This window comes from Cygnus atratus, chromosome 2 (genome assembly GCF_013377495.2).
Source record: "Cygnus atratus isolate AKBS03 ecotype Queensland, Australia chromosome 2, CAtr_DNAZoo_HiC_assembly, whole genome shotgun sequence".
In the NCBI taxonomy this organism is placed as follows: Eukaryota; Metazoa; Chordata; class Aves; order Anseriformes; family Anatidae; genus Cygnus; species Cygnus atratus.
Window position 1 is genome coordinate 90,960,463 of NC_066363.1, and position 144,179 is coordinate 91,104,641.

General features: G+C 39.6%; 2 protein-coding genes across 2 annotated transcripts; both read right to left on the reverse strand.

The window, feature by feature from the left end:
• Positions 1-35,444: 35,444 nt before the first annotated feature.
• TMEM245 (transmembrane protein 245) lies at positions 35,445-120,505 on the reverse strand. The gene is made up of 18 exons (XM_035550500.2): positions 119,948-120,505; positions 108,971-109,088; positions 107,779-107,880; positions 107,069-107,176; positions 101,719-101,928; positions 97,015-97,184; positions 92,761-92,784; positions 86,140-86,244; positions 84,832-84,914; positions 82,695-82,785; positions 81,828-81,926; positions 78,146-78,277; positions 70,659-70,781; positions 64,280-64,425; positions 42,361-42,461; positions 40,267-40,441; positions 37,423-37,617; positions 35,445-36,438 (listed from the first exon to the last, which is right to left on the reverse strand). Exons 1-18 carry the CDS (start codon positions 120,503-120,505, stop codon positions 36,393-36,395), a joined length of 2,586 nt encoding a protein of 861 aa, XP_035406393.1. The 3' UTR covers positions 35,445-36,392.
• Positions 120,506-132,493: 11,988 nt separating this feature from the next.
• Positions 132,494-140,602, reverse strand: FRRS1L (ferric chelate reductase 1 like). Its single transcript, XM_035550577.2, has 5 exons — positions 140,401-140,602; positions 138,722-138,806; positions 138,100-138,238; positions 134,123-134,369; positions 132,494-133,661 (listed from the first exon to the last, which is right to left on the reverse strand). Exons 1-5 carry the CDS (start codon positions 140,600-140,602, stop codon positions 133,489-133,491), a joined length of 846 nt encoding a protein of 281 aa, XP_035406470.1. The 3' UTR covers positions 132,494-133,488.
• Between the last annotated feature and the right edge of the window lie 3,577 nt (positions 140,603-144,179).

Genomic DNA, 144,179 nt, shown 5'->3' on the forward strand with positions numbered 1-144,179 from the left:
ACCAATGCAGTGACAGAAGCAATGACATACGCAGTGAAAGAGATGGCACAAAATGTGTTTATACGCATTGTAATAGTGAACTAACCCTCACTAAAAGAGTGAGACAAAACATGTGAGTCAACAGCAAAGGTGGACAAGTACCGTTTTTAGCACTTCTAGACTTACCAGATGAGAACTTGTGGAGGGGCAGTGAATAAACAAATAAATAAATGAAAAAAGCCTGAGGATGTCTGTCTGCAGAAAAAGAAGCCTCTGACAGAGCACAGTACAAGTCTGAATAGCAGTAATGATGTTCGCCTTGTGAGCTGCTGGCCTTCTGTTCAACAGGAAATAAGAACATTGGGTTGTGAGAAACATGTCAGGGCTCTGCAGATACTCAAGACAGAGACAAGCAAAGCAAAGGCAAATCATTATGATTTGGAGTCCCATGAACTGCCACCATGTCAGGTAAGTAAACCTGAGCATAACTTGGAGAGGAAACAGCAGTTATAAAAACAAGCAAGACAAATAAAATACCCTGTAAAGTTACCATCAAAGAGGGACATACGCCTGGACAGTGAGGTAGCAATCCAAGCTGAAAGATAAATGGCCCTAAGACCCAAAAGGTATCAAAAAAGCAACAGCCAGATCTTGTGAACTTGTAAGCAAAGAGAAGTAATGTTGCTGTCACAGAAAAGCCTAGCTAGACCACAGAAAAGCATATGAGCCATATACAGATTGAAATATGCTGATTAATTTGAGGACTGATCATTATAATTCCTGTATTTTATTAATTATAACGTTGCCTGTAAATTCTCATTATTATCACTGTTGCCTGGGAAAGGAACAGAGACAGAACTGCTTGAAGATGCTCTTTACAGGGAACTGGAAGCAGACATTATATTCTGCATATTCCCTCTGGATATAGATCAAACAAGAAGGCAAAAGTAGATGTCATGGCACATTTGTAAAGATACACAGACAAAGCTCATCACCTAACACAGTCACCTAAATACTTCAGATTCACTCAGTCCTTGTTACAAATATACTCACTGTTTATGCAATGTTCTACCAAAAACTGAGGGAGATTTAGATATCAATAGGACTGCAAGTCAGAATACAACTACACTTAAAATTAGAAAAATGCAAACCAATATTCATTCCATTCTCCCACCTCACACCTAGATGCTTTTTCATTAGTAGGCCATAAAGCATTCCCGAGCAAGGTGAGTATCATTATTCACATTTTGCAAATACAAAACAAACTAACAAACCCTGCACACAAAATTACTTCACTAGCATCACCTAGCAAGGCAGAAAAGGAGATTAAATTCAGGTTGGAGGAATCTTAGTGAACCACTGTGGCCACAAAGATGCATGCCATACTTAAATCATGATTTAACAACTGTAGAATGGTTTTCCATTCCTTACACCACAAGGTTGGATTCATTTTACAACTGCCATTACCTAGATTCCCTAGATCACTTCAAATATATTTTCAAACCTTTTTTTTTTTTATTATTATTTTTCAGCTACTGATATTTTCAAAGAAACAACCCTGCAACATATCAATCACAAGAATGGGGAATGGGTAGCAATGCCTTTCTTAGTAACAGAAGAAACGCAATAGCTTTAGTTGGATCTTTCCTTATCGAGTGCTTTTTACGTTGGGTCTCTTCTATTCTGCTTCTACAAGTATCTGTATTTCTGTCAACTCCATTACAGAGATTTTGTACTTACCAGAGTTTTTTCATTATAAGGTCACAAACTCGATCTGCTTCTGCCACCTCAAAGAGCAGTTTCACAAACTGTCAGAGGCCTCTCCCATCCCAAGCTACTGTTACCTCTGAAAAGGTGTATCAAGTGTCATCTCAGCACTCCTTGAGGCATCCAAGTCCTCCTCTTGCTCAGAAGTGGAAGACTCAGGCACTGATTGCTCTCTGTGGCAGACAACCCTGCTGGCAAGGGCTAACCCAAACTCACAGCTCCTCTCTTCTTCTCTCTCCCCTGTTAGCACCTCAAATATTCTGAGTTGTATGATACAGCAGTTGCATGGGTCTACAGCACCTGCCTTCCCTTCCCCAGCAGGGAGGCAGCTGTATCCAGCCTTATTTTTAAGGAAATCCCACAGTTTATGACAATTTTTCCTGGGGCTCAGTATTGGCCCTGGCAGCTGATTCAGAGAACTCAATGCAGCCAAGCATTTCTAACTGCTAACATCTTAAATCCTCTAGCCTGCAACTGAAAAAAAAAATCTACCATATAAACCAGAGAATTGCAAAAGGCAGGCTCTTATTAGCAAGGTGTTTTCTAGGTAATTGTCAGTTTATGCTGTTGCCCAAGATATGAAGCAGCTGCTTTCCTAATAAGATGGGCATTTACAACTACTGTAGACACATCCTGTAAACTATTCATGCTCAACTCTACTTTCATTTGAAGTTGACATTTCTTTCTCTCTTTAAAAGATGAAATTATTTAACTGATTCTGAACATAGGGTCAATCTTCCCCTATACTCCTCCTTCCCCCTGAAAAACCCAGAAACCTGGAGGCTTACAGTCACCATCCTGAAACTTGCTGTATACAAAACCTAAATTTTGCTTTACACAAACATCTGCATATCACATATCTTTAATAAATAGCTAGATAAACATTTTGTTCTGAAGGGTATGAAATAGCCCTACAAAATTTGCCTCTGTTCTTCAGTTGTGTAGGTAACTCAAGAAATGGTCTGGTATTACAGAATCCATGCATTTTACATTTTTCCATCTATAAATCCTTTATTTGTCTTTTGTCCTGCATCTGCCTCTTCCTTTCTGATCTCCACACCTGTTCAGTTTCTCTCCCATCTGCCTGACATGCTGAAAATAATGACATACTGTCCCCTGCTACCGCTGCCAACATCACTTTATCCTTTGAATTCCCTTATCAAAGTGCTTTTGCAACATGCCCAGCATTAGCTGCTCCTTCAAGGCTCTCCAGTTACACAAGAAATGTATCAAAACTCGTCTTCCAGAGATCTTCTCACACTTGACCGCATTCACGTTTTGCTCACCCCTTTCAATTGTGACTCCATGATATCTCCCCTGCTGCCCCCTTGTGCGGTGCTCCTACCGAGCTTCAGTTCATCATCCTCAGACTTCACATACTCACACTCTTAAGTCATCTTGATCCAAATAGGTGCAGTCACCACACCTGGCAGAACAGTAAGTTTGGAATACAAAGCAAATAAAAAAATAAATCAAAAATGCACACGTGTTCAGGCTACTAAATCACACCCAAAGAACAACACAGGAGAGTGAACTACAGAAATTCTTCCCCCTGTATTTACCTCTGTCCTTGCTTTCAGTGACACTGTCCTTACCCTCCACAAATATGTCATTGCCTTGTTTCAACTGCACAAAACAGACTGATGAGGCTTCAGGGGCAGGGTTTGCATCTGAAAAATTTCAAGCAGATCTAAAAGATCTAAAATCAAGCAGATCTTCTCCTTTACAAGCTAAAATTACTGAGGTCACAAAAAAGCATGTATTTTTATTTCTAATTTAAGCATCTTAAGAGCAAATTAACAGACAAGTCCACATATACATGCATGTTAAACTCAGAAGTCGCTCTTCTCCATCAGAAAACCTATCATTGATTACTTGTCTTCATCTCCACTTGCTAATCTCACTCTCATCAGCATGCATTTCAAACATGCTTGCCACCACATTATCCTAGTGTAAATTCAGCATGCAAAAAACCTGTTCCTGATGGCTGATATGGCAGAAGCTAGGCTACTGAAAAAGGCACTCTCAACTTGAGGCAAGACCTGTCTGTAGTGATTCCTACTTTTTGCCATGTATCTTCAGACGAGCTGCATTTTCTTGACTCAGACTTGAAGGCCTAGGGGTGTTGGAAGAACCTGGCACACAGATCCTGCTATTGCTCTCATTACTCTCTTGCAAAGCTGCACTCTGACTCCGTGCCCTCACAGCCCCTGCTCACAGAGGGAGAAATCTTCTGAAAAAAAATATATGTATAACCAGACATTACAGCCTTGTATGTGCAAAAGCACTAGCATGCCCTGCTCCAGCTGCACTCGTGAAGCTGAATTTGCAATCACACCCCAACAGCACCATGCCCCTTTCCTTTCTCCTGTCAAGGGCACAGTCACCCTGGCAGCAGTGTTTGCAGACTGCAGGAGAGGCTCACGGTAGCTCTTACTCAAACACTTCAGATGCCGCAGCAATAAAAAATTAGAAACGCAACTGATCACACAGATTGCTGTTTGGTTAAACATTCTCTTTCTTCACATTTGCTGCAGTGCAAAACTGCTTTCCCTTGCCTTAAGTTCTTTTATTAAGTGTTTCCCTAAGGAAATATTTTTATTACCCAAATCAATATGCACTGAAGTGGATTTAAGAATTTTAAGGTCTCCGATGTTTGCTATTAACTGCAGCTGGGGCAGCTACCCTGTGAAACTCACAAGTTTTCAGTGGTGATTCATTTGCAAGAGTCTGTGCCCTAGCTACTGAATTTATTTTCCATCAAAATTTAGTGGATCAGCTTCTAGAAGGCAGCAATAGACAGCCACCCTTTGTGGCAAAGGACTGTTTTATTAAGTAAAAAGTTTGTCTGTCTGAACACATTAGGCTTCTTCCACCTGCCCTATACCATTAGGCTGCTGTTTGCTTCTGAAATGCTAATATGAGTAAACCAACCACACCTCTTATTTGATCATCGTGAGCCTTTCAGATGTGTAAAGTAAATAGCAAAGAAAGTCACAAATACTTCATATAAAGTAAACATCACATTTTTACTCATTTCAAATGAATAAATACCTCAACAGAGATTTATGAAAAGATACACTTATTTTCTTTGTAAGCTTCCTTTTACCTAACAAACTGGATTTGTGCCTACTTTCTCCAAACCTTTACAAAGCTTTATGCAAAACATTTCAGAGCATCTGCTCCCAAAATTAGTATGGCTATTAAATCTGCATACTTATATTAACAACACACAATGCAACTAGTATCTAACTAGTAGGCTCACACCACATGCATGGTGTGTGCACATATTTGTGCATCTTTCTTCATCAGTGAAAAGACCTAACAGGAGAAGTTGACCCCCTTGAAGGCCAAACACTCCTGGCTGATACTGAGCTCCCACAGTAGCAGGTGTTCAGCATTTCTCAGAACTGAGATCTTCAGCTGCTGAAAGGGCTCTAGCATCATAAATACATGTGCAGAGAGGCTTTGAAGACTAGCTACATGCAAGCAAGCATACATTGACACCACTCCACAGCTAGGAAAACTGTATTAAATAAGCACATAAATACATACTACTAAAACTGAAAGTATACATTAAGAGCTTTTTCTTTTCTTGCAATTCTACGGCACCCTTTCTCTTACTTTTCAAAGAAAAAAAAAAAAGTCTGCATGACAGGATAGCCTGCTGGTTACAAAAGGACCACAAATGCTGCATTTTGTTCATAGCCTTCTGCATCGTGTATCCCAGGCAAAGACGTTTCTGCAGAAAGGCACAACCCAGCCTCATTCAAGAACATACAAGTAGGTGATTGCTGGAGGCAGGGTATCTCCCGAGCTGAAGAAACGTGATTTGAAAAAGACTTCATTGTAGGAACTTACCTCAGCTGTTACATATGTAAGTCTGGGGGGAAAAAAAGTGGCTAATTAGGCACAAAACTGCATATTTTTTTTCTCTACAATAATCAGTTAAGCGCGGATTGCCAAAATACATGTGAAGGACTTCACTCACAGGCTCTCAGAATTGTGTACAGACTTGGGGTGTCTCTGTGTATTTCTTAAATTCATCAGCTTTACCTGATTCCAAGAAAATTTATCAAGATCAAATCATACTTCCAACTCCATATATACCTCCTACCTCAAAATTCATAGAAAAGCCAGGCTTATAGACAGTAGAAATAAAATTAATCTCATGGGAAAGATCCAGGACAGAGGACTGCCCACTGGAAATTGGAGCAACAACGTTCAAAAGGTGTAATCAGCTGTTTGAGTACACTTCTTACATATACATGAACATTTTCCTCTCCAATTTCCAACTTGGAATGCAACATTTTTCATCATACTCTTAGATCAGGATTCTGATTCTAACAATGGTTCCTAGTGCAAATTTCCAGAAAAGAGAGAAGCAAACCAGTCCTGTCTGCTTTGAATGAGATGGAGATAGCAAATAAATATAAATGAAGAAAATAAACCTGTAGGAATGTTTTCAAATAATTGTCATTGTCCAAAAGCTTTAAATTGGTTGAATCTTTGAAAGTTTGTTAACGTAAACTCAGGTTGCATCACCGAATTTGAAGTAGTAAGATAGAGTTGCATCATTGCAGAGCCTCAGTCACAGTTTAAATTGGCGCTGCCTCTAACTTCACAAGAATGAAAGAGAAAAGCACATCTTTCTACCTTGTCAGCTACTGGCAGACTTTGGAAAAAAAAAAAAAAGACAAAAGAAAAAAGAAGAAAAAAGAAGAAAAAAAAAACAGCTGTTAAAATTAAAAAGTAATGTTTTTTTAGGACATTTCACCGAATATGTAATATTTAGTAGTAACCGGACTACAAATGAAAGGGAAGATGAAACAGTAGAAGGTACTTGCATGGCCTTAATTTACATGGCAATCGACAACAACCACAATCTGCAATGATTTATAAGTGCCTTACACCATTCACCCTTGAGACAGAAAAATGGGATTCCCACATTATTTAAGGGGAGTGCAATCCCTCTCAAAATATGAGAGTCTGGGGTACACTACTGAGTACTGAAAATCTTAAAACTAGGCAGCACCGAACTCAACTGAGAAGGGAGGATGAGTCTCTTTGGATCTTCACGTAACAGAAGGGAAATTCAGATTTTAGCCCTAAGCAACTATTTTTAGGGACAGGCTGGGTACTGGTTCTTTTTAACCCAGGGTCCATTTCAACATCTTCAAAGCTAAAGAAATGGTTGACTGCTCTGTTGAATCGTGTTCCAGGCGGAAAAACGCATGTTCCTATTAACATAAAGAGCTTAATGTCTTGCTTCCATCCTAAAGATGAGTTTTGAATTCAAACCTACCCCCTCCGAGAGTAACAACTACCTTTACTTTGTGGGGCTCATATTCTGCATAAGAGATCTGTAACTTCAAACTTCATAATGTCTCCTCTCGGAGAAGGGAGGAGGTTGCAGGTGTATAAAACGGCAAGACAACTTCCAAAAATACATTGCATTGCCACAAAACAACATTACCGTATTCCTGGCAGTGCAAAAACTCCTTTGCAAACCACCACAGATTAGACATTAGGGCCAAAAAGTGTGGAACACATTGTTTAATATTTTTCTGCATGCTTCCAACTTTACGAGCCAGTCAAGCTGAGATGACAGCTAGAGATCCCAACTGTGGCATAGGATATGCTCTGCACCAGAGAACTTTCTCCCCATAAGACGCCTTGTTTAGGAAGTACGTACTCTGTGGCGACCTGACTTTTAAAGATCCTTCAAAATATTCCTAGTGTTATGTGTTAAATCACACTGCCTTAATCCAGAACTTTTTCAGACATGGTTATTTACTAGAAATTCTTTTTAACCATAAATAGTCAAAGCAAAGATCTGGGGACCAGATCTGGGGACCAGATTCTTTACGTAGACCAGTTCTTTATGTAGAGCTTTTCAGAATCTAGCCCCGTGACCTCTGACTACAGTATTTACTTTGGCTGCATATAAACTATCATGTATAAATGCCAGGATCTGGATCCTCACTCACTATTCAGGTCAAGGACTGGGCTGAAAGTTTTGGCTTTAATTTGCTTACATGCCTACATTGCTGTTTCCTGTCAGGTCATGGGAAGAAGATTGGCTGGCTTGGGGGAGCTTATGTACACATGGCTTTTAGGCTGCAGCCAAAGCGTTCCTCTAGATCCGGAAGTTTGAAGACGGTTGCAGTCTCCAAGCTCAGATACAACCACATATTAGTCTGGCGCAACTGATTTTTGTGTTCCTTGCACTAGCTGTTCCTTCACCTCCTCTTCACATACAAGGACATGCGTCTCTTTCACGCTCCTTCATTAGTAAACAAACCAGGATAGATTAAAGCCTCTTTCTTCAAGTCAGTAAGATACTGGGCTACGAAGATGGTGAAAGGCCTAGACATTAATGTTATTGAAATGTGCTTTTCTGAGATCTCTTCTTTGAGCCTTGGAATATACTTGACATTCATATCCATCTACTTTCTTTGTTGATCAAGCTGAACATATTTAAATTCAATTGTTTTCAAGCAAGCAGCTGTTTTGAACTCTCACAACACACCACCATTTAGCACCTGGATTTTAAAGCCATGATATGTTTCCACGATATGAACAGTGTAAAAATATCTTTTAAATGATTGATTTCCTCTTTAAACAAAAATAAAAAATAATTTTAAAAATCCCTGTTCTAAAGAGAGTTTTAATTTCTCAACCATGAATTATACACCCATCCTATCATACTTCATGCAAATGTTGAGATTTTCACAAAATATCTCTTTTCAGAAAATATCTGTTTTTTAAATTTGTGCCATTCTATCACTGGTGTTCTGTCTACATTTTGGGGCACTTGCTTTGATGCTGTTGGCATCTAACACAGATGTTCTGTTTCGTATATACTTAGCCACTTTTAACCAAGTTATCAAGACATATAGGTCGCAAATTCTAGAAGTTACAGATGAGACCATATGAGTTAGAAATGTGCCTGGGGAAGGGAAGTCCTCTTTTTCTCAAAGTTAAGATTCATATGGCTCCAGAAACTGAGACTTAAATCATCAAATATCATAAAACAGGATTAAAATTGCAGACATTGTCAGCATTAATCTGCATTATAGAAGTACAAACTATGTTTAGATGCATTTCTCCCTATTAGTTTCAAAAATAAGTGACAGAACGCTAATGGCTAAAGGTTCTCTTCCTCTCCCTCCCCTCCTCACTCCTTCCCTTTCCTTCTCTCAAAGGGTCAATTACAGCTAGGCTTCTGACATTTGATGGCTTCAGACTCCTATCTGTTTTCAATCTTTTAAAATTTGCTAAGTTGTTTTTAAGTGACAGATGAACAATTTACTTCAATCTTTCTAAAAATTCCTGTCTGACAAGTGTTCAAGTAGAAGAAACCAAAGAAATCTGCTAATCCATCCCATATGAAACACTCCAACTGTGGAACATATTCACCATGCATCACAAATGCTGCCACAGTGGACTTTCTAACTCAGCTAAAGTTTGCAGAATTTCACATCATTATGTTTTATGTTTTGTTTTTTTTTTTTAATAACTGCTTCTTTAAGTTATTTAAATCTTTCATGCTCTTCTTGCATATTTCCTTATTTAAATTTTATTGAGCACTTTAACGTCAAATATGAAGCAGTAATTCCATTGTACGTCATTAGGCAAAATGCACCAACATCTGTTATATTCAGAGATTTTTTTCTTTAACTAAGAGAATAGATTCAGTGTATTTACATAGTCCTAGCTATATTTTGCACTTGTATAAAAATATAATCTCTAAAGAGAAATTAACTACTCATGAGAGACACAGTGAACTGTGCTTTTCTTTCACAGAATCTTGTAAAAAAAATGAAAATCCAATCCATTCACAAAAGAGTACCATGAAATGTTTCGGGATAATGTCCCATCCACCCTCCCCCTCTACAGTACTGGTTTTGCACAATTCTTCAGACAGAGCAAGAAGGAAGCTGAGGGAAGTCCATTTGCATGCCTGATGAGTTACTGAGCTTTATGGACTCAAAACCCTAGTTTGCTAGCTTTATTTCCCTCATGAGCAAGGTTCATCTTAAGAAATCTGTACCAGCTTCATCTCCCATGCTCTGCAAGCCCTTTGTCTGGAAACATGCTGCAGACAGCATTTACGTAGCAGCTAACCAGCAAAGAATCTCTCAGCATTATGCAGTAATTAGTATTCCATCACTAACCAAAAACTCCTTTAATTCATTGATTGCACCTTGGATTCCTCCCGCTCCTCAAAACTGCTGAAAGCTGCTAATCCTCACTTTGGAAAGAAAGGAATTTTTAGGTACTGTTCTAACACAGTGCAGGTAAATTACTGTGAAAGGATCACTTGTATCACCACTAGATGACAGGCAGCTTTGGACCCAACAGCTCATACTGATGGATATCAAATCAGCCAAGGGAAGAGGAAGGACTCTTGAGAGATATACATATAAAAGTTTTCAAAAATTAAAGCAGTGAGGGAAAAAAATGCAGAGATTATATAAAAAGAGATTATATAATCTCTAGTGAAGGAATATTTGTAAATCAGCCATGAAATTTTCTCAAAGTTAAAGAACTAACATTGAAAATCTCAACAAAAAAAAATCATTATCTACATGCAACTTCAAAAACTTGAAACTTGGAAAAAATCATTCTTCTTCAAACACATTGATTTATTTCTTCACATCAAAAACTCTTCTAAACAGAGTCAGACTATCCAGTAAATAGGTTAAGAAAAAATAACAAAGACCCCTTTAACTGCAAAAAACAGTTTCTTATACCAAAAGTGAAGTTCTCAAGGAAGGAGAAAAAAAAATCTGGAGTGATTGTGTAATGATTCCCCCCCTACAGAGAAACAGCAGGGCTGAAGTACTTGCTGGCTGACATTTTGTCAGGCAGTATATAACTCAGTTAGTTCCACAACAGCAACCTGCATTCTTGTACTCTAAAAAATCTAGGCCCTTCATTACACTGATTCAGAGGGAAGATTACAAATAAGCAGTTGTACGCGCTAACTGTATTCACCAAAATGGAAAAATTTGCAGATGTTTGATAAACACACAGATGTAATTACCACTTCAGATTTTTCAGCTACAGCTGAAGAATTTTTTTTTTTACTCTCCGCAATGCAGGCACAAATGTGCAATACCTATGATACTCCTTGGACATCTCCCTCCAGCTGTTTGCTCATCCAATAAAATACGACTTTATTAATTTGGATAAATATACTTGATATTAAAAAATCCTTTCTTATTTATTTTACTGCAAATAATACAAAAATTAATGTCATCCTCATCCTTAGATCTCTAGCAGTAGTGTAACAAGGCAATTGGAAAGCAAGCCATCATATAAATCAAGTAGGTTCCCCTTTCTCCTGCACCTCAGAACACCCCTTTGCTGAAATACCAGCTGAATTCTATCTTTCCTTAAAGCATTACTGAAATCTCAAGATTTCCATACACAAAGGATATGTGGTAGCAACTCCAAATCTGCTCTCACATACTACACAATTTCTAAGCAATGTGGAATCATGGCTTCACAGGGAATGTTGCAAATAGTATTTAGAAAAGTCAGAATGACTTTTAAAATATAACTATTATAAAGTAAATCCAGTGGTTTCTTAACTTTTCCCCTTTTCTTCTGTTAAGAGAAAAATTATAATGGAAAGTTGCAGCATACAACATTTATACTTCTGCACTTTACCATGCACGTAAAATATATTTTCCTCTGTCTTTTCCAGAGGTGACATTTTAGACATGCAACCAAGTTATCATGGATTAGATGAGCACTAAAAGTAGCTGGTGGGTATGCTCTAATACCAGGTAAAATGCAATGTAAGGAAACTGCTGAAGCACCCTTTGTTATATCAACTTCCCTTGCATTTGCCCTGAGCTAAGAGTACACAGAAAGATGTGCAGAAATGTCATAACTCAGTCCCGTGCCTGAATCCTTAGTTTTGACAGTATGACTATCAGAAAACTGCGTGTTAACTGGAGTCAGAGATTGAGGAAAAAGGCAAATATCTTCACTCTTTCCATTCCACCTAAAACCCAGTTGTCTCTCTCACTACAGCTTTTCTCTACTGCTTAAATTACTGTTAGAGACAAAAGCAGAAATGCCCCACACTACCTACCTGCACAAGAAACTCTTCCATACCACTGATGTCAAGGTTATGATAGGACTCCGCTCAGGGTTGGGGAAACTGATGTTCGAAGGGCACTCTTTTTTTCAAGTAGATCTTTCTGCAAAGATACATAAAAGCATGTGGTCAGTGTAGTCTGTAATATTTCCTTGTTAATAATCCAACTAAATTACATTTAGAAATGTACAATACTGCTCTGAATCGTTTTCCTCACAGGGTCATATAAAGTCTCCAAACTCATTACTTTTCTTTCTCAGCCAAGCTCTCCATTGAAACCTTCCTGTACTGTTTCAGCTACCAAGCAGTTCATGTCCTCTCTCCTCTGAGTCTCTTCCTTTCTTTTGGCCAAAGACAAGTAAGATAGTATGACAGCAGTAAAAGGTTACAGAAACACCTTAAAATCCAATGAAAACTTGAACAGTTAGGTACCATTCTTTGACAGGCTTAACGAAACTGGCAGCAGTGTCATGTCTTGGCTCTCAGGATAATCTGCTCCACGAACTTCCCTGGCACTGAGGTTGGACTGAAAGGCCTGTAGTTTCCTGGAGCTTCCTTCTGGCCCTTCTTGTAGATGAGCGTCACATTTGCTAGCCACCAGTCGCCTGGGGCCTCCCCGATAGCCAGGAGTGATGATAAATGATGGAAAGCTAATAAAGAATGCAGATTCTCCTTACTCCTCCTTTTCTTGTTTATGTATTTATAAAACATTTTTTATTGTCCTTAACAGCAGTAGCCAGACTGAGCTCCAGCTGGGCTTTGGCCCTTCTAATTTTGTCCCCGCACAGCCTCACAACATCTTTACAGTCCTCCTGAGTGGCTTGCTCCTTCTTCCAAAGGTCATAAACCCTCTTTTTTTTCCTGAGCTCTAGACACAGCTCTCTGTTCAGCCAGGTCAGTCTTCTTCTGCACTGGCTCATCTTTCAGCATGTGGGGACAGCCTCCCCCTGTGCCTTTAGGATTTCTTTCTTGAAGATTGTCCAGCCTTCCTGGACTCCTTTGCCCTTCAGGACTGCCTCTCAAGGGACTCCACCAGCCAGTCTTCTTAACAGGCCAAAGTCTGCCCTCCAGTAGTCCAGGGTGGCAGTTCTGCTAAACCCCTCCTTACTTTTCCAAGAATCAAAAACTCTATTAATTCGTGATTGCTATGCCCAAGACAGATTCCAACCTCCACATCACCCACAAGTCCTTATCTGTTAACAAGAAAAAGATCCACTGTGGCACCATCCCTAGTTGACTCCCTCACCAGCTGTGTCAGGAAGTTATCTTCCACTAGAAGATCTCTTGCTGTTTAACATCTTCATTGGTTACATGGACAGTAGGATTGAGTGCACCCTCAGCAAGTTTACTGACAACGCCTAGCTGAGTGGTGTGCTCAACACACTGGAGGGAAGGGACGCCATCCAGAGGTACCTTGACAGGCTTGAGAGGAGGGCTTCTTAGAAAAACATGAAATTGGACAAAGCCAAGTGCAAGGTTCTGCACCTGGGTCAGGGCAATCCCAAACATTAATACAGGCTGGGCGACAACTGGACAGAAAGCATCCCTGAGGTGAGGGACTTGGGGGTGTTGTATGATGAAAAGCTCAACATAAGCCAGCAATGTGTGCTTGCAGCCCAAAAAGCCAACTGTATTCTAGACTGCATCAAAATAAGTGTGACCAGCAAGTCAAGTGAGGCAATTCTCCCCCTCTTCTCCACTCTCATAAAGCCCTCACCTGGAGTGCTGCATTCAGCTCTGAGGCCCTCAACATAAGAAGGACATGAGCCTGTTGGACCAAGTCCAGAGGAGGGCCACAAAGATGATCACAGGGCTGGAACACCTCTCCTATGCAGACAGGCTGAGAGCGTTGGGGTTTTTCAGGCTGGAGAAGAGGGGGCTCCAGGGAGACCTAGTTGTGGCCTTCCAGTACAGGAAAGATGGAGAAAGACTCTCTACCAGGGTGTATAGTGATAGGACAAGTAGAAATGGTTTTAAATTAAGAGAGAGTAGATTTAGATTAGATATAAGGAAGAAATTTTTCATTATGAGCATGGTAAGGCACTGGAGCAGGTTACCCATCTGTGGATGCCCCATCCCTGGAAATGTTCAAGGGCAGGTTGGATGGGGCTTTGGGCAACCTGGTCTGGTGGGAGGTGTACCTGCCTGTGGCTGGGGGTTGGAAGAAGATGATGTTTAAAGGTCTCTTCCAACTTAAACCATTCAATATTCTACAATATGGAGTACAAATGTACGGTTTCCTGGGGAATTTATGTGTCTATATGAAGCATTGTATATAAGTAATCTGAACAGCTGACAACTCCATTATACGTGAAAGCCACAATTTAGATTTTCATAAAAATATTTTTATGAATCCCAGAAATGAAAAAATGATTCAAATGTATGCCAGCATTGTTATATGCTAAAGTAAAACTTTCAAGTGACCTTTACTTTCAAATGTTAATTATGCATCAGACAACATAGTCTTCCAAGTTCTGAATTCCTGCTAAGAGAAAGCAAATCAATATAGATTCTTTCCCCAAGAAATAACAATAGTACTTCACAACTGCATAAGTCTTTTGAACACACTGCATGCTAAATACTGAAATAATCCACTAGAAGTAGTTTCTCCAATATTGTTGGCTTTGGAGTTAACCAATCGTTGTACCTGGTGAGTACATTGATACTCAGCTGCTCCCAGGATGAAACTATTTGCTTACACTGAAGATCATGAGATTATTATTATTTATCAAGTGTCAATGAGATAAAACTATAATAGATGCAAATACAACACATCTGTCCCAAGGTATTTACAGTGCGCATTAGAAAGATAATACAGTTTATCACGCCACAGCAAGTAATTAGATAAACTCACTTCAAATTGGGGCTTTTTCCTGGAGTCAGTGTTTGTTCTAATGATGCAGGGAAATCAGTTTCACAAACCATGCTCCTCCTGAACCGAAAGAATTACCTTTCTAAGGTCACCACTGGATCCCTGTTTTAAAAAAGCTTTTGGATTAAAGAAATACATTAAATATATAGTAGACTTGGAAACTTCTAGCTTTTTTTAACTACTACAACAGTGTATTCCAATCCATTCTTTTTTTTTTTTTTTCCCAAATCATCTATTTGTAAGCTAAAGATAAGACTTGTAGCAATGTCTTTCCATACAAATATTTCAGTTTATAAAATATCCAAGGCCTGTTTTTTGCTTTGCTGATATAGCATCTTTTTGCTTCCAAGAACACGTTGGTTCCCCTAGCAGCACAGTTCTGTTAAGGAAAAAAAATAGTGCGACTGCAAACTAAGGGTAGTCTTTGATTAACACTATCAGCAAGTGATGATATTGACTGGCAGTAAGGACTGTGCCTGTTAAACAGTCTTACAAGAATTCTTATGATATCACTTGTATCTGTTTTTATTTACTGAAGTCTATGCATATTTCTCAAATATGCACTTCTGTAAATAGTCATGTTGATACAAAATTACACTCATTTGTATCAACCTTCATACTTATCATATCCTAAGCCTACCTTTGCTTACAAATAACTCACATAACTATTCATGTTTAATTTCTGATTATTTTATTTTATTTTATTTTTGTACAGTTTGCCTGAATACATATTTTAGCTACTGTTCCAGACTAGTCTGAAAAGGAAGGTAGTCTTGAATGAATATTTTGGTTCTTAACAGGCAGGTATTCCTCCTTACCATTCACCACAGACATTTTAACTCTTTCTTTACTTGAACACATAGTATTAATCCAGGTCAAAATTATTAAGGTGAGTATAGCAAGCATAGAGTCTTGAAACTTCCTTCTTGCTTCAGATCTACTTCAGACTGTCATTTAAATATGAAATTGTATGCAGAGCATCTCTCCCATAGTCAACAGCCACTACAGCAGTATACAGTAAAACTGCTTGGGCTGGCATTAATATTGTTCCCTAGGCTTACAGGAACATTTCTCTAATGGAATCATTATAAAGACAGATAAAGTAATTTCAATATAAACAGACCTGGAATAATCCCTAGGATCTTACTTATCAGAAAGAATGTTTCAGAGAAGAATCACTGGCTACTTTGACTTTCTGCTTTATGAAACAAGAAGCCTACAAAGCAACATGCTTCCATACTTCCACTTTTGTCTATTGTTGAATATAATCCAAAATTTGTATTTTAATCTATCATGCTCTACAACGTTCCAGCAATACAATCTTGTTTGCTGGACTCCTTTGGTTCCTTTTTTTATTTCCTCTGAACTGTGAGCTTACCAATTCTATCTTCCTAAGAGGGACAATCAAAACTTTTATATAGGTAATCCTCATCTCAGAAGTTTCTGATGTTTTTATTTTCTACAGGGAGGTGATAACTCCTAGTTAACATTTCAGGTTTCATTTAGTTCAACAGTACTGGTTTGATTTAGTTTTCAAGGAAAAATCACTCATCTTTTTAGTTTGATGCTCCTGTTTTTTTTTTTCCATTCTGTGCTTTTTTGTTTGTCTGTTTGTTTCACTTCCTGTTTTAATTAAAATCTTATTTTGAAATGTCAAAATTCTTTGTGAGATGATCATGTTTTCTAAAGAAATCCAGCTCCTAGTAAGAACATGGTTATCAGCACAGCAGTAAACAGCAATGTCAAAATCTGCTAAACATGAAGGTTTTGACAAGTTTCTATTATGTAAGCTGCCAAGTGAATCTACATTAGAAATTTCATTTTTAACTCTGCAGTCTCACCCCAGTGTACGATGGTCTACTCTTGCAAGAAAACAGATCTACTGCTAAAAATGAGGTGTAGTACACAGCTAGTGTTATCATGACATTGATTATTGTATAAATAGCTATTATCTGAAGAGCAATATCTACTTGTCATGATGTTTTGACCTTTTTAAGAACTTACTAACCAGATGTTCTGGAAATCATAATATCACAAAATGGTTTGGGTTGGAAGGGACCTTAATGATCATCCAGTTCCAACCCCCCTGCCATGGGCAGGGACACCTCCCATCAGACCAGGTTGCCCAAGGCCCCATCCAGCCTAGTCTTGAGCACCTCCAGGGATGGAGCATCCACAGCCTCTCTGGGCAACCTGTGCCAGTGCCTTGCCACCCTCACCATGAAGAATTTCATCCTTATATCTAATCTAAACCTACCTTCTTTTAGTTTAAAACAATTTTCCCTTTTCCTATCCCTACACTCCCTGACACAGAGTCCCTCCCCAGTTTTCCTGTAGGCCCCCTTTAGGTACTGGAAAGTCACTATCAGGTTTCCTTGGAGCCTTCCCTTCTCCAGGCTGAACTCCAACTATCTCAGACTGTCTTCATAGGAGTCACGCTCCGGCCCTCTGAGGGCAAGTTAGAAATGACAATTCTTGTTTTATTTTGTTTGTTTTTGTTTGTGGTTGTGTTTTGTTTTTTGTTTTTTCTCAAATTCTCTTCCACCAGCCAGCCAGACATACTCTGAACACTACCGACAGGACATCTATGGTAAGGATGTGTTTTAAATCCATTTTCCCCAATGCTTGAGAAAGTTTGCCTGGCACTGCTGGGGTAACATTATTGGGCTTAGAACTAAAAGCTTAGGACCGTCTCCTAGAAACAGGTTTCTGAGATGAGCATGGAATTACTCTTTCCTTACAAAGCAGACAGTTAAAAGGGATGCCTCCAGCCCAGCACCTGTATTTATACACCTGCCTTGTACCTGGCAGGATTGGTACTCTTTTCTACCTAAACAGGCTAAGTCACTTTCCTCCTCACTGCCTCCTCCATTTAGAAAAAAAAGGAATGCAGTTTCCTTTCTCAGCTGAAGCTGTTCTATTGTACACTGAGTATTTAAATAGTAATTAAATCAAAGTGAGCAGCAGTCTCTAGCCTAGGTGTAAGAGTACGTTCACTTACTTTATATTAAAATGCTACCAGAGCAGGATCCCCTTTCCACACTGGTTGCTCTCAGAAGAGTAAATTGAACTTGTATCTCAGATGAATACTTGAACCAAGAGGCTAGTAAACAAGGGAAAAAGGAAACAAACATATAACTCTGATATTGGCTATGCTTTACAATAAATTGGCAGTCACTTCTCTGTTGGGCCAATAGCCCAAATACAGACTCACACAGTAAGCTTTCTGGGAGTGCATGTGCTTAACGGAGAGAGGCAGAGGAACAACACCTATTTACAGATTTGGAAGAGCTCAGGTATATGTCTGTCACTGAGCTGTTTGGACCTGTCAAGCCGATGGTCTTCTAGGCTTATCCAAGATCAGATCTGGAGGAATATGGATGTATTAAAACCAGTAACTCCTACAGATTTTAGCTGCCTCTAGGTTTAAAATGAACTCAACGGTGAGACTGGGAATAAAAATCCTAATTCCCTTTCCAGACCTGACCTTTAGTCTGTGCCTCTATTCCATGCCTCTGCTTGAATGTATACCAAAACACAATTAACAACTTCCCCGGCTTGTCAGTGTCTCATACATGTTAGCAGGCAAAAGCAAAGGGTTGCCTGAAAAGGAAGAAAGGAATGAAAACCAGAAGATAATTAACACCATCAGTGGTCAGAATGACAGCCCAAAATTTCAAGCATCTGACAGACTCTGAGTAAACCCTGTGGCGACGGCTCTGTCAGAACCACTAACAGAGCCATGGTTACTTTTTAGCCTTTTAGTGGGGAAAAAGCAAACACAAACTGCAGCAGGCAACAAAGCATATCCAATAGTTTACAACTGGCATGAACATTAAACCACCTCAGAGAAGTTATGAGGTTGCCTGTTGTGCCAAAAAATGACAACAGCCCAGATCCAGGAGGGTGATGTCCGCTTCCCAGAGGTTGCTCCCCTTCAGGGCCCACAGCGACACAGGCCAGCAGGCAAACATGGTGGCCAGGGAGGGCAAGGCAGCCCCTTGCCTTTACAACACTCACAGCCTCACCTCTCCTGCACCCCATAGCACTGCCTGAGGCTCACCACAGCTGTACTATCCAGCCAAGTAATTCAGAGAGTCAAACCTGCCAGGAGAGCAGGGAGCAAGGTGAGGGCCTCGCCACCCTTCCTTGGTCCCTTCTGCTGCTATGTTGCTGGCTTCCTCCATCTTCAAGCAAAGCATGCAGTGCTTTCGTTTTACAATGGAAGTTGTGGGTAGCAGGGGTCGGCCTCTTCTCACAGGTAAATAGTGATAGGACTAGGGGGAATGGCCTCAAGTTGTGCCAGGGGATGTTTAGGTTGGAAATTAGGAGACATTTCTTCTCAGAAAGAGCAGTCAGGCATTGGAACGGGTTGCCCAGGGAGGTGGTGGAGTCACGGTCCCTGGGGGTGTTCAAGGAAAGATTGGACATGGTGCTTAGGGACATGGTTTAGTGGGTAACACTCGCAGTAGGGTGATGGCTGGACCAGATGGTCTTGGAGGTCTCTTCCAACCTTAATGATGCTGTGATTCTATGATTCATTTGGCTCTGATGCCACTCATACCTGATTAAACGCCCACCCTTGGTAAGGAAAGCACAGTTACACCAACACTGACTAACCTACCCAGATTTTCCCCCTACCTCCTGTGAATAATAATAATAATAATAATCAACAGGCTCCTCCTTCATATCAATAGGCTGAGATGTGTTGTTAACAAGTTACCCAAACACTGTCATTTGGAAAGAAGTAAAAGACGGGAAAAAAATCTGGCAGTAGGAACATCAATCTTTTCACAAAAAGGACTCCATGCATCAGCAAAAACGTTTGACTATTTTGAGAAAGATTACTTGGATTATGACAGAAACAATTGTTTTAAAAACAAAAATTAAAATAATGAGTCTTGCTCCAAATATATGCAAACAGTTTGTGAAAAGAGTCAGTCTCTTTACAAAAAGAGTGCCAATGACGTGGTATCACTTAACTGTGTTAAAGATGCTGCAGCCAGCAATAGTTTACCCAGTTGTTCTGAACTGGATTTCATGGGGAGAAAAAGAAAAGCCAACAAAAAAAAGTCAGTTCCAGTGGGACTTTCCAATACATTTATTAACTCGGCAAAGCTACAAGGTCATTCTTGTGCACCCTAGAGCATTTTAAATTAGACTACTTCTTCACCAATAAGCATTTAATACCTGGAGGAGAGGTGAACACCACGTCATTCCAGAAAATACACTCACCCTGGAAGAAAATGAAGAAGCACCTAAGCAAGCCAGCAACTTGACAGCATTTTCCTGTACCACAAACAACAAACATTCCTGTTAAGAGAGATCAAGGCATGACATCATTTTCTTAGAAACAAGACACACACAAAAAATGTTTTTTCACTCAACATCACAGATACTTATTTGGAAAACATAAAAGTCAAAAAGCTAACATCAAAGCAAAGCCACGCAAAGCTGAAAAATATATCTTGCTTCAGCATGACTCATGAACCCATTTCCACTCCTAAATCCCTAGTAAAATGCCTTTTTGCAACCACCATTTTTATGTTATAATAAAAAGGTACATTAAAGGACAAAGGCCAGTACAGCGCAAGGAACTATCATGAAATCTAAGGTGTTGATCTTGCAGCTGCCAAGACAGCAGGCATTGTTTATCTTTGCAGACAACTGCAGATGCTTTTAAGTACATGAGGAGGTTTAACTGAATGAAATTACAGTTTTCAGCAAATATTCCCTATATTGGAGCACTCACAATTTTTTTCCAAATGGATTGTACTAGCTTCTATTTTCCATCCTATATAAAAGAAGCCATAGGATTTTTTCATTCAGAAACTCAATTGTCCTGGACATAGTGTAATTAAAATTTATCTATTATGGATTTTAAGTCTTCAAGGATAATTAATACCTTCATCAGTGTGATTTTTCCATTTGTTAATTAGTATTAAAACATGTGGCATAACTCTAGTCTGAATTTGGTTATAATCAACTTCTAGCCATCTGATATTGCCATTTTTATCCTACTTGAAAGGAAGACCCTTTGTTATTTATTTATTTATTTTTTTCCTTAGAGTATGATCAATCTACTGCCAATAACCTCTTTCTTGGCCAATCTCTAAAGACAGTGTTTCTTTAATCACTCATTAGAATGAAAATTTGCCAAGCCTGAATCACTCTTTTCCCTTGTTTCTGAACTTTTTCTACCAGCCAACATTTTTGTCGATGCATAAGCCTCAGGTCTAGCCCAATTATTTTCTCAGTTCTCCTATTAATGTCATAGACATGTATCTGATACTACCTTTTTTAAACATCCAAAAATTGTGTTTGTTTTAATCAGCATCCAATACAAGGAATTTTCATTCTGTCAGATTTTTAACTGGATCATAAAACCTTTAAAGAAGCACTGGCTTCCAAAATATAATTCTCATAACATACATAGAAACCTGAATGTATCACCTTGCATTTGGCACTGTTAACATGTACGTTGTTCAAATGAGAACAGTTTGACAAGTAACCAAGTTTTCTCAGGTGTAATTTTTACATATCATTGCAAATGCTGAGAGTTATCATATTTAACCTTCAAATACTTTAAATCTTTTCTTCCTGTCTTGATATACATCAATAATGTGATAGACCAAGAATGATTTTTCAAAGGAACATACTGCATTTTTTTTTTATAGGATGGGTGTTCTCATTTATGCTTTTTACAGTCATTTGACTTGTGTATAATCCATCTAGCTTTCAAATGTATTACCAATTTTTTAATCTTAATGTTGTTTTGACATGGTGTTTGTCAGCTCTCACAAGAGTCTAGCAGGTCAACAAAATTCTTTACAGTCGATCAAAACGGAAGTATTTCCTTCTGCAAGACCTGCCATGTGCATGGCTGTCCGGAAGACAGGAATCCCCTTTATCAAATGATCGTTTCAGTTTAACAAAAAAAAATTCTTCATATTTTATTTAATTCATGTGAACATTCAGAACACATCTATTTTAAAGGATAGAACAAAACTGTAGAAATAAGCTGATTTATAAAATTTACTCTTTTAAAGAGTGTTTTTACCTTGTGGCCATGGATATACTAGATTTTTCCCAGCCAGGAGAATTTAACCCTGGAATCCTTTCTTCAAATATTTATTCCTGAGAGATGAAAAAAGTAATGACATTTGAAAGTGCACAGGCAACCCTGATGTTCTTGTAAAGGTACTGAGAAAGTTCCATTTAGCTACTCAATAAATGCCAGTGCAAAGTAGTTCATTCTGACCCCAAAATTAAATATATTGGAAGTTTTAGCTGCCACAGGACATTCACTTGCTCTTTTAAGAGAGCAGAAATGCTTTGAAAGCAAGCTTTTTAATGCCTGTAAGCCAGTGGTGATGGCAAGCAGAGAGTTCAAATTCATTACTGTTTCCATAGTTTTATTAGGAACCCATCGGCATAAGGTTGACGCTTTCTCAGATAAATATGGTTAGAAAAACATATAAGACTTCATCATTTTGGAATAATTGGTAATAATCCAAAGAGAAATTTAAAGTTATTTCATCCTTCAGAAAAACATTTATTTAATTTAAATCTCCACAAAGAAATAGGCTTTACGGCATACAGGCAGCTTCTGGTTTGTCAGGATGTATGAAAAAATGGGAGTAGGCTAACCACAGCTAGAATGATTGCAATAAGACAGCAATGACAGTCTAGCCACAACTATCTACTAGCTGCATTTTATAAAGAAAGAAATAACTTACTACATGTCAGTTACAGACCACTGAGAACTGTAAAAGAAAATATTTGACATTACCAGTTTGTAAGTTTCTGAATTCCCCTGCTGCTGTCTCAATTCTTAAAAGTCCACAGCTAAACCAGCATTTGATGAAAGCCAGAAGTCTTGCTTTTTACAAAATGAGATTTCTTAGGAAAAAAATTTTATATATATATATATACATACACCATATTCTGTACATTATTAACTTAAGGAAAAAAAATCAATCTAAAGAAAATCTGTCATTGCTGCCTCCCTCCTGATGGGGCTACATATATGTTATGGCCTTTTACTCAGACATCTGAACAGGAAGCTATGATTTTTACCTGGTTGAATTGAAATAAAGAACTGAAATGTCATGACAAAGAAAAACTTCTGGGGTATCTCAGGGAAAGATGATTTTTTGAGGACCTTTCTCTAAGAGGAATCTGAGCAACTATTTCCTTTGACAAAAATCAGATCTGGATTCCCTTTCTGATTTTTACATATTTTTATTTTTTTTCCCAAACTAGTTATGGAAAATCTTCAACAGAAGTCCATGTGGTGCTCCAAGAGGACTATGTGGTACTTTCCTCTCCACAAAACCAATATATCCCCTGTCACCACATACTGCAGTGGGCTCCCAACCAGCAAGCATAAAATTGTGCCCCCTTAATTATCAATCAAAATTATTCAACTATTTTGTGCTATTTTTGGAGACCCACAGAGGTGCAATCTGCATGCAGTATCTGTTAGGGAACTGCTGTGCCTTGCCATATATTGGATATGTGTTATATCAACACTTAGTCTATAAAGCCTTCATGTCATCAGTGCAGTGCCAAAAATCCTATCACTAGTCTAGCTGGCAGAGCTGCCATCACCTAACTTCGCCAGCATTAATTTGAGTTCTAAAGCTGTTGAGGGTAGCTCTCACCATAGTTAGATAAACCTACCTGGATAAAGTTTTTTCGGTAATAAACAAATACATTATTATAATTCTTTAACTGTGGCATCTTAGAAAAGATGAATTATTTAAACTGCAACAGTTCAGTTATCCCTGTTTGTAAAACAAAGGAAGAAGAGAATTATATGGAAATACAATTTTGAAAGTGGCACAATGTTTCTTGTGGTGATCATTACCCTGTTTGTACCGTTAGTTGCTTACTCACTTCCAAATTTCCACATGAAATCTTCTTAGCCTTTCAGTGCATAATTCCAGACTGGGAGCAGCAAATTTAACTCACCAGCATAAGGCCGAATGCCTCAAGAAACCGCTGAAGTTCAGACAAGCTAAAATTACCAAAGTATGCCTTTTCTGAACAAGCCCCATTACATTCACATCTCTGAAAATTGAGAGAAATTTATTTCTTCTGAGAACAGAGAAACACAGACTAAGATGCAAAACTTGCAGCCTCACCTCTCTCCAGTTCTCAGAGCTGTCAACAACCACATTGCATAGTCAGCAGCAGCAGCCCTGCAAAAAGGATGTGCTCATGGAATCGTAGAATCATTTAGGTTGAAAAGACCTCTAAGATCATCAAGTCCAACCTTTAACCTAGCACTGCCAAGTCTACCACTAAAATACATCCCTAAGCATCATATCTATACATCTTTTAAATAACTCCAAGATGGGACTCAAACAGGAAGACAACTTCCCTGGGCAGCCTGTTCCAGTACTTCGCAACCCTTCCAGTGAAGAATTTTTTTCCCAGTATCCAACCTAAACCTCCCCTCCTGCAACTTGAGGCCATTTTGTCTTGTCCTATCACTTGTTGCTTGGGAGAAGAGACTGACCTCTACCTCACTACAGCCTCCTTCGAGGTAGTTGTAGAGACCGATAAGGTCTCTCCTCAGTCTCCTTTTCTCTAAGCTAAATGACCTCAGTTCCCTCAGCTGCTCCTTATAAGACTTTTTTTCTAGACCCTGCACCAGCTTCATAACCCTTCTCTGGACATGTTCCAGGGCCCCGATGTGCTTCTTGTAGTGAGGGGCCCAAAACTGAACACAGTACTTGAGGTGCGGCCTCACCAGAGCAGAGTACATTGAACGATCACCTCCCTGTTTCTGCTGGCTACACTACTCCTGATACAAGCCAAGATGCCATTGGCCTTCTTGGCCACCTGGGCACACTGCTGGCTCATGTTCAGCTGGGTATTGACCAATACCCCCAGGTTCCTTTCCGACAGGCAGCTTTCCAGCTACTCTTACCCCAGCCAGCCTGTAGTGTTGCATAAAGCTGTTCTGCCCCAAGTACAGTACTCAGCACTTAGCCTTGTTGAACCTCTTACAGTTGGCCTCAGCCCATAGGTCCAGCCTATCCAGATTCCTCTGTAGACCTTTCCTACCCTCAAGCAGATCAACACTCCCACCTAACTTCTAATTTCTCTGTTCATAAGCAGAAGATCCAGCAGGGCACGGTCCCTAGTTGGCTCACTCAACAGCTGTGTCAGGAAGTTACCTTCCACACATTCCAGGAGCCTCCTAGACTGTTTTCTTTGCTGTGTTGTAGTTCCAGCAGACATTTGGTAAGTTGACGTCGTCCACAAGAACAAGGGCTAGTGATTGTCAGACTTCTGCCAGCTGCTTGTAGAGCATTTTATCTGCCTCTTCATCCAGGTTGGGCCATCTGTAACAGACTTCCACCATGACATCTGCCTTATTGGCCTTCCCCCGATTCTTACCCATAAACGCTCAACCCCATCATCACCATCATTAAGCTCAAGACAATCAAAACACTCCCTAACATACAGGGCTACCCCACCTCCTCTCCTTCCTAGCCTATCTCTTCTGGAGGTTTTACAGCTATCCATTGCAGCACTGCAGTTGTGCAAGTCTTCCCACCTTGCATCTGTGATGACAAATATATCGTAGTTTTCCTGCTGCGTGCATTTGTGTAGATGCACTTCAGCTGGGCTGTCTTTTGGGGCAGGGGGAGGACCCTAATTCCTAGGTGAGCATTCTCAGGCACTTCCATGAGTTCTAACCCATCACTCTGCCTTGTGTTTTTGCTGTTGTATGATTCTCCATCCCCTACTTCCACTGGGAGGGCAGACCAAAGGACCTTGCTAGCACGCTGTCCCACAACCATCAGTGTGCCACCCCCTGACTTATCTCTAGCAAGCCTGGTTTTACGCTTCCTCCCTTTAAATCCAGTTTAAAGCTCTTTTAGCGAGCCCTGTGACCTCCTGTATAAAAATTCATTTCTCCCTTTGAGACAGATGTACCCTGTCTGTTGCCAGCAGGCCTAGTGTCAACCCATGATCAAAAAACCCAGCTGGTGACACCAGGCTTGGAGCCAGGTATTGATCTGCTGGCTCTTCCTGTTTTCCCCCACCATTGCCTGTAACTGGAGGGATAAAGGAGAACACCACTTGTGCTCCTGGTCCCTTAACCAGTTGTCCCACGGCATTGAAGTCTCTCTTGATTGCCCTCGGACTTCTTGCTGGAACTTCATCACTGCCTACGTGAAAAATCAACAATAGATAATAATAATCTGAGGGTTACACCAGGGTGGGAAGCTTTCTCTTTACATCTCTACCTGTAGAGCCCTGGGGAGGCAGCAGAATTCCCTAACAAGTGGGTCCGGTCTGCATATGGGGCCTTCTGTCCCCTTCAGAAGGGAGTCTCCTGACAACGACCCATCTTTTTTCCTTTGTGGAAGCAGTTTTGATGCAGGGAATAGGCTGACTTAACCTCGGCAACACCTCCAAGCCAGATGAGCCATCATCCTCAATACTGTTCGGTTCCACTTGCAGAGCCTCATACCTATTACACAAAGGCACCATGGAGACAAAACTATACGCGAGTTTCCCTAAAACTTGTCAGACAATGTCATCTGAAAGATACTTATCAACAAATTCTGAAAGCACCAAAAGTTCTTAAAGTTTTATCACAATGTTTTTTTTTCTCTGCTGTTCATCTTCTTTAGTAAACAAAAGCAGATATTTGCCCAAGATTATTTTGTTTTTATTTTTTATTAATATAAAGGATTAGATTATGGTAAGAAAGGCAAAATCAAAACAGCCTGCTTTATTTCCCTAAGGCATGAGGATTTGATTCCAGCTGTGAACCAAAAACGCAAGTTTGTGTACTGTTCTAGGTGCATAAACAAACAAAAAACATACGTGTTGGTACATATTTGGATCACACTTTTCACCTGCATGCATTTGCAAGTGCCTTCAATTTTTAAAAATCTCATTACACTGAAGGGAGGAGGAAGTAGGTGAAGGAATAGCTTGAGCAGATTTTCATAGCTGTTGGCGCAACACAAAGAATGGAGTAGAAACAGTGCCAGGCTCATGTGCTTCATTTTGGCTGAACACTGCACAGGGGACTGATGCAGTATTCCTGCCAGGCAGTCAGCTCCACTGCATGTGGTCAGGAATGTGGAGGGCAACATCTCCATGAGCAGCTTTCAGTACTTGTAGCTGCACACCTATGCTCAAGCTCATTCTAGTCTTAGCACAGTGGAACATGGCACAAATTAAGAACATAAAATAAGGAGCCTAAGAGGCCAGTAAGGGAGTTTGGGAAACAAATGGAATAAATTTCATTATTTATTTGTTTCATGGCTCCTATCCCATCTCTTTCTCTGCTCTGTTCCAACAAAGCAGAAACAAGACAAGCAAAGCACAGGGCTATGGACAACCTAGAACAGTTGGGGTTTTGTTCGCTAGAAGGTATTTTCAGCCCTACACAAGGCTGTGCACTCCATGCAGCCACCACTTTGTGGCAGGTTGAAACTTTCACAAGTACACCACTCCTTAGCTCCATGTGATAAATGCATTTCTTGTGTCTTCCTTAAATCATCTTGCAGCTACTAACTTGACCAAACCACTTGTGAGCGTGCATGTTCAGAACTTCACAGAACTGGATCCTCGAAGAAGTACTCAGGGTTCATCATAACACAAATAATGGCAGCATTAATACTTGAGTTTCAAAGATTATCTTGTATAAAGAAAAAAAAAAAAGGGAAAAAAGAACTGCCGCATGAAGTGTAACATGAACTTCCTTGTGAATTTACATAGAAAAGTAATTAGCATCGAGTAGTTCCTGATTTGAGGTGGTGGAAAAGAGCTATTAAATTTTTGATACAAAGCTATGTCAAAGGATTTAAACATCCTTCACTCAAAGGGAAGAATAAACTTAACATTAAACACGCAACCTCAATTCTTTTTGCATGTGATGTTAGGATTACATTATACATCTCAGTTGCAGCATGAAATTTTAAATGGCAGCATGAGATACCATCTCAGTGTTTTTCTGAGCTGCTTTCATTCTTCTTACTATTTTTCTTGTTATCATTCACTGTGTGTTTGGATTAATGTCAACTAGATATACTTGAATGTCTAGGGTATTATTTTTTCTCAGAATGATAACTGCTATTTTTATGAGTGGTAAAGCCAAAAGACTGCAATTGCAATGTGAACAAGGGACTTTAATGTTCGCAAGATGGAAAAAAATCTCACCACCTATTCTTTTTCAGTGCTGTTAATTGAAATACAAAAAGTCTTCTAAAGCAGTAAGAATGAAAACAGATGAAAGTAGTCTTTGGAAAAAAACTGCCAATGTTCAGTAAAAGTTGGTTAGTAAAGCAGTCATTTGGTTTGGCCTCACTCAGCAGGAAGATCAATTCATGTGCCACTGGTCATCCTGAAATTCGACAAACAGGTTAGAAACTAACTGAAGACCAAATTTTGCTTCAATTTTTAATATATTCAGTAATATTTATTTCAGAATGGCAGAGAAAATGCAATGTATGGTAAAAGCTACTCTTCCGATTTTAGTTCCCACCAATCCCAAAGAAACAATGGATTCATCTTGCAAGTCACAGTCAGCTGCTTGCCGTAGATTTTCTGTCACTTTTCAATTAAATGCTAACAGCTGAAGCCCTTTGATGGAGAGGCTTTTATCCCCTCTTCCCCAGCAATTAATTCTTAATGCTAACCAAATTGCAACAAGCTGAACCAAGGAGGGAATGGAGAAGGTGATAAGGCCCTCAGAGGCTCACATCTATTCAGTGCATGTCCTTCCCAAAAGTGAGAGAGGAATTGTTACAAACACTCTGTCCTGCATGGGCAGAGCTGACTGTTCTGAGGTTAAAAGACCGATGGGGGAAAAAAAAAAATGCAATCAGTATGAGCCAAATTCATCTCCAGGAAAATCAACTACAGTATGAATTACTGTACCAGAAAATCCTCGCTTAGATTAACAATCCAACTGAAATTACCAAAGAATGAATATGTAGTTTGGAACTGATGAGGACTTCTTTCAATGAAACAATTACATTTTTAATTATTTCTTTGGTCAAGCTCAAAACACATCGATATCTTTTCTTTCAGCACATTTCTTCCTTTGTATCTGCCTGATAGCTCTTTCATGCACTCTAACCTTCCACCTCCAAAATACTGATGAATTATATTGGACATGGACCTCCTGAAGTACTTTGAGAAAAGAGTTGAGGCTGAGCAAAAAGCCTCCTTCACCAATTCTAAACCATTTTAAAGCTTTATCTGCTGTCACTGCTGAACATGAGAAAACCCATAATTTTCTCTTCATAAAAACAAACACTGTATTTGTACATCAAAAATATGTATTTTTAAAAAAAATGGGAGCAAAGGAGTTCTTACAGAAGTGCATTTGTTTTGCAAATGGGCTGCTGGTTTACAGATACATTTGTCTTGTTTGCAACTTAGAAGGAATTATGAGCATCTTGGAAGCCCCAATTTTCAAAAAAAAAAAAAAATCATTATTATGTTGCTAGCATCAATTGCCACAAATCCCTGCCCATACTGAACTAAACAAGGTGTGATAGCTTCAAAGAACTAAATATCATTCGTCTCTCTTTAAAGAGATACTCACTAAAATGGACTGTGCTATATGAATTACTTTAAGGCAGTAAGTTTGGCCACCGAACAATGAGAGGGCTGAAAGTGGAACATCAGCCGTACCTCTTTTCAAACGCGTGAGCAGTCATGCAGAGAGGATTTGATCAGTTTTGCTTTATAGTCGATAGAATGATCTAAAATTATGCTTAGGCACCAAAGAATCATTTCCATTTCACAGAGTAAGTCATAACGAAAGTAACTTGAATTACCTACAGCTGCCAAATGCAAGCCTTTGCAGGGTCTGGATGCGTGGTCATGCTACTGCAGGCAGTGTAGCAGGTTGCCAGATGTCAGCTGAATCACAGTTACTGTTAAGGCACATGCCCTTACCCCATGGAAAATGTGAAGAAAAAAAAGAGAAGTATGGAACTAAATGGAGTTATGCTCAGTGACTGCAGATCCGTTGCCTTATTTGTTCTTCGTCTCAAGCTTTGCTTGAGATATTTCACCAAATTAACCTGGCCTTTGTGACTCATTTCAAAGATCCAATCACTCAAATCAAACTCAATTTTCTTTTCTTTAACAGCATTTTATTTCAAAATATATTAAACATTCTGTGCTTACAAAGGACTGCAATATGAATACAATATTAAGTTAAAAGCCTCGTATACCTGCTACAAAAAAAAAATGTTATTAGGAAGAGGACTGGTGCATACAATCAAAATTAATTAAATACCTCTGCAGTCTACACAAGTACTTCTTAACCTTAACTCACATTCTTTTTCTGCCACAAATGGACATACAGATTATATTTTCAGTATTACACATGCAAAAAAAAAAAAAAAAAAAAAAAGGTGCTGTACCAAAACCAGTTGTGGAAACATTAGTTTTGAATGTAGTTCCATTCTGAAGATGTATCACAGGTACATTTACAGACAAATTTGAGTCAACAGATAGAAGTTATTGCTCCAAATCCCCCCAAGTACTGATTAGAAATGCACGCTTTTGAACAAACTGTGCTCTGTAACACAGCTTTTAGATTTTAGTAGGATCTAGCCAGTCTTAGCACACAATATCAAAGTTTTCTTTGGATTTGGTTTGGTGAAATTTACCAAAGGGGAAAAAACAAAACCAAACAAAACCGTTGCTAGTCTCCCAACCAAAATATCAAACAGTAGTTAACTTATATTTATAGGTAAACACCCAATATTATTATAGAAAGTTTCTTTCCAACCGTCAGTGAGGCAGAGAGTTTCTTTTTAAAGGTAACAATCTGAACAACTTGTATGCTTGCAGAATATACCAGTGGTGACAATGGAAACTGAAAACATTGATCTACTCACCCATTAAGGTATGAACAACATGAAGTTGTTTTTTACTGATTCTTCTTGAAGAAACTTCAGACTGGCAGAAAGGAGGCCAAAATTTTGGATTTTGTTCTTCCAACCTTATGGTCTGGATGACAATTCCTAATCAACTTCTGTTCTGTGGCTACACTGTAGCTTTGTGATGCCTCTCACATTTAATCCACAGTGGTACCATGAAAAGTTACTCTGACTTTGGGTCCCCATTGAAAGTCAAGACACAAAAAGTCAGGCTAGGAAAAGAAATCAGTATTTTCCTTTTAAAACCTTTATGCTGAAAATCGTTCAGATAGATACGTGGATGTTAGGGCACTCATGCTGCCTTCACTATCTTCCAAATGCATCCTGCTGCAAGCAAATATGCCCTGCTTCTGACCCACACCTAGCTTTGGACTCACTATATAACACTGCTCAGAAAACAACCTCTAGTTCAATAAAACATCAATTATATTTGTCCAAGTCCAACCATATGCAGAGCACATTAGGGATGCACTTACTTGCCAATTAGCAATTCCTTCCTGAATTGGACATACTGTATCAGTACGGACATTCAAAGCGTGCCCTTCAGGGGAATCTATCCCAAAATAGCATGAAGCAACACTCTCATATACTAAACCAGATTCAAAATGAGGTACCAGATGAGGGTGTGGAAGAGGTTAAGACACTGGGGATCTGAAGACGTATTTCATGACCTATTAATTTTGGCAGCTCTTTAGTAGATGTGTGCAAATACTTCCAGGACCAGTAATCTCTTAGCAATGCCTTACTAGATGGAAGAACAGTCTTTCCCAACTTTATATTAACTACAGCAAAACAGTCCTAGTCACCCAACAGGATTTGCTTGCTTCTCCCCTGACCTTTATGAAGTTAACATTAATTCTAGAAAATAGTGCTTGTTTTCACTATATAGAGGCACTATTTTGTTCTCAGGCATCTTTAAAAAAAACGATAGGACAAAATTTCAGTTGAAGCCTGAATATGACAGTCACTGTTCATATTTATAGAATGGTGCACATCAACACACACATTTATGAACCTCATGCGGAATCCCTGAATAGGCTCTACACTTCTGGCATGGATTCTGGTTCATCAACTTCATTTTCCACACTGCAATTTTTTTCTTAAATTTCCAGTTTTATCACTTAAAAGTGATCTGGGATATTTTTATCATGAAGCATTAAAGAATGTTAGTGAAAATGAGAGAACAACAGTAACAGGTTGAAGATCAAACCTTAAAAAAGTTGAGTATTTGGCAATTTTAGTTTTGTGGAATCAGAAATTAGAAGGGAATAGATTTGCCAAGGCATGCTTCACCGAAAAGCGTTAGTGATTAATAATAATAATACCCTTGAAAAACAAGCCAAGATGGAATTTGTAAAGATGATGTGGTTTCCATAAAGGTAGCAGTGAGAAAGTTAAGCCAATATAATATATACACAATGTCTGAATAAAGGCAGTTGTGGAAGCATCTTCCACCACTGATGCAAAGCCATACAGTCTCAGGAGAATAATGATATTTCATAGGGAAGGCAGCACTCTGTACAATATTCTGCCACCAATACTTGGGATTAGTAATTTAGCAATGCTGCTGCTGGTTTTAGTGGGGTATAATTTTATCCAATTTTGTATTTTCAGGCTTTCTGAAATCCTGTTTAATATTACAACCAAACACCTATTTCAGAAATTACACTGATGTTTAATATTGTAGAAAGCCTCCGATTTTCCCTTTGCAATGTTTTTTTTCTTCGTTTATTCAATTTAACAGATTATGGATTTCACAATCCAATAATCACTGACAGAATGTACAAAAGTGCATCTTTCTTCTCCCAGTGTCTTGAAGAAAAGTCACTTACCCTTTGAAATCAGACAAGCCTCAAGGTGTCTTAGATGAACCAACATGTATACCAATGTGAATGGAAAAATCAGACTGTTGTCTCAATTATTAGACACGGGGGTATCCAGTTAATTTCTGTAAAATGCATACTGTATGTACGCCTCTAATGTTAAACACTGTTTTTTTTTTTCAAAATAAGCCATTGCTGCTCCCAGCTGGTCACAGCGCATCTGTGCTGAAAGCCAGCGTTTTGCAGTAAGGCTGGCAAAATGAGCATGTGCCGGACTCTCACCCTTTGCAACTTGCTGCGTTGTGTTCAATTAAGCCAGTATTTACAGTGACCTGAGGTTAACAAGCTGGGCTGTAAATGGGCACACATTCACTTCTGCTGGCTCTGCTGCAGTACAGTAACATTCAGCTAAGGTGTAGGAAGGGGAGAAAGGGCTAACTGAGGCTCTGTGCAAAAACAGTTACCCTGACCTTTGGCACTGCACTTACTTGCAACAAGCCTGAATTGCTAGAAAAGAATGATAAAAACCAGTATCATTGTACATCACAACACTGTGAGACCACATTGTCTTGTTTTATTACTATAAACACTCCCTTCTGAATTCTAAATTGTTTTGTTCCAAATTGAATACTAAATGTATCAAATACAAGTAAATACTTGCCCCTGGAATGACTGTTTACAATAAAGCTAAAGACCATCAACTTCTTACCTATGAACATATTAAGACTGACACTGCTAAGAAAACTGTAGTTAAATGCCTCTACAAAACACGTGTGTGAGCAGTTTCCCTCCCCGCTCATCCTTTTTTTTTTTTTCCTGAAGCCTACAAGACATTTAAAAGCTCATCTCACAGAGCTGCTGTTTGCTTTTGCAGACAAAGCAATATAATAGGAAATCGTATGTTGAAATGACCAGAAGTCAAAATGACCACTTTGATTATTTTCAGGTTATTGTGAGACTGATCTAAACCAAACTAGTCTTAAAGAGGCCAAATCTTTACAGAAAAGAACACGGAGCTAGCAAAATACACAAGGGTGAGTGGCAGAATTCTGTATTTCATATTCTGAAAGGGTGTTATTGGAGGTTTTGTTCTTTTCTTTCTGGCAGCATACCATTACTGTACCACCAAGCCACACAACTTATTCCTCAGTCAGACATGGCACATAGCAGAGGATCCTTAAGTTTCATTTCCTGAGAAAGACCATACTACAGAAAGTTCTCCATGGCAAGCCCTAGTCGAATTTAAAACAGGAAGCATCAAGTATGAAGACTCATTTCAAAGGTGGACAAACTAACAGACTATGTAAGAAATGAATTCTCCACACAAAGTGATTTCTCTTCATGTTGGAAAAGGAACATTTCAAAATAGCAACATACGTTCTCAGCTGATTGCACTGACTTGCCATTATTGAAGATGACTGTCTGAAATACAGTTTCAATCTTCACATAAGAAACCCTTCTTTGATCTAAGGCACTCACATGAACGGGGAGGGAGAAGAAGAAAACTTAAAAACAAACAAACAAAAGAATAACAACTCCTTAAAATCACCATGCTGAGTCTGAAAGATTGTCTCAAAAATAACTGGGTAAACAAATGTGGATAATACAAATGTCTTGACCAGTGAGCAAAGAAGAGCCAACAGAAAACTGGGAATACATTAAACATGCATATTTCTTGCTAGTAATCATTAAATACTGTCTACAAGAAGCTATAATGTGAAGAAGACATTTCAGTGCAAAATTCTGGACAAAAAGAAAAAAAAATAGAATAAAAAAAGTCTCCCAAGTATCATGGTGGTCTCATTTAAATTGGTTAGAGTGTTGCAGGAGTATTTAGGAGCAGCCTCAGTTTCTCCGTCATCCTCCAACCTAGCCAGCAACAATTATGAAAATGTGTTTTATTAAAGATTAATTTTTAAAAAAAGGAAATTAAAATAGGGGACAGTTACTTAATACAAACAACACATCCTTCTGTACAGTTACTTCAAACTGATGTGTAGTCTTTCAGAATTTAAAATATTAAATGGGATATTTCCATATTTCAATGAACTAAAGTCCAACCACTACATTAAGCCTGAATCTGTCCTCCACACACATATCTGCAAGTTTGCAAGATCAAAACCAGCACACCTGAAACCCCACATTTAGGCATAAAATTTCAGTAAAACTGCAGCAGCAAATTCAGAGAATCTGAGGACTAGGCTATTTATTTCTTAATAGGCAGCCTGTTTATTGCAAACCTATAGCAAACCTATTCTTGCTTAGTAAGTATCAGGCTATTTGCCAGCCACTTTTTATGTCAATATACTTTCAGAAATCATCTAAATATACATGTATTATCAAGAAAATAAGAGCCTTCCAAATCTATGAGCACCTCTGCAATGGGAATAGAATAAACATCTAATTTACTGAAACCTGTCTCTACACAAACCAGACATCCTTATCCCTAGATACGAACAGATTTGTGTACCAACTGCTGTGTTATGGCAAACAATAAATGCAAGGCATGCCTGTATTCAATATAAATCTTGTCAATCAAACTCTGAAATAAATTCAAGATAAGTTATAACTTACTAGAAACTGAAAGGTGGTTCTTTGGTTAAGCATGTGCAACTGCTACTTTGTACCAAGGGCCTCAATGTGTTTGTGGAAAATTTGTTCAAGTATGAAACTTCCACCAAAAAAACACTTCCTGTTTTCCATGGTATAAAGATCCATTGTGTCAAAGTATTTCAACAAGCAATACGAAAGGCCTTAAATGTCACCAAAACTGCAATTTAAGCAGAATTACATATGGAAGAAAAACGCTAAAGTAGTTTGCTTCTGTGACCTAGGCAATGCACTGTTTCAGAAATTTAAGAACTCTGCCTAACTTTCTAAGATATTTGGCCAGAGGCATACAAGGGAAAAAGCAAACAAACAAACAAACAAACAAAAGGAACTAAACAAACCAAAGCCTGTATTCTTTTCCCTTCCTCTTTAGAAATAAACTTGTATTTGTTTGAGAAGTAAATGGCACTCAGTCACAGCATTTGAAAAACAACATACGACAATCCCCATTCAAGCTCTTCCTATTATTGGAAGGAGACATGACAATTGTACGTTACCTCTGATTGAAAACATTTACGGCCTTTGATTAAATTTAGTTGACAAGATGACTCCACTGGGATGGTGAACAGACAGCAAAATACTATCAGATTTAAACTATTTAAACAAGTCCTCCTATTTCAGTATGAGGAAAACCCACATTTTACAATCTGTATGTCTACTAATTTCAGGAAGATATTAGAAATACCTGTCTCCAACAACAATAAATTTCAGTGCTTATAAGAGGAAAAGATTTAAGTGTACTTATGAGTTATTGGTGATGATTAAAGCCTTTAAAGAAATACTTTGAGGAGCAGCAAACAAACAGTATTCAATCTTCATTCAACAATCAGTGGTTTACATCTCTGTTGCCACCAGATGAACGGAAAATAAATATTTTGGAATTAGCTTTCTGTAAATCTACTACAATTTAGTAACGCAAATAACCCAATAAATAAAAACCAAGTTAGTTATTTCAGCAGATAACAACTCCAGTGGATATACCTGTCCTCTTAGCCATCCTTTTTATGAAGATAGAAAGTCTACAAAGGCGGCAGTGGAACTGTGTGTTAGTATGCAAAGCCATGGAAGTAGACTTCTTTCCTCTCTCGAAGAAGCAAAGTGCACAATAATGTAAGGCCAGCAGTAATTTGGGAAGTGGTTTCTCCTAACGCCCAAACTATGCTTCCCCGTGAGCTATCCCTAGGTTCAGCTGGAAAGGGACAGAAGGCCATGGCTGTTGTGAACTCAAGACAGAAGAGAATGATTCTCTCGTGTCGAATAGGTGCAGCACAGCAACGTCATCATTCGGCAGCCATTTTTGTCTCCTCAGGACTCTCTCTAGGTGACCTGGAAAAAATTAAAAAGATTCATTTTTTCTGAGTGACTGCAAATGTCTAATTTCCTACAAATGAAACAGGGAAAAAACACATGCAAATTTTTGTGCATACTGCAGGCAGCGCTATGTGTAGTATATGGAAAGTCTAGGAGCATAAGTTCCACAAGTCAGAGACTACAGACAGGTCCAATTAGTGATTTTTTTCGTCAGATGAAAGATGACAACATTATTCATGTGAATGAAGCAAAGAATTGCTCACAAGCATAGAATCTCTTTAAGATATATGTATAATGAGCTAGCCTATATAATTAAACAAGACAGTAGAGACATTAAAATGCCTATTGTCATTAATAATTTCACAATATGATTTCCAACTCTAATTAAATATTCAGTTAGGAATTTATTCATCCCATTCCTTAGCTGTACAGTTTAAAAATACATTTCTATACTCCACATTTGGTAATTTCAATAAAGAGATTAATCAAGACCATACTTTTAATGGAATAATGGCATATAAAGGAATCTCATTCTTTTAAATTCAAGTATGTTTATTCATATTTTGCAGTATCGTAAAGTAACACAGCGCAATATCCGCAGCAAGTTCTCTTATTAAGGCCAATAAACACTATCAGATATCCATGAATAATAGTTTTACACGGGGAACAGGGGATGTTCAATTATATTCAAGCACAAAGGCAGCATGTGTATTATAAGATACAAAAGTATTGTCAATGAATACTCTAAAAGAGCCTTCTGTAAGAAGCTGAGAGACATTAAACAAACATTTCAAGTTTACAAATTCCAGTGAGCATTTTACAGTACTTTTTATTTCTAGAATACAGGATAGCTGAATCCTCTCTGAATACTTCAATACACGTGTATGAGTGCAGGCACACACGTACACAAACTCATGCACACATTCTCTATACCTATGTGTGTATACAGTGTTCCATGTAAAAACTTATCATGCATACATGCATACACTTAAAGCTTACCGGTAAATCTGTAATGGACACACTGCTTGTGATGGAGTGGGCACTGAATTCGTTGGACTAACTAACATGGCACTGTATATGTTGGAGGCAACCACAAGTATACAAAGTAGAATTGGTCCTATGATGGCTCCTTCTAGTCCCAGGTAATATGCTCCACCAGCTACTGCAAGACCTGTCAGGTAAGGGTGACCACCTCTGGAATTACAGCATGAGAAGGATAAAATTAAAGAACAAGCAACAATACTATTGATTATGAAATGTGGATTAATCACACAGTATCATTAAGCTTAAAAAGTGACATATATTTACAGATGCCTGTATTTAGAATAAACTGCTGTTTGAATGATTGCACAAGTATTCTAAGCTGCATTCTGTACTATATTTGTACAATATATCAAACAAAATTTATAGCACATAATGGTAGCAATATCTACAGTAGCTATTTTCTAGAGAACTGTTGGAAGAATCACAGAATCATTGAATGGTTTGGGTTGGAGGGGATCTTTAAAGATTACCGATTTCCTACACCCCTGCCAAAGTCAGGACACCTTCCAGGTTGCCCAAAGCCCCATCCAACCTGAACCTGGACACTACAAGGGATCTGAAGGAGTTAATGGTAAAAACATTTCCATTTCGAAAATGGAAAGATTACAAAGACTGTTCATGGTTTATGGTCAAGAACTGTTAAATTTTAAGACAGATGGCAACATTTACTATGTTGAAGCCCTGAGAAGAGACATTAATTTACACAACAATAGCAATTTACATTTCATCTTTCGAAGAACAGTTACCATATATCTTTTAGGAATTATACTAGAAAGCCTACAGTTGAAACTTAGCTTCCAATTTTTAGGAAGTTGCTCTAAATTCTGAGTGTAATGTAATACTAGCTGGTCATTTTAGAGCTCTGGCAGTTTCTGCCACATTTCTACCACAGTCCTGACTTCTACCCTGCTCCCACATTAGCAGTCCTTACCTTCATTACAGCTATGTACAGAATAAGATCACGAAATGTTGTGATTTATTACATCATACTCACCTCATAATCATGTCTTACCTAGATCAAATTTAACATACCGGTAGGGCCAAAGAGATTGTTTTTCTGAGAGGACAGACTTAACCTTAAAGTTTTATGTTGCTCCAACAGTAGACATGTGATTCATTTCTGAACCTTTAAAAATTTCTAATATTTTTTTCCAACACTCGCATCAGTTTTAAAGTTTTTTCTGGCTAGTTTGCTAAATCAAACAACAGATCACCTGATAAAACAGAGCTACAGTATAAACTTAATATATTTAGAAAACCTCACATAACCTAATTACAGCTATATCAAATAGAATTAACCTAATCTGCAAGGCAGCATGATGCTTACTGTTTTATGTAATGAAGAATACAATTTTGCTCCATCGTTAGAAAATCTATTCTTGCCACGTATATTTTCTGGACAGTGAACAGAGCCCACAACCCACAAAATCAAAAAATATATTTCAATAAGTAGAAGAGTTATTGGCTACTTAAATAGCTACTGGCCTTAAATTTATCCACAATTTATTGTTGAAAAAAACAATTTAATTTGATTGTACTTCACCTGTTAGCTTTAATTCACAGAAAATAACTAGTGTCACAGTCTATGAAAAAGATTATTAATATTGCTCATATTATCATAAGGTTCTCTCTGTTCAGTGTAACTATTTGGTGGACAAAAAAATGAATTTCTAACTTAACACAGCTGAAACAATGTCTTTATTCTACATTAATTCACTACAGTACAAATTAATACAAATGAAGGACTAGTTTCAGCATACAGCTATGTCTGGAGCATGAATTAAAGCAAAGACTGATTGAGCATTCACACCTTGTCATGAAAAGTTCTCAGTTAAAACAATTTACTAGGTTTGCTGCTGATGATTAAGCCTGAAGCAGTGACTAGAAGAGTACAACTTTTAACCTATATTGTACATGGTTGTGAACACGTCTTGCACATATGAACCTTGACTGTTCGTATCTTTGGCAGCTCTGTAAAACTTCTACATTTTCTAGTTTGAGTTCCACAATGGGATTTACAAGGTATTTCAGCAGTGTGACATGCCAGTCAACATTTCAGTAGCATTGCTAGTCCTCCAGGCACAACTGCAGATGTTGACTTTCTGTCTCCATAGTTTGGAGTTAGCTTTTTTTGTGTACAAACTCAAAGCTGAAACCAAGAGACACTTCAACTCAATACAGGCAGCCAGAAACCTAGCAAGATTTTTCCAGAAACCTGTGTTCAGCTCCAACAACAGGAAAACAGCTCTGGCTGCTGTCTCAGTAGAAGCCTCTCTCCAATTTCACACTTTCAGCTGTCTCAACGCATTTAAAGATCAATCAAAAATCAATAGATTTTCTACACTGGGGCACAGTGGCACAACACAAAGGCTGGCTTCAAAACAATCCTCAAAATTTTCATAGCTTATTTTGAAAAATTACAGGATTTTTGGGGGCTCCATAACTATCTCATGGATTTTCTGTTTGTTCTGCAGCATCATTTGGTGTTAGGTGATATGAAGGAGAATGCAAGACGTCATTAGTCAATGATCAGATAAATAATATAAGTTTACTTTACCAGCCAGAGCAGCTGAATTTATGACTGTGAATAAGTTCAAGACCTCTGAAATGACAAATTTCACAGAAAAGAGGCCTGGGAAAGTAATGGCACTTAGGTCAGTTTTACTGAGATATCACTACACCTACTCCTGTGCTTAAAGACTGTTATACATGCTTCATAAAGCATGTAAATTTAAAGCCATTGTTGTTCATTAATCATTTTTACAATACGTAAATTTAAAATATTTTCAGTATACTTACCCTGATATATCCGAATATATTGCTGTATCTACAAAATAGGTTGGCAACAGGTGAAAAACCAAGAGCAAAATGGCTTTGCATCCCTGTCCTTGCACAAGCCACAAGTCTAGGACTGCAGGGATTGCTGCCCAGTATGTCCCCAGAAATGGAACTGCTCCAAGGATTGCTGCTAATGCTAGAGCACACAGAAGCAGGGGTGAGAACAAGACCAGAGAAACATAAGTACAAAAACATTTACAGTTCAACTCTGACACTTTAGCCACACCAGTAGTCTCACTTCTATCAACTGTTGCAAACAAAACACTGAAGAGATAGCACATAAGGCTCTTACTGTTTTATAACTGTGGTCAAGGAAAGAAAGAACTATATTTAAGAAAATGGAACTATTCCCATACAGAAAAACTCCACCAGTTAATAGTCACAAAGAGTTACTTCCAATAGAGACACTGATTAAGAAAAAGTTGAAGTTATAATAATCATTCAAACTTCATGTAACCACGAAATTAGCAACGGTGTGCAAGAAAGCATACAAAAGGAAGTCTCAGTGAGGCACTGGAACAACCAGTATAATGTAAGTAGTACTGTGAGAAACCAGGTGATAAGAAAACCCTTGACTTCACGTATTTATGTCTGCACATAAATAAATATGTATCTGTGCAGACACACACGTGTCCACACAGGCATACAGCCTCCTGCTTATTCAAACACCCCTGGTAATCTCAAGTGATGTAGTACTGCTGTCATTCTAATTTAATGCAAAATGAATGAGCGCAATAGAAAAAAAAAAAAAAGAAAAAAAAAAAAAAAGGGTTTTGCTCCTTTTTGGTCTCATTAACCAAAAAGTAAAATCTAAGATTTTGAACGTAGCTGAAACAAAAAGAACGATTATATTTCTAAGTAGGTCTAATGACAACCAATACCTTTAAGATAGTTGTACTTTATGATACAGAGGTTTTCTATTGCAAGATATTATATGATATTTTTTCTGTTGCTTTATAGCTTCCCTTTTTGTTCCCTAGTACATGAAGGTACAACTGCTGTTTTTGTTGTTGTGTTGTTGTTGTTGTTTGTTTGTTGTTGTTGTTTACATGGGAATAGGGGGAAAAGAAGAACAGGGAGATTTTTCAGTGAAAACTGTTCAGCCATTCCAAAGCTAGAACTTAGAGAGTAACAGAAACCAGAGGCTGGTAATACAGTCAGGCAACAGCATTGATAATAGGAAGCATGCCTCTATTGTGCATTTTCATGATACCATATCTTCCTGCATTTAGGCATCCTGAAAAAACAGCACTTGTCAATTACAGAGGAAACAAAAGCCAAGACATGCAGAATGAAGTTAAAACCTAGAAAGACTTGGACTGAACAGAAGGGGGAAAGAATTACAGCCAGCAAAATAAACAGAAGTAAAATAGCTGGCTGGGGATGTGTTGTGAAAACAGAAAAAGGTAAATAAAGCTAAGGAGGTAAGACAGAAATCAGGGACTTCTCTCCACCCTACTCGTGGTCATCTTGAAACATGCCTGGAATAAGTTTTCAGCAGCACTACATAAATTCACAGCTGGATCTAAAGATTTTGAAATAAGAGCTATGACAAGCTGTACAGTCTTCATGGAATAATTAGATCTATGGTAGTTTAAATTAAACTTGGAGGAATCAGTTAATGCTAAGAAGCTCTTTGGAACTCCAATGCATCATACAAAAGTATTAAACTTGTCAAAGTATATTTCCAAGTCTGGTTTGAACAATAAACGGGAAATGAAAATGAGGTTTCATATTGAATGGGGAATAAAGAAAAAAATAACTGAATAGCTACTTTCTGCGTTCATACCATATACTGAGTCCACCAACAGCCTCAGGTGTCATGATTGGAAAAAAAAAAAAAAGTACCCAATTTTGTAATTAGAAGCTGTATTAAGACCATTGCACAAATCAACCACATTAAGGTTACTTACACAACTTCAATTCTGAGAGTTGACAGATTCTAATATAATCTCTAAAAATAACATTGGGACTAATCTAATCATTTAATCCTACTGTCCTTGTGTAATTACGTAATATTACCTATGAATAGATTATAATTATTCAAATTCTTACCAGATGGTATGAAGACTATATTAATCCCAAATATAGTGTGAGTCAGCCATGTGTAGAGTCCATAGAACCCAGCCATTTTGAGGGAAGCATCAAATACACCTCTAAAACGATCAAAGAAACTCTGTTAAATGTTATTGGCAGTACGATTCTGGGAACTATAAATCTTTACATGTATGTTAAAATACAAGGTAGTTTGATAAACTGCTAAGCCGTTAGTGCCACAAATTACACAACTGAAATTATAACCCTTTTGCATGTGTTCCCTATGAAAAGGACAATTATCCATTGTATTTATCATATAAGCCATCTATAGGAGAAAAAATAAACAAAAAATAGACTGGTTTTTACTGCACAGTGGGTTCCTGGGATAAACTTCTGGAAAGAAACTGCCCAGGCATCTAAAAAAGAAATATATCTATGAGAAGCAGTACCTTTCTATGCACGAACTACTTTGTCCTTTTCTATTTCTACCTCTTCATACATTTTCTTTCTCTCTTCACATTTCTCTACCTGCTTATTCTCAATGGATTAAAACCACTGGTCCAAGAACTGAAATAGGCTGCTTAAGCTCTTACTTTCCTACATATCTACAAGACTTTCCAGATGAAAATAATTCAGCACCTCATATTTATTACTGAGTTTTAGTCTCAGTATCTTTATTTTCATAGCTTTTAGGTTGCTTACTAGGTTACACAGATAAAAAGCAAATAAAAAGTCTTGTAATCTAATTAAATCCTGGTGAATGTATATCCAGCTCACTGGCCACAAAACAAGGTACTCTTCTGTTAAGTGTCACCACAGCTTCATGAGACAGCAAACAGGCAGCTAAGTGTTGTATCCTTTTCACAGCACTAGCACACACACGCAAGTGAAATGTCACGCAACTGAAATGAAAACTTGTGCCTTCAGACTACAGTCACAAAAGCCACACTCCAAAATTTGTGTATCTCACCACTGCATTATGCTAGTTGTTCACTCTTGTTTGAGAAGGACACTGAGGTTCTTGGCTTGGATCTGAGCAACCAAAATATCCCTACCAACTCTAAATTCCTCCTCTCAGAAAAGCCTTAACAGTTACGTCATTGCAGAACTGGTGTCACACACACCCTCTTAGCAAAGATAAATGCAGTGTGTTGATGTTAACTTCCAGTTTACGTTTTATGCTTTTGTACACTGCTTGTATCTTTACAGTTTTGGGAGCACTGGAAGGAGGGCAGAGAAGATGACACGTAACTGAGGTCCTGTAGCCAGACGATTAGCTGGAAGGCTGTCTCCGCACCTTGAGGAGGAACACAGTCTGCACAGAAAACATCCCTTTCTGGAACTAACCGCTCCAAGAACACAATTTCGTTCCTCTGTTGAGTTGATAAAACCTTGTAGAAGAGGAACACTCTCAGCACTCTCAACCACCAGGTAGAATCTTCCAACTACCACCAAGAACTCCAGGACTCCCAGCTTTTGCTTCTTTGGGCTCCCTTCTCATTATTATTCCCAGGAAACGTTTGCATATTTTTGCCCTCCTTTCCCACCTAAAGGCACACCGTAATTCCCAAATGACTGCTGAACCAAAATTGCCTTATTCAAAACTCATCCACTGGAAGTGAGGAGTGCATAATAAACCTTGTACATCCACACGGTTGTTAAAATAAATGCGAGATTCTCTTAACAGACTAACTAGAAACAGCTGTTGTCAGCCATTTTCCCGGAAAATGGAGGGAAAAGTGTATATATAAAAAAGAAAGCTTTACAGAATGACTTGAAATAACAAATCCAGCCTTTGACAGACAAATATTATGAGGTACTTGAAGAAGGGGAAGGAGTGTTTATGAATATGTGGGGCCTCAGTGAAGAGAGCCCGAATACCTCACAGTTTAAAAAAGCTTCTATAATATTAAAATGGGAAGTTACAGACCAAAATCTATATAATCTGCAGATTTTGAGGAGTGAAATACTTTTTAGTATTTTAGCTATATGAGAAGTAAGCGTCTGGTGTAATAAAAATTGAGGAGAGAGGAGAAAAGTTCCCAAAACCAAAGCCACAGCAAGAACACTAAATACAAGTTTGCACTAAAAACTCTGGATGGTTTCATACTTCAGCTGCTCAAAAGCCTGATTCTTCTGTATTTTCTGTGGCATTTAATTCATGTCAGCTCCTTCAGAGGATATCAAAGCAGTAGAATGTTTTCGTAACAAGAACCTGTTTATTGAAACTGATTCTGTCAACCATCACACAGAAGTGGAAAAAAATAACCTGTCAACATTTTATTTAAGGACACTTCACAAAAAAGGGGGCTAAATACTACCTGCAAGTTATCTGTGGTTGTATTTTAAGAATTTAGAACATGAACAGTTCCAACGGGGTCTTCTGCAATGAGAGCCTCAAGGCAGCTGGTGGGATGAAGTGCTAGCTGTGCAGCAATGATCATGACGGTGCAGCAAAAAACACTTCTCCTGGCTGCAGTAAGCATACATTTGTTCCCACTAAAGCCATATGCTTTTGTCAAGCCAACCTCCTCAGCCTTGTTGGTCTCTTAAATCTTAGGCTTGTCCCATAGAAACCTCACAATTACTGAAACTCTCATGGGTGACAGAGTTTTCAACTTTTTTAATGCAGTTCACCACATCCTTCCAAAACCAACCCAACCCGAAAAAAACACAATCAAAACAACCAAAATCCAGAACAATTTAACAATTTGGATTGTTAGAAGAAAATACAACATCTAAATATTTAATAGCATGTATGAGAACCCAGGTTTCAATATGCTGTAATTAAATTTTCAAGTAAATCCCCTTCCTTTCAATCAAACAGGAACCATGGCACAAATGTATTTCAGTTGTCAAAAATGTTTTAAAATTGCCCTTGAAGTATCTCCTTATTTTGCCTGTAAAAATGTTTTCTGTGCTGTAGAAGAAAAAAGTAGGTCTTAACTTCTACGAGCATGCCCCCAAACTACCTTCGAGTATACAGGAGACAAGGCAGAATCCTGGCTTGAGGCAGGCATCTGAAGTATCAACTTCATTTGAAATTAAAATACCCATCTACAACTACAGGACAGACTTAGTGTTGAAACAAGCAGTCATTTCAGACTTCCCCCCAGAGACTACAGAAGACGGGCTAAAGTCTTATTACGGTAGCTACAAAAAGAAACCAATAAACACACAGAAGAATGATCTGAATGGCCAAAAATAATTGCTGTGAATTTAACCATCTCAGGGGACAGCTGCAAATCTATTTCTCATTCACAAGAAAGCATCCAAAACTAATCCCAAACTAAAACTAATTCTACCCCTCTATTTAGGCAGCTTTCTGCACATTCCACTTCAGACAAGGGTTGTTTCTATCCTCAGATGAATTTTATTCAAATCTAAGTTCCAAGTTCAGACATGTCTTTTGCTGATGTAATCATGCAACTTGTAAGAAAACTTTATATTGTAAATCCATTTCTCGTTACAGATCCAGTAACAGAATAACAAGAAAGTTAATCATGAACCAACACATATGTCCTAGTCTGATGTCATTCTGCAACCTGACGAAATGCATTACGGTTACTGAAGTCTGTAGATGATGTCATGCAGTTGGGAAGAGCTGCAGTAATTTAAGGGCACAGATCACAAAACAAAGTGGCCCTGAAAAATTAAAAAGCCACCTTAAAAAATGCAGTTCAACCAGGAAAAAAAGTAGCGTATTTCGATAGCAAAAAATAAAAAATAAAAATAAAAAATCAGGTGTAACTAGAATATGTGGAATTGCCAGTAGCCCTGCGTAAAGAGACAGTGGTTACAAGGGATTATCAGCAAATCTATATTATGTTAATGCACAAAAAGAGAACTTCATATGATCCCCATATACATTAGTGATGTCTATGAAATTGTTACCTCCAGTAACAACTTCAGGTAGTAATGCCTAGGCATCAGCTGCAAGACTGTTGCACATACTGATTTACTGATGTTTCAAGAAAAATGTGTGGATGTGATTCATAGTGGAAAGTGGTAAGAATGATGAGCAGTGCAGAACGGGTGACTTTTGATTGAAGATACCACTGGAAAGGATACCACCAGAGAAGAAAAATTTGAGGAAAAGACAAAAGATACCAAAGACAGCTGCAAAGTCAAAGTGCTTTTTCTTCCCCACCATGGGCTGGAGAAAAAGGAGCACTTGAACTAGAAAAAGAAGGGTTTAAATTAGATGTTGGTTTAAAAGCTCTTCCTACGTAGGTCAGGGCAGTTCACCACCAAGTTTTCACAAACAGGTTACAGATGTGGGGTGCAAGCTGCTGGGACTGAGGCACAAATCCATGTGTCCCATATGTGTCACAACAGGTCTGCAATGCAGTGCTATGGCGGGCAAGAAGCATATACCTCTAAATGGCTGCATAGTAGTGCAACATCTCTCCAGCTCCTTGCATCTAGCACACAAAACTAATAAGCTGAAAGGAGAAGGCATCGCAGAGTGCTGAGGACCTGTGAGGTGCCAGTAGTGAAGCAGTAAGTGTGAGGAGACAACCTAACTGTATTCTCCTTCTATCAGGAAAATTAATAATCCTATTTTAAAGACTCTAGAAATTCATATTCATTGTAGCTCATGGTTATGGCAGCTCAAAACACTGACCAGAAACTTCATAAACTGCATACTTCAGCTATTCTGCATCTGTCATACCTGATCTTAAAGATCATGTATGCTAGTGCAAAACACTGAATGAATCACCATCAGTACAAAGCATACCTTCCTGGTTAAACTATGACAGTAAATAAATTTCTTTTCTTATTATGTTATTGGTTTACGCACAACTTCCTTTTAGACACAAGAGCAATTCTATGTTTTAGAAATCAGAAAATCCAATTGCTTTTCATATCTCACTTTGGCATTGTATCTGGATGAGCAAGAGTTGTCATCTGCAAACATGTAATTTATAAGCATTTCAAGCAATTTGGTGTAGGGCACATTTAGACATATGGATTTTATTTTACTGAGTTTTGAAAAGCATGTAACTGACAAAAAAACAGAGAAATGTGGGTCACACTTCACATTACTCAGATTATAAATGAAGAAACTTCTGTCAAATTGTCAAATGTTTCTACACAACTGGCCTATATTTGTTTTTCAGTTATTTCTACTTCACTGAAAAAATCAGGAATTTGCTTTTAAATTTCACAAGAGACACCTTTTAATTTTACGGGTTGGTAGGGGGGTCAATTTTTTTAGAGGATTTTGTCTATTTTTACTGATTTATTTTTACTGATTTATTTCTACTGGAATTTACATTCAATGTATGCTTGCCTACTAAAATAAACAGATGAATTCCGGTGCACTTCACAGAGCCTACAGGTAAGGTCTGTTTATCATTACTAACATAGTGAACTGGCTTCCATATGAAGACTTCCAAAAATTTCAACCTACTCCTGTAACAATCCCAGTTTAAAGGAAAGAGGCAGAAGAACGAAGGCTCCTGGGATGCAGAACATACCCCAAGCTTCAACTCAAGAGCGTTATTTTTTTGACCTCAGAGTTCCTTTGATTTTCTCCCTCTTCCCAGAGCACTGAGGGAAAGAATGTATGGGCTGAAATGACGAGAATCAGAGTTTCCAGAAAGATTATATAAAGAATACAGTAAGCTCAGAAGAGAGATTTAGTGGTTACTGTTCTAAGGGGCATAAAACTAAAAAATGGATAAAAGTCACATTTGTCTTTGAAACAATTTGCAAGAATTAGCGTTTCCCTAAATACTTTACAAAACATCTGATGACATAAATTGGTTTACAATGTGATTACAATGCAAGTTTTATAACAAGAACACCCTAAGCTAAGAATACTATTAGAAAAAGACAATTTCACTCCATAATCATCACCTTTAACACCACTTTTGGTATTTTCCCATATTCTCTAAGTACAAGGGTTGCACTGTGTCTTTGTGGCAACATCTTCCTCTACACAAACCTGACTAATTCAAATGATACTTTAGGAAATTCCAGGTATTCAATTTCTGTTGAGAATACACCTTTTACAACTTCCAAGTAGAGGGTTCAAGGTATAAATGCGAATGCAAGCATTACAAACTTCACAGCACAGTTTCCCAATTTATTTCTTCCTACCGTAAGAAGAGATCCCACCCGTTTCCCTGTTCTCAATCATTCATTTCTGCTCCAGACCACCCCTCCTCTGGGTACTTGCCAGCACGGATGCTAAGTGCCACAATGGTGCAAACAAGACCAGGGAACAGATCTGCTTGCCAATGATCTCAGTTAATAACTGCTTTTTGCTGGGGAACTTCCAACTAAGTAGCTCAGCTCTAGACCCCATCCAACTCATAGAGCCAGCACACTCGTAACTGGCAGGGCAGGAGATCTTTGTACAACAGAGAACTTACTTATCCCAAATGAAACAGAGGAGCTGTTGACTCCCTTGATGGTGAAATGGCCTTGCAAAGAGATCCTGACAAATGAGAGGGCTGGGCAATCACCAACTGTAGGAAGTTTAACAAGAGCAAGTGCTGGATTCTGCACCTGGGACAGGGCAACCTCGGCTATATGTACAGACTGGGGGATGAGAGGCTGGAAAGCAATCCTACAGAATGGGACTTGGGAGTTCTGGTTGACAGCAAGTTGAACGTGAGCCAACAGTGTGCCCTGGCAGCCAAAAAGGGCCAGCCATGTCCTGGGGTGCATCAAGCATGGCATTGCTAGTCGGTCGAGGGAAGGGATTGTCCTGCTCTGCTCTGCACTGCTGTAGCCTCACCTTGAGTACTGTGTGCAGTTCTGGGCACCACAGTATAAACAGGACATAGAGTTATTAAAGAGTGTCCAAAGGAGGGCTACAAAGATGGTGAAGGGTCTGGAGGGCAAGACATATGAGGAGCAGCTGAGGTCCCTTGGTTTGTTCAGCCCAGCAGAGGAAGCTGAGGGGAGGCCTCATGGCGGCCTGCAGCTCCCTCACGAGGGGAGCGGAGGGGCAGGCGCTGAGCTCTGCTCTCTGGGGACAGCGACAGGACCCGAGAGAACGGCATGGAGCTGGGACAGGGGAGGCTCAGGCTGGGTGCTAGGAAAATGTCCTGCACCCCAGAGGGTAGTAGGGCACTGGGACAGGCTCCCCAGGGCAGTGGGCACAGCACCGAGCCTGATGGAGTTCAAGGAGTGTTTGGACAATGCTCGCAGACATAGGGTTTGGTTCGTAGGTGGTCTTGTCCGGAGTCAGGAGTTGGGCTCGATGATCCTTGTGGCCCCCTTACAACCCAGGATATTCTGTGATTCTACAAAACCAACAACAGCTGTCCTATAGATTGAAAACCAAGTAACTCTTTCTTCTCTCAAATACCACCAAGACTGATTGCAAAAGACAAGCTACCAGTGACAATAAAAGGATAGCTATTATCTTAAAAAAGGACTTAAGTATTTTTCTTTCACAGCGATCTCCAAAATTTCTAGAGATCATTGACAGAACAAGATCCTGTACAATGAAGAATGAATTCCAAGTGCCAGGACTTAAAGAAGTCCTTTTCCAAAAAGCTCATAAGCCTTTCTTTTGCTCTCCTTAAGGGTCCTGTTCTTTTAGGGATAAAAAAGACCCTCATTATTTTTCAGTTTCAAATTACACGTAAGAACAAGCCAAGAGTGGCAAGATATACTACAGCTGCAAGTAAAGGAGAAGTGGCAGTAAGTATTCTTTTGACAGAGTTCATCTCCAGAGCAATATAAATGTGAAAATAATTTTCAGAGATGACTCCATGAAATAATTTCAACAAATTTGCTGTTGAAGTAAGTTTCTCCTTAGGAATGATGCAACTGATCAAAGAAAGGTAATCGCTCCAACATATGGAGACTAGCAATCCCACTAATCAGACAAAGTGATATAGACTTGAACAAAGCATAGGTCCTTGAGATAGAATAATCAGCACAAACTTCACACAACTCAAGGCAGGACACTGCAGTGGCTGTACCTAAATTTCAGACTTTTAAACAGTGGGAACTAGTCTGAGAAATACATCAGCAAACAGGCTGTCTAACAAAGAAACAGGTCTACATTCTCTAAGAACAACTAACATGTAGTCCAACTTGTAAGACATGCTACATCTAATTATTTCTTCTTTCAAAATTCAAAAGATTTTTGGAATATTTTTGAATGGCCATTTGGGCCTGTTTTAGCCATATATACCACATAAACTTACAAAGATTCTTCCAAACAGCACATCTGAAAACAGCAGCTATTTCTGAATTAACTATTTCTAAGGTTTCCAGATTTTTACCACAAGCAGATCACGATGGTTACTAAGTGCAAGACCTATCTACTCTTAAAAAGGCTTTTGGGACAAAACATACAAAAACCCACACTAGTTTGGACCAAAGGACTGTCTAGCCAGTGTCTTATTTACAGTAGGAGCTAGCAGCAGACACTAAGAGAACAACAGAAATAGGAAAACATATTTAACAGCCCCAGTGAACATTTTTCCAACATCTGTTTCCACCTCTGGGGATATCATGAACCTCATACAGGCTATCTATCTAGGAATCCTAAATTAATATGTGTTCTTAACTCTGTCCAGCCCGTTATCCCCCCCAAAAATCTATGCAGAGTTCCTTCAACTCTGACTTTCTTTGGCAAGATATTCCCCATGCCTGTTGTATTAAACCACATACCTTTGTTATTTTTAAAAATGTCTCCTGCTTGCTTTTTTGATGGCCCTGAGATTTTATGCCGGAAGAGACCATGAAAAGTCCAACCCCAGTCACCCTTTGCATGCCAGGTCTGATTCTGTAGACCTCAAATGTGTAACAGGCTTTTTCCACGCCAAAGAATCCTAACCTACTTAGTTATTCCCCACACAGAAACTGGTGCAAATCTTCATTCCTCTGATCAGCCCTGTTGCCCTTCTAGCTTTCTGAGATGCAGGAACCACAATGGCACACAATAATTCAGGGCTTAGGCCAACCACAGATTCATACAATGGAATAATATTCTCTGTCTTTTGTAACAAAACATTTCATCTACCTTGCAGATACCTTTAGATATTACCAAACACAGACCTAGCATGCGTACTTGAAAATAGAGTTCCCAAGCAGTAACAGTCAGCACAGAGGCCAATGGTCTGCGAGTGAAGTTAGGACTGTTTTTCACCCACATACATCACTCTCATCTATGCTGCATTTCATCATTTTATCCCCCAGACACTGCTGTCTTCTGAGATTGTCTGCAATCCTGCTGCAGTTCTACCATCAGCTTTCATCCTTAATAGTTTTGCAACATCAGTAAGATGTCCCTCTCTGCTTCTTTCATAGGATGTTTATGAACAGGTGGAACAGTAGAGGTGAGGTACCTATCTTGATAGTGTCATTCACTTCTGCCTTCTGTTTCTTATTTTTTTAATCAATTATTTACCTGCGCAGAAACCTTCTCTATTATCACTACTTCATCACCACAAGTCTTGGAAAAGAGATGCTGTCAAAGACCTTTATGACACTTCAGCAGAAAATAACAGCCCAATTGACATTATGGCCTTGTCTGCTGAGCACTTCAAAAAAGAATAAGGCAGAACTTCTCTCTGTGAAACTAAATCATATTCACCGGGTGCTGGTACTTCCTTAACTATAGTTCCTGTCCTGGTTTTGGCTGGGATAGTGTTATTTTCTTCACAGTATGAGCCTCTGTTTTGGATTTGGGGTGACAATATTGCTGATCACACCTCGATGGTGTAGTTGTGGCAGAGCAGCGCATACCCAGAGCCAAGGGCTTTTTGGCTTCTCGTGCTGCCCTGCCAGCAAGGAGGCTGGGGGTGCAGCAGGAGCTGGGAGGGGACAGAGCCCGGACAGGTGACCCAGACTGGCCAAAGGGATATTCCAGACCATACGGCATCGTGCTGAGCAATAAAAAAAATGGGGGAAAAAAGGAGGAAGAGAGGGATGTTCAGAGTCATGCATGATGAGCCCTGCTTTCCTGGAAGTGGCTGAACGCCTGCCTGCCGATGGGAAGTAGTGAATGGATTTCTTGATTTCCTTTGCTTGTGTGTGCGGCTTTTGCCTTACCTTGTGAACTGCCTTTATCTCAACCCATGAGTTCTCACACTTTTACCGTTCCAATTCTCCCTCCCATCCTGATGTTGGGGATGGAGCAAGTTGGTGCTGAGATGCCTGCTGGGGTTAAACCACAACAGCCCTACTGGTTCTGGTGTCTGACTTCCACATCTGTATGTCCTGGGTTCCCTGGATCATTGTTTGTTTTTTTTTTTTAATTCCATCTTTGAGTTTTCTTTGGTGAGTATCATTTGCTCTCAGCAACTTGCTATTGCTCAATTTTGTACATTTCTGTTACAACCTCTTCTGAAAGATTATGCTGCAGCTCTCACCCAAGCATGGCTTTACAGCATGACTCCCTCCACTTGTCTTCACAGCAAAGAAAGCAGCATTTGACCTTACCTCCCACCTCCCACCGCCCCAACAGCCTGCAGCAGCCTTACCACTGCGTACTCCTTTGACACGCCTCACCATCCCTTAGCCTCTCTGAGTGCTTTCTGGTCCTGGTGCACAGGAATTTTGGTTTAGTAGCACTTGGGGGAGCTTTGAGCAAATCGAACTCTCTTCTCCCCCTTTCTTTTCAGCTTATTTATATCTGCAAGACTTTATGGTCCTTCTGTTTTCTTGATTTAGCTAAAACTTCAGCTTTTTTCAAGTATTTTCTCATTTCCTGTGACCTTTGTTACTTTGATGTTTACCCATGCAGGCTTCCTTTAGCTTTACCCAAGCCTTCCTTAACAGCTAGCATTCACTGGCATTGTGCATTGAACACCACACAACTTGAAAGGATTTATGTTTTAGAAACCCCTTTTAGCTTCAAAAAATTCATGAATGAGAGCAACAGCTAGCTGGACTCAATAAAGCTCAAGATCCATTCCAGTTTTATCTTAAGATACTCCCAGTCTGTTCAGATTATTACTATTATAAATTTATGAATCACAAGCACCAATTTGATTGCTTATGCAGAGACTAAGTAGTGGGTTGACTTAATAGTTCAATCTAAAATGACAATAAAGCAAAAAACTAGAGCTATAATGTTAAATCTTTCAACTGTCAGGAAATGCTGGAGTTTTACACCAGTCCTCATGCTGTCCACTCACATTATAATAAACCTGTTATTTTAAATAGCAAAAATCTATTTAAGGCTATAATAACGTATACTGCAGCCTTAAATATGAAGATAAAGAATTATGAGATATGCAAGTATGGAAACTTGCAATGTTATACTAAAAAAATAGAATTCTCATAGTATCACTTTATTCCTAGAAAAAAATTCCAACATGCAAATAGTGTTTTTTAAAAAAATTTGTGTTGTAGAAAAAAGCAGTGTAAATGCAAAGATGCATGATTAAAATATGATTACTTGGTGCAATACATAATTCAAGGATTAGTATCTAAGATACTGTGCAGTTATATGGTTCTTAAAGATTGCATGCAAGTGTGCATATGTTTAAACCCCCACACACATGCACTAACCCACTCCCATGTGTTTCCAGATACCTTCAGACTTAAACTGGATAGTCACAGAATCAAAAATTACAAAGTACACTAAAATAAATACATCTGGGACATACAGAATATGCCATCTGGAAAATTAAAGAAGCAAATGTCAGAAAGGTGACACTGTCTGATACAAAACAAGGAAGTCCTGCAATGGGAATGTGTTTGAAAATACACTACACCAGTCTGCTCAGTTTTGAGAATTGTTTTTTTCCAAGCATCAGATTATGCACTTAAATAATCTTGTGTACTAGGCATAGTAAACCGGAAAATTCCTACAGACTTTGTGATATGCTTCACCCAAAGTATGTGTATACAGTAATTTTTCATAGTTTCAGATATAGTTGGGAAAAAAAGAGTAACAATTAAGCAGGAACAAACAAAATTATTTTTTTTCCTTTAATGTCTTTTTTCCTTTGTGTAATCCATTGAATACCTTTTTAAAATCATGTGTATGTAAAACAACATACAGACAACTGTATTTAGTAAGAACAAGTATTTTGGATATAAAAGGAGATACAGGTAAATACAAATGCTTTTTTTTTCATACAGGTCAATGTTTAAGATTATCTAACATTGTGATATGGGTGAGTCATGTGGTTACTACTACTAAAACTCTCATCAGACATATACCGTTCGTTATCTATCCCACTGGGATAATCAGGTTGCAATTACTGTCAGTCTGGTTCTGCAAACAGTGGCACAGTACAGCAGCTCTTCTGGATTTATAAACTATAGTATAGTCTAGACTTTTTTTGTTGTTGTTCAGTAACTTAATTGAAGCCTTCCTTTCCTCCATTAAATTTTTAAAAATATATTATTCCCTATTTTAAGCTAGGAAATTATTTAAGACAGAATCGTTTTTAGTTCTATTGCCATCTCTTAACATACACCATAAGTAGACTTTATAACATTTTAGTATGTTTCTGTTAAATGTATTCTTGTGACAAAACATATTTCTGCAAGAGATACTCCTGTTACTAAAGAACACACACAACCATGCAAAAATTCAGTCAAAACATAATCAGTTAACAGTGGCTTTGAAAAATTACTCTGAAAGACATTATTAATGTTGCAGTAAAATAAACAAGATCACACATTTTGGCTTTTCTAAGCATTAGCTTAAACATGCTGGAAGATTATTGTTTTCTGTGGGAATTGTATCACCACTTCATTTTCTCCATCATTACTGCCTGGAAGACACAGCAAACAAACCAGATACTTAAAACAGCTAAGATTTTTTTTTTCTTCGTGATAGTTCATTTCAGATCTCTTTAAATGTTAATAAATAGAAGCTTAAAAACCATTAAGAACCTATTTCAGCCATCCAGGTACTATAGGTTCTCTTCACATCAAATCTCTCCTTATGCCAAATTTCAATTAAGGACATGATTACTTTGGGACTAAAATATTTCCCAATATTTTAAGAAACGTTTATATAGCCAATGAAAAATCTGATCGAATTTGAAGCGTACATGACAAATGAAGAAAATGAAGCCAATAATGATAACCCTTCTCAAATTGAAAACAAACAGTACTCATCTTCCTGGCATTACAAACCAAACTTCCACTAACAAACGTTTCAAGACATCACTCAAAATACTGATCTGGGTTTAAGACCATCTCACAACGTAATCAGGCCCCACCAAAATCGAAAGCTGCAGTAACTTTAAGCCACAGCCATACCCGTGTGCATGCACTCATGTGAAAGTATCGCACACACTAAATTGCACTGAGGCCGTGACAACATGCAACTTAGTAATGTGCAATATCTCCACCAGAGCAAGCAGAATGGGAGCTTCAGGGAAGAAGGGTATGGTGCATTCAGGAGGAGAACGACATGCTGCTCAGGGAAAGGAAAATGGTTCAGGCAAAGGTGTGCATGCTACTACTTAGGAGACCTGTGAATTGGAGAATCACTGCTTCATCCATTCAGAAAAAATAAATCCGGACAAAAGCACCACCTCCTTATTTAAGGGGTAAAGTCTGAACGACATGAATTTCCTACTTACACAGGGGTGTAGGTGACTGACTAACTTGATTTTACAGAAGCTTTTGAGTCAAGTAAATCTCACCATCTGGTACATGCAGATAATGATTTCCTCTTGCTCTCAAATCACTTCAAGGACCACTTTTGAGAACTAAAAAAAAATCTAAATCCAGTAAACTGGTCTTACTGGTTTTCACATTTCAAAAGTAAATCACCTTCCTAAACATGACTGCAAGCGCTGCCAAAAGAAGTTGTACAGCTCATCTTGTTCTGGCACAACCCTTCTGCCACATATTTGCCAGCTCCCTCCCTATTCCACTGGTTCCCATCTTTATTTCAGTAATATTTCCAGTGAAAAATCACACGTGTTACATTCATGGACAACTAAACAACACTCAGTCAAGGGAGACTCTTGAACACTATGCAGGTGCAATACTACTTTCATAATTCACCCACCACATTTTTGTGCTCATACCTACCAAGTCAAGTAATAAGGATATACAGAAAAACAAAAAAAATGAAAAGGAAAAAAAAAAGAAAAAAGAGGAAAGAATATCAGGAAGGGCAAATGGAGCATTTGTCAAGAAGTAGCAGTAGTAGTAATAAAGTGTGGTCACACCAACAAAATTAAAGTGAGAAAGGCCTGAGATTATTTCCAAGTTAAAAAAGAAAAAAAAAAAGAGAAACAGATCAAATATCTGGGCACGAAAGACCAAGTCAATTAGAGGACAGAATTTACGTTGCTACTGAGGGACTAACAGTGTTCAGAAGTATTACCATTTTCTTAAATTTCTACTTCCCTCTTGATTTGTAGGTGATTGTACATGGAATTGCAGCACTGAATTTAGCATTTTGAATGAATTTCTTTACTTGGAATAGCGTGAGTACTTCACACATCAGTCAAAAAAAACAACAGTCATATGTGCTTTTGATAGCATTCTTCATCCCAGGCTTTTTGCCATGTTTTTTTTATGGAATCATCATACAAATATTGACCCTCCCTTTCCTTGCAGGCTACAGTTTACCATCCCCAAGAAGCAAGCTATCAAAAGGAACAAAGGCAGCGTATGGCAACAAAGCATACAGAGGTGCTTATTCTGAAGAGATATAAGAACATTTAAATCATGTAAGTTATTCTAATGAGAAGGACAGATTTATGAACAGTTTGCAAAACCCTGTTTGTTCTCAGTTCAAACCCTGCCAATCCCTTACAACGGATGCCCTGGCGCCTGAGAGGACTTTCCCATAAGCACTGGGACAACTCCCTCAAAGGCAAACACCTGGGGCAAAGGCAGATGTCCAGATCAGAAACACCAGACCACATATGCATTAGAGGGAAAGACCGAAACAGAAGCAGGCCATTCCTCACGTTGGTCTTTGCCTCTTAGTCTCAACAGAAGCCTGTAAAGACTGAAATACACTCCCAGGTTGGGAAGTTCCACCCCCAGCAGATACAGGGAGAAGAGCAAAGGCAGTTCTTGCATCCCTCCCTCTCCCCTCCATGCCCCAAGACGGGCGAGAGTTTCTTCCTGGGAATCTGCCTGAAGGCTCCCATTCAGGAGCTATTTGTGACAGGAGAGCCCTTCTTCTGAATGAGGAAGCAAGAAGCCACAAAAACCACTTGAGAAAAGAGCAAGGATGCACCTAAGACCGCCCCTTTCCCCCCATGCCCCCTCCAGGCCCTGAGGACCTCGGTGGCCCTCCAGCAGACTCCCCAGCACAGGAGGCCAGGCCCTCTCCCCTATCCCCCTCAGGACTCAGGGCACCTCTTCACGTTCTGGGGGCTGGGGTACGGGACAGCACCTAAGGGCTCTCACAGCACTTGACCATCAGCAATGCTTTCATCGACCACCGGGAGACCTGGCGCAGGCTGTCTGTGCCTCTCCCCTTCCACGTGCAGGACTCTGGGTGATTCACCCCCTCCCAGCTCCTGTCCAGAGCAGGGCCTGCACCATTTTTAGGGAGCCATGCTGCTGACGGGGGGTGGAGGGGTGATGGATGACCCCTGACACTCTGGAAACACTCCTGCCACCATCACATTGAGGTGACGACCCTGGGTATGGGGTGAGCAGGGGGCTGGAGCCCAGAGAATAGGAGGGGAGGTGGAAGGCCCGAGGGACAGCTCTCACTAGCAAAATGGCATGGGGGAGTAATCCCAAGGAAGGGGCCCTTGTCCCCCCAACCCTCCTCCTCTTTCCACACAAAGGCATCTTTCAGGCCACAGAACCTAACTCCCAACACAGCCACACATGACTATGTGTGTGTCCCAGCATCACAGGGGCTTCCTGATGTCATGGTGGCATCTGCCCCACCTTTTGTTCTGGGCCCTACAAACGCAGCTGGGCCCACCACTCGCTGAGTTTCCAGGCCCTCTGGCGACAGCATGGTTGGAAGGACGAGCACCTGGAGCAGCAGCTGCCCACCTTTGCATGGGACAGAAGAGAACTGGTTCCTGGAACCAAAGAGGAGGTATACATATCCCACGAAGAGGAAGTGGAGGAGAAACAGCACCTGTGGCATAAGAGCAATGCCCACCACTGTAGCTGATGGTATAGAGGCCATGGAGGTATATCCACCTCCAAGACAGCTGACCAGGGCCTCCCTGCTGTGCGGTCACATCAATGGCATTGCATGAGCACCCAAGGAGCTCCATACCCACAGTACAACCTCTGTGCCCAAAAGTAAATGGGAGAGGCCATCCTCAGACATCTTGCAGGCTTGTGTGCGAGACCTCTCAGTAATCAACAATGCCTTTGTTGGTTGGCCAGGGTTGCGTGAGCCCTTCTTTCCCATCCCTGCCCCTCATGAAGAGTTAGCATCTCTCCTGCACAGTCCCAAGGAAGAGGGCAAGAGAGGAGCTGGCTTCCCTCAGGCTGCAGCACAGTGGCAACAGAAGCAGTCATCCCTTAGAGGGTCACTGTGGGGCTCGCATGGGCAGTCTCTCAGCCTGAGGACAAGAAGGCTACCCAACGGGTACTTAAAGGATGAAGCCAGACCTTCTGTGGTGGTGCAGAAAGAACAACAGCAGATCAATCGGAACAGTTAGCTGTTCCTTTGGAGAAGCAGAAGACTTCAGCATCTGGTCAAAGAACAACCCCAGACACCAGTATAAGTTGGGGACTGCCCTGCTGGAGGACGGCATAGGGGAAAGGGACCTGGGGGTCCTGGTGGACAGCCGGATGTCCATGAGCCAGCACTGTGCCCTTGTGGTGGAGAAGGCCAATGGCATCCTGGCATATATCAGAAGGGGTGTGGTTGGTAGGTCGAGAGAGGTTCTTCTCCCCCTCTAGTATGCCCTGGTGAGACCACATCTAGAACACTGCATCCAGTTCTGGGTCCCTCAGTTCAAGAAGGACAGGGAACTGCTTGAGAGAGTCCAGTGCAGAGCCACGAGGATGATTAAGGGAGTGGAGCATCTCCCTTAGGAGGAAAGGCTGAAGGAGCTGGGTCTCTTTAGCTTGGAGAGGAGGTGACTGAGGGGTGACCTTAATGTTTATCAATATGCAAAGGGTGAGTGTCAGGAGGACGGAGCCAGGCTCTTCTCAGTGACATCCAATGACAGGACAAAGGGCAATGGGTGCATGCTGGAACATAGGAGGTTCTGCTTAAACTTGAGAGGAAACTTTTTCATGGTGAGGGTGCCAGGGGGGTTGCGGAGTCTCTTCTCTGGAGACATTCAAAACCCACCTGGACGCGTTCCTGTGCGACACGATTTAAGTGTTCCTGCTCCAGCAGGGCGATTGGACTAGATGATCTTTCAAGGTCTCTTCCAGTCCCTAACATTCTGTGTTTCAGGTCTGCCAAGAAGCGCTGGAGTGCACTGTTAAGGTCCATTTACAATAATTCATTAGTTCTTTCAAAGACTGGGCAACAAACAGTGCAGAAATAAAACAGTAAAAATGCTGTCCTCTCTTATTTGGCACTTTTGTGACTGCATCTGGGCTCCTGCATCCCCTTCTGGTCTCTCCAGTACAGGAAAGATACCGATGAGTGTGGTGTGAGCCTGGCACAGGGCCATGAAGATGGCGAGGGGCTGGGGCACATGGCAGACAAGGGCGAGCTGAGGGAACTCCTTTGGTCAGCATGAAGAAAGTGAGGCTCAGGGGTGGACCTGACTGCTGCCTACGGCTGCCTACTGGGAATGAAGCCTGAGTCTTCTCAGAGGTGCTCTGTGGTGGAAGGACAAGTGACACCAGGCCCACGCTTGCATGGCGGATGGAGAGATCCAGCTAAATAAAAGGAAAAAAACTGTCACCATGAGGGTGCTCAGACACAGAACAGGTGCCCAGATAGGCTGCAGAGTCTCCATCCTTGAGGGTATCCAAACTGGACTGAACAAGGCCCTGAACAACCTGATCTGACTAGGGCTGCTTTCAGCAGGAGCCTGGACTGGAGACCTGCAAGAGTCTCTCTGTAACACTGTGCTTCTGTGGTTCTTTGAACTGCAGCTGCCCAGCTTCCCTCACACTGGAGGGCAGGCTCACAGCCTTGCACAATGTGGCCACCACCATTCAGGCCTTTGCTTCAGGCAACCATTTGCATTGGGCCTACCAGTGGCCCCATGATGGAGCAGGTGGAGCTCTGTCCTGCTGATCATGAGGTGGTGATTGTCCCACCTTGTAGAGCCCTCACCCAAATGGATGCTGCTGGAAATGTATCACTGGCCTTGCTAAACACAGCATAAATTACATTCACCACGCCCCCACCTCCCACGCACATGACCAAGCAACCTCTTATATTAGGCCTTGGCATGACCCACCTTGGCAAATCCCTGCTGGTCCCCCCCCCCCACCTGATGTGCGTTGCTGGCATTTTGCCTCCTTTCTGTCTTAGATAAACACATTTCCTATCAGAGGAAGGGAAAGTATTTCACCTCATGGATTCCCTTCAGCTTCAAAACTCTTGAAAAACTTTTAAAAATAAAAAAAAAAAGCTTGAAAAAGCTGCATCTTTTTTTCTCCCACTACTCAAGTGGAAACTTACCATCTGAGGCACTGTGACATAAACAGTCAGATTCATTACTTGGCTCAAAATAGGCAGCAAAGCTTTTCTTATCCAAACACTACTCTGTCCAATCAGTGTGACCCCAGGTGAGTTAGGAAAATATTTATGAAATCTACAGGTACTTATAGTGAGAAAGATCACAACACAGCTCTGAAGAGTCATTGCAATGGAAAAGGGTGTTTGATCAGGTGCTTGCCAGGTAGCACGTCCAAGTTCAGTGACGCCTCAAGCTACAGAAACCATTTGCAGACTGTCCTCCTCTTCTTCACCCTTTGATCTTCTCCTTGCAGACATATAGCAAAGGACACAAAGCAACACACTTTCCAGACTGCATCCATGTTTCCTCGTGTTTCTCACTAACATGTTTCAAATAAAGGAGCAGTGGAAGTGATTTGAAACAGTGAGTATTTTAATGTCATTTGATGCACAGAGACGTAACTACGTGGCTTGCCACGAGTATCCCTGCTCTCCAGACTGGACTACTTAGATGCGCTCTGTGAGGGTGCTATGTCCCACTGGAGAGTGATGGGAGCTGGAACACAGCTGGTGGCTTTCAAGATTTATAATCTGATCTGCCTATACTTTTGGTCAACTGGATTGCATGAGTATTTTGAGACCAAATTCAAGTTTGTGTAATGCTGTTGAAGTCTAATGATGAAAGCAATTACAGAAGTTTCATTATTTCATTATTCATAATTCAAAGGCAGACCCTTGCTCCCCTTGTTTTATGACAATTCATAAAACAAATCTGCCCTGCAAAGAAGGACCTGGGGGTACTGATGGAGGAGCTGGCGATTTCTGCTTGTAGACCAGAAAGCCAACTGCATCTGGGGCTGCACCACAAGAAGCGTGGCCAGCAGGGCAAGGCAGGTGATTCTCCCCCCTTTACTCCACCCTTATGAGACCCCACCTGGACTACTGTACTGAGCTCTGGGGCCCCCAGCATGAGAAGGGCATGGACCTGTAAGAGCGGGTTAAAGGGAGGGCCACGAATATGATCATGGAAGGCTGAAGCACCTCTCCTATGGAGACAGGCTGGGGAGTTGGGGTTGCTCAGCCTGAAGAAGAGAAGGTTCCAAGAAGACCTTATAGTGGCCTCCTAGTACTTAAAGGGGAAGCCTACAGGAAAGCTGGGGAGAGACTTTTTACAAGGGCATGTAGTGACAGGACACAGGGTAAGAGTTTTAAACCAGAAGAGGATAGGTTCAGATTAGATATTTGGAAGAAATTATTTTCTGTGTGGGTGACGAGGCACTGGCACAGGCTGCCCAGAGAAGCTGTGGATGCCCCATCCCTGGAGGTGTTCAAGGCTAGGATGGATGGGGCTCTGGACAACCTGGTCTGGTGGGAGGTGTCCCTGCCCATGGCAGGGGGGTTGGAACCTGATGATCTTTTAGGTCCCTTCCAACTCAAACCATTCCACGATTCTAACTTCTACATGCATAAACACAGGGAAAATTGTTAATTATACTCTTCATTTACATACTGAAGATCACATTAGGTACTGAGTGGAATGCAAGCTCATCTAGAAGAATTATGAAAAATCCTCCGGTACAATTAAGCAAGAGAGAAACTGTTGAAAATCTCAGAATTACAGAATTCAAAAAAGGTACCAAACAGAGACTACTCCAAACAAAGAAATATGAAAGACTGATTCAGTCTACCTTAATGAACACACAGACTAAGCTCCTCCTCAATTTGTTTTTACTAAAATCTATGACTAGGAGCTCCACATCCCACATTCTCCAGACACTTTTTCTCATCATATTTCTTTTTTTTTTTTCTCATCATATTATCAATTACTGCTGTACACTAGCTCTTTCCTATTCTTCGTCCTGATGTTTCTCTAATATTATTTCTTTCCACCATTCTAAACTCTGATGAGTATCTCAGGTCACCTGTGTCACAAACCCCATGAATTTAATTCCCTCTAATACAATCCCCTTTGTAGAGTACCCACGCCCAGAGAAGCTGTTTTCTATTTTTTGATACTGTTCCCATCTACCAAGGGCTAAAGTAAAAAGAACAATTTGTGAGATGACTAAGTTTCAGTTTATAGATCTGCCAACACCTTTCAGAAGAGACAGAACTGATATATTAACCACATAATCGATGAGAACTTAATAGCAGTCTCTCAAGAGAAGAGCTGTTAACTTTTTGGCAGAATTCTTAATTTGTTTCCTTCTACCTGGATTGCCCCTTCGTTTCAAACATCTGTAGCAGTATGGTAGTTGGTCTAGATCTTACACAGCATGATCTAACCTGCTCATTGCCACGATGTACCCAGATACAGCTTAATTCCAGTAAAAGAAAACAACACTCACTTGTAAGGTACATTTAAGAACAATGGCTAACATCTGGCAATGAGTTTGGAAAGTAGCTTAAAATATCACCTACTTAAGCTCTATTCATGTTTTGTATATGTGTGTGGCGCTGTAAGAGACAGCAGCTATATAGATCTCAAAATGGAGACTGCTGACTTTGCGTAGTCCATCAACTTTTTGAAAAATGGAGCTATGACTTAAATACGTTATTTAAATCCATTTATTATGTTGCCATCATGTTAGTGTTTCACAGTGCTAATAAGTGAAAACTGACAGCTTCATTCATCTCTGATCAGTAAAATATATTACTGTACCAACCCCAAAATTGCTTTCTTGTCAAATCTCAGTGAAGCATACTTAAAAACACAAACACAAAAAATCCTCCTTCAATAATATGCAGCAATTTAGAGACAAAACAGAAGAAGGGTAACTAAGCATAAAACACTGTGGATGCGCTCCAGAGGTGCAGTACAGTAGCATCTCAACTAGGATAAGGGGAATGCTCCCCAGCTTTTCCCTTTGGTGTAATCTGGTCCATACAGTGGAGAAGTCTTGGGAGACCATGAACCAGACTTCTCTCCGATGAAACTGAATCAGAAAATGCACTCCAGGAGCATATCTAATACATTCTAGTGGCAAATGGGTACTTAGTCCCCAAGATTAGACTAAAAATAGCCCAAAGTAAGTAACTTCAAAACGTGTACAGCACAGATGTCCTCCATTTCAACTGTTTTACTCTATGAATCTGCTCCTACTGAGCTGCATTAGCTGTTAATGCCATTATAGCTGCAGACACAGTGCTCACTGATGGGTTTGGAATGTGATGGGTGATCAGTTTGCTTTGTAAAATACCAGCATTCACTACAGCATAGACTTCTACTTTTTTATTTTTTTAAGCAAGTCCAATCAAATTACTCTTATCAAGGGGGGGGGGGGGAAATCATCAATGCTAGGTAGGCTCTTGAAAATCTTGAGATCTTGAAAATCTTGAGATTTTCAAGTCACGTCTTTGAAAAGTGAGCTGTTGTAAGTGCTTAGTATTTGTAATTGAACACCAAATTAAAAAAAAAAATCCAAAAAGGGCAAGAAATCAGCAACATACCTTATTGCTTCCTCCACAGATTGGCCAACTATATTTGAGGAGGCACCTGGCTGAGACAGAGGTGTCAGGCTTATCACCCACTTCACTGGCTTGTAGTATTCATCACTGGAACTTAATAGGTAGAACAGTGTGGTCAAGAAAATCACCTGCAAAGCAAATTGGCGTTTTAAACCAAAAGGAAATAAACAGTTTCAAAAACTACAGTATGCAGATATGCTTCAGATCACTGAACTTGACTGGAAAGTCAAAGTAGTATTCCACAAGCTTGGAACACACAGAGCTAGGAGAGTAACTTCCAGCCTGGCTCTACAAAAGACTTAACAGTTGTATCTAGACAACACAACCTCTTAGCTCCTTTTAGCCTCTTCACAAAATCACATTAGAGCAACCAAATACTGATCTAGATCAACGATCTAGACTGTTTTTGTTTTTCCAGCATGGTTAGCGGATCAGAAAATTACTAAATATTAACTTCCTTTGTTAAAAACAAACAAAACCAAATAACTCAGTTGTCTGGAGAATCACTGTGTAACTGGATACCGGATGAATTAAACAAAACCCCACAAACAGAACATCTGCAGTGTTTATTAGGCTTGCATTCCTGACTATGAATTTGCAGATTAGTCTCAGCAGAAGTGACAGCAGTTGCATTGTTTCAGTTTAAAGACCAAAACACACGATCAGATGGTTTTGCTTCAGGTATGTTGCAATCTACTGTGTTTTACTTACTCTCCAGATAGTGGGTTCAGCAATTTCTTTGGCTAAACATACACCACAAATGTCTCCAGCCTGAAATTGAATACCTCAAACAAGGAAAAATCGTTCTGTATATTACAATGGTAAACTACGGCTTATATTTTCTTCATCTGCAAGCCTTAGTTCTCTTATCTGTCTTCCCAAGATTAAAAAGAATTCGTTGACCTTCCTTATTTCCAACCTACTGGTATGCTGGAATAAATCATATCCTAATCTTCTGATAAACCAGCCTGTCTGACCTACGTAACTCTTGCTTTCAAGCATCTTATCCAGTCTGCAGACACCTCATGCCCTTTTTCTGCATTCTTTCTGAAGATGTTCAGAAAAAAATGCAGACAGCATAACATGCAGTATTAAGTTACCAGTCTCAGCAAAGCCATCTATTCATCATTGCTCTTTCTGTAATTCCTTTCTACTCAGTAAAATGTTACATTTTTTTCCCCCATCACAGCCTTTAACTTGGAAGTCACATTCAACTGTTCAACCACAGTGACCCCTTTCCAAAATATCACGTATAGATACGGGCTGTACTCTATCTTCCCAGGTGCGCAACTCTGGCCTTGGGTGATCAACCAATCTATCAACTAAAGCAAGTCATTACATCAGCACATTTGTTCAGCATGCTGTTAAATTCAAGATCATAAAAAAATAAAATAGGTTTAATGAGAAGTAATCCAGCAGCATCAGCTAAACTGTAACTCAAACTTACCACTTTAAGTAAATCTTAAAACCTGAATCAGGTTTACAATCTTTTGTAATGCTGCAAACATGGTTGTTGTCTCCTTGGTAGGGCCTGCCTCCTAAGCTACTATAATGTTTCCTGATTTAGCTACAAAACTCACCACCCTGAAGCAGGAATCCAGCTGGTGAAAACACCATCCTTCTTCCTTCCAGTGGGACCTGGTTATAGATCCTTCCTGCAATGCAGCTTTCAACACAGAAAGCAGCATACTGCTAGACATGCAATATCCTCTCATCCCGATACTCACAAAAAGCAAAGTGAAAAAAAAAAGCTCCACTGGATCTTGTTTTACTAGGACAGCTTCAGTTAACTCCTTAAGATGTTACCCTTTGAAAAGTGTATGGCAGCCAGGGAATGAGGAAATTAACCGCAGCAATCAGGCGAAGCTTGATTCCCTTGTGGCATGAGGAACATACAGTGCTGATTTAAGGCAACTACGAACAAGAGCTGGGGATTAGTTCAAGTGGCAACACGCACAGCACCTGTACCCACTGGAAAAGCTTTTCTCCCCCAGTGCCCACAAAAGAAACTGTCTTCCTTAGGGAGTGATGGATATGCCAACTTAGACATACCCACCTGAACTGCAGAAGCCAAGGTGGCAACAGGGATTAACAGCAATAGAATAAAATAGTGTTAAAACGGACTAAAAGCTATGAAAAGATTAACAAACCAAACTCAGTTCTTGTTAAGACAACGTGCACGTAACCACAGCATCATATAAAATCAACTGAATTTTAGATCAGCTACATTTTGGGAAATTACTGTATTTTCTTTAGCAAAGTAGGTACAGAAATGCAAAGCAGCAGCAATCACAGAACCTATCAATTTGACATCAAGTAGCTTGCTAACTTTTCTAACGAATAGAATAGCTTCAATGTTACATTCAGCAGCAAAAAGATGTCCCTCCCTCTCTCTATTGGCATTTGAAAATTTTCAGATCTCTTTGACAGGGTATCTAAGATTTCAGACATGACCTAAATTGTTTCCTAACCAACAAAATTCAAGATCCTGCTGAGGACTCTGAGGAGGAAGTCACAGAAAATAAAATAAGCTCTTTCCAATGTTAAACATTTGACAGATTACACTTTCTTGCTCTAGAATTTATCCTATAGCCCCAAGCTCTGAAACTTTAAATACTCTAATTTGAGGGTGAATAGACTGAATTCAAGGCAAAAACTATGAGTAAACACTACGCTAAAATGGTAGTTCAGCATTTCCACATGTATCAAGAAGCACATAGTTTAATCTCTTGTATGTCAGGTCCATAGACTTTGGAAATATTTCTCTAACACTTTCATGCTCAGTTTTCCAGTGAAAAAAAAAAAAAGCATCAGAAATCTGTGCATTCCCTGCAGGACTGTAGATACCCATCTGCCAAATGGAGCTTTTCTCTTCCAACCTTTAACAGAGTGAGCAGACACACACCCGCTTATATATATATATGCCCATGTGCAGATAGGAACTTGCACTCAAAACAGAAGTAAAATAGAAGTAGCACTCTTGCAATGAATGATCAATTTTCAAGCGTCTGTTGAACATCTGAATACAGCCTTATTGGATTGTGGAGGGGTATGCTACACACACAGATTGCTTCCTAGTGAATGCTTTGACAGAAGATGCGTTTTTCAAAATGGAGGCTCTGAATAACATGTCCATTATTTCCATGTACTAAAGCATAATTTTTTAAACTGTTTATCAAAATACTATTTTATTTTTTAAGATGTCTAAAACTAAAGTATATAATCAATTGCAGTCCAGAAAGCCAACGACGCCTGGGGCTACATCAAAAGAAGCATGGCCAGCAGGGCAAGGGAGATGATTCTCCTCCTCTACTCCACTCTCACGAAGCCCCACCTGGAGAACTGCATTCAGCTCAGGGACCCCAACATAAGTGCATGGACTTGTTAGAGCAGGTTGAAGAGAGGGTCATGAACATGATCACAGAGGGCTGGAGCACCTCTCCTATGAAGACAGGCTGGGGAGTTGGGGTTGTTTGGCCTGGAGAAGAGAAGGCTCTGGGGGGACCTCACTGCAGCCTTACAGTGCCTAAAGGGGGCATAGAAGAAAGCAGGAAAGGTACTCTGTCAGAGAGCGTAGCGATAGGACAAGGAGTAATGGTTTTCAACTAAAAAGGGGTAGATTTATGTTAGAAGGAAATTCTTCATGGTGAGGGTGGTGAGGCACTGGAACTGGTTGCCCAGAGAAGCTCTGGATGCCCCATCCCTGGAAGTGCTTCAGGCCAGGCTGGATGGGGCTTTGGGCAAACTGATCTAGTGGGAGGTGTCCCTGCCCACGGCAGGGGGGTTGGAAACAGATGATCTTTAGGGTCCTTTCCAAACCCAACCATTCCATGATTCTATGAAAAGAAAAAAAAAAAAAAAAAAGTATGCCTTGAGATCCTGGAAGAATAACAACTGTTAAGGTTACTTCTGACCTTCTCCTCACTTGGAATTTTTTTCTTCCCTAGCTTTTAAGAAAGCAAAAGTGAGTAGATCTAAAAATGATATAACCCCAAATAGAATTCAGCAATGATGCACGCTGCAGAAGTTGAGAAAGCCACAGTGCTTTATCCTAGAGTCAGATTTCGATTTTCTCTGCTTATTGTATTACACTGTTGCAGAAGGAAAAAAAAACAAAAAAGAACACATGGAAAATTTAAGAAGCAATTACATTACTTCTTCAAGGACTACAGAATAACTCAATTAAGCTATGCTAAGAAGTACTTTAAAGCCAGAAAAACAGTAGCAGCTGAATTCTCACAACAGCTAACATTTTCATCCACTTATTGCCCCAATTAATGGATTGCACTAATCTCTATTTTGTGCAGTCTGTTTTCTGAAAATTCCAAATTTGAGTCCTTTCTCTTTCAGTCAATCCTGATAATAAATCCACACTGAACACTATTATTACAAGTTTCATCAATTTACCTTCTTGTGTTTTAAGAAAATCTCTTTACTTTTTTAACAAGGATCTTTGTGAAAGACTTTCATAAATATGATAAACCATGGTTCTGACTGGACAGAAAGACCTACGAAATGTACAGTGCAAAAAAAGACTACATTACAGCACCCACACACACTGTTTAACAACATTAACTACTCTTCAGGTAGGCACAGTTAGGTCAAAACAAAAGACACACGCTGCTAGGAATGATGGCCAGGAAGGGCTAAAAGTCACTATGCATCTAGTATCACCTGCAGCCACAATCCTTGAATACTGATTGTCTGGCAGTTTCCTCTGAATCTGTTAACTCATGGAAGTGGCACAGACCGAATTTCCAAACGGAAAGGAATAAACACATCAGCTTATCCAGAAAGTTTCTGAAGTGGATCCAACATCAGTTGGACTGCTAAGGCCTTCATCCTGCCTGGTGTGACAGAAGGGTCACCTGCACCACGAGAGTAGAGGCAGGATGACCACTCTCACTGCTGCCTAGGGAACTGCATTGTTCAAAGGCACACAAGTTACTTCTTACAGAAGATTTGAGTTACGAGTTATAAATTGCAAGTTAGGAGGTAGGAAACTTGTGAGCTAGAAACCTCATGAATTAAGCGATGAACTAGTGAGTTCACATTAGACTAGTCTGTATGAAGAGGATTGAGCCCTGGCTTGTTGTGCGTGTTTATTTTCTTTTCTAATGAGCTCAAAAAATGAGGTTTAATCTACAGAGTACGTTTGTCACATAAATTTGAGAGATCCAAAGAAACTGTGACAAACGCTCAGCCTACAACAGAAATGGAGGAAGAACAGTAGCCTTTAAGGCATCCAATCTTTAAAAGAATTGCAAGGCACCAGTATCCCAAGTAGGTCTGCTCATCCAGTTGACTGCACGGTGCCCCAGCAAGCAGCAGGACCCTGATGACAAAAAAAGGTAGGACCATGCATCACAACAGCTGCATAGAATGAATCTGGTATGAGCCATTAGACAGGAAAATTTAAATTTTGTGTCAGGGCAATGAGTGCATTAAGACGATCTGCAATTATCATCTGAACTTGCCATTTGGAAGTACACTAACTTCTCAGATACTGTTACCAATGTGTCATCATGGGTGAAGCAGTGTATTGATGAAGAAATTAAATGAAATATTCCCATTCAATCTCTCTCTTTTCATCACTAACTGAAAGAAAGCTAACTAGAAAACAACAAAATTCAGTGGCAGTGATTTCCTTCAGTTCAAGGCAGTCATTTAATCAAATTTTGTTGCTATTTGTTCTTTCTTAAATATCGAAGAGCCCACACAACTGCCTTGAAATATTGTTAAACATTATTTCAATTTTGCAGCTTTGTCTACAAAAACCTCTCTCCTGAGCAAGCATCAACAGAGGAAAAACATCTAGTTTTCTAACAAATGTTTTTGAATGCTGAACTAGCAACCAAGACATGGATTTCAGTAACGCTTCCAAGATCAGTATTTGTTTAGTTAAAACAGGAAAAAGTCCCAGGCTATAGTCCTTAATATTGCTCACTGTCTGAGATGAAGATGTTCAGAAGCTTTCAGCAATCTTCCAGCTATTACATTTTTTCCATCTTCTGAGAGTGTTGGTTTGTTTAAGTATATGCTTACGAGGATATGCCCTAAGATGTCAGCAGTTACATAGGGTACCACAAGGTACAGCTCAGCATCTTCAAGGCCAGAAACAAAAGAGTTTTGCCTGAACAGACTAATAGGACGACTTCCAGCTCCTGAATGTGGAAATTACAATGGGGAAATTAGACTCCTTTGCCTCGGATGTTTCCCAAACAACTGATGTGAAAATTGCAACATCTTAATTAGGTAAGTTTAGAGGATGTTTTCAATGCTTCAGGTTTGATTTTCAACACTACAACATGTGCAATTAGGTTCAGTAAAATTGATCACAAACGTGTAACATACTACTTACCACTGAAAGCACAAAATTGAGAAGAGCTGTCCCACTGTGGAAAAGGATTGTCACTAATGTTGTAACAGTAGTAAACAAGAGGCTCACATTGCGACTCATCACTATCCATAGAGACTCCAGGATCTGGAAGAGGAGGAGGGGAATGAAGACAAAGTCAGGCAATAGACTGAATTAGCAAGAAGATAACTGCTTGCAGAGTGATTCTTCTTCATCAAGTCATACAAAGATGACATTAAAAAAAATAATAAATCATCTTCCCTCACCCCTAAATAGCAACAGGTATTATTAAATGAAAACGTCTACTTTGCCAAAGACATGTTTCTAGGTAGATGGTTACAAGGTTTTAGAAATTTTCTCCCAATACCCAAAAGTATTTCATCATGTAAAATTGCAGAAAATCTAGATGTGGAGACACTTTTTTATTGTGATCAGTAACACCATCAACTGAAAGCAGATCTTGTCCTGGGAGGGAAAGCTCATCTCTTCAAAAGCAGGAATGCTAAAGCACAAAGAACAAGGAGTAACATCATAAAGCAGAAATAAATCTGAAGCTACCTTCACATCTATTAAAGCTGTAATTGTGTTAGTAGACTTGTTTTAAACACACTCTATGTAAATAAGATGCATAAATTTTATAATGTCTGCAGACAACTACACAAGCTGTGATTTTGCATAGGGATGCAACAGTTAGTCAAGCAGTTATGGAAAATTAATCAAACAACTCTACACAACCTATTAAATTCTGTAATGGCTCGAGGAACTGATTGCTTATTAGTTACAGATAGTAGAGTAGTTTTGAGACATGCCTTTAAATATGGAATACCAGTACAGCCAAATTAGTTTATGTTTGGAGACAGACACAACAATCTGAATAAGGCAGCAACTTCGGAAACACTAAGGGCAAAAAGGAATGGCATGATAAGGCACAGAGAGGCATCCTAAAATCTGTGCACAACAGTCTCAATAACTATTTCATTCAGAAGGAAAACAGTGAGAATGGATTAGCCAAATTGATCCACAGACATAAGCAGCAAGGTTGAAGGTGAAAAGCCGTACCTTTTTTCAGACTAACATAGCCATATGACCATCTCTATTTTGTAATCAAAAGAGACATACAGAAGATAACTTAGGAAGTGTAATTTTGTGAGGGAATAACCGCTGGGGGAGGTGATGAGGATTTACCATACACAGTAAAAACACGATCTCTGTGCTTCTTACTATGTAATGGAGTTAGATATTTAAAGGCTCATCTTTTGAAGAGATTTTATTAGTCTCCCTTGAGAATGCCTCAAGTGAGGTTAGAAATGACGACGGCATTTGCCTGAAATAAGTGTTCTCCCACAGTACTTGTCCACTTCCTTACTCTGTGCACTGAGAAATTTATTCGAGGTACACAGCAGTTGGTCCAAGTTTGCTTAGTCACCAGATAACTTTAATAATGTGCATTACACCATGCGGACTGTAAACACAGAGGACAGTGATTTTTTGCAGGAGCATTCTGCAGCTAAAGCAGAGGCTAATCAGCAAATAAACAGTAAGAGTAGTACTACCATTGCTAACAACAGAATCACAGAATGGTTTGGGCTGGAAAGGACCTTAAAGATCACCTAACTCCACCCCCCCTTCCATGGGCAGGGACACCTCCCACCAGACCAGGTTGCCCAAAGCCCCATCCAGCCTGGCCTTGAGCACCTCCAGGAATGGGGCATCCACAGCTTCTCTGGGCAGCCTGTGCCACTGCCTCACCACCCCCAGAATAAAGTATTTCTTCATTGTGTATAGCCTAAACCTACCTTCCTTCAATTTAAAGCCCTTATCCCTTGTCCTATCACTACGTGGTAAAAAGTCCATCCCCAGCTTTCCCGTAGGCCTCCTTTAGGTACTCGAAGGCCTCTTTAAGGTCTCCCTGGAGCCATGTTATCTCTAGGCTGAACAACCCCAACTCTTCCAGCCTTTCTTCTTAGGAGATGTGCTCCAGCCCTTTGATCATCTTCATGGTTCTCTTCTGGACTTGCTCCACGAGGTTCATGTCCTTCTTATGCTGGGGACCCCAGAGCTGTCCAGGCAGTGCCTCCCAAGGCTGGAGTAAAGAAGGAAGAATCACCTCCCTCTACCCACTGGCCACGCTTCTTTTGATGCGGCCCAGGATACAGTTGGCTTTCTGAGCTGCAAGCAGAAATTGCCAGCTCATGTTGAGTTTTTCCATCCACCAGCACACCCAAGTCATTGTCCTCAGAACTGCTCTCCATCTATTTTCTGCCCAGCCTGTCTCTGTGCTTGGGATTCCCCCAGCCCAGATGCAGGACACGGCACTTGGCCTTGTTGAACCTCATGAGGTTCGCACAGGCCCACCTCTGAAGCCTGTCAAGAGTCCTCTGGAGGGCATCCCTTCCCTCCAGCATTTCAAATAGTCTGCGAGTTTTACGCTAACTGTGCAAAACCGCAGTCCCAGAGTGTTACTGGGACTTGCTGTGTGAACAGCACCTTGATGCCACAGGTATCTCATTATGATGTGGAGTTCACAGAACAACAGCAAAGGCATTGAAAATAACGAGACAGTTTGAAAACAGAGACCTCAGAACCACAAACAGTTCATTGATGAAGATGACATCAAAGAGAGCTAGGAAGAGACTGCTTTTGCTCTACAAAAAAGCAGCAGCAACTAAGAAATGGGGTGGAGGTAAAGGCACAGGATAAGGCACCTGCCATGGTCAGAGAAAGTAATAATTCTCCAAGAATCACATAAAGTATGGTCCAAGGCAGAGGTCAAGGGGTGGGAGTTGTCCAGACATGACACGAACCATTTTATAAAAAGGACGATCTCCTTAATTTGAGGGAAGATGATGCTCCAGTTCCAGTTTCCTTACTGAAGAGCTCTTGAGCTTGATCCCCTTGACGTCTGTGACTGACGGTGGATAGCAATGCTAACTACAGGGCATCAGCATGATGCTATTCTACCCTCACAGCTACTGTTGGATATGATTGTTATAGCCTGACTACTTTGAATACATAGCAATAGCAATTAGTAGATTGTAAACCAAGTCATTAGCATTAAGTGTGCTGTTAATGAAACTTAGTCCAGTAAAGTTTTGTTTTAAAGGTTACAAGTGGCCTAATTTCTCAGTCTTCTAAATGCTAATCACAACCGTCTTTAATTCCTCCACACACACACACAGCCCTTTTCACCCCCCACTGCTACTGATGAGCAGTTCTCATGGACAGGGACTTGTTCAATCTGCTCAAGATCATCTGCTGGGGGCTTGTAAAGCTTCTATAGGGATATTATGTTCCTCCAGTACAGGCTGTGGTTATTTAACTTTCCCTACAAGTTTTAGGCTAAGGAGCTAATAACCTGAGTATGCATCTGCAGTTAGCTTGAATGCAGTCATCACAGGGTTCAATCAACAATGAGAACAGCTGTCCTAGAAGGACATCCTAGCATTTACTTTGGGTTAAGCATGGATAGTGCATTTTGGTGACTTTTGGTATGTCCTATGAAGGCAAGGGCATCTTCTGGGACTGGTCTCCAGCTGTGGAGTAAGTTGCCCCTTATGCATATCTACAATGAAAATTTCAAGACATTTCTTATCACAAGGATGAGAAGACAGAAATAGCAGACATTAGTCGTCACTGAATACAGTATCAGAAAGTGCTCAAATATTCCACTAACAGTCACAAAAACAAAAACATTAAGTCCCAGCACTTAAGAGTTCACAGTGGTGTTTGAGTCCCACAGAAAACACCGAATCTCAGAATACTTACTAGGAAGAGTGCATGGTAGTTGAATTATTACTAAAGAATGAACTGTATTTGATATACAGTTAGGTAATTACATAAGAAATCCTCAGGGACAGAGAAAACATTGGGATGTGTGGTAATTCATTGAAATATTTGAGCAATTGAAATTGGATGTCAGCCCAACCTGATTTGGAACATACGTGTATCAGTCATGCTAAAGGAACAGATCGAGAAACCTAACCGAGCTGAAGCTTACTGTGTATGTTTTAATGGAAGGTGTTCTGTCTTTCTGCCTGGGAAATCTCTGAATGAGATACTGGCTGCTGGTAGAATGATGAATACTCTTATGGAAAAAGCAAGATCAATTTAGGAGACATGAGCAATGTCTCCTATACCATCAAGGGAGTTTCAAGTGATTGTTCACAGATTTAGCCAGCAGCAATTTGCTTTTTCAATGTTTCAAACCTTCAAGAAATGGAGGAAAGGGTACGAATGGAAAAGCAGGAGAGTGGAGAAGGAATAAGACTTTTTCATTTCTCAGAAATTAAATCTTAATAGCCCAGCAACATATTGTACGTTTCGTTCACCTAAAAAACTACCTTAGATGTGAGGACCCACTCCAGTCCTCTCCCCATCTAAGAATAGGATGAAACAAACCCCACTTTGAAAACGTATCACTACAAAAATTAGGTTAATAACACTACCGCTTCTACTGAATCTAGAAGAATTCAAAGATGAAATGCATCAGAGCTGCTAACACCACAGCTTATAAAACAATGTAACTGATGATTTTGAAAAGCTTATCTTTATATTAAATCTTCAGGCAATGTACATGTTTATATGTTTATATAGTGAGCTACTTTAAAATAATCAAGGTCTAACTACATTAAACTAGAGCTAAATATGACTGCTATAATGAACAGCACGTTTTGAGGGGGGGACAGTGCTTTACCTGATACTCACAGTTAAACTCCTGAATTGACGCATATTGTTACAAATGAAGTAAATGCCAGCAATTCCCCAGCATAGCTATACCAGCTATTTAATTATATGCTTTCAACACTAATATGAAAGTTTCTTCCATTATGGGAAAAGCCCGAAGAGAGACATTTCCATTTGTCTTTTTTAACATTTTTAACAGATGCTCCTTCTCTTACTAAAGAGGATGAACACTTGCTACGATTTCCATGAATGGGAAAGAGCTTATCTGCTTCTAATTGCAATATATATATAACACTGTCAGAGTTGTATTTTCAGAGAATACATAGTGATCTGAACTATTCTGAAATATTTCTGAAAGCCAAGGGGCTAACACAACTTATTCTGTGGCAAACTCTAGCCATAATCTATGCATAGGTATTTATTATACACAAGTATTATAATCACTGTTTATTCTTTTCCAGAGATTGAGGAAGTCTCACTACAGCTACATATTCACACACCACTTCTTTACAGGTCTCTCTAACTGTTCTGTGTTTAAAAACACTGTCAAAGCAGTTTTTGGAATCTACCTTGTCTTGCTATATGCTTATGAATTGCAGGTTAGCATTGATTTCAAGCGTCCTAAAGCAGAAGCATCCTACAGTTTCAATTAGAGCTAAGCCATTTAAACCTCCACCTCCAGTCTGTACAACACAACCAACCACCCAAAAAAGAAACAAAGCAGAAACCCACACAACACAATAAAACCCACAAAAATGTGAGCAAAAGCCCATGAAACAAAAAAATGAAAAACAAACTCCAAACCCCACCCTCCCCAAAACTACCCAAATGATTTAAAATATTGATCCTTCCCAGTTCAGTATGCCATTCTATGGTTAACTAATTGTTCCTCTTCCAAACACTAAGAAAAAGATTTTCATTCTCTGATAAAAACATAAATCCAGAATACAGTAAAGTTCCACTGTAACCTAGGATAGGTGAAGCAACCTTCTTAGAAACATCAGACTTAAGTTAGAACTATGCTCATTTTAATCATCTCTAAGCTTTAATGACCTAGCCATGAACACAAATCAGATTTTCATCGATTCTAATTAAAAACAGTGTAATATTTATGCAATGGATTGTTTATGAGACAGATAGCAAAGAAAACGCTACCCATAAGGATGTGAAATCAAGATTTAGAGTTGTATACTATGCGGACCAGTTTACAGTCTGTCATTATGGACATGAGTGTTTGGAGAAAAAGGACAGGTGTTTCCCCACAGCTGATAAGTAATGGGTTCATGGATATAAACAGGAAAGCAAGCCAACTGGTGCAATTTTTTTTTTCCTGTACTTCTAAACAAGATTTTAGAAAATGTTAAGCACGCTAGCTAGATAGAAATTTTAATATTAATGTATTGCAGTCTTAGATATTTATTCTCTTTTCACTATTTCTTCCATTATTTTAGCCTATTTAGATTACTGAAGCACGCTTTTTATGGTTTCTGAGCACTGTTTAGCAATGGAGTAACGGAGACAGCTAGCACCTATCAAGTAGTTTAGTGTCTCCTCCTCTCCCTCTTGCCTATCAGCACATTCAGTATTTATTTTAAATGATACACTATGGATGTTTATAACTGAGCCCCAAGCATGCAGAGAAAGAATTAAGCAAATTTTCACTATTAACTGAAAAAGGTTCACTACAGTAAGAAGTTTGTCTCAACTTCTTCTTGACTTTTTTGTTTTTTAATGATAGAAACTGTAAAGAATTAAGCAGCAGTTGAGAGAAGACAAAGGACACATGCCCATCAGTTGAGACCAAGAGCTGCCTCGAGGCAAATAACTGCTTAAATTGCATCCACAGAAATCTTATGTTGCAAGCTAGATATAAATAATATTCCTTCGACATGGATAAACATTAACCCGAATATACTTTCAGATTACAATAGCTCAAGTCAAAGATGACCTGTATCAGGGACTGACTGTATGTTAAGTGCTTCAGATTCAACATCATTTTTTTAGACAAATGTAGTTACTTCAGTTCTGATTGCTTTCAATGCTTTTTCTTTTTCTCCTAATGAGGTGAAAGGTCCAGTGCATTCATTCAGAGATTCACACAGTGTAAAATATTAATTTCATTCTCCACAGAACTTTCATAAAAGAGAAATAAGCTGCTTTCAACCCAATGAATAATAATTTGAGGAAAAAAATACGACTACAAAACACACACACATCCATACATTTATATATTACATATAAGTAATATATATATGTATGTATGTGTGTGTGTGTACCTCACAACCTCTTGGTCAATATATTTCTCATTTATAACCTAGACAAATGGTATTCTTTTTTTAAAGATAAAAGCCTCCAACCCTGCACTTGCCACACATTTTACATAAAAACAAGGCTGAAGCAAACTGGTATTTGGCAAATAACAGAATTTCTAGAAGAGACAGATAAAGTAAGAACAATTCCAAACAAATGACCTCCAAGAAACAGAGGAGTAGACTACAGACTAAGAAGAATTTATCCAGCTTGAAGGTGACATAGGTGATCCTACAGCAACAATCTCACTCAGAAAGAATTCTGGCAAGCAAATATCACTGAAGATGCTGAAATCAGGAGGGCTTCCTCATCACAATTGGTTCTGTTTGTAGTATGAATATATCCTAAAGAGACTTACAAATATTATACAGGTAATTGTAAATAACACTACCAGTGTTTCCATGTACTTGCATGCCATGTCCTTAGCAGGAGTCCAAGAAGGAATTAATATCAGTTAAAACGAGAACAATTTGGTAATAAGAGTAAACAATACATACCGAAAGAAATGTTTCAATGTTATCATGAACAAACGAAGCAACATCTTGCCAGTCCAGAATATCACCAAGCCAGCTGTTCTGACGGTTTATGTGCCATTTGTGTCCTTTGTGTCTTCCAGAATGTGTTACATTCTTAAAGAAAAAGACAAAGATGCAAGGATACCAGACATGTGAATAACTTAATAAATGTGAAAGCCAAAGACAAAGATTTTCTTAATGAGTAACATGTCCAACATGCATCTAAATAGTCAGACCTGCTTTAATTGGCATCCTCAAAAATACCTAGAAGTAAGAACGCATTTCTCTGTACAACTGAAAAACTAAAAGCTGACGGAAAGCTGTAGTTAATTATCCCATGTGAGTACAGTTCTGCACGTTGTACCGATTCATCTCGGTTAAACATCAGCTTCACAGCCTGAGACAATGGTATCTACCTTGCTCTTTATGAAAGCACACAAGAGGTAAGGATTTCAGTTACTGCCTACATAATTTACTGTTTGTAACATATAACTTCTTCCAGTACAGCCCACAAAGAACAATACGAGAAGCTGCCAAAACAACTAGTTTCCTCATAATTAGCGTCTGCTTTTCCATTGGCAACATTCAGTCATGCAGAAGTTAAAAACTAAACTGAAAGCATGGAGGATTTCTTATGACTATACAGGTTTGTAACTGCGACACAGCAAGAGCACAGAAAATGGTCATAAACACAACAGCTAGCTACTTAGGTGGCTTGACCCTAATTACGAAGTTGTCTGTTCTGCAACTGAACCACACGTGACCACAATCTAATATGAGACTACTTGACTCAGTCTGGGACTGTAACAAGAGTTTCAAAGAAGGATGCCACAGTTATACAGCTAGAAAATACAAGCCAACCTGTTGATTAAAACAGATCTCATCCCAATCTTCAATTGTAAGAGACCCTCTCAAACTCTTAACTCTGATGTTTATACAAGCATCCCTCTGCTTCTGTTAGAATTTTCCAGAACTCTAACCTTATCATTCTGCATTCGAAATGACATTATCTTTTTCTGACATATATAGCAAGTATTATTCTGAGTGAAGTCCCTGCACTGATTTATACGGATCAATCTCTTGCCCCAGGCAACAAGCGATAGAACAAGAGGAAATGGCCTCAAGTCGCATCAGGGGAGGTTTTGGTTGGATGTTAGGAGAACTTTCTTCACTGAAAGAGTTGTGTGGATTGGAACAGGCTGCCCAGGGAAGTGGTTGAGTCACCATCCCTGGAGGTCTTCAAGAAACATATAAATGTGGAGCTTAGTAGCGTGGTTTAGTGGCGGACTTTTCAGTGCTAGGTTAAAGGTTGGACTAGCTGATCTTAGAGGTCTTTTCCAACCTGAACAATTCTATGATTATATTTTCTGTCTACTGCCAATTCTCCCTAGACACACTGTTACATTTTACGATGCACAATTAGCAAAGTTGTTTAACAATCCACAGCAATGCAAAGATCTCTCTTCTAAGGCTGACAGCTTATTTAGAGCAGAAAAATGCAAATAGTCAAAGATCTACCTACAATAAGCCTTTTGTATGTGTAAACTATGAGAAATCTATTTTCCGTTCATCTAGTTCTATTTTCAAAGACTATTCTAGCTATTAACCAGCAGGATTGTGTATCACTTGCAATTTTTTTTTTTTTTTTTTTTTTTTTACATTGTTAATGCCCACTTCAAGTTCACTGTTATTCAGCAATTACACTGCAGTAGCACCTACGGCCTTTTAAATAGAGGATTCAAGGAAATTGTCAACTGATTCCTCTAACAAATTTACTAATCTTAAAACACAACAAAACAAAACACTTCACACCTGAATAGACTAGCAAGACTAGTTCTCCCCGAAGACGACAATTCAATTGCATTTATGCCCTCATCTTCCAAGTGATTTATGCTTCTGTCATTATTTTACTTCAATGAGTACAGAGACTCAATGGTAATTAATCTCTCACAACATCTTTGGAACCTTTTAAAATATACACCATTTGCTACCTACTGATCTTTTCAGAAAGTCGAAGTTACTGGTTGAATTAACATTTTGTTGGCAATTCCTCCTCAACTCTACAGCTGTCAAGGAAGAGCATCACCTGAGCTTGGGTTCTTCAGTCACCTACAGGCTACAGCAACACCATGTAGGCCTCAGAATGAAGTGTGATTATTATGCTCATCCACGTGAAACGATGGGGAGCTTGAAAGCTTTACTGAGACTGTTAGATATTGTACAGATGTTTTGCATGCTGGAATTTAGCTTACATCCAGTTCGCTCATTTTCAGATACTCTGAAGGACCCCACAAGGCTACTGCAATATTAAGAGGGAAATAGCCAGGTGAAAATTACCCAGGAAAGACATGCAAGTGGACATGGGCTGCGATAGAAAGGGTAAGATCAGAAACTGAGCCTGAAGCAGCAGATAAACAGCTGCAGCCCAGTGTGCCAGTGCTAGCACAGGGTTTTGAGCGTGCAACAAGGGGAACAGACTTCAAAATCATATGCAGGGAGCATCAATGTGCTCCTGCAGCTCTTTCTGCCCTTTTGACTCCTGGAAAAGCTGCTTGCTACTCTGCTTTACCAGAAGAGTATCTACAAGACCACAGCCTCCTAGTTTTCTCTTAAATAACAAACTGCAGGGAAGGAATCACATAAAGCAATTCACAGAGATATGACCTGTGCTGCATACTGCAGCAACAAGGTACTCCTCCAGCACATGTTCTGCTGAACCACGCAGTGCCAGGGTGCATCTGACATACAGCTTACAACAGTATTAGCTGTACAGTATTAGCTGTATCAGAAGTACACAATTTTGGGGTTGAGCATTCAACACTGACTACTCCTAAGTGCTTAAGGCCAACTAAATGTCCTGTAGATGTAACTTTTATTTCTCCTCAGCAGTTTCATATTCCCCAACAGCATCATGTAGTCTACCACATGATCTTCATGCTTCTGACAGCATTATCTTGTCAGAAGAAACAACGAATTCCTTCCCCTACTATTTTCATCACAATACTCAAAACTCTTACTTCTTTTAATGCAAGATCTTCTCCAAACTTCAGAAGTACTTTAGAAGTGACTGCGTAAAGAAAAGTTAATAAGCTGTAACTGCAATTATTTAAATATAGGGAAGTATTTCAGGGGTATGACTTTTGGATTTTGATATTTCCATTGCACCATGGCTAATGAATTGTTTACTTTTTCCTTTACAGGCAAACAGCATTGACAGCATGAAAATGATTTAACTCTTATGAACTTTTCAAGATTCAGTGTGCAGAACCCATTTTTGGCATTCACAAAAATGCATTTAAAGTAATGTGAAAGGACAACTTCTTTCTAAAAATTTCAAATCAGTAAAAGTTACAGAAATCAGGCAAAATATCAGCTTTTTCCTAACCCCTCAAGATCACAAAAATTCAACAGAATGCTCTAAACTACAAAATACTAAATATAAAAGTGAACACAGTATACATTAAATTGCTAATATTGCAATTTATAATACATAATTGTATACACATAAGGACATAGTTCTGAATGTACTCAAACTGTAGCTGTAGAATGAGCTTTTTAAAAAAAATAATTTTCTGTTATTATGATCTTTACTCAGTTCTCCAAGCTTTTTACTAATCTCTCTAAGTGACAGTTTCTATAAATATGATTTAATTAAGTTACCCACCTTCACAAACCAAGAGTGATAAAGCCTGTCCCAGAGCTCTAGCACTTGCTTTTCAATCACAGCGGTGTTGTTCACTTTTTCTCCTAAAATCTTATGGAGCTGAAACATACAGAAATCCTTTATTACAAGGGACAGAATGAAGCTGGCATCTACTGACAAACTCAAAGCTAGACGAATCACACAGAACTGTTAGTAAAGGTATTGCCCAAACCCAGATAACTGGAAAAACTGAGTATTACTATGGAATACACTCTTCAGACCAACATGGTTCATAACAAAGATTTTATCTGTAAAAAACATTCTGCCACACTAAGCTCAGGCTTCTATCTACACTGAAAAACTAATACAGTCTCTAAAATGCTTAATCCAAAATCTTACTCGAGTAAACATTCAAATTATTTGAGATGTGTGCTAGATATCAAAATGCATATGGCAAATCCTCCTGAAGAACATAAACTTAAAATTAAATAAATAACATGTCAATCTACCACGCATAGCCCACACAGAAACTAGAATACTGGCGGTAGGAAAAGAAAAAGTACATTTTCTAAAATTGGACAGCTATAACCAGATGAAAAAAAATACTCATCTTTGTTTGATGTATTTTCACTGGCAGTCTTATTAAAATGATAGACTTTTTTCAGCTATTATAAAAAAAAAATATTCCTCCGAGCACAAAGACTACTGAAACCACTCCCACCCTTCCTTCCCTCACGGACTGAGGATTAGAAAGAGTAGATCCGTTAACAACACAGCTAACCACATAGAAAAGGAACACTGAGAAAACCTTTTTATTTCTTTTTTCCTTTTATGAAATACACAAAACCAACACATTAAATAAAAAAGGCAGGGGGACCTTGTTCTTACCTTATGTGTAATCCACTCTCGGCCATACTGATACACATTATTAGCTGCTGAGTTGAGCGCCTTCTGAATAACCTGGGCTTCGGGGAGCCAGCTGTTTTGTTTTGTTTTAAAGAAGGAAAACAAAGTTAATTGCTACATATTTTACTCATTTCATTATACCTGAAACTATACAAATTAACATATTGAAACAACAACAAACAGCTAAGGTTAAATACTTATAAACAAACTGCAACTAGACAATTTTGTTGTACATGTCAAAGAGCAGACTTTTTAATAAGCAAAGCAATCTAGGGCACGTCATTACATTTGTAATTCACTAAGGTTCCTGAAACCTTAGTTAATTCATATCTCAATTTTTTCAAAAAGAGATCCTTATTCATATCATGTTCTCATAAATTTTCCTAGCTTTCTAGCTTTCTGACAATACTATGTAAACCAATCTTTTTTAGTTGCAAAGACAACCTTCTGAATTATGAGCTGAATGCTAATTGTTAACGTTGTTTCCCTGCATAAGGAACAGGATGAAGCAACGGGTTGGAGCGCTAGTTATTTCCAAGTATCTACAAAGCTATCCACTTATACCTATCTTCAGGGATTCCTGTCACTTTCAAGTAGTGGACCCACTGAATTGACAGCATTTCAGCACTTTTGAATAGAGGGCAAACATTCCCCGCTTTGACTTTCTACAGCTTGATTTAATGACTGTACTGCAGACCTTCAAAAAAAAAAAAAAAAAAAGCAAACCCAAACTGCTGCGTTTGTTCACCTAACAACACAGAAGCCTTTCTGCCCATGTAACTCTTCAGGAATGTTCTCCACAGGATTTCAAAGACATTTCAGTCACTTGTCTCTAAATATAATGTAAATATCAAGCTCCGAAAGCTGACTGAAGCTTGATAGATTTGATAGGACATATATTTATTCCTACTAAAAGATACTGTAAATAAACATTTTAACTAAAATTCTGCTAATTACTCAGCTAGAACTCCGGTATTTTCATTATGTGAATATGTTTCAGACAGTCAAACTTCATTTACCTTTGTCCTACTTATTCCCATCCTATAGCAAAATGGGAAGGCCAAACAATAGAAGAGATGCCATGAAGGAATAATCAAGAGAGAACACTTTACAATGTTTATGATTAAGTATTGTTAAAATACTTTATTATAGCATTTATCAATTATATAATTTTAGTTCTGTTTTTGAAAACTTCCCTTGCTCTTAGAACACAGCATGCAGTTTCTTTTGATCCGATTAAACTGTTGTTGCTTTTGTCTAGAAGGTGCTCTTGAAAAAAAAGTCAACTTTTTTTTCCCCATGAAGTGCCTGGACTCACCTTCACTCAAGGTCTGTTTAGCTGAAGCAGAACAAAAGTAAACCTGAACAACCCTCCTTCAAAACCACACTCCTTCTGTCTTACCTATTTCCACTCTGCTGTTCATGCGCAATCGGTTTGCTCAGCAGGCCACCCTTTTTTTTTTTCCTCTATGTTCATTTCTTTCATAATCTTCTCCCTCCCTTAACATTTACCTTGCTTTTTTCTTTAATCATTACATATATCACATCTACAGTCTTCCCACTATATATAATACACATCTACTCTTGATAGAAACAGCCTTTCCTAACCAATTCATACCAAACTTTTCCCATCCACCATTCTTTCCACCCTTGAACTCTTTTTCAGTTCATTCCAGAAATATTTCTTTCAACTTCTATTCTGTCAAAGGCATTGTGCAGCCAGCTTTCTACATTGAAAAAATATTTCAGCTCGCAGCTCACAATCTTTTAGAGCAATCTTTCCTATTACTTTTCTTTTCCAGGTAAAAGCAAAAGGAATATTGGCCTCTTTATTCTCGGCACCATGCACGCTTTTCTCCAAAACTGTAACTAGAGAAGTTTATACAGCTGTCCTTCTCCACCAAAGTCCAAACAGTTCTCAGATCAGATACCATGAGTCTCTTCCAGAATGACGCATAAACACTGCTGCGGCCTGAGAGTTCAGCTTTTACATCTGCCTGCAACAGTTACTCCCATTTCTGTTCACCTTGGGGACTTTTTACGTGAAAGAAAAATGTTAACAGCACCTGGAAGCTTGTTTATCCACCCTATACTATTCGTTTAACTTCAGCATTCTTACTTTGCCCATTCTGGGTGACTGGCTACTGTCTCATTGATCAAGCTGCTTGTGACTTGAATCATGTGAACGCTCTCTTGATGTACCTAAATTAAATACAGAGAGAAGAAATGTTATGTAATGCAAACTAGAACTCTACCTATAGTCAGAGAGCTTGTGATACGTTTAAAGAATAATTCTTGCAACACAATCCATTATGAAGAATGAAGTGCCATTAAACCAGAAAAACAATCAATACAATAAACAGCACTCTGTTCTGACAATTTTGGTCATGCACTGTGTAACTAGTAATGGCAAATGTAGATTTGAACCTTAGCTCATCACTGGAAAAAAAAACTAACAATACAGCTGTGCTGTCAAAGGAAGTACTAAAATACAAAGCATAGTTTCAGATACATCTTTTAAAGTCAAGGATCAAAGAAGTATAAAAATTAATGAATGCTCAGCTCTGATATGACCAACCATACAATGAAGTGCCTCAGCAAATCCTTTCTTCAATAAGAAAGATAAAAGACTTCACATATAAATACCTTAATGCTCCTTTTATGAATGTAAGGAAGCTTTAGGCCGGAATGTTTGCACAGCTTTTAAAGCTTTCGATTTTAAGTACTTGACAATATGTAAGCCTACATTTTGGAAAAAGGAGACTAACATCAGAACCCATCTGATTTTTGTTCCATAACTGTATGCAAGTGAAACATTCAGTCTCCACTGACTATTTCCAGTATGAATTACAGCTCCAAAAAAAAAAAAAAAAAAGGAAAAAAAAGGAAAAAAAGGGGAAAGAGACATGAGTGACCTCTTCTGGTGAGAAAAGAAACAGCTACAAACCAAAAATCAATTGCAATGAACATTTCTCATGAATCTCAGCACATTTAAAATTGAAATGGAATAGCATGAGGTTGTTACAGGCAATTATACAAACAAATGGACAAATACACCTTAAGCATTTTGCAAATAAGTTTTTGATGCAAGGTAAATTAAAAAGAACAAAATTCTAAGTAGCTCTGCCATTGACAAGAAAACTAACCAGATGCAAAACCAAACTGTTACTGTAATATATAAGCTAGCAATTGTATTAGCAGAATAAATTTCACATTTCAAAATCTCTCTATATTGGTTTTGTCTCTATATAAATACAAACATATATTTTTACCATTCCAACATTTTTTAATATGAGTTCAACTACAGAACATTTAATTGCTAAATATTTCAAAAAAGTTCTTTATGCTACACAATTTTGCATAAATATCAGTAACTCATTCAGTTTTTACAATGAGCTCTATGATTACATTCCTTAGAGCACTGTACCTTTGCAGTAAGAAGCAGGGCTAGCAGAAGGGTTCCTATTACTAGCAAAAATATTATGAAAATGCTGATTATTTTATCTAGCATTTTCTCCAACCACACGATCATCTGTGCAGAAAAAAAAAGAAAAAACAAATCATGGCATATAAATCAATCTGTAATGAAAGCAATGTTAGATGCTATTTGATGGTATTGTTATTTTTATTTATAACCATGGTGCAAAAATCAGGCTCTAATAAAACAGCATTAATGCCAAAGCTCTGAGATGAACAATTAACAAGCAATGTTAGCATGATTAAAGTCATGGTATGACGTGATTTTGCAAACAACATTTACACAGTACCACAAGACACAGCAAGCTCTTTGCAAAGCAAGCAGTAATTCAACATTTACTTAATAGACCTAACAAGACTAGCACTCATCTCAACTACAACCCTAGAATTTGTCTATTTCTTGTCCTTTACCACTTGGAAGCTTACAGACACTATTTGCATAGCAGTTCAGAAGTTTAAGAAGTTTACATGGAAGCTAACAAGGTATACCATAAAGTACAACCATGACTTTTGAATTTGAATAAGCTAGTAGCCCTCTAAATGACTACAGATATATTTCTGCAAATAATGAGATTTTTAAAGCTGCTTATCACCTTCTGAACTGAAAAGGGACTGGAGGTTTTCTAAATTATTAAAGATCAGGGCAATTATTGTGCACTAGATATTCCATCTACTTTCAGTCTTGAAAGGATTCTCAGTATTATAAACATGAATCAGCTAAATCTACTGATAGAGGGAATAGACGTATTTGTTCTTCTGTTGGTTCATGGAAAGGCACATTCTGCACACGTGCACAAGTAACAGCGATACCACTTCAGATTAGAGATATTCTGCTGATGCCATTCAGAACAAAACTGCTCCACTACGTGACTACACAGTGCAAGCTGAGCTTTATCTCATACACCAATCGACTGTTTACCTAAAAAGTTGTGAAAGCTCATGCAAGTATGACCAAGCACATTTTTCTAGCTTCTGTGGTTCAAACACCAAGGCTATTTTTATTCCACCTGGCATTACTACAGAAAAAATAAAGCTGTAAAATTTGAGCTTTAAGAGAACTAGCTAAGGTCATCAACAATGTGCGGGAGAAAAAGATATTTTTAAGTGAGCACAAGTTAAATATTCAGTGATTAGGACGATAGCTTATCGCTTAGAGCTCTTCCAAAACTACTAAGCTTGCTGATGGTTTACATTATTTTTTTCCTCCTTACTTGCCATATCCCTACATGTAAAATTGGCCCCAAAACAGAAGTTATATCTCCTATTTGAAAAAAATAATAAGGATTTTTTTTCCCTGAGCCAATCCTGAAACATCTAAGCAGTTAATGTACATTAAGTTTTTTTTGTTTTGTTTTTTAACTGCAAATTTTTACAACCAACTCCTGGCTTGATCTGAATTATCACAACAATTACATTCAGCGTTTTAGAGCTGTTCAAAATACTGAAAAAAGCAAGAAGAAATAAAAATCATATTAAAAGAAACTAGTGCTGAGCTAGCAAGTTTCTGTAATAAAATCTACACGACCTGCAGAAAGGAATCTGCAAAATATTATGCCTTGGATATTTTTAACATTTCTCCCCATCGCTGAAATATTTCTGCCATCAGAAATGCCTTGTCAGTCCTGGGGGGGAGACTACCTGCCTGTAGCAATAACACAGCTTTCTGAAAAATTCTGACTAGTCTGTACCTGGGCTGTTACCTTTTTGGAAATAAGACTGAAAACAGGAGTTGCTGTGCCCTTCCAAACTTCAAATACAGCTAAGGATTAAGCAAGAGAAGCAAAAATAAAAGCCCCTGCTTTAAAGATTGGAAATAAAAACTATCCCTGAAAAACACTGGATGGCCAGGGAAGGGAAACTTTTTGACATAGGCTTAAAACTAAAGACATAAATAATTAAAGCTGCCCTTGTTATTTCTTAGTTAAAGTAAAAACTAATTGCTAATTACTTTCTAAGTTAGAGAGAAAAGAAACCCAGTAGTTAGTGTTACATATAGCACTTGGATCACCCTCACTGAGGGGCATCCAACAGAGGTAATCTCGGTGCAGCCGAGGCTGGATGCTTTAGGTGTTCCAGCATGGTAGCAACTACTAGAAGAAGACAAAGTTCCCAAAGACCAGGATGAGGACTCTCTTAACTGGAACACCACCAGCAGGGATCTCTTCTTGATGATCCTGACTGTAGGTTGCCTATACTGCCACTGAGGTGCAGCACATGTGAAGCCCGAATTACCTTTAAACTAGTTAACAAAGTAATGGCAGCGGTGATGCTGCACTAGCACAGGCAGAAACCTCAGCCACACAAGCCCACCAAGCTAAACAACTGGTATACAGAAATCAGAGGAGAGAATCTGAACTAGACTGAGTATGGTAGAAGTAAAAGCGTATGCACAACATTAGTTTAGGGCTATGTTTACTCCCTCTCTAATTTACTTGCTATCAAACCTCCCTTCCTTCCTCTGCGTTTACCCACAATACTTCCGTAGGAAGCACTCACCCTGGCACACTTGTGCTAAATAATTCACAGCTACTAACTTAGTACTGCATGTAAACAAGAAAGTTAAATCCCTGCGTGCTTGTACTTACCACCGAATCAGGTCCTCCCTTTACATCTTTTCTGTAAATCGTGGACACGCACAAATACAAACATGTACTGACTAAATGCTAATCATCAGCCAGAGATCAAGTTTTAAATTCAGTTCAAAGCTTCTTCATCTAAAGGTTAGTCAACAGCAGAAAGCTGATGCTGCCACAACATCCAAAATTACACAAAAGTAAGGAAAGCCAGGCTCCTAAGCTACAGAAGGTCACACTTGTAAAACCAAACTGAAACATTACTGAGTTGTGATAAACTGAACACAAAAAGCTATCTTTAATTGTCAAGGTTTTGGAGGGAAAGGTATAAATTTATATATATATTTTAATTTTTAAAATTTAGCTCAAGGCAGAAAAAAGCTTTTAAGCTAAATTGCATTTTGTTAAAATGCTTCTCAATAATCTGTAAGTACTCCTTGCTCTCAACTTTCAGATAATGATACTAACCCTATTACACTGAGCTGTAATAAAAGTTCTGCTCATGCTTAGCATCCAGGAGTCATGCTATCTGAACAGGTTCCCTGTGTTATGCAGTATGATACATCATCTATGAATTGTTTTCATTTCCTCACACTGCACAGCCATCCAAACTTTTTTTTTAATCGTTTCACCTCCTGCATTACACACACAGTGAAACATACCTGGATATCTATTCCATTTTCAGTTAAATCTACACAAAATTACAAGAACTATTTTTTAAAAAACAGTTTTACCATCTATCAGCATTTTTTCCATAATTCTTTTTAGCCATTAGACTTGTTAACATTCCCCTTTAGTTCCCTTAATATTTGATAACATCTTATTGATACCACTTGGTAAGAATGAGGGGAAGCCTGTAATCACAACACATCCCAGGACTATGCTGAAACGAACCAGATGAGTACTTAAGTTAGAAAAGCTGGAGAACAAGCTATATGAGGTCTCAAGTCTACTCACACCGATGTTCCTCCAACAGCAACAGCATTTAGTAATTCTTTCTGAAGACTCTTGCCATGTACGTCATGAAGAACAAATCACGCTAGCCCAATGGAACCTATTCTCATCTTTGGGGCATATATGCCATGTTAAACATAATTATGTATTACTCTTGTTTGATAAAAAAAGGTTTCAAGCAGGAAGCAAAAAAAAGCTAACATCACCAGCAGCCACAATCAACTATCACTTCAAATTCTGCTATCTCTACGTGGCATATTTTCAGTTTCTCAGTGGATTATCAGAAACTCATGCTAGTCTTCAAGAAAGTACTTCCCTTCAGAGAAGCGAAAACAAGGAAGACACAAAGGAAGCAACCTTTTAACTGAATCCACTGTTCTGTGTTACAAGTCTCTTCTTTGCTTCTGCTAGAGTATGATTTTTAAAATATAATTAAAAACAACAACAACAACAAAAAATTAACTCAAGAATTAATGGAGTATTTCATTGTTTTGTTTTTTTCATCATGATTGTAGTGCTATTGCTACTTGCTCATTGTGCACTGAAGAGTCAGCACTGCATATAACACTAACGAGCCCTCAGGATCTCTTCCTACGGAACTGTAAAGCAAAGCAGTAGTTTCCAAAGTAACTCCAAGGAACTTTAAAAAAAAACTTTTAAGAAGCTATATCTACAGGTTTTTGCCCAATAATGTGAACCTCTGAACAAACAAACAGAAGTATTTTAGAGTTCAAAGCAATTACAGTGAAATCATGTTTACCAAACAAACCAATAACCAATCAAAAATTTTATGAAGGATTATGGGTGTACATACTTATTGATCATAAACCACTCACATAGCAGAAACATTTCTAAGTTGGAAAATAAAAAATGCAACCTTAAAACAACCAAACTATATTCAAGGACAAAAGAAAATTCAAAGTTTGCCCTTTCAGTGGACAATTACAACTGAATGATAAAGCAAGCTACTCTACCTTCTCATTCACAAACACAGAAACACTCCCAGTTATATAACCCTGAGCTGACTGATTAACTATGGAAAAAGAAAATCTAACTTGCTCTATTCATTATGGCTACTCAGCCGACGTGCTACTTCAATCAGAATCACAGAATCATCAAGGTTGGAAAAGACCTCTGAGACCATCTGGTCCAACCATCCCCCTACGACCAATGTCACCCACTAAACCATGTCCCTAAGCACCACATCCAACCTTTCCTTAAACACCCCCAAGGACGGTGACACCACCACTTCCCTGGGCAACTCGTTCCAACACCTGACTGCTCTTTCTGAGAAGAAATGTCTCCTAATTTCCAACCTGAAGCTCCCCGGCACAACTTGAGGCCATTCTCTCTAGTCCTATCACTAGCTACTTGTGAGAAGAGGCCGACCCCCAGCTCCCCACACCTTCCCTTCAGGTAGCTGTAGAGAGCATTAAGGTCTCCCCTGAGCCTCCTCTTCTCCAGACTAAACAACCCCAGTTCCCTCAGCCACTCCTCACAGGACTTGTGTTCCAGGCCCTTCATCAGCTTCATAGCCCTTCTCTGGACATGCTCCAGGCCCTCGATGCCCTTCTTGTACTGAGGGGCCCAAAGATGAACACAGCACTCGAAGTGCGGCCTCACCAGAGCTGAGTACAGGGGAACGATGACCTCCCTGGTCCTTCCTGCTGGCTACACTATTCCTGATACACGGCAGGATGTTGTTGTAGCATCACTTGTCACCTGTCTCCCACAGCAGGCACCAGCTGGCCACCCATTCTGTTAAGAGAACCTTTTGGAGGGTTGTATGAGTGCCCTTCAGGGCCTGCATATGCTACTCACTTACATTCGTTTTCAGCGTCATTCAGAACAACAGTATTTCAGGTATCTTTCACAACATCCAAGGCAGATCTATGGTTTCTATTTCAACTGTTACTGAGTAGAATTGATAGGTGGCTGATCAAAGATTAATGCTGTTTATAAACTAAGAAACCACTCTGATGCACCCACTAGTACTGAAGTGATGAGAATAAAAGTTGCATTTGCAGATATGGTATTTAGTTTTTTCCTCTCTCTCTCTCTCAATTTCCATATTTTATCACACACTCAATCTTCATTGCCAAAACTGAGGTTCTTCAGATGTAACATCCCTACAGGCATCCTTCTCCAGCTCCCTGCTTCACTGAAGCAACTGCACTGCCCAAGTCTCACACAGACATCGCTGCACTGAGGAGTTTTCCAGACTTCAGTCACACCTGAGGCCAAACACAGACTGATTCAGCTTTAACTTCTCTTGAGATGCGGGTTCTCCAAGCCCAATAGCTAGTCCCAGTGGACTAAGATGAGCGATGTCAACTGAGGAGTACATTTCATACATAACACATCACATACTTTTAAAATACATGCAAAAAATAAATAAAATAGTTAGCTATACCAACTGCTTTATTACCTTTTTTTTTTTTTTTTTTTTTTTTTTTTAAAAACTAGCCACCATTCCCTGAGAGCGTCATTGTATTCCTCAGTTCTCAGACCATGGGTACCTTCATTTCACTCACGCTACACTCAGTATGACTGAATGTACAGGCCAACTTCACACTTCAAAATGCTTTAAAAGCGATGAGAGAAACCAGTCAATGCTCTGTATGCAAGCACCTGTGTTCCTAGCTTTACAACTGTGCTTCAAGCCCTGACTCTCAGCACTCCCAAGTGAATTCAGGTAACCGATGCATTCCTGGGCAGAGGACAGCTCTCTAGTCAGGGAATTCACTGGTTTTGTTACACATATATATGGTGAAGATGAAGTGCAACTAAACCAAACTACCACTTGAAAAGCGATATTCTGCTGTACAAACCATGTATCTATGTGCATTTATTTTAGAAGACGACATGAGATCAGGTAGAATTACATGACCTTCAGTAGCTTATATCAAGAGCTGGAAAAGAGACACTTGGGAGAGAAAACTAAGAAGCGAGGCATGTTAAGGAGTACATGCTGGAAAAAAAAAAAACCCTCCCCAAAACCGCAGAATCCATTAGTTGGAATCACAATTGTTCGGTTTATTTACCTTCTTATTAAGCCAGTGCCACAGCTTGTCAGTGGCAGAGGGAGATGGAAGAAAAGGGAAAAAAAAGACAAGAACACAGTGGAAAATTATTGAAAAATGCAGTAATAGAGGGAGGGAAAGCAATGAGAGGCAGGCAGTCATCCACAGAATGAAAATGAAATCGTTCCAGACACAAAGGTAAACTGCAATAGGAAAAGAGCATAAAAACTTTGAATGCAAGAATATAGATTTTACTATTAACATGTACTTTTTGAAATAAAGAGGGGATATAACAAATAAGAACAACTTTAATGATATTAACAGAGCAATCAGCATAACCTGGGCAATTCCAGTTTCGTTATACTGACAGCTAACATTTCAGAGTAGGATTTCTACTTTGAGAAGTGCACATTACTAAAGTAACAAAACTTAACATGAGATACTTATTGAGTGCATTAATACTCCAACCCAGGCAGTTTCATTTGTATTTCAAAACACCCTTGTTATGTCAATTACTATTTAAAATAAAATTTTAGTACCACATTCATATTACAACATTCATATTCAATGTCACAACATGGAAAGAAATATCAAATACATAATTAAATCTGATATACACACAAAGCAAAATATAGATCAAACAAATGTATGGACATTATTATTATTTTTTTAAACTAGTTCTCACCGAAGTGCACAAGTACACTCATTTTAAGGCCTAGTTTATGTAGGACTATATTCTTAACTCCAGCCATTACCATTCAGATAGATGCATAACCACAACAGTGAAAAGCTTTAATGTTATTGTTCATCTGTGTTAGAGGTTAAGATTAAGTATATGAAGTTTGTTCCTCCCTGAAAATAAGAAAGATCATTAAGCTCTTAATTAATCTAGGGTTTTCACCAATTGCCTGAAAGCATATTAGCTCTGAATAAAAATAAAACCTAAGGACATTATCTAATTTAAAAAAAAAAAAACACTCAGAACGTTAATTAAGTTTTATCAGAAGCAAGAAGTGGATTACAAAGAAACATGAACACCAGGGAATCTGAAAATAATGGATGTTACAAAGCACCCAGTTTTTCTACCTACTTGTATAGCTTCAGTGCACTCACAGAAAGAAGCACAGTCATGGAAAACAATGACAACGCTTCAAAAGCCTCAAATTGCCACTGTACAATTTGTTTCTATTTTATTTCTTACTGAAAAGTTGTAGAAGTGTAAATATGTTTACAGATTCAACATCATACTTTTGCCTCTAATGTTACTTTTGCATATACTAGTAGTAAAATCCGCTGTACATTAGGCTTATTTTGGGGAAAAAAGAAGTAGATCTCATGGCCGTATTACTCTACTTAACAACTACAATGCAACAAAAGCTAGAGCTCCAGTCTTAGCCTGAGCTTTAGCAGAATGTGAAAGGAAGTAATTTTGGTATTTTTATGTAATTTCAGCCTCCTGGAATTGGATGATAAATACAATAACTAGGAAATAACATCGTATGTCAAAAGTAAGAATCATTTTACTATTAAGGTTTATTAGAGAAAATATGGGGGACTCTACCTGTCTATTACCTTACCAATCCCTATATTTAAGTAGTTCTATAAATGTGATCAATCTACATTTAGAAATAGGTTATAGCTTAAGTCTAATGTTCAGGTCATTCAAAATGAGTAAGGCTACAGCGACTTTTTCAGTTTATTACTGGAGTAAGGTTTATACAACATCTTATATGTCTATGGAATTATTTCCTAGAATAGCACATGCACTGGTAGAGATTCTGCCTAGTTACTACTACCTGCTTTAACTACATGCTAAATTTTGTACCCAAAGAACCAAACTTTGACTTTATCCTAAGTACAAACAATCTACCACAGTCCTCCACATATAATATTCTAGTACACTATATCTAGAAGCACCTTATATTAACTATATGATTTGCATAAGTCTACTAGAAAGCATGCATGCAAAATAATAGCACATCCTGATTAACAGAAAGTCTAGTGTGTGCAGCTGATCCACTGATTGTGCTAAACTATTTAGCAAACTCTAATCAAAACAAAACTACAGTCACCATATTAAAACTTTTTTTTTTTTTAATTTTATCAGACTGAAGCAAATTTCTAGTTCTTGACTGTTGTTAAGCATACCATAACTACTAAGTTTTACGGTGATTAGGTGGATGACAACAGAAACCTTTTCCCTCCTCCTTCCTCCAGGAAGCCTCCCATGTCTGAATTGCTGTTTGTCAGCTCCAGGGGGCAAATCCACGACCAGGAACTAAAGAATACAGTACTGACACTGTATTTCTAGAATCCACATTTAAACTAGGCCTGCACATATAGGCACAGCTTGACCTACTGTTTATAATGAAAATGAAAAGCAATGCCCTTTCTTTCTTCTTGATCAGAACTTCTCTTTGGTTCAAATTTGTCTGCATTTCCAAGATGATAACCAAAGGTTGATGAGCAATCGGGAAGAAGCACAGCAGCTCTTTTATTTATTTATTTTAAACTGCTTTTAGTTAAGAGATTGGCCTAATCCTACTGGCATTGCTTCCCAAATTCTCAGAAATACAATTTATCCGTGATCTTACAATGCATAGAATAAGCATAACCAATAGAACTTAAAAATATGAAAGCGTTAGTGTGACAAGCATTGGAAGCCCACAATTCCAGCCACCCATGACAAAGCCAGGTGAATTTTCGTTAGAATCGGCACAAAAGAGGACAACAGCATCATGCAGAATATCAAATGTCTTTCTTATAAAGGCCCGAAGAGCTCGGGTTGCTTTAATACATACAGTACAGACACAGAAGGAATATGACTGTCAACTAAAAAATGGGGGGAAAGGGAAGATAGAGACATGTATTGCGTCAACACTGATCTTTTGCTTAGACAACAACAACATAAATATAAACTGACCTTGTATACATTTAAGCTGGAGAGTGGGAAGTTCTGGTGCACATTAGGACAAAAACCCCTACCTTCTTCAAGGAAAGAAGACTTAATGGAATTAGGAAGGATCCTGTATCATACAGTTCTGTGATACACAGACACTAAACTTGACAAGACAGAAAATATATGTGCTATTGTGCCTAGAGATTTTTCTTACTTCCAAAACAAAAGCTTTTAGTGAAAACCTTTGTATACTGTAAGCTTTCCCCCTCTCTAACACATTAATCTTTCCCACCGTCTTTCAGAACCCCACTTAACTTGTTCATAGCTGTATTCTGGAAAGATTTTTCTTTTTCAAATTCTTCCTCAATGAACCCTGTAGAACTTACTTATTTCCTACAGCCAGTTAATGCTTTTGTTGACCTTTTGGCATCCATTTACCCATTAGATCTGGGCTAAAGCACTTTATTTTCCTCTCGGAATTCAGAGGTATAAACTGCAAGCATCTGCCCAGGTGCTGATGTTCTGACAAATGTACTTATAGGATACAGCCCTTAACTTACTGAGAAGTCTGAGGCAACAGCTTTTTTTTTTCTAAAGCAGAGAATAATTCAACAAAACAGTTACAGAAAGTACATTCTCACACACTAGCAAAACTATTACAAACAAAATATTTTATCAGGTTAAGTCAAAACTTAGAATTCCAAATGGAGGAGTCTTCTTAAATTTTATGGAGCTTTCCAACTCTGCAATTTGCAATGCAGATGCAGGTACATTTTGAAAGGAAGGGGAGAAGGTAGAGGATCACAGAAGCCTTATTCTATGGATCTTCCCAAATTGCCTATTCCACATATTTCTTCTCTTCCAGAGCAAAGCCTCCCTTCTGTACCACGCCACTGTGTTCAACACCTATTCATCCATATTGTATAAACAAATGTGTTTGAACTCACTCAGGTCCTACCTTCCAGAAGAAGGTGGGTTGCTTTTTAAGATTAAGTTTGTGCAATAAAGTAGTAACATTTCATTCTTCATATTCAAGCTCATAGAGTTCAATTTCAAAATCTTTGTAATCAGGTAAGGTGACTGAACTGCAGGAAGTTTGCATCACTCAAATAAGGAATCCTCTAAAGCTAACTCAACTTTTTAAAAGTGACTTCTGTCAAGCTTCGCGTGTAATTATCGAACAAAGTTTAAACATGTACGTCAGTGTGAATAGTGACAGAAGACATGACCTAAATTACGCAGTAAGACAGATATACTTTTATACATGACAGACATGCCCATTAGTGACAGACATTTATTTTAGAGTTAAAGCATCTCAGCACACAGTTAACAATAATATGAATTTTCAGGTTGCTTAGGAAAATATGTAGAAATACCTTACTGTCAAGCTTCAGCATGACCCTTCCAAGCCCTCTGATGGGTCGTGGAGCAAGAGCTTCCTGACGTTCCTTCACAAAGTTTTCAACAAGTTGCCACCAACTTTTGCAATGGTTTGCCATGAAGTTCAAAACTCCAAAATGAACCACGATTTTTTTCAGTGCCCAAACTGCAACAACAAGAAAGAAAATCAAGTGTTAGTGATTCCAGAGGAGCATCACAAGAGTACGTATCTATTCCAGTCTGAAAGACCTATGAAAAAGAAAGAAAAAGATTAAGTTTTAATTTGCATTAGAAACCACTTTCAGAATTTTGAAGTGGTTTTACTACTAATCTCCTCTTTCATTTTACACACATGCCTATCAACGTGGAATTTAAATTACATAAGCACAAAAGTGCCCAAGCACTGCACACTTAGGCATATATAAGACTTCATCAAGGCCTGGGATAAGCAGGTACCATTCCACAAGTCCAGTACAGTGCATTTAGCACATGTTCACATATGTACCACAGATACCACATTCAGAACTTAATGGGATGCTATATGTAACAGAACTTGTTCAGCCTCATTTCTTAAGTATTAGGCTTTCTACTGTTAAATCTGCATTTTCCGTTTAAGGACTGACAGCAGGTCATGAAGCTAACACATAAACATTCAACTGAAATACAATTACTGATTCGTTATTGCTTTTTAACATCTAAAGCACTGTCCTGAGATCAGCTTTACATCTTGGCTTCAAAATGACGACTGAAAAATCCATACTGTTCCTCAAAACCAGACAAAAGAAATATGAACCTTTTTTTATTTGCTACCACAAATAGGTTTTCTCCAACTTTTCTAACCTGTCTTCTTGACAACACTAGAGAAGCCTAGCATTAATTACAGAAACAAAAAATCACACTGGTTTACCTCCAACGAGATATAGCCCAGAGACTTCTGCATAAGGCTTATCAGTCTAATTCTGTATCTTTGTTCTCCCTCACTTAACTGAGTATATACACAAAAATTGTGAAGTATCACAATAAGGAATGCGAAAGCAAAGAAAGCATGCTACATACAAAACCTTCCTTGGAACCTAATGGGCCCTTAATAGTCATGATGTATCTGTCATAACTCTTATTATTCAACAAAATGTTACGCCACTCAAAATACCTATCTTTTCATCGCTAAAAAAAGCAGGCAATCTTCCAAATACACTAGCAAGTGTAACATCACAACAGTGAAGTTTATTAATTCATATTATAGACAAACATTTGTATTACAACCAATTTTACCAGAGTATCGATGAAAGCATACCAGTCACAAAAACATCATTACGTGATCCTTTATGCAGATATGCCTTAATTAAAATATTTGGCAGTGACAGATATGGAGGTCTCACAACCCAGTCCTGCCATGAACTATGGATGCAAAAACCTCTAGACAAAAATATGCTAAATCCCCAAACATGGAAAACTGTTTATAAAGGAAAACAAAGTAAAGCCATTAGCAAGGGAATCACATTTAGGTCATTTCTCCTCCTCTTTTTTTTTTTAAACCAGAAAGTAAATGACAGTGAATGTCACACACAGATCAAAAATTATACTCAATGTTAAAAATTTTACTTAAACAGTCAAATGATTTTCTAGAGAAAATTTTTTACCAGCAGCACTCCTTTGCTTATATCACATTTACTGCAACATTTGATACTGAACTCCTCACCGCTAGATTCAAACATACTTTTATATAAGATTTTTTTGTTTCCTCCAGACTAAACATACTACTTACTAGCACACTTCACCACCACAATAATCTCTCTGCCCTCCAAAATTGTCATCACGCTTCTATTTGGAGGTATCCAAAACGGCATACATAACCCCGAAAGTTAACTTTTAATTTCCAGAGTGCATTTACCAAGGTGCCACAAAAGCCTATTATCCGTAAGCCATTTGTGTAGTAATTCATATGAAGAGCTCGCTCAACAATTCAGAAGTTTGGTTTGCTTACCTCTGGCACCACCATGTGGCAAATAACAGGATTTATTCTCTTAAAGAAATAAGCTTTCTAATAAGTATCGCCTGGTAAACAAAATGCAGAAAACAGTGCGAGTGCCAGCACCTAACTTCTAAGTTGAAGCTCTGTATGATATAAAGCAACTGATGGTAAATACACAAACTGCTCCTCAGCGAAACAGAGCAAGCTGGCATTTTACAAGCAATCAGCATATTTGAAATGACATTCTAACCTTCTGCTATTAAATATAAATGCAGAAATATCTTCTAGAATAACTGACGGTACACTCATTGCAAATGTGATGTCAAAAGGTCTTAAGAGTCCATCACACAGCTGTAACTGTATGAGGATGAAATGAGTCAAGAGAAAAAGCAAAAGGAGTTTTGTTATTAGAAAAACATGAGCAAAAGAACAGAAATACTGCATAGTAAGACATTTCAAACACCTCCAGGGAGCAGAAAGTGACCCGAAGACAAAAACTGAATTAAAAAAAAAAAAGGCATGAGGCAGAATAAGCAAGAAAGTAAATGAAAGATCTTAAGACTAATACCAGGATCCCCAGGCTCTCCTCACTGAATCAAGGCTAGGAGTGTTCCACAGACTGGTTTAATGTTTAGCTTTTGAATTCAGAATTTATTTTTTTATCGTTTTATTTTATGTAGTAAGTATTTTCTATACCTTAAACAATTTTAAAGGAGCATCTCATTCTACTGAAGTACAAATTACTTCAAGGAAAAATGGTAATGGTACCAAGATACTACTAATAATCTAAATACTATTTCATGTACATCCTGTCTACCAACAGTAGGAACCCGGGCAAAATTAACCCTTTTCTACTTAAAGGTGTTTTGTTGTGGTGGTGGTGGTGGTTGTTTTTGAAACATACTAGAAGCATTCTCCTTGAAGTCTCAGAAGTTCTTTATAGTCTCCTTAAACTTGGAAAGTCACAATAAAACTTGCTTTATCTGCCTTCATATTTTCCACCACTAAGTATTTTTAATACCATCTCTTTTAACAGCCCAGGTTATCCTCATTTGCCTTCTCACACTTGATATATGTGATCCAACAGTCTAAATTTGTCTCTGTTCATCACCATACTGCCTTCTCATAATATTTTTGATGATCTAGTTATATTCATCAGTTATATGCCAAGAAAAAACACCTACTAGTATACTCAATGTTGCTGCTAAGACAACAGGTAACAAATATTCTCAAAATTAACTTGTATTTTGGCTTGATTTCAGGTTAGAGGATTGTTCAGGTAGAGGATTTAAACTTAAGGACTGGCAGCAGCAGTGTTCATCCACTTCAGTTACAGATGTATGCTCTGGTCTAGATTTGTCTGGCTCAAACTTAAAACCAACCACTCACTGACACCTGCCCAACAGCCGAACTATTGTGTCCATTTTTCTTTCCCACAGGAGCAGATATTTCTAAACAGTGATTATGTCACTCCAAGACTTTGTGTCTTCAATAAATTAGGCCACTTAAGCTACACTCCTAGCTAGTTTACAATTGATTTTCTAACCCCTTCATCATTTTTATGACACATGACCAGTCTATCATCACCATTTGCCATGCTGCCCAGACACCCAAACTGGGGAGTTTCTTCTGCAGCAACTGCAACGGAATCAAACAAAGATCAAAACTCTTTTTAGCCTGCGTTCAGCTATTTAAATGCCTAACATCACCCTTTAGCTCCAGCTACAGTGTCACAGTCAAATGCAGAGCTGCTTCTTTCACCATGCCTCTCAGAGCCTCTGTGATCTGTAAGCATATACAGCCCACACCAGAGCACAGGGAAAGAGTAAGCAGCTCCATGGGCACTTCAGCTGCTTCCTGAGGACAACCTACAGCATTTAAGAAGAGAATAATCAGCTACACTTAAATGTTAGATATATATAAAAATTGCTGAAAACTAGAGTTTAAAGGAAATAGCTTAGAGAAAGATGGAAGAAACTGGGGAACTGTGTTTATGGAGGCTGAAGAGAGCAAAGACTTTCACATTCATGGTAGCTCATGCTTACTTCCAGAGTTCTTCCCTACCCACCCTCCAAAAAAAGGTATTGCAAAAAAGTGGCATTCAGCATTAAAATAACTTCTTCAGATAGCTATCATAAATATTCCATTCTTTCTTGATATGTAAGAGAACAGATATATGCAGATGTGAAGTGGCAAAGCTAATTAACCTCAGAGCTAGAATCAGGATCAAATTTATCTTGTGACTTGTCCACAGAACCTTGCAACCCTTTTTCAATGGAAATTAAAACAGATGCATGAGCTGTATTTCAATATTGAGTAACAGCTAAAACATTCTCAAGTACAAAAACATGAAAGACAAGACATCAAGAAGAAGAAAAATGAAGTACTCCAAACCCAAAGTATTTTTACAATATAAGGTGCATCACTAAATTATTCCAGGTAACATACATACTAACGACAGTCAACAGACAAAGCAATTCTACAGTGACAGAGTTGTCCTCTACATGGTAACAGACAGCACACATGAATCCTACTTGAAGCTACAATTCAGCAAGAACATTGTCACATACTTGAACTCTGAACACTTCAAAATGAAGAGTCTTGAAAAAGCTTTAAATTTAAAGAAATCATATAAGCCTACAGGCCTTTCCTTCTCCGTTACTTTACCCAAAGCCTAAGGCTACCCAAAATCATCTTTTAAAAAAGACTTCTAGTAATTGATTACTACCTGCAAAAGGCACTGGCAATAGCTGCACAATCCAGAAATTTAGCCAGATCTGGACAACAACAATGGCCCACACAAGCGTAACGAAGTAAACATCACTGGTTTTCTTCTTTTTAAGAAAAGATCCAATCTCAGGTCTTTGTCTGCTCCCAGAAGAGGATGAAGAGGAGAAAGATGAAGACGCTTGTGGAGGCTGATCACCTTCTGTCACACCTAAAACAAACAAAAGCAAACAAAGTGGAAATTATCACATTAATGGTTACCACAGAACAGAATATACTTCCTAGAGCCAACTTATTCTGCTTTTTTTTTTTTTCCTTTGTAATTTCACTAGAAGACAGGGACAGCTTGACACTGATCTGAATTTTGGAGAGGTAGAGAAGGGCCATGTAAGCTGTCCCACAACACGCTGCACCATGCCACGCAGTGCAGGGAGCCGAGTAGAGATGCTATAGCCTCTAACAGGCCTCCTGTCGCTGCACGTAAATTACAAACTAAATGTACTTTAGCAAATAACCACAAAAACCTGAAAACCACAGAATATATTTCACTATCAGCAGGAAAGCAGAAATCTGTCTTAAAATTAATTTAAATTTATCTTCAAGTACTCAAAACGAAACCTTAGATTTGCTCAAAGATCATTTAAACAAAACACAGTATACGTTAAAGAGGATGCTTATACCTTACAAACTTCTTACTACACTTCATTTTCTGAACACTACAAATATAGCACTCACTGTGATCCTAAATTGTTTGTATAACCTACTTTAGTAACAAAAGCAATTACAGATTAGTGGATAACAAATGTTGTCATTCATTCGTAAATTAGTAAAGATTAAGTTCAATCCAAAAAAACGCGTGCTGATGGGTTAAAATCAAAGGCACTTAAGAATGAACAGCCAATAGTCATTTCAGGCAAAAAATATTATGCCCAATTTAAAGTTCTTGTATAGAGAACATACCAATTTTGTATTTTTTTATTTGTTAACTTTTTAGTTTATAAGTCTGCCTAACATCAGGCTAGTATGGATGATTCCAAATCTGTATTCAGTCACTGCACGTACAACCTCCATTAACACCATTATTAAATTTTACTCAGGCCGCATGCTCAGCTGTGTGAGGAGAAATGCAGAAACTTTCCATGCACCACTACTTGAAAAACATTCACGGCCATTGTGGAAGAATGGGAACACAGGAACACCTGAAAAGCTACCGTGTGCTGAAGAATAAGAGGTAATTTGTATGCTGGTACACGCTGCTGCAGGTAAGCAATGAACACTGGACCTGTGTCACATCAACACCAACCACTTTCCTCTCACGAAGAGAAACTGTTGTCAAAACTGTGTTAAAATACACTATATGCATATCAAAAAAATCACAGTTCACACGTGCAATTTTAGCTGCAATGTGTCACTAAAGCTACTCCTAGACTAAAGCGTGACAGCTAGAGCGTACAAAAGACGGATTTGTCATACGTGTACAGTAGTGGCAAGTGACAAATTCTGCAGCCTCACACACTGGATGAGCACTCTTCTTTTGTTGTAGAAAGCTGCACTGGTGTTCTACAAGTAAGGGGAACTATTTTTAGAGCTTATAAGCACTTCCCAAACACACTAATACAATAATGCAGATTTACTGATCCACCCAGCTGGACACTGAGACAACGACTGAAACATCAGGTGTTTGCTGGTAACATTTTTGGTGGAACTTCTGAACACTTCCAAAGGAATTACAGGAGGCAACCTGAAAGAAAGAACTCTACAAGCAACCAAACACAGCCGATGCTTCAGGTGGAGTGCTTCTTGGCAAATCAGCTGATGGAATGATGGCCAGCCCTAACATACTTGAACTACGCTTTGGACAAAAAGACAGAAGTTAATTTTTCATAATGGGATAGGAAGTTACCTGTAAACAGAAGCTTTCCTAAAAAGATGGGGAAAGTGTTTTTCTCATAAGAAATAAAGGGGTCAAACATTCCCCTGTACTTCACAGTCTATCCTTGAAGAAGCAAAAAAGCACACAAACAAAGAGACAAACTGATCCAGCTTACAATACACTAGAGAAACACAAGCTTGAAAGTTGAAGGCCATAGCTGAGAATACTCCCCCATCTATTCAACCTATTCAACACCTTTCTTATTACATTTTTCCTCAAAATGTAATATATGTCAGAAGTAATATGACAAAAAGCAGAAACTCAAATGTTTATCAAAGGGAAGGAAATGCTAAAAGACAAAATTCAAAACAAATGAATTTAATATGATGAAGCCTATGCCTCAAGATTAAAATTATCTATCACTTTGTGCCCCAAAAGCAGTTAGTAACACAACCTTTATGAAAGAAAAATATATATATAACTTCCTTTGGTAATGAAAACATTTATCAGCATATTTTTGCAATGAAGAAAATCTTAACTAAATAACTGCAACAATAACGTTAAGAGTAGTACCAATTAAACTGACTCACTCTCTTACAGCTTCCCTATTAACATAATCAGACTACACAGAATGCAAAACACAGATGGGAATAAGCTGGCAGGAAAAAGAGAAGGGAAAAAAAAAAGACTATAAAAATCCTAGGGGATCCCAACACGTGACATCTTTTTCAGAATCTAGTTCCACAGTACTTTAAGCTAAACTATATTGGCACTGCCAGTGACCCAGTCTTCTTCCCGTGCCAAACACACAGACTCCTTAGCATCAGAAATGCCATTTGAGTCAATGTATTGTAAGCCAGTTCACAGATTTGATCCAGTCCAAAAAACAAACACCACAAGTGAAAAAAGCCACATTTTGTTGACAAGATGAGCTCTGCAAATCAAGGTGTGAGTGCCTCATTAACACAACTGGAGAAGGACTATCAGAATCTCGACTTAGAGTAACTTTAGGTTCTATAAAATTTCACTAACTGTGGTCCATCGTGGCTTTGGAGATAAAACCTGAAAAACACCTTTTTATCCTCTCACTAATGACAATATGACAGTCCTTCCCAAATAGCTAATATAACAGCCAATCAAGAATTCTACCAAAATCAGAATATACAATACAGGGAAGGGGGGTGAAGGTATGGAAACATTTAATGATTTTGGTTTCTATCATATTCGAAGCCAGCAAGACAACAGAGTCTTGCCTACAAGGCAGCTAACAAAATACTGCAGTAGTGCCTGCTTCTGAAGTTAGATACTTGGGTGCACTTGCTACACACTATGGAAATTTTTGGGACCTTCGTAAGCTAGATCACCTTCCTTCTATCATTAAACTTCCCACTCCCAACACTAAAAAGCAGTATTCAACTACAAAATCAGGAAAACAGTGTTCAGAAAAAAAAAAATATAAAATCCATACAGCTTATTTTCCTTCCTGTTTTCTTCATGAACAAACTGAAGCACAAGAACAGTACAAACATGAAGCACTGACTGTTCTGTGATTGAATTAATACAGTATATGCCTATCTCCTCCTACTTGCAGTTAACCAACCTTGACAATTACTGACATGTATTTAGAGTAGATATAAGGAAGATCCCATGAAGTCTGACAGATTGATGGTGCAAAAACTTCCAATATCTTAAACTTCTCATAAAATAGCTGTGTATTACAGTGCAAGTTCCAAAGCAGGACAACGAAAACATCCAAAAATCATGACAGAGGACAAGCAAAAGAGTTACAAATTCCTAACCCTGCAGGTAAAAACTTTTCGCTGTACAAGAACGATGTTTCATCACCATTCATGTAGAAAATCCAAACAAAAGATGACCAAAGCAAACACTCATGACAGAATACAATGCTGCTTCCCAAGAGACTGTTGAAAAAGTATTTAACAATTGCTGAATGAAGACAGCAAACTCTGTATTTGTTCTTTTCCTGTTGTGAAGGAAAACAAAAACAGAACTCGCAAGATTAAAAAAAAAAAGTCATCAGAAAGAAAATAAGTCAAAAAAACACTCACTATAGGAGATACCTTTGCAAAAATCCTGTAGTTTTCTTTCAGCCAAGAAAGGTTACATCTTGAAATCAGAAAAGAAATTGTCTTTAAGAGGAAAAGAATCTACAACTGGTAAGTTTAAAAAAACAAAAGCACTTATACAGCACATTTGTGGGAGATTGTCACTTGACCAGATGTCCAAAACGCAGCCAAAAAAAAATAAACAACTGATTTCCAAGATAAGATACAGCAATATAAGAAAGTTGTCACCATGACACTCCACTCTCAAATTTCGGGACATACGTATTCCGTATTTATTTTCACGATAGTCTTGTAAAACATAGAGACAAAGATAAGAAAACAATAAGTTGTCTAAAGCTGCCTGTTTTGTATTTTAAAAAGAAGCACTTTTCAAATACAGTTTACAATGACGTATTTGTAATTTGGAAGTGTGTTTATGTTTCACCATAAGATTTCTGAAGAGATTGTTCTACATCAACTGTTTTACACCTGATTGCTGAAGTAACTTTTTAGTTTCATGTAAACTAGCCTTTAGGCAGAAGTTTTTAACACTATATGCTCAGAGCATTCTCTTTTGCACGCTCACTATGTTTCCTCCTCTTCGTAGTTCACACATTTCAAACACTATAAAGAACATCCTGTCTTCAAGAAGACTGCTCGGACAAGGTCCATTTCAAGTTTAAGTTTTGGAAGTTCATATTCTGTCAAGTTGAATGACCTGTTTTGTTTGTCTACCTATAGGAAATTGATGAAACCTTTCAATTGCCAGACATCCCCATTATAGCTTATTTTTTAGTATCCCACTCCATCAAAGGCCTACCCAAAAAAATGATAGTAAGGCTTAAGACCAGAGATGGACATGTAAATGCCCTCTTTGTAGTTCTTTCAAGCCTTTTCTTACAGATTTCTAGTTCTGTTATTGCAAGCGAACATATTATAACTCAAAGCTACATTCTCAAGTAAACTCAAAGGAAGACTTTGAGCATTAGTTTAAAAGGAGAGCAAAGCTTTTTGTCACTGTGATGTACAGAAAAGTCATTCTGTAACCACTTCTGAAATCCAGTTTTATCTTTTAACTCACAACAAGTCAAAGAGAAGGGGAGGAAAATAAATAAAATAAATAATAAAGATCAGGGGAAAAATGCCCTCATTCCGAAAAAAAAAAAAAAGTCTGCTAGTCAGGTCTTCTAAATGTACAGACAGCCACATACTACAATTCAGAAGACAGCTCTTAGATAATTATAATTGTCTTAACATTCTTAAAAACAGATAAACCACTTTCATAAAGTATAAATGTGCTATTTTGGAAGGGATGAAGAGGAGAGGGACTATTTTGAAATTTGTTCTTAATTCCCTCTAATTTCATGCCTTTAGAGAAAATTCAAATATTTTCTTACAGAGCATTCAGTCACCTGAGGGTTGTGAGGAACGTTCATTACTGGACTCATCTTCTGTCATTGAAATTGCCATGGCAATTGTTGAAGCAGCAATGGAAATCATCTGACCAGGAAGCTCTGCCCCTGTAAAATATGTATGTGTATGTAAACAAAAAAGGCTCAGGTCTTAAAATGTTTTATTTGTCGCTTGATATCCACTGAAGCTGCAGAAATAACAAGCATCAAAAATAACAAGAGGAGAAAAATATTTTTCTCGAAGTCTAAACACAAACCGTATTTTTAAGAAACTGATATATCCAATAATTTGTGGTTAATGTAAGAAGCTTGCTGGACGGAGCTGTCTCACTACTAAACCCATACTGCTCATTTATTTCAAAATTAGCCTTCAATTCCAAATTTCCTGGGCTTTACGCTTGAAGCTACATATAGGATTCTCTAAAATTATTGAAATATATTCTAAACTTCATAGTTATGGGGGACTGGGCTTGAAAATGTGAGTAACTACTTTGTTATGGAAAACAGTCGATTGCAAAGATTTTCTGTGAAGAACCAAAGATTCATTTCAACATGCATAAACCACTTTGAAACAAATGTACTAAAATCTTACAGTTAATTCTGGCAATTTATATGATATTGAATTTACAGTAATACAGTCCAGATTCTCTCTCTTGACTTCACATATCTTCTGCCACCAATAACAGAAGAAATAGTGACTCATTTCTTACCAGAAGACTCCTTTCCATTCTGCTGTTCATGCAACATGCCTATAGTCATCAGAACAACTATAACCAGGAACACAGGAATTCTCCAGCAACCTGCCACAGAAGCTGAAACAGACAGTACTTTTATGAAATAAATAATAATAATAATAATAAAAAGATGGCATACACCATTAATGAATCCTGTAATTAGCAAAACTAAGAGAAGTACCCCAGCTACAAGAACAACATAGGGAGAAACTGAAAAGCGCCAAAAGGCAAGCAGGTTTTCTGCATTCACAGGAACAAAGAATAAAAACAGGTGAGCAAGTTTCAGAATTAATAAATCAAGTTGTTACCATTTCTAACGTCAGTGACTTTAAACTATGCTGATATACCTTAGAAAATAATTTTAAAACAACATACAGCATTACGTTAAGATACACACAAAAGTAAAAACACTTTAGAAATCAGAGGCAAAACAAATCCCCCCCCCCCAAATCTGTATTTATTGTTAGATCTCTAGGGTGGCATCAACCAGTGCCTTTCTTGGGTTTTGACTTTTCAGCTAGTACTTCCAGAAAACCCAAGACTGTCAAAACATAAGCAAAGGCAAAGCCACTATGCGCAGCTTCAAACCTCAAGAAAGCGTCACCATACATTCAGAACAACCCTTGAAACCTGCTGCTAAAGCAAAGTTAATCATGAAGTATGCTCTGAAACCTTCCATCGTGACACCCTTTTATATTTGCCTAACACTGCCAACATAAGCTCTCATATAGATAATCTGAATTGTTATATTAAATATGCAAATTTAATACTGACTACTATAATCTTATATTTAATACTAACAGATTACTATAGTCTTGTATTTGCACTAATGTACTATACAGATCACACAGTAAATTTATTTGATATTGTTGGTATCAACATGCTTGTTGACTGCTGAATGGCACACTTCAAATAAAGGGAAACCACAGCAAGTGCACGCTGGGCAGCAGGAGCAGAAGACACAAGTTGCTCAGCTCCTTGATGCTCTTCCCATTCCTTACTCCAAGGCTCTCTGCTGGCCACGTGCAGCCAGAGTTACTGTGCAGAGAGGAAAACCTGCATCTTGACTGAGGCTCTATCGAGGGATTTAGAGAAAAAGCAAGAATAGCTTTGATTTCAAGACAACAGGATCTCTATGGACACATGAGAAAAATAACTTCTTACTCACCTAGGTGAAAGAGCAGCATGATCCAGACAGGAACGGAGACTGCTTTTAAGTAGCGCTCGGTGCTTATATTCCACTTGAATGAAACCATCAACAAGTAACCAAGCACCAAGGTCCATATCTTTAAGAGAAAGATACACACAGATAAACATTCATACTTGCAATACAGACATATTTGTGCGCATGTGTGCACACACATACCCCTAGCTGATACAGCGAGAGGGTTGATGTCAGGTTTTAGTTCCCAAATGTAGGCTTCTTAAAGGAGTGTCGACTACAGGAGTTTAAGCTCCATATGAGGGAAATGTAAAAGTTTGTGCAAAGCACAAGGAGACGAGGCCAGACGAGCTTTTGGTCTGCCTTCAGTATGGTTCAAGCATGAGGGGGAACGCATGCTTTGTGTGAGAGAAACCCCAAAGGAAGATTCTGCAGCTGAGACCAAGCGATTGCTCTGAACTTCCACTGGAAGGTCAGAGTCTAAACGAAAGGGGGCCACCACAAGCACCAGAGGGGCCTCAGGGGAGACAGAGCCAGCAGAGCACCACTTATTCTAGCAGGGCACAGCTTACCAGCTCCTGTGTGCCCACTCAAACAGATAATGGAGTTTATACCAAAGATGGCCTTTAAGAAGCTCAACAAAAACTGCTGCTCCTCAGCAGTGTTGGATCACGGAATAGCCCTGCCTTTAAAATGACTCGTGACATGTAATTTTATCAAAGATCATTTAACTGAAGTCAAAAAAACGTTTCTGTGGTAGCAGATGAGATGTGGTCATTTGCTTTTGCTGCTTGTAACTGCTTTCTACAAGCCTGCTCACCAGATAAATGACAACAGAGAATTCTAATTAAGACTAGAGATGAAGGATTTAAGCTTGAAAATGGTGAAAAGAAGAAAGCGGAAACTGTAAGAGACAGCAGGAGATAGAAAGCTGCTACTCGGCAAAAGATGTGAAATAAAAGAGGTATGAAAATCTTAGAAAAAAAAGCGTTTGTTCTTATAAAATACTTTAAATATCATATATAGTCATATATATATATATATATACATATATGGTATTTCTGATATTTCTAAGTGGTCTGGAGGAAATCTGAACTGCACCGAGCTCAGCAGCTAAGCACTGATGGAGCCAGTTAACTTCAGCAGGAACTCTCAGGCACTTAAGGCAATTCAAAAACCACTTAAGAACTGCGAGCAAACATACACCCTTTTCATACCAATCTTTCACATCAAAGCTGGTCAGTGCAACTTTTCACTGTCACCTAACTGTAGTCACACGTCAACAAAACAGTGTAATACTTATGGCCAAACACAGACTCCAGGCTAAAGCCTAAAACTAATAAAACTCAGACGTTAAATTTAAAAAAAATAAAGTAAAATCAATTCTGACCTCAAGTGCATCACAGCACGCCTTTCACAGCACAGGTTTGTAACATATTCACTCACAAGGTGTACTGCAGTGCAGTTTTTGAGAGAACTCAGCATGAAGATGCTGCCCTACTATCAGCCACACAGCATCTGTGTATCAGGCATATTCCAGCATCAAGACAATTTTTCTCTTTGGCTTTAATGATAAACTGCAAAAAAGTGACAGTCTAAGTTCTATAAATGAGATCTGCTGATTAAAATACACCAAGAGTAGGAGAGTAAAAAGGCATAAGCCTGTTTCACAGCCAGCAAAGCAAAACACGTTCCACTGCTTTTAGCCGTGCATGTAGCTGAACGAAAAGCTAGCACGAGGGTTTAGGTATTCAATAATTATTATTTGTGTTCTAAGTTACAGTAACTCATCAATTCTCAGTTTTAAAAACTTAGCAAATGATTCAAGTAATAGGATTTATTTATATTGATTAGGGTAAAAGAGCTTATTTTAGAAAAAATGAGTCATCTTGTTTCAGAAATCAAACAATAACAATCCTCAAGTCCTGTAAAGAAAACTATGCAGTCAGCTGACCTATTCAAGAGGTTTAATTTCTATACCATGGCGTAATCAACTCACTATCGGTTCACGTTATGGGCAAGCACTATCAAAACTCAGCAGCACCTCCCCACGCTGCAAGAAACAAACACACTGCGTGGGACCTAGGGTAGCCCACTCCCAACAACTCACAGCTGAAAGCAACTGACAAAGCAAATTCATGTCAATGGATGGTGGATTTTATCCCTTACTAACTTGGCAATAGCCTTTTCTTCTGTTTAACCCTTTAAATGCATGTTATATAGCCCTTCCCACTGTTTTTTTCTGAATGGTTTCCAAAGGTTTTGGCCGCATAGGAGTGAGAATGTTAACAGCCTCTTCGTTATTACACAACCATCTCAACAACAGACAAAGAAATGAAGAATAAAAGATACTGCCTACTTTCATTAAACTTTTTCAATTTAAGCTTAATCATTGCACTAAACCTAGAATTAGTACAAAATCCATGCTAAATCACAATTCATATAAATTTGCTTTCTGTGTATACAGCTAACCAGGTGACTAACACTTCAGATATTGCAGAATCCATCCGCTACCATAATTTCTTATTTACCAAGCTGAAGTCAGTCGCAAGTGCCTAACCTTCCCCATTTACTCTGAGATTTTAAATGCCTATACATTCTCCATTATACTTACAGGTATGCACAACTCCCATATATCAGAATTGTAGGATGGTTTAATCCAATAAGCTTTCCTTCTTCCTCACTTATCCTCACTGTTTGAACAGACAGCAAAGACCTCACTCCTCGTACCTCCTTTGCATTTTGTAGCACCTCTTGCAAATTTAAAACAATACGCTTTTGCCTTTAGACATATTAAAAATAAATTAAAAAAAAAAGCAAGCTGTATACTTCCCTGAATAAATAAGACTGCATTACAACTTCTCAGGGTTCACCATCCATTTTTGCATTACAGTGGTAAATTTAAAAGACCAGGTCTAGAGATGTCTACACAAGTCTGAGGGGCTTCAGTTCTCTTCCAACAGCCAACTGGAGGCAAAATTACACCACAAAAAAGCTGCGGCTTTTATGTTAAGATCAAGCATCTGCTTCAGTGTTTTGATTTCCCTTTTAAATTTTACTGCTGGAACGCCTAAGATTTATCAGCATGGCTGTTTCAACGTTACTGGAAGTCTGCTTTCAGTTGTAGTTAAAGCTGGGAGAATGTGAAAATCTGAGAAATGCTTTGGCATCATTTTTCAGTGAGGATGAGCTCTCCTCTCTCTTCCTCCTCAGCTCCTGAGAACGGTTATGTTGATGAGTAAAACTTTTTATTTGCATAGCTCCCTCTTCCTGTCAGCAAGTTACTCTCTCTGGGAGAGGCTTCAGAGCTGATCTCATTTAGCAGCTCGCTGCTGCTGAACACAGAAGCAGCTCTCTTCTCTCCCACCGCTACGGATGCAACCTCACCCCTTCTGCACGCCAGCTTCCACGTCCACCCAAGCAGCTCTAGTTCCCTCAGCTGAAAGAAAACTACTCAGGGAAAAAAAAAAAGAGAAAAAGTTTATAATCTAATTCAGCTACAGCTGAGCATCTCTCAGTTAATAAACTTCTTACCTACTTCATGGAAACCGTCCCATCATAAACACAACAGTGAAGACTGAGGAGAATGAGGAACAGTCACTTCTGATATACGGCCTGCCAACCTCCCAAACATTTCCAGGTTTTAACAAATCAAGATCAAACGGCATGTTTCAACTCCTCCTTCTTCCAGTTTTCTACCCTCTGCCTTTGCCTTCTCTAAGTGTTGTGTGTTTTTTTGTTCCTCCCCCACCCCCCCCACCCCCCTTTTTTTGAATGGAGTTATTTAAAGCAGCTTGAGGAAACTCTGGATCCTATTCAACTCAAACATCTTCCTATTTCCAGTTTGCTTCAGGGCTATGACAAAACAAAAAATCCTCACCACCTCCCTCCCTGTAACACTTAAAAATGAAATTTTCATTTAGAAGTACAGATTTTCATCAGTTTTTCTTAAAGTAGTAAATACTTCAAACATTCACTAGCAGCCTTAATCTCCAACAGCTGCCATACAAAATCCATCGACTATGCACAGCACCTTCTGGTTCCCTCCCTGTTCCTTCATCAACCAGGTTTAAACAACAGAAAAGGATAAGCAGAGGAAAGGGTCGTTTATCCTTCCCTGTTCAGCTTTCTATTGCAGAAACCCATTTCCTCCAATAATATTTCCATTATAAAAGAAACTTTGGCATGCGATTATCACTTACTTTTGAAAATCAAATTATGGACCATCAGAACAAGAGGACATTTCCAAGCAAGCTGCCTAAAGCACACACCTATCTAGGCACCATACAAATAAATCCCTACAAAAAAGGGACTTCATCATTTTAGTATTCTGCAGTCAGCAGCAGTCACACACAACCAGGAGTCTTCTCAGCCACTCCACGCGTGTTTCGCAAACTTTTAAAATGGTGCTACGCTGAGTGAAGCTGGTTGAAGAAGAGCTCTGGTGACAGCAGCTCGTTATTTCTACTTCCTCCTCCTCGCTGCCAAAGCAATGAACCCATGGCAAAAGCTGAGCAGAACAGCGTGGACTTGAAAACTGAAGACACTCTAGGCTTTAAATGCATAGCTAAAAGCCAAATTGCATTTGCCACTACAAACATCACAGCGTCTTCTTTGTGTTTCCATCTGAAAATGTTTTTCTAAACAAGAAAAAAAGATATTAAGAAGGCAAGTGAGGAATTATGGAAATGTTATTTTTATTCCAGTTTTCAGAAGCAAAATTAACTTCATGTGGTTATACTGTATATTGCACAGGACACAAGAGGAAAGATGCCACAACATGCAAAGTTCAGCAGAGTGAAGAAATCATAACTGCCCTTCGTTTTACATGGAGCTAATTTTTGTCAAACAGCTACAAAACCAAACAAACCTACCCACACAGATAATGCTATTGCCCACCTCGGAGCAAACTCAACCACTTCTTCCCTTCACTAGAGAAGCCTGCATTTACCTACGCAGATAAGTGACAAGTGTACACCTGTCTGAGCGTGTTATTCCTTCTCCAAAACCCCTGGGAACACAAACATGGACCAGTTCCATTCCTCCTAGAACCCCAAACTGTGAACTATATCCACTTTGATATCTTTGAGTTTAACACCCAAGGGCTACTAGACCAGCTTAAGCAGCAGCCTGGTGTTCTGCAAGATTCCAGCTTTTTTGAAGAGACAAAATCATGAACTTATGATTGAAATCTTGGTGCATTCAAGAACTGAGCTGCAAAACCAATACTGTCACACACAGGTTAAAAGTATTTTCAATGCCTTCTGCTACATTTCCTAGGCTGTGAATTTAAGGAAATCCATTACATTAAGATATCCAGAAAACTGCAGCTCTGAATGCTAAAATGCCCCTGCATTTCATTTTTTTCCGTCTTAATACAAAGGTTACTTTGGGGAATCTCCGTTAATAAAAAGCTACTCGGAAATCAAACTTTTCAAGATTCACTTGTGAGAAGAGTGCATCAAATCCTCTCCGTGCAGACAGAGTAGTGCTCCTTCGACGTGCTTCATGTTGCCACTTTCACAAGAGATGGCTCCTCGACCTAAGAGACTTCTTCATCTTCTTGTTTTATTTCACACTGCGTAGGCAAAATCTTGCTGGACAGTTGCACACCAATCATTCCTTCCAGAGGTGGTAGAAAAATAAATATCATTGTGTCCGAATAATATACGTGTGTGTGTATACATATATATATACACACACACACACATATATATACATATATATATATAATACATATATATGTGTGTATATATATATATATATAGCAAAAAATAACTAACTTTATGTAGCTTTTATCATTAGGCTCAAGACTAGTGTCAGCTTGGTGCCTGGGGCTGCACCTCAGGCGTATAAATTAAAAAAAAAAAAAAAACAAAAACACAACTCATTACCCTTTTCAAAAGGCACCTCAAGGCAGGCTCTCCCAAAGCTGAGGGGTGCGTGGAAGGGAAAAAGCAAAGGTGGGAAAAAAAAAACCACTTCAAACATCCTCTTTTTTTCCTGCCCCTCCCCATCCTGTTTTCAATAGGACATATGTGGTCTCTACAAAATCGATCTCGTTTGTGAAAACAAAACCAAAACTGTGGTTTTGGTAACGTGTGTTTACAGCCAATGCCCGGCTGATTTATAAACCATGAAACCAAATACTGAAAATACTCTTATAAACAGCAGAAAGAATACCTCAGTTTTTTTTTTTACAGTGGTTGTATTTTTTGTGGGTGGTAATGGTTTGCGGGCTTTTTTTCTGTTTTGGTTTGGTTTTTATATGCTAGGCAAGTTTTAGAAATCTTCAGGCCTGCTCTAAGAATAAATTTCTTCCTTTCCCCCCTCGTTCTGGAACACTGCAAAGAGAAATTACATACAATTGTAAATCAGAACGGCATTTTCCTCATTTATAGTTATACGACATGACAGTCAAACTTAACCCTTTCCTATGTTAGAAGAGAAACTGCCCAGGAGGTGAACTTCACGAAATGTAGACGCTTTTATCCTTTGTAGGTGGCACTAGGGAAGCCAAGCAGCTTGGATGCCCGTGACCCGAAGTGTTTGCCAAGAAGCATGTTTGAGAATTTCAATCTGCAAGGGATGCTTTGGGGACTGCTGACATCTAGTGCCTACATAAGTGAAGTTTTCCCTTATGGATGTCTTTGATAATTTCCCTGAAAAGGAGCACAGAGTCAACAGGCTAAGACAGACAACACCGTCTGAGGCAATTCCAATGTGCTGGTCACAGCACACAATTATTTCCAAATTTGCTCAGCACTGCAGCGAGGAAAGGATTGATTGGGTCTTCTAACTGCCACTAGCCACTAGCACAAAATGAGTCGTAGCTGTTACAGTGAGAAGTATAGCTCTGCTAACGGAGACCTACAGTTCCACACCTGAACAAAAAAAAATAATAATATTACAGACCCACATAAAAGTACAGAGCTCTGAACCTGACCAACTACTTGTGACAAACCACAAAAGAAAGACCGGCCATGGGAGAAAGGTTTTGACAGTCCTGTGACCAACTTCACTCTGGAGAATTCTGCCAATTACGATCGCATCAGATTTAATTTACTGAGAAGATGAACTTCAGAGTCAATGTGGAACAGCTGTACAATTCATTTTATCTGCTGGAATCTACAAACGAACCATTTTCTATATAAATATGAGCATGTGACCCCTACTGAAGAAAAATAAATACAGCCACTAGCTGGCATTTCCTGTATAGTACTGTAAATGTAAAATGGTAGCCTAAACTAGTTTGAACTGCTGGCACAAAGCAAAGGAATTTCCCCTACCTTAAGTATAGTGCTGGACAGAAGATACTTCCTACAGAACTATGATGGGCAAGGCAGTCCAAGATTAGTCTTCAGAAGGTGTGAGCACTGGAGGGTAACCATGATGAAACTGTTATAACATATAAACATGTAAGGGCATTTTTATAGCCTGCTTTGGGACAGCCTCCCCTCTGATTGAAGAAAAAAAGATGCAGAAAAACTTCCTTCTTCCCTATTATACCTAACTGAAGTTCATGCAGAATGCATGTCTTCTACATAAAGTTTCTGCACACAACCTGGAGAGAAGGCTGGAAGCAGGGTAAGGAGCTCAACTGGAATTTACTGCCAGCTCCTATCTTTAAGGCCAGCAGTCTACTACATTTCTTGAGCAACCTCCTTCAAAGAAGATACGGGAACTGTAAAGCATGAAGGGAAAGGAGATGGTGGGAACACAATTCTTGCAGCCTAAGATCCTGTGCTTGTTCTTCAAATCTAATGTTTTGTAATTAATTATTCAATGGGCTTGTCCTGGTGCTATCTAGGACTCCAAATTGCAGAAGTGACTTAGAAACCACAGCCAGGAATACAGCCATTTCTAAATCTTCACTTATCAACGCCGTGAATGGCTTTCCCAGATTTGTGGACAACAGCACTAGAGAGCTCTGTAGCATGCTGGTGCCAAGATGCAGTTGTCTCCATCATTACCCCACGTTAGTCATGTATTTGGGGAACACTCTGTTCTGGAACTAAAGAGAAATTCTGTCTTTCTGTCATGGCTTAGTAGATACCATAAAAATACCTTTTGATAGGAAACTCCGAACTGGTACCTAAAAAATTATAATTGTTTTCAGCCAAAGTCTAATGACAGGCACCCTCTCGCTTACCTACTACATCAGAGGGAATCAGACAGGGAGAAGAGGACTGTGCACATTCTTCCTTTGCACAAGCAGCGGGGTCTTCCAGGTGGTGCAAAGCTCCCAGTAAGAATACAGGCACTTTACACCTTTGCAAGACAGAACTGTGGCTGGCTGGAGCACAGACATTTGTAGTTCATAAGATAAAAATTGCCATAAACTACCGTATGCTGCTACTCAGATACTGCTCTCACAGTCAAAGTGCTCCACACAGCAACAGGCATTTGCTTGTCTCCTTTACACTTTTAATAAACGCTTCACTTATTATATTCCTGGCAAGAAAGCATTCCTTACTGCATAAGGGAAAAAATTACTTATGTTAATTAAGTTGTTCTGAATTCAAGTATTTCAAAACACAGATCTGGATTGGCTTAGTTGGCTGCCAAAAGAAACAGTGCAAAAAAACAAAAATGAGATTACCATTACTTTTGCTTATCACAGAGTATCTACAAACAAAAACAGTTCTGATTTTCATGCAGGATACCACAGAGAAGGAGCCATGGAGGATTCGGGTCCCAGGAAATAACAGAACAATGGAGCAAACTGACGTGCAATATGCAAAATTCCTGCGTGGCTAACAAGCAGAAGGTAGACATGCAAACTTGGTCCTGCAAAGTAACACGGAAATTAAACAGCTTTTCAATGCTTAACTGCAGTTAAAGCAGATGCTACAAATCAACCCAGCTCAAGGCTCTTCAGCAGCACAGATAAAATTAAGTTATCCTGCTGCAGTTCTGAGATAATACAAATCAAATAATGGCAAAATTCATGAAACTGGAATAGAAAACACTGTAAAACGTATAGATGATGCCAGGCTGAGCTGAGGTTATTTACAAAGTGAAGACCTTAGTTTCTTTCTCATATAGTGTCCCAGAAAGAGATTTTGGCAGCTCGCTTGGCTGGTTACTGGTTTGCCTAAGGAAGCCCTGGTTAGTTATTTTGATCTAAACTCAAATTTTCACAAGGAACTTAAGTCTGAAGAGTTCTAGAAACTTTTTTTCCCCTGTTAAAATCTTACAGCACTTCAATGAACACAGGTGTCACATCAGAAACACCAATATGAAGCTGAAGTATCAGATGCTGATAAACAAACCTGTACTGAGCACACAGCCGTCAGACACTGCACTACAACCAGAGTGATGAGGCTATATCCATGCAACTTCCTTTGGTAGTTTTCCATTTACCAGCTGTAAGTATAGCTTAATTAACTGAGTTTAAATAAAGGACTGGACTTAGCCAAGTCACATAGTCTAGTAATACTGGCTCTGTTAAACACGTATGCCAATCCAAAGGAAAGTCTTAAACTTATCAAGTAAACTGCATGGCAATTAACCAAATCTTCCAATCAGTATTAACAAGCCATGCTCATGTTCTCCCACCACTTAACTGAAGGTAAAGGGAAGAAGCTTGTATCTTTGTCTCTTAACAAAATGAGAATGAGAGAGACTGCCTGTCTTTTCTACTCAGTCTTATTTATACTCCTGAGGACAAAACAGACCAGAAACACATCTCCCCTGACATCTCCCAGCACATGACAACACTTCAGAGTACAACTACTTTTTTTGTGTTTTTTTTTTTTCTGGTATACACCTCCAAAGTTGTGCTTGAGATTTCAGCATACATTAGCCACACCAAAAGAATAAAACTAGGATTCAAACACACACACATTCAAAACCAGAAGCCTGGTAAGTTTGCTCTTTGATTTTCCTGGCAGTTTCTCCCTCTTGCCCACATACGTGAATCAGTTTTAACCAGTTCTTTAGTTTTATCTCCACTTGTGAGTGGAGATAAACGTGTGTCATTTTCCACTCAAGGTTTCTGTTGCTGTTATGACTTTTTTGGGGTATTGTTTGCTTTTTAAAGTAGAACAGTCTAGCTTTAAAAGCCGGCTTAAAAAAGCCTTTGACACCAAGGAAGCTGAGCATGTCAACAGCACATCGGTACATAAAAAGGTACAACTTTATTGATCTACTCTGCTTTCACATAGCCACTTAATTCAGACATGTAGGTTTCGGGGTTGTTTTTTTGTATTTTCAGTTCAACATTTCTAACTAACAAAGTGATGATGAGTTCCACCAGAGTTTTAGTCTACGTACTAAGGAAAACGTAAGACAAAGCAATCTTTCCCAATCCCCCTTATCACCACACACAACACTTATAAGTTAGACGCACAGCTTTACTTGGCGCTCCAACTGAGTCTGCACTGCTTGGTACTTGAAGGAAATAAGTAAATTGGTGAAGAGATAGACAAGCCTCCAGATGCCTTTCCCCAGCCCCTCACAGCCACCTCACACCAGCTGCTTGCCCAAAACCTCCCCTGGCTTACCCCGATTTAGGGGCACCTCACAACCGCAGCATGGCTACGATAAGGGTGCGACATACAGGCGGTGGACACCTGCTTCTGTGGCCGGGCTGTACCTCAGTCGGGGGCTTTTTTAAACCGTTTTGCATGCGGCTTTGGCAGGAAAATTGAGGCTCGCCCTACACAACCCCCTCCTCCCCGGAGCCACCCGCTGGGGCTCGGGGGACGGCTCCCTCCTCCCTGGGTGCCAAACACACATAGAACAAACCCAACATGCAGCCAAGGGGCTCGTTACAACTCCTCATACACACGAACACGAAACAAGCCCAACCCGCAGCCAACGGGCTCGTCACGACGCCCCACACCCGCGTCCACAGGGCGGCGGTGCCAGCCCGCCCGCCGGGGCGCAACAAGTGAGATGGCGCCGGGCCGCGCCCCGGACCCCCAACCCCCCCCAAAACCCCCAAAACCCACCCCCAGCTCCCCGAGCCCTCCTCACCCACTGGCTGCTGAAATAGTCCAGCCCCTGGCAGATGAGGCGGGCGGCCTGGGCCAGCAGCAGCTGCACGCCCAGCGAGCTGCCGAGGCAGTAGAGCCCGTAGAGCAGCGGCCCGCCGGCGCCCAGCAGCAGCAGCAGCCGCCGGCGCCGCAGCACCTGCTGGCCCAGCGCCTCCACGCCGTAGTTGGCGAAGCAGGCGGGCAGCAGCAGGGCGGCCAGCAGCACCGGCGTGCCGGAGCGCTGCAGGCGGCCGAGCCAGCGGCGGCCCAGCGCCGTCAGCGAGCTCTTGAAGGGGTGCAGGAAGGTGCCGCAGAGCACGGCCCAGAGCAGCGGCCGCAGGAAGGCCTCCAGGATGAAGTACACCAGCACGGCGGCGCCGCAGCACAGCCCGGCGAACAGCAGCGCCCCGGTGTTGTAGAAGGCCTGCTTGATCGGCTTCTCCAGCCGCGGCAGCGACACCCCCGAGCCCCCCGACGGGGTGCCCAGCGGCAGCCGCGGCACGGCCGCCGGCGTGCCCCCAGCCCCGCAGCCCCCCGGCGGCTCCCCGCGGTCGGCCATGGCGCCCCGCAGCCCCCCGGGCGCGGCCGCGGCTGCCAGGGGGCGACGCCGCTGCCGGAGGCTCGGGCGAGGGCGCGGGGAGGCGGCCGGGGCCGGAGTGCCGCCCTGCGGGGAGGGAGGGTGCCGGGAAATGTAGTTTTTTCCTCAGGAGGAGGCCGCTCCGTCCCCTATTTCACTTTTTGTTAGCGCTGGACGCGGCCCGGGCATGCCAGCACCTTGGTTACGGTGCCATGGGTCGGGGCCACCCCGGCACCTCAGCGCTCGGAGGTCTTTTCCCGTCCTCACCCCATCCCCACAGCCCTTTCCCGGCTCCGCTAAACGCCCTCCCGACGCTACTTTGGGAGCTGAAAATGTTTGGAAATTTGCGGTGTCACCGCCAAGGTGGAGAGCAGGACGGGTTGGACCAGCCGGAGAGCTGTGGCCTGTCGGAACCTGCCCTGGCATCGAGTTGTTTACCGAGGGAACAGCGGCGCTGCTGCTGGGAATTAGGCCGACTGAAATAACAGTAGTTCTGTCTGGAGTTCTAGACCTGACATCCATGATGTTACATTGCATCAAAATTTTTTTGCAAGTAATCTAAGGAGGAGCAGATTTCCTACATCTGGCGTACAGCAGACACGTGTCCATCTGTCAGGGTGACAGCTTGTGTTTTACAGGCAATATAAAAACCTCTATATTTGCTGTGAATAAGTTTGGTGAGGTCTGAGATCCACAACATTTGAAGCAGCTCAGTGCTGGCATTGTGCTGTTCCAACAGTTTTCCTTTCACACCCCCAAGCAACCTTCGCCAGGTACTAAAGCTATTGGTGATGCAACCATAAAGCCTCCATAGTGATTTTCCCCTTTCTTCTGAATGAGAAATGCAGCATAACATCCATCTCTACAACATATTACAGAGGTGCATGCCTCTGAACATACAAAAAGTGCATAGAGGTTGGAATTTGATTTAAAAAATTAAGGTTTACATACAATTTTAACATTATGTAACATCACGGTAGATCTGTGTCCACCAGGACTTCAGAGTTTCTTGTATGCTGTAGCTATCCACAGGCTGAAATTACTCCGAGCACAATTGTTTTCAACTTATAAAGTAGGAAACTGTAGTGCAGTTTTTAAAGGCGGAGCAGTAAAGACAGCAGACTAGTGCTGAAACCTATCCGTCCCATCGGCCCAGGAAGGAAAGACGCAGGTTTTTCCCACACTTGCTGTAACTGTGTTGTGTCCTGCAGCCGTAGGTGAGGCAGGACCCAGCCAGTTTCTGAGAGCTTTTGGCTCGCAGTCCTTACTCTTCCATGCTGCAAAGGCTTTGCTGCCAGTTACACGCCCATTCCTGCTTGTAGAGGTCCCTCTCGGCTCATGCAGCTCCATTTTCCTTTGCCAAACAAACCATGTGCCAGTTCAAAGGACTTTAATTTCACGCAAAGGGAGGCATTTAGAGGCCTACAGGTACCTTGTTTGATCCTGACGGGGATGATGCATTACAAGCAGCTGTCCATAGGAGAGAGAAGCTTTTACTGCACCTTAAAATGATCCTATCACTCACTGCTCTTTGATCAAATACAACTACCTTCTGGCAGGGCGCTGAAATAGGTAACAAGCACACATCACTACCCCAGTCTTTTCTCTTCGGTTCCTGCAGATAGGAGGAAGCATGCCAAAAAGACTCTAATGGCTCATTATAATACATCTATTGCATTAAAGTTCAATTAGCAAGTGTCAACTGAGATTTACAGAGGGGGAGAGTTGAGAATACAAATCTTTCCATTAGATACACAGAGATGCTGGCAAATCGAATCTTCATAGGCACATCGTTACTCCTTTGATTTTTCTTAACAGACACAGGCAGTCATGTTCTTCACAAACAGAAATTAATGTCACCTCTTTGACTTGAGTGAAGCTATAAATACTGATTTACACAAGCTGAGGATTTGGTCCCTACTATAGAAAGCCTTTCCTGTCCAACTGTATTTCACTATTCATTACAGACAACTGAATACACCAGAAATTTAAAACACAAAACAAAAAAAAAAATCAATGAAATAAAGATTGCTATCTCATGTATATCTCACATATTGCAACACGAACACTTAAGAACAGGGAGATGAATATCAGAAAGCAATCTCTGAGGTGACAGCTCAGGGAGGATCTTCACAAAACACATCTCAAGGTCTGAAAACTTAATTCCACAACAGATTTCAAACAGTGAGTGCAGCCTTCACAGCTGGTCTTGTTTAATATTGAAGTGCAATGTGATTTTAGATTCAATGGCAAATTAGGTATAAATTGCACTGACAATTTGTGGTTTCGGCATTTATATGGCCATAGGTATACAGTGCATCTCAGGGACCTATACTACCAGAAAGTTTCCAATGCTACCTTTGGATGTATTTTTTGGTATTTGTAATTCTTCAATGGTGAAGATAATGGAAAAGGAATGCTTCTGTGGCAATACAGACAAAAAATGTATGTGCCTAAAGTACCTATGTGGTAAGTATCGATGGTCCTTGATGCTCTGTTATGTAAAGAGTAATATAAAATGAAATATTACCTAACGAGTAGGTAAGCTTCTAACTTCCATCTGCTGCTGCATTAGCGCCCATGATTGTGTGTGTGCTGAATTGAAGCTATTTGAGTCTTCTCTCAAACAATTCCAGGCACCCACAGTTCTTATTCACTGCATGTGCAGTCAGCACAGCTGCAAGTTCCAGACTGCCTTAAAAGTGCTACCAAAACATGGGATGCTGAGGTGGCCAGGAAGCACAGCAGACAGACAACAGCAAGTTAATAATGATTTATACCTGTAATAACCACAGGAAACTATGCAATAGCTCAGTAACAAAGCCACCAGGTGTCAGCACTAGCCTGTACACTTGGAAAATAAGTCTCAAGAAGTCTTTTTTTTTTAAGCTCTGTATAGCTCAATATTTGTGATCACTCAGCTGGGGTTAATCTCATTTTATTAATTCACCGCAGTTTAATAGAAAAGTAATCTCTTCAGATGAATGAGAAAAATAGTTAAACCGCTACAGATTCAGTAAGAGGAATAAAGATTCAGTAAGAGGACCAAAGGAATAAAATATATGTAACCATTTAAGTTCATAATTCAGATGTAAACTTTGTATTTTTAGGTGACCAGTGCATACCTTTGTATTTTAGCATAAAGGAAAAAGTTAATCTTTTATGTAGATTCACCAGATTGACAATTAAAATGAGATGACTCCAAATTAAATATTATTTACAAAATAGTGGTGAAAAGAGTGAAAGCCAGCCCTTAGGAGCAGCAGCTCTGGAAGTACCCAGTGACTACAGCAGTGACTGACTGCATTGTAGAAACAACTTTGTTCAAGGGCTCTGTTAAAGTGGCATTATCAGTGCGTAGCACTAGAACTGTTCAGGGACAGTCTTGTTAAGTTAATGAGGAGAATCAAATGCAGGGTGGTAAGGCACAGCAGTCAACAGCACCAACAAAAAGATGTCCATTCAGTGGGCCAGCACACAGAACTACTAAGACCCTGGGATGGACAAAATCTAGAGCACTATCTCGCAGGGTTAGCCCATATGGCAGCTGTGTGCTTGGAACGAGAGCTGGAGCTACACAGACCTGAGTGACAGAAGGGTATTTTGGCCTTGTCCGGTTTGTGACAAAATACCATACAAATCATCAAACATTATATGGTGCAACATGGAGTAAAATCTAAGACTCTCTGTTGATCGTGACCACGTGGATTGTGCACAAGTAGGAGATGCTCACAAGACCCACCCTTTCTTGCATTGCAGCCTGCAGCTTCAGGGTAGCGATACTGCATACGCAACAGAGTACACAGCGTAAAAGCAATATATTTCTTGGTGCCTTAAGCCAATGCTTCTCAGTCTGTCAGCAAAGAGCTAAAATACATACCCAAGCTTGAGAGATCTTGAAAATTGAAGCTTCCCTTTTTGAGTAACTTCTAGAGCTGCTGTTGCTTGCTGACTGTTATGAGACCTCCTCCCCTCTCTGTTTCCAATCTCCAACTTAATTTCATCATCTTTTTTTTTGCGAAAGCTTGTTCTCACCGCTTCAGGAGCTGCTCTGTTTGGCCATGCAATGTGGCAGTGATGACAGCAGGACACCCCAATTTGAAATAGTTATATTGATTACAGCTGCATCACACAGGTTACAAACACACAACATAGAGGTCACCACAGGAACCCCTGCATTCTTTTTACTTCATTTGTTAAAAGACAGACAACTACTTTTACTTACAGCTTCACAGCAATTCTGATGGTGGAAAGAAAAAAAAAAAGTAGTCTCCCACGTCTGTTGAGTTGCTATTGTGACCAGTCTCACTGACTTGCATGGAATTACTCAGGATAATAAATTCAAGCCCATGGCACAGGAAGGAATTATTAACACAACACAGGGCTGCAGCAGAGACTTTAGCCTCACAGAGAACTTTTTTTTTCCTCCCTTTTATAAATGCCATACCACACATTTTCTTAGACTAAAAAAGCATTTATTATAACAGATTTATAAATATTGTTGTATGTCACTGTCAAATAGCTAAGAAGGCTCACTTTAACACCAACATTTAGTATAAAACAGATGTTACAAAGCAGTATTTTAGGGCATGCATTGATTGTAAAATAGTCCCATAGGTCACCATAATTTCATTATGTATTCATCCAGCGTTATTTTTTCAAAAAGACTACTGCATGAATATAAATGAGTTTGATGATTACTTCTGGACTACAAAGCCCCAGCTCTGCACTCCCACCCAACCAAAAGCTCATTGTCTTCAAATGGACGCTGGGTATTGGCATACAGAACTGAGCTTACAAAAAAAAGAAAAAAAAGGCAGAATACCACTTAACACTATACTTGCAAAGTGCTTATTTGTATGTTTTATCTATGTATTAGATTGAAATTTACTGTTGAGAACACTGAACAAAATCAAAAGGTACAGCTGACATTTCAGCTTCAATTTACGTAACACAACACCAAGTGGCAAGAGTTAATGCAGCTATGACAGTCTGCTTACTTGCAAAGAGGTTAAGGCAAACCAGACCTCGGGATATATTAATCAGAAATACCAAGACATACCAGGCATCTGTCTTAACCTAAACAGAACTCACCATGCTTCAAATATGTTAACAAGTTTATCTCCCTAAATGAAGGCTGGGGGCATCATGCAGAAATATCACGGTCCCATTTTTCCAATGAAGTTAACAGGTTTGGAATTTCATCTTAGACTTTTTGTGTCGAGTGATACTTCCAGCTTAAGAGAAAATTATTGTGGTAGTTTCTTCAATTTGATTTTTATCACTGGTTTCATATCACCAGCTATGAAAAACTGAAAAACAAATCACTGCTTTCCGAGTATCTCTGAAGCAGATATAATATTTCGTGTTTAAACAATAAGCCTTTCTCCTCCTAGATTTTTAAACATGACATCTGTGTCTTCTCTCCAATTATCCTAATACTCTATATGACAATATTTCCTTTACCTCTTGAATTTTTATTTTTCATCTTGTTTAGAAAAAATAAGAAAATAATGTGAGGCTGATTTTTGTACTGAAGAAGTCAACAAAAAGTTAGTATATAAAAACTGCAAATATAATACCCTCGCAGGCACCATGTCAGGTTTGCATATATTTTTGTACAATGATACAGAAGAAAATATCACCTAGGAGTAAGGGAACATGTAAGATTCTGTCTTTTTTTTTTTTTTTGATCTTTGAAGTACAGCCTATCCTTTAGTTTTTAAACTGCCTTCTATACTTTTCAGATTTGCACACATACACACTAATACATTTAACGAATTTACTCTGCCTAAATATTAATTCTGGGAAGAATATTTTTCATTAATATAAACTTTGCAGATCGGTGTTGTGGAAAAAATCAGCAAGAATGTTTTTATTCCTTTGCACAGAATCTAGGTCAATTTTTCCTTTATTTAGTCCTCTACTATTACCATCTCATGAAATTGAACCAAATGGTGTGAAGCTTAAGAGAGAGCTGTGAGGCTAAATTCTAGTCTCTCTGATGTAGTGGGAGGTGTCCCTGCCCATGGGGGGTTGGAACTAGATGATCTTTAAGGCCCTTTCTAACCCGAGCCATTCTATGATAAATTCGGTAATGTGCTGCCATCACTAGTTGCCATGAAATGTTCACTACCACGAGTAAGCATTGAAGCCATAAAAGATCTGCAGCTGTTGGGTACTTTTGAAAAATCCAGTTCTTTAAAAATCCAATTTCTTTAAAATACCTTTACAGAATGTTTCTTAGAAGTGCCATAGCAAATTTCACCTTGTAAGAACATTCCTAAATAGACTGTAAGTGCAGATCAAACCTAGCCTATCCTAAGCAGCAACCTTTCTACAAACATGGGTGGTGAAGCTCTACATATGCTTCAACCTCACATCAGTGAGAGAACATCCCTACTTCAGTAAGGGACATGGAAGCAAGTTCGGAATGAGCACAATTCAAATTACTTGGCAATCCAAGAAAATATAAAAATCTGCCCTTTTCCTTACAGCATATTCTTTGCGATTGCCAATGCAATCACAGATTTTCAAAGAAAGTAATATCTGTTCAGTCTGCTTTTTCACACCTATTGACTCCACAAGCTGCACAAGTCCTCCTTAACATTTCAAAAATCACACTGATTTTGCCTGAGCCCAAATTAGAGAAGTTAAAACTATGTATATTTGTACTCTTTAATTTACCAAACTCAATGTAAAATTGAAAAAAAAGTTACCCAAATGATTATTTCATACTAGTAAGAGGTGAAGAAAAGGGAGGTTTACCTAGATCTTATTCTGTATCTGCAAAAAATCAGACAGACATATAAATTGCACAGAAATAGCTAGAAAGGAAAAGAAGTAATGAAAAGTTGGCATATGGTAAATACATATAAATGTTTTTCTTTTGATTAATTTTTGTACTCAGGAAATTAAGATTTTCTTTAAAGCCATCAACAGGCTTCCAGCTAGATCCCTATCTGTGCTGGGCAGGCTGTGGAAGGACTGCATTAGGCACTATCACACACTTACAGAAATCCTGATAATGAAATTTTAATTAGGGAAAAGAGACAATGGACAAAGAAGGCTGTTAAGACTTAGAGCCCCCATCTTCTGAGATTTGAACTGCCACAGCTGAGCAGTTTGCACAATGGCCATTGAGCAGGTAAGTATGCAGCAGCCAATTGTCACTACTGTGCAGATGATCCTGATGTGTTTTTCTAACTTTAAGGGCAACATCAAGCCTCTAGCTCAAGTCTTGAAGTTCCCTGGGAGTACATATCTCAAGGTATAAATCTGACCTTCTGCCCACATCATCCCTTACACAGCTAGGACCTGTATAAAAGTTAAATTCTTGTTAAAGTCAGATTCTGCGCCTTCTTTTCATATCAAGTAGTATTTTCATGTGATTTACATGTGGCAGAGCCAAAGTCATGCACGAACAGGAAGTTGGACATAACCTTCAACCCATCCTTCTCCTTCAGCCTTACTAACAAACTCTCCACTCTTCTAGCCTGAAGTATTGGAGGTCGCCTCTGCCTCATCATACAGCATCCAAGCAGAGTGCTCCACCTGTTCTTCACACAGTAGTATCAGGGCTGAGATGGAGGATACCAGTTCATGCAGGGTGTGTAGCACATACACAATTCCGTGAAGCACCAAAACAACTGTAATATTTAAATGTTTCTACTTCTATCATAAATTTAAGGCTCTGGACCAGTTATACGTTGTATAAAATATTAGCACTTTTAGAATAGGCATCTGTAGAAAAGAGTGATATTAGACCTTTGGTAATTCTGTCTGTGAAATATGTTCCCTTCTCCTAAAGCTGAATGCTTTTCTCTGGGAAAACTATTTGGAGAAGTTAAAAAAAAATAAATAAAATACGCCTGCTACACATCAGCGTGGTAAACCAAGGGGTCACAAAATGTAATTTAAATGCTAGTAAAAGCTACCAGGTTTGTGTACGAGCTCCAGTTCTGCCTCTAGAGTGCAGCACAGTGCAAACCTCCAGCACCCCCACCACCAAAAAAAAAAAAAAAAAAGATTTAGAAATTAGAGACCAGAGGGTCTGTCCCATAAAAGGAGAATAATTTAGTTGTTTTTAAATGTGTTTTTAAATGCCTGATGCATTGGAGGGAGAGGAAAGTAAGGATAATTTAAAAGATTTGTGAGGAGCCCTGCCTCTTTCCTCCCCCTGCAGCTTACAGCAGTATTTACTTACAGGTAAGTGAAGTAATGTCCACAACACAGATTGCTAACTGTGACCTGGATAACCACGAAGACAGCTGTGTTTCTGTCTTCCTTATCCACTACCTCCTCTTCACAGCTGGGCTAAGACTTCTCAGGATCCACGTGCTAAAGAGCACACAGCAGCTGTGGGAAGGAGTACAGAACATAGGCTAGTGACAAGGAGGAACAGTTCTTTTCAGAGGAAGACTGGGCACTGACACTCACAGTAGAAATACCGTCCACAATTTGGCAAAAGAAGGTACACATATTTAAGCAATTTGGTGTAGGATGGGCCATGCTGTTGCTACTTCCATTTCACAGCAGTCATTTGAGTACATGACGACAGGTGAAAAGCTTTTCTTCTGTGTTCAGCCCTAGGATATGGAGCCCCAGACAAGCTTCACAGCTACTACCTGGGCAGTTCACTGATGCACACAACACTCCAGTTATTCTCTAATTCTTATATTAAACACTGCAAAAGTCAGTGCCAAATGCAACTTTTGGCAACATTTAACCCAGCCTGGGGAGGTTCCATCAGATTAAGGAAGCTACAAATGCTTATTTTCTTGCTATCCAAGAATTGCAAAAACAATCAATAAGGACATGAAGGCCTCAAAGGGATTTCAAATTTTCTAATCAATATATTCTCTTTCAAAACCAGACTAATTCCCTTATAATTATAGAATTTTGCATGAAAGCTTCACCCTGTATCCAATGACATTTTAAAATCAGCTAGGCTTTCTCAGGAAGAAAAAAGCAAAATCAGCATCTAGAAGTATCTCAACTATACTTAAAAACAGTTATTTGAATCCACTGAAGAAAAACAAAAACTTTATAAAGGTCTGTCCTCTCTGCTTATTTTACTCTTCCCTATCCTACTCTTCACTAATTTCATGCCTTACTTACTATTTGTAGTGGAGTACCTATCAGACACTACAGTCAAAAAGCAAAGTCTCTTTGTGAGAGGCACTGTCACGAAGAATCTCATTTCTTTTTCAAATAGCTTATAAGCATATATACATTATAGGCAAGGTGGACAGAGTGAGAAGGTAGGATCTTGTTCAGTGTAATAAGCAATGGTCACAACTGAATTCTGTTGCGTGTGGAAAGTATAATGTACTCAAGAGTGCTACTTAGTTCCTCGTGGTCTTTCCCAGTGCTATTAGTCTAATTAATTATCCTTCTAATTAACATTCAAAATCAAATTTCCAAACGCCACCATACTCTAAACATTACTTTTCTAAACCTTATGTTTCTATATTAGGTCACCCTGCAGCAAGATGCTCTCCCTCTCAGAATTAAAGCGTTTTCCAAGTGTGTTACTGCTAGCTGCTTGCTAGTAGGCGCCATGAGGAATCTAAAAGGGGTGCAATTTGGAGAAGGAGCTTTTTTCTGAGGGAGACATTTTCCTTTGTTTTATAGTGGTACGTGTTAAATAGAGAAGTCCAAAAAATGAATTGAAATGCCATATTCACTTTAAAATTACTTTGAAGAAAGCTACTTTTTAGTGATTTTGTACAGCAGTGATCAATCCTGCTTTTCAGTCTTAAGAAAGAAAACATGCAAAACAAAACACTTCCCATGACAAGTTAATATGCCCACTCAAATGTTAAGACAGCAGGTACCATACAAAGTTAAGTACCATTGAATTAAAGCCTTTTCATTTCTCTTATTACCTTTTTGTCCTCATACTTACTCCCAAATACTAATTTCTAAACACTTGTACATTCTTTGCAGACTTAAATCTAGAAGATTTGTGTTCCTGCTTTTTCCACTCTGAAGAGTGACTCTCAGACAAAGTACGACAATACAACAAACTTTCTTTACTGAAAAAGAAAAACCTTACCCCACCTCCTGCTTCTAATTTGTTAGTTATTTTTAGCTTTCAACTCTCCATAAGCTTTCTGCAAAACATTTAGAGAAAGAATTGTAGCTTTTCTCATATGTATGAAGTAGTACATAAAATTTTAGAACAGTTTACTGGAGAGTAATAACAAAGCTAAACTCAATCATCAACTTAAATGCCAAATAACAGATTGCTTTGCTGCTTGTTGTGGACTTTTATTTCCTCCCATTTGATTAGAGACGCTTAATTAGTGCTAATTAGGTCCTTTGAAGTTTGGGTCAAAGATTTTTTAGAAGTGCACATTTCTGCTTATACTTCAAAAAGAGAAAAGTACAACAAAACCACCAGACAGCACACTTAAAAGTAACTTTAAAAAAAAAATAAAATGAAAGGAAATAAAAGAAAAGAAAGAAACTGTATTTCTCCCCTAATTTAGCACATGGTACAGCTGGGGCCTGAAGCAGTTTCTACTTTGCACTGGGCATATCTCCGTAAGTGGCTGTGCTTCAGCTCTGAATTCGCTGTTGCTTTAGAGCCTGAACTTTCAACCTTTAAGCAGCTCTGACTCCCAGCGGGCTGCCTCGCAGTGGAAAGCAGCTCCGTGTGTGTCGTACATTTACCTTGGTATTATTACTGTCATCTTTAACATACCTCTGAGCCCGGCTCTAGCCAGGCTACCTTGAATCCAGCACTGTATTAAAGAAGCAAAGAGGAGCCCAAATGGGCTGCTATCGTACTTCAGTACCTTTCAATTATTAGATTAGTCTTTTAGTGGGTAATCAGGGAAACGCCTGAAACTAAACCAGTAAATTACAAGGCCATAAACTAAAGCAACCCTGAAGCTACTTTAAATAGCTGCAGTCTCTGAGAAGGAGCTGTGGTATCTCAGCTCCTGCAACTGCCTACACTTTAGCATAAAGGAGAAGGAATTTGCCCGAACGATTTCTTCACTTCAGCTGGTTGCTTAATATAAAACTCATTAACCATGACTTCAGCTCTCTGCTTCAGCCATTCTTAAGCCTAAATTTTACAGCCATGATGGTCCAAAGCTTGACCTTCCTTATCAGGTGGTCTCCACTACATATTTCATCAGATAATGAGTTGGTTATTCAGCTTGCAAGAGGTAATTGATACTAAATAAGGCTACTGTATACACTTTTAAAGTTCATTTCCCTCTGAATTCCTCTCTCCCCTCCTGAACTCTAGTCCAGCAATTCTAAGCAAACAAATCCTTAAAGACATCAATGCAAATATTATATATTACAAAGTAATCTTTCTTTTAAAATGGGGATAAGGGGTTTGCGATGGAGACAAATTCCTCTTCAAACCTATTTTTAAATACTTAAAGCATAGGTTTCAAGAATGCAGAGCCTAAAAAAATTAAGTCTATTAGCCTCAGTCTGTGAATAATGATGCAAACCCAGCAAAGCTAGTTACTTTTTTTACACTCTATGCAGTAACGAAAATACAAAGGAGGTCCACTGCGTATTTTAACAGATCCTACATTACACGGTCCTCAAGCGCACGACATTAGAGAGAATTTTGGTGCAATGATGCAAGTTGGGAAGTAAGCAAGCAACCTTATCCAAGCACATTCAACTGCTACATGGATGTGTCATACGCTCCCTGTTACATGAAGTACAGAAAATCTCCACACAAACTCACATTTTTTCAGAATATTATATGGCTCATAAAATACATTCTGACACCTTCCAGTTTGATAATATTTAGTGTTCATCTTTACAGTATTTATTGGTGATAAAATTTCTAGTGTATTTCCTCTTTAGACCATCTTTTTCTACAGTAACTTCAGTTTAGCAATGATTTGATGAAATTAAAGATACCGATTTTTTATTAATTCCCATCTCTCCTTACAAATAATCTCGATTATACTTCCAGTTCTTTGTAAGCACACATCAGCTGCCCATATTCATCTTTAACATGAACAGGATATACAGGCATACGACACAGAAAAACAGATTTCTCGGTACTACTGCACAACTACTTAAAAACATTATTTACATGTCAGCAATAACACTGCTTTGTCATAAAAAAGAGAAAAAAGGAGTTCATCGTTGGGAGGATGTCCTATGGCTTGTTGGGAACTTCTCTGTGTTTTAAACTTGCTTTTCCTATGGATGGAGAATTTAAATAACTGCATTCTCCCTTCCCCTTATTTAAATAACTTCGTATCTCACTCAAAAGAAGTAGCCTTTATTTTCAGGGAGGTTGTTGAAACACTGTTGTTATAAAGACATTCATCACTTCTTCTCTATTGAAGAAAAATCCTGTTCATGCTTGATTATGCAAGTTTAGTCTTGGAAAGTACCAGAGCAAGAAAACCTTGATAAATATTAAAAAAAAAAAAATTAAAAAATGGGATTACTGAAGGTTAGGTTTTAAACCGCAGTGTCAGTATTCTGATCTTAAGTTCAGAAACTGCACCTGGGAGTTGTTCTGTCTGCACCAGAATTACCAAACAGCATTATAATGTTTTCCCAAATTTGCTTTCTGGGAGCAATATGGAAGGCAATTTTGTTATTTGCTAAGATGTCCATCACTAGGCTCTCCTAAACACACATACAGACACCTCTCCCGAACACACATACACACACGCGTGCGCACACACACATTGATTTTACAAAAGTCTTCTCTTCTTTAAGCGAGTAGTCACAACACTGAAAATATTCTTCCTACTTGTTCACTGATTATTGTTAAATGATTTGTCACCACTCTGCTGCTCAGAAATGGTTACTTCATTCTTCTGAAGAGCTAACTATGTTCAAAAGCAGTGAGATGATGATGGTGGTGTGATATAAATCCCAATAGAAAAACGTATCATCCATCCGTGTATCCGTCCATCCTGAGAAACTTCCACTGACAAATTCTTGCTACTTTCCAGAGGTCATGGGGTTCCCATCAATAAATAGAAGGTCAGTGCAACAATGAGGAGCAAGCAGAATGGAGAAGAGAAGGTCTGATAGGCAGCTGATGGCATGAAAATATCTTCATACTTGTAAATACTGACCACACGCTCTGATACAGGTGGTGAGTCTATATCATGACGAGTTATAGAACCTTCAATAGGTAAGGGCAGAAAGAAATAATGTCAGGTGCATTTTTTTCTATAACTTTATCAAAGAAATAGGCAGAAAGCCAAGTAATTTTCAAACCTAGAGGAGCATGCAATTTTACAATGTCAGTGAGTAGTTATTTCTCTGATTTCTGAAATTAAACATCTGAATAAAACAAATGTAATTCAAGTAAACAATAAACATCCTTCAGAGGAATTCAGAACTTCCAGCTGTGAGTTATCCTTACTTAAATTTAGCTTTGGGAAGCGCGGATAATAGCTACATAGCCAAGAAAACATGACATGTAGGACTCCGCCAGCTTGCTCATCTTCCTGTTTCTCTGCTCTTAAGCCTGATGCTGCCATAATTTTAGTTCATTAAGAAAGGAGGGGGTCTAGTAAGAATAATGAAAGGCATTATCATATTTTGGTACCTCAGTCGTCGGTAGCACTAATATTGACTTACCCTGAATTGCTGGACCCCACGCAAACAGATAGTACCAACTCAAGTGCAGATCTACGATCGTTTCCTCTCGGGGAACATACAGGGGACGCTTGAATCGACAAGTTACACGATTGTTTTCAAAAACCCCTTCTTCATCTCTGGCAGGATTTCTCTGGATTTCCTTAGCCCACTGACCAACATTATAGAAGTGCTGTATTCGGACTCTTCCGTTATCATCATGAACACAAGCCATGACATCATCTCCTCCCTACATGGTAAAAACATTTAGGTAAAAGGAAAACAAAGAGCATCACAAAACATTTCCTCATTTATCTATATAATTTTAACTATTATAAACAAAGTCACGGGGCTGTCGTTCACTTTTTCTTAGTTATGTATACACAAATAGTCTTTTCCCAGCAATGTTTCTTCATCTGGACTGAACAGCACAGAGTAAATAGTAATATATACCTACCCTTTCTGCCTCTGCATTTTCTTCTGGATCTTTCTAAGATCCATAACAACCTAACATACATAATATACTTGTAGACATGGTATTGCTCTGACATCACACAATTAATTGATCAGTAGAAGGCTGTTTTCTTCTGTAACATGTCAAGTTCTGGGATCCTGCTTCAGGAAAACTGGCATCCTTGAATCCTTGATGTGTGCAAAATCCACTGCGTCAACATCATGGACGGAAAAACGATCTAACTTAATAAGATAGAGGAGATGAATCTGCTAAGTCTGGGCAAATAATAGCTTCAAGTACAGTCTGTCTTTTCTAATCTCTTTTCATGTTCACTTACAAGAATATCACTTCTCAGCTATCTTAAGAGAAACACAAAATGTTCAGCAAACAGTGACAGAATAGAGAATACCACAGAATACAAGAAAAGGGTAGTTGACATGTGCTTCTCCCCATAACATAAACAGCCACCAACCAAAGACAGGACAGAAAGAAGTGCGAGAGAATTGTCTGTATCGGTCATTCACAGAAAGATTAAACAGTCGTTGGAACAGTTATTCAAGGTAACTGTCATAGTGGAGCACTGTACTGCTTAAGAATTAGTATTAATTTTAGGAGAACAATCTGGTAGAGGCCCTAGTGTCAAGGTCCATCCAAACACTGTGCAAGTTTGATGCGTGGCATTGCACCGAATGCCACTGCTGCGGGGATCCGTACCGTGTTAAATGCAGGTCCTGCTTCTACAACGCAAATCTCTCTGATAGGACACACCGATGACACAAGCAATGCTTGCTAGCACCATCTCTCAGTTCTTTGTTATAGGGGAAGGAGTGGAAAAAGGTGCAGTGCAACTATTCCTATGTAAATCTGTAAAAGACGTGCCAAAAGTGAAGGGAAAAGGGGACAACTAGGTAAAACACATGCTTGAACACTTTCTGCACCTCAATACTGCTGTGGGCTACCTTTACAGCTTCTGTCTTGAGCCTGTCACTGCTTTCCATAACTTATTTTCCACGTTTATGTTTTGTAGCTCTGAGCACCAATGCCTCATTTTAAGTACAAGTACTTTTCACAGCTTTTCACAAGAAAAAAAAATCATTTTGAACCTCAGCAGGCACGGAAGTCTACAAGTGGAAACGCATAACGTTATTTGAGACAAAGAAATAGGTCATAGGACTTTTTAAAAATCTAGTGAGAATCCAATACACTTTTTTTTCCTGAGCTTCTCTAGCTATCCAGGCCACAGCATTTGGATTAGGACCTCCAAGGTACAACCTGCTTCTCACAGCCGAGCTGTTTCGATGGAGAGTCATTTTTCCAGTAAAGTCTGTGTATCCCAGGACACCAAAACATCCTGGAAGTTATGAAAAAGATGAAGTCAGCAGCAGAACAAAAGAGGAAGACAAACGCTAGCTGTTCTAGTCTAGCTGGCTGGTAATTCTTATATGCATCAAATCAGGAAGCAAAACCTTTTACCTTTTCAACTTTCTTTATTCTTCTTACTGGAAGCTGACACCTAATATGTTGCTGGGTCTGCCTGGGCTGAAACTTAACACGTGCTTTCCAAGGCACAGCCAGTGGGTCCCGTGGACTACTGGCACATGCAGACCTTCCAGACACCAAGTGCAAGCACTCTGCCTTCTCAGGCAAGGCTACGGCACACATGCCTCATGGCTGCAAATCACACTTTGTGCTGCCTGCCCAGCAGAAACTCACATTTCTGACTGGGCTGTCTTGCTGGCTGATGTGCCTTTCAGGGCACAGACCTGTCAGGCAGCATATCTGCACTCCTGAACAAAATGGGGAGGGAGGAACGGAGAGGGCACAGCAGGGATGGGGAGGGGATAGAGCCAGGGCTGCACTGGTTGGACCAGGCACACAGCCTGAGTGGGACTGGGAGTGAAGGGACAGGCAGCTGGAATGGATGGATGGGCTTGAAAGGAAGCACGGGGAGGGGATGTGATACTGCACTACACAGGATGGGTGAGAGGTGTGATAGAAAGTTTGGTAAGGTCATGCTAATAAGTTGATAATCGTACTCTTAACTGATCATCTCTTTAAAGTCTGTCTAACCACTGAAATTTAGTGTCTTTGCTTTAACGTGGTCCTGAGGCAGATCTACTGCAGGTACATCAGAGTTACAAATTGGTAAATGATCTCTTACAACTTGAGGCCAAAAGTTTAAAGCTGCTGAGCTGCCCTGAAAATCCTGTTGAATACTTGCACTTCTAGGCAACTAAACTCCTCCCAAAATTTAGCTGTAAAATTGTTCCTCACAACATTAAGCATGAACTGTTTCTTACAACATGAACTGCTCTTTATGACACGAAAGACTGTTATCCTTACTGTGCTTATTTGCAGTGTCATACTAAGGCATAGTTATTAATGAGTGAAAAGCACCTACCCTCACATTCTCTGTTTCTCATTTTGGGTCTCACAAAAGGTTGTTAATTCAGTGCAAGTCTTCCCGTTGCTTTTTGTGGCTCCTAGCCCAGCATTTCTAAACTCTGTCCTTTTTCAGACTACTGCTTCCAACTATACAAAAAACAGTCCTCTCTTCTGACTTGTGATTTAGTACACGAGCTCAGTATTTTCTGATATGCTCAAGAGCGTTTCTGTACATGAACACCCACGTTATGAACTGCACTTTAATCCTTAACATTTTATAAAGATCATAGTCAAACACATGATGGTGTTGAGGCACTGGCACAGGCTGCCCAGAGAAGCTGTGGATGCCCCATTCCTGGAGGTGCTCAAGGCCAGGCTGGATGGGGCTTTGGGCAACCTGGTCTGGTGGGAGGTGTCCCTGCCCATGGCAGGGGGGTTGGAACCAGATGACCCTAAACATCCCTTCCAACCCAAACCATTCTGTGATTCTATGACATCTATTGCTCAGTTATTTTTAAAATCCATATATTTTATATACATATATATACTCATATATATATGCTCCTGTTTTGCTCAATGAAACACAATGAAAAGTAAGGCTTTTGAATGAAAAAGTAACATGAGTAGCAGCCATTTTTTCACACCTTTGTGGCTTTCCTAGAACACACAGGTATGAAAGAAGAAAAGAAGAACAAAATCCAAAGTTTAGCAGTGAAAACCATATTTGTACCTCTGAAAGTGAAATATTTACTGAAGAATAAAACTATTTGCTATTTGGTTTTGGATGCACCTTTTGTCCAAGTAACACTGAAATGAAATGCAACAGGACATTCCCACGTGAGTTGGCTTATGTCTGAGGGCTTTTCTAATAAAAAGACAAAAAGCTAGTAACATTCAAACAGTCAGAGCTAACCTAAAATGCTATTGTAACATTTAGTTAAGAAGGGAAAGGACATGTCAGTAAGGATGAGGCAGTTTTTTGGGAGACAGCAGACCTGGCTCCTGCTCCCAGATGGCTACTGAATGGTGCTTTGTTGTCAGCAAGTCAGTTTTTCCGTATATGCTCTCTGACAGATAAAATATAAACCATTTATATAATAGCATGTGAAAGTGTGTACATTGTCAACATGAAGAGTCTTACCATTTTCTTGTCTGAAGAAAATCCCACTGCCACCCAGCCATCGGTATCAGCGCTCAACTCAAATTCAACATCAGCTCCTATCCTACGGTAACTCAGGAAATAGTCACAGGTCTCTGCATTACATCCAGGTTTACCATACCTAAAGGGAATTGGAAATTCATCTAACTTTTCTGTTTAATTTCCTGCTATGGAGCTTGATTATGTTTATGCAAGAAAATCTAAAAGAAAGTATTTTGGTATAATGGCAGTAAAACATTTATTATGCTATACTGAAGCAGTACCATTAATTGCTCACAAGTATTACTTTTTTACAGTAAGAATGTATAACATTTAATCATTATGGCAAGCAATTAACTACACATATCACCCTGTAGTCCTTCTGAGGCCTTGTTTTGTAAATGCCTCATGAAAATGTAAGAAACATGAAACAATCTAGTCTGTAGCTATGACGTATGTACTTAAATAATTGTTTCCTCAAATAATATAGTCCATAATTACAAAGTATGTTCTCAAACAATAGCCTTTTTTTTTTAAATGAATATAGAAAATTGGCCAAACTCTCAGATGCAATCAGTCAGCATTTGCAAACGTAAAGGTACCTGCATTTTTATCTCAGACTGACCTGAAGCATCCCTTAGTTTTTCCACAGTCATCCACTCTGATTTTTGCAAATGGATCCACAGGAGGTGCAGTAGGGAAAGGGTAACCTGTATAATGAGAACAAACCATTACCAAATAAAATACAAGGAGTAAAAAGCAGTAACACTGAAGAGAAAGGGTTCCAATAGCATTTACTTCACTAATAACCGGGCTGTACTGATGAGGGACTACTTTGTCACATGCACAATCCCTCAATCAGAGGGTCCTGGTACCAATGTAACGGAGAGGAACGAAAACAAAATTTTCTCAGGTTTGCAATGAAGAAGGATGCTGGAGCATGGCTTTGCTGCAGTGAGGGTGAGAGGTCTTTCACAGACAACGTTACGTTATGGCAGCATGAACACAGAGTGAGGCAGCCAACTAATGAGTAGGAATCTCCAGTGAGCTACCTCTTTGTGCACTCCTAGATCCCTTGGGAAATCTGTAAGAGAACTACATCTGACTCCTTAGCCACAAATGACGGTACTAAGTGTAAATTCAGGGCATCAGACTCAGAGCTGGAGGAATGGATGCTGAAAGGGCCTTAAAATACATTCTGCTTTCAAAAGTAAATAAAACATGCATTGAATTAGAAGGTAAGAGTATCAAAACTGGGAACTGCCTGCAGTGATGACCTGCAATCACCTGTGAACTAAGACACAGAAAAGCCAGACAATGAAGGATTTATGACTCTGGGCAATCACTTATCTGCTCTACAATACACTGAAGAGACAGTGACACATCTGCAAACAGACCTCTCCTCTCTTGGCTTGTAGAGGTTAGGTTTTGATCCATAACTCTTGATATTTTTACATTATTTTACTCAGCCAACTGCAAAACAAATGGCTAGTTGCGAAATTATAAAGTCCCCTTGAAGTTGCACGGTTGCATGGCCGCAGTATCCGCAGACAAACAGGCCACAGACAAACGACTTTGGGCACTCAACTCTGAGAACCCTGACAGAAAATACGCTGTAAACAGCAAATTACAACCTCCGTTAGCCATACCTGGGTTCTAGGTAAGACAACCATACCAGGGGCCTAGGTAAGACAGACACTTGGCTTAAACGTATAAAGTTGGTAAAATTTCACAGCAGTTAGAGGAGCATCACCACAAGACTGCCAGCAGTACACCCCACCTCCTCACTAATATACCTATCCAACTGCTTTTCAACACAGCCTAGCCACACACAAAACTTGTCCTTGCAACAACCAAAAGCATCTTAATAATTAAGAAATACAAACAGAAGGGCGAGACGGGGCTGTATTTCTGCCCACACGCTTCATCACACGGCATTTTGGGGACCCGCTGAAACCCCGCCGGCTCCTTCATGACCGACGGCAGCTCCCGGGCACTATGGGGGTCCCTGTGCCGTGGGGACCCCGCTGCTGTGGGGTCCCTGTGCTGTGGGGGTCCCTGTACCGTGGGGACCCCGCTGCCGTGGGGTCCCCGCAGGCGCCGCACCCCCGGCCCCGCCGAGCCCCGCAGGCCGCGGCAGGCAGAAGATGGCGGCGGCCGCTGGCCTTCGTGCTGAACAACGCCGCAGCCTGCAGCCCCTCTCCCCCCGGCTCCCTCCCGCCCCGTCCCGCCCCGTCCCGTCCGGTCCCGTCCCGTCCCACGCCGTGCCATGCCGCCCCGTCCCGCCCCGTGCCCGCAGCGCACCCTCCTCGGAGAGGTAGCGCAGGTCGTAGAACTCGCTGGCGAAGGTGCCGTACGAGGAGTCGTGGGGCGCCGCCTCGTCGCCCTCCTCCCCGCCGCCCGCCTCCCGCCGCCCTCCGCCGCCCTCGTCCGCCGGGCTGGCGGCGGAGCCGGCCAGGAGCAGCAGCAGCAGCAGCCGCCGGGCGCCGCGGCTCCGCACCGCCATGGCGGCGGCGGCGGCAGGGCGGGGAGGCGGCGGCGCCCGAGCGCGCCGTGATGGGCGGCCGCCCCGGGCTCCTGCGCCGCCGCCACCGCCGCCACCGCCGGTACTGGCGGCGGGGAGAGGGCAGCGGGGACCCGGGACCCGCCCCGGGGCTGGCGGGGCGATGGGGAAGGGGACGGGGAGGTCCCAAAACCGCCCCCAGACTGCGCGGCGGGTGGGAAGGGGGTGGCCGGGAGCTGTGGGGTGGGCTTGGTGTCGTGGGGTGGTCTGGGGTAGGGCTTGTGGTGGTGTGTGGTGTTGTGGTGTGGTGGTGTGTGGTGTTGTGGTGTGGTATTGTGTGGTGTGGTGGCGTGTGGGGTGGTGTGGTGTGTGGTGTTGTGTGGTGTTTTATTGAGTGGTGTGTTGTGGTGTGTTTGGGATGTGGTGTGTGTTGTGGTGTTGTGTAGTGTTGTGTTTCGTTCTCTTCTGTTTGTTTATGTCCTTTTTTTCCATGATTTCTAAGACGGGATCGCAGAGCACCACGTCTTAACAGCCATCCCAGGTAAAACCAGATGCTCCCGTCCAACCATGCGTCCATGCTTGGTCCCGTACGCCGCATAACGCGATGGCATGAGTGCGGCGAACCGAGCAGAAGGAGCAAAACTCTGCCTGGGCCTCCAGCGCCTTGCCCGGGCTCCTACAGCCAGCCCCGGGCTAGTGGCTGGAAGTCCAGGGTCTGCTCATGCTCCTGCTGTGCTACCTGTGGGTTCGTGGCGAAACGACGGCTGTCCAGCCCCGTGCTCTTCTCCAGGGGCTGGGTTGCCGTCTTCTGGTGAGGACTGTAATCACATTATTAACTTGTTATGCATGATTGAGATTCCCCTTCAAAGAGGCTGAACGGAGACTGAAAAACGTCGGGTGTGGGGGCGGATACTGAAGAACACGCCGCGGTCAGCAGTGTTCGGAAAATTAAAAGATCCCTTAATTTGCATCTTTCATTTTTTAATACCGATGACTGCACTAAGTTACTTTTTGATGGGACGCTGAGACTTCCCCAGATCTAGGCTGCATTAGGGGTGAGCTCATTCCTTCTGGCTGAGCAGTTGTAGTCCTGGAGTATGCCCAGGTGCGTCTAGCAGGGGACATTAATTCCCATCTGCATCGTCCGGTGGAGCAACATGTGATTTCTCACCCCAAACCAAGGAATGGCCACACGGGGGCAAAAAATAAAGTGCAAAAGCAATTTTGACCACGTGCAAATTCAACGTGTTCCATAGTAGCCTCTGTAAAAAGTCATGGGTGACCAACACCAAGCACAAGTACAAAATAATGAGTCGCTTATTCCGCCCTCGCAGAGCTTGGAAAACTTTACCAGGCCAATGGAAAACAAGCAAACAAACAGCAATAGAAAAAAACTTATAAATCAGGCTAACAGGAAAATGAGGCTGTGGCTTTTTTTTTCTGGCAATAATCAACTCTGATGAAGGCTCCCCATCTCCTTTTGGAAATAGCTACCCAACTGTTGTAATGCCTGTGAAGAAGCATTTGCTCAGCAAGGGAACAGCTGTCAGCTGCGTGCTGTTTTTCCCTCCTAGGAAACAGGCTTGAGAGCACTTTGATGCAGGCGATGCTTCACAGTAATAGTAAACACCTAGGACATTTATCATGTATTGCTTGCACCTACATGAGAGCTATCCTTTTAAATCTGACAGCTGAGATACTGTCTTTGATTGGAGTGAAGCTGTACTCATTTGCTACGCTGAAGACACAGCTAAGAGCCTGACCCTATTGTGTGTGCCTCCCTCCTGTTAAATCCTTAAATTAAAAATTAAAATAACTCCTGACACTTTTTTTTTATAAAACCCCTTGTGTTCGCCTGAAGGTTGTCCCTGTCACAGAAATCGTTCCCTCATAGGAAGCAACGTCATATTTAGACTGCTGGAGCACTAATGATGACCCTCATTTTTTTCACAGAGAAGAGCACGGTGGTGTTTGCAGCAAACAGGAAGGTCCACAGTGCAACTAGTAGCACTGCCTGTGCGGCAGCACTTTGCAGGAAAGATCCTGATGTGATTGAGTAATTAAGGCTGCCATTAAAAAAATATATACTAGCGGAGGGAGTCTAAACTGCAGCTTCATGAGCAGCTTTACTCCTTGAATGTCCAAGCTGTCTGAATGCCGTTCTTTTCAGCTTGCACGTCCTGGTGACACTTTTCTTAGATGGACACACACATGCCACATAATGTATGAACTGCATGCTAGAAGGCCTTGTGGCTCTCCAACACAGAACCGTACAATCACAATATCCTGAGTTGGAAGGGACCCCCACGGGTCATCAAGTCCAACTCCTGGTCCACACAGGACCACCCACAAACCAAACCATGTGTCTGAGAGCACTGTCCAAACACTTCTTGAACTCCGGCAGGCCCCATGCCACGACCACTGCCCTGGGGAGCCTGTTCCAGTGGGAACAAGGGGATTCCTCTTCCTTTTGGAGGGTCAGAGGTCTGGTTGTTTCCACCACTTTTTGTGCCATCATCTTCTGCCTCAGGGAAATCCAGCAGTCAAGTTGCCTCCACAACTGAAGCGTTTACCCTACCTTGGGCAATTCTTGGGTGCTAGGGCTCAGTCTAGCAGTCCCTTCCCAGAACCAGAGACTGGGATTATCCCCAGTCATCCCTCGAGGCTAGTCTCTTGCTCCTGCTTGTCACTCAAAACACACCTTTCCCTGGAGGCTCATGCTTTTGGGGCTCTTTGGACTAGAAATGAAACTTTCAGGAATAAGTTACAGTTTACATAACAGACACACAGAAATAAATCTTGGCTCATTCTCTAATTGTGTTGTTATTTGACAGTAGCTGCAGCTCCATACTGACAAGGCCGGGGGATAAAAACCCAGTTGTCTTATGAGGGTGATACAACCGGACTGATGAGGAGAGGAATGGGGAAAGGCCAGCAATGCTGGCAGAGCTGCAGAAACCCCTAATGCAGTGTCCTTTGTGCTCACTCTTTTGGGACCACTGACCTCAAGCATGTTTCCCCTCTGCTTCTGCAGCCAGTTGCAGTGGATCCTGCACCAGTGGATCCTGCATCCAGCTATTGCTTTTCTGCTTCTGTGTATAATCTAGAGGGCTTTCGCCATTTAATAGTCCTCTTTTAAAAGGCTCGACTTCCTTACTCAGCTCTTGATAACTTATTACTATTCCCAGTTCACCCCAAGAAGCAGAAGCTGTTTGAGTTCTTACTGCCCAGCTTCTTCCTCAGCATATCCATGCCTCAAAAAGAGCTCCTTAAACTTTAGAGCTTCTGGTTATTTCCACCAAATCAACACGTATTGAAAACCCAGTATGTATCCACCAGCACTGACTAACAAAACAACTCATGAGACAGCAGCTTCCTTGCAATAGCTCTGCAATAATCCGAGCTGGAATTTGTAATTCATGTGCAGTTTCCTCAAACCCTTACCACAGTCCTGTTCAATATGGTGAACGTGTTTACCGGTAACTTATCTTAGGCTTTTCTTTATTAAATAACAATACATATTTTCGTCAAGAAGCCATTCATACCATGCTGTAGTTAACTACCCGTGACTACCCAGAAA

Bases quoted from the DNA above. Each gene is read 5' to 3' on its own strand.
- TMEM245 (XM_035550500.2), bottom strand. From the start codon at position 120,505: ATGGCCGACCGCGGGGAGCCGCCGGGGGGCTGCGGGGCTGGGGGCACG. The intron at 81,927-82,694 runs GTAAGAACAAGG...TGTATGTTTCAG, and splicing joins GAGAGTGGATTACACATAAG to CTCCATAAGATTTTAGGAGA. The intron at 64,426-70,658 runs GTAAGTAGTATG...TTTGCTTTGCAG, and splicing joins TCAATTTTGTGCTTTCAGTG to GTGATTTTCTTGACCACACT.
- FRRS1L (XM_035550577.2), bottom strand. From the start codon at position 140,602: ATGGCGGTGCGGAGCCGCGGCGCCCGGCGGCTGCTGCTGCTGCTGCTC. The intron at 138,239-138,721 runs GTCAGTCTGAGA...AATTCCCTTTAG, and splicing joins AAAACTAAGGGATGCTTCAG to GTATGGTAAACCTGGATGTA. The intron at 133,662-134,122 runs GTAAGTCAATAT...TACCTATTGAAG, and splicing joins GTGGGGTCCAGCAATTCAGG to GTTCTATAACTCGTCATGAT.